The sequence below is a fragment of the Humulus lupulus genome, chromosome 7 (assembly GCF_963169125.1).
Source record: "Humulus lupulus chromosome 7, drHumLupu1.1, whole genome shotgun sequence".
Lineage (NCBI taxonomy): Eukaryota > Viridiplantae > Streptophyta > Magnoliopsida > Rosales > Cannabaceae > Humulus > Humulus lupulus.
In genome coordinates this window covers 24,097,330-24,241,508 of record NC_084799.1, presented here as the reverse complement: position 1 = coordinate 24,241,508, position 144,179 = coordinate 24,097,330, and the positions used below count along the sequence as shown (strand labels likewise).

Here is a 144,179-nt window from a genome sequence, read left to right as displayed (position 1 = left end):
TTGAATGATCACTTTATTTTCTTTAACACGCTCTCTCACATCTAAGTACTTGATGTCGATGTGCTTGCTTCGAATACCACTCTTGTTGTTCTTAGGCATGAATACAGCAGCTGAATTGTCGCAGAACATTCTCAATGGCCTAGATATAGAATCTACAACTCTAATGCCTGAAATGAAACTCTTTAGCCATACACCATGCGATGTAGCCTTAAAACACGAAACGAACTCGGCTTCCATGGTAGAAGTAGCAGTCAAGGTCTGTTTCTTACTCCTCCATGATATAGCTCCACTGGCAAACATAAACACGTAACCAGAGGTTGATTTACAATCAGTACAACCAGCAAAGTCTGAATCTGAGTAGCCAACTACTTCTAGGTTGTCGGTTCGTCTAAACATGAGATTGTAATCCTTAGTACCCTGAAGATACCTCATAACTTTCTTTGCAGCTTTCCAGTGGTCTAATCCCGGGTTACTCTGAAATCTTCCTAGCATTCCGACAACAAAGGCAATGTCAGGTCCTGTGCACACCTGAGCATACATCAAGCTTCCAACAGCAGAAGCTTATGGGATGTTCTTCATTTCTTCCTTTTCAAAATCATTCTTTGGACACTGGCTCAAATTTAATTTATCACCCTTAACGATAGGAGCAACACTTGGTGAACAATCTTTCATCTGAAATTTATCTAAAACTTTGGTAATGTAGGTTTCTTGAGATAGACCTAAGATACCTTTGAATCTATCTCGGTGGATCTTAATGCCAATGACATAAGACGCATCACCCATATCCTTCATCTCAAAGTTCTTTGAGAGAAATTGCTTCACCTCATGTAGCATGCCCTTATCATTGGTTGCAAGAAGAATATCGTCCACATATAAAACAAGAACACAAATCTTACTCCCACTGACCTTCTGGTATATACATTGATCCATGACATTTTCTTCAAATGCAAAAGAAGAGATGACATCATGGAATTTTAAATACCATTGACGGGACGCTTGTTTTAAACCATAGATGGACTTCTTAAGCTTGAACACCAAATGCTCACCATCACTAGATGAGAATCCTTCTGGTTGTTTCATGTATACCTCCTCCTCTAGGTCACCATTTAGGAAGGCAGTTTTCACATCCATCTGCTGCAGCTCTAAATCGAAATGAGCAACTGATGCCAGGATAACTCTGAGGGAATCTTTCTTAGATACCGGAGAAAAGGTCTTCGTGTAGTCAATTCCTTCTTTTTGAGTGAATCCCTTAGCAACGAGTCTCGCTTTGTGTCTCTCAATATTGCCTAATGAGTCTTTCTTTGTTTTGAAGACCCATTTACACCCAATAACCCTCGCCCCATTAGGCAACTCAACAAGATCCTAGACTCCGTTGCTCTTCATAGAATTCATTTCTTCATTCATGGCATTGTACCACAGTTCTGATTCTTTGCTATTCATAGCTCATGAAAATGTTTCTGGATCATTTTCGGCTCCAATATTGTAGTCAGATTCTTGCAAATACACAATGTAGTCACTAGGTATCGCCGATTTTCTCATCCACGTGGATCTTCTTAAGGCTACACCAGCAGGCTCTTGAGGAGCGGGTGGTTCAGCTTGTTGTTCAACAATTATCAGTAACTCCTGAACAACTTGATCCATTTGAACTTCAACATTGACTTGTGGATCTTCAACAATTGGCTGTGGTGGTTCAACATCCATTTGGACTGCAAGGGTGTTATCAACCCCAATCAATCTTGCTCTTGAGGTAGAGGGTTCTGAAGGATCTTTCTCAGAACCTAAGTCCTTGGATTGATCACTCCCACTAATCAAGGCATTTTCAAGAAATTTTGCATTCCTTGATTCCACAATTCTAGTGCTATTAGATGGACAATAAAACTTGTAACCTTTAGACCTTTCAGTGTAACCAAAAAAGTATCCACTTATGGTCCTTGGGTCCAGTTTCTTTTCTTGTGGATTGTATACCCTAACTTCAGATGGGCATCCCCAAATGCGTACATGTTGCAAACTCGGTTTCCAACCTTTCCATAATTCAAAAGGAGTTTTGGAGACTACCTTGGTTGGAACTCGATTTAATATGTACACGGATGTCTTTAGAGCTTCAGTCCACAAGGATTTAGGAAGTTTAGGGTTGCTGCTAAGCATACTCCGCACCATGTCCATCAATGTTCGGTTTCTCCTTTCTGCAACACCATTTTGCTCGGGTGTACCGGGCATGGTATATTGGGCAACAATCCCATTTTCTTGAAGAAACTTTGCAAAAGGGCCAGGTTCTTGTCCATCTTCAGTGTATCTACCATAATATTCTCCACCTCTATCTGATCTCACTATCTTAATTTGTTTATTGCATTGTTTCTCTACTTCAGCTTTAAATATCTTAAGGACATCTAACGCTTCGCTTTTGTTATGAAGTAAGTAGATATACATGTAGCGTGAGTAATCATCTATGAAATAGATGAAGTATTTCTGACCATATGAGTCCATGTCTGGACTACATATATCAGTATGTATGATTTCTAATAGGTCGGAACTCCTATGGACACCACTTTTCTTAGACTTGGAGGTATGCTTTCCCTTAATGCAATCCACACAAGTATCAAAATCAGTAAAATCTAAGGTATTGAGTACCCCATCTTTTACTAACCTTCTAATTCTATCAATGGAGATATGTCCCAATCTCCGGTGCCATAATGTAGAGGAATTCTCATTCATAACACATCTTTTATTGCCAGCGTGAACGTGCACAGTATTATAAGCGGTATTGTTTTGTAAATTAAGGTAGTAAAGACCATCAGACAAAATACCATTTCCAACACATTCAGATTTATTATATAAATTAAAGATTTGTCTGAAAATGTAAAGGAAAAACCAAAAGGTACAAGTCTTGAAACGAAAATCAAGTTTCTAGAGAAACTTGGTACATAAAATGTCTTTTCTAACTTTAAAACAAAACCGCTACTTAAAACTAAATGGCACGTTCCAATAGCCTCCACATGTGAGCCCACCTTGTTTCTGGATAAGATGCTTTGCTCACTTCCCATTGGCTTCCTTAGGTTTTGTAAACCCTGCAAGGAATTTGAAATGTGAATTGTTGATCCAGAATCAATCCACCATGTGTTGATATTAACATTAGCCATATTAGATTCATAACATATGAATGAAATTGGATTACCTTTGTTGTCCATCCATTTCTTGAACTTGGTGCATTCCTTTTTCGCCTGTCCCTTCGTTTTGCAGAAAAAATACTTGATGGAATCCTTCTTTATTTCGCCTTGGGGAGGCACTTTATTTTTCCCCTTGTCCTTCTTAGATGGTTTGCGTTTCTTTCCTTGGGTGGCCATGTGAGCACTTTCACATTGTTCCTGCAGGAGCCTTGCTTCTTCTTGAGCACACATGGTTATCAGTTCATTGATACTCCATTTTTCCTTATGTGTGTTGTAGGAAATTTTGAAAGGCCCGTATTGAGGTGGAAGATGGTTAAGGATGTAGTGGACCAGGAAGGTTTCAGGAATGACTACATCGAGCTTCTTCAGTTGAGCAAAAATGTCCCTCATCTTTGAAATATGTTCTCTAACTCCTTTGACACCAGTGAGTTTTGTGGATGAGAACTGGTGGATGAGGTTGTTGTAAAGTGGTTTGTCCGAAGTGTCGAACTGTTCATCGATCAGTTTGATCAAGTCTTTGACTTTCTCAGGTTGCTCCACCGATCCACGCATTCCCAGAGGGATCTTGGACATGATGAACATGATGCTGAGGCGATTGGACCGCTCCCATTTTTCATATAGTGTGATCTGAGCAGCAGTGTTAGTCGCAGTGATTGCAGCAGGTTCGTCCTTCCTTATTGCGTAGTCCATGTTGGCGCAGCCTAAATGAAGAAGAATTCGTTCCTTCCAGATTTTGAAATTATCACCCCTAAGCTCAGGAATTTCGGTAAGGATTTCAGCGAAACTAGAGGATGATGAAGAAGCTGCATGAATAGGATTACAAACTTAGATTTAGAAGATTGAGGCTTAATGAAGTCATGTTTTACCAATGTATAACATGCTGAAGAATGAAATTTTATTAAACAAAAATTGCCTGTGGGCTAAATTTTTAATTTAATAAAATTAGATGGAAAGGATGATAGATTATTCAAACGAATTATTTGGGATAAAGTAAGGTTTGATACTTCTATCTTTATTAAACTTTATGATAAAACTATTAAATTAATTTTCATAACACCTGTGGGTAAATTAAGAAAATTAATTTAATATATTATCCTAATTAATTATATAAATATAATAAAATCCCTGTGGGGTAAAATTATTATATTTATATAATTAATCACAATTTATGTCCATTATGTGATCATTTCAAATTAATATATAATTTTATATAATTAAAGATGCTGTGGCTACTCCCTAATTATGTAAAATTATATGGTTCACTAGACATTATGTTTCAGGCTCTAAGGAAACCTAAGAACAATTTCGTTATAACATAATAGACAATCACAGAGAGTAGTGCTCCTAGTGTGGTCGTCCGAAGATCATTAAAAACCGTTCTAGATTGAGCATTTGTCTCAGTTTCATGCGTTCTTATGTCAACCACAAAATTGTTTATGAATTATTCATAATTTTATTCACCCTAAATGTTTTATGAATATTTTATGAATAAATTATGAAGATTAATATGCTAAATATTATTCAACCTATATTAATGTTTGAATATAATCTAAATATATCTAGCAAAATTATGGAATGTACAACGTATTTAAAATTATAAAGTCATACATATAAAATTAAAGATAATTATACTAAGAATAAATTTTGCATGAAGAATGACAGAATAATCATACAAATTAGTATAATTAAATATATGTACAAAAATAAATACAATAATTTCATATATATACTTAATGGCAGAAAAAATCATGCTAAATAAGACAATAACATCATTTACTGATTTGGTGAATTAATAAAATAATTGCACAAACTCAATTGTAAAAAGTAATTACATTCTTAAAATAGCACAATTATTTAATATTGCATGAATAAAAGAAATATACCATGCAATAAATACACCAAAATCAAGTAATGGCACATTTTAATTAATTTCTAAATATATAATTTACCAAAATTATATGTTTTAATTAAATTGGCAAAAGAATTAAAAAATAAAATTTATTGTCTAAATAAGCATTAAAATGAAGAAAATAACAAAATTCCAAAATAAATCAAAAAAATTAATTTTCGTAATTTTCTTCAATTTTTTTTAAATCTGCCATGTTGTCGTATGACCCGTCAAACGACGGGTCGTTTCCCCTGTCTTCTTCCTCCAGCCAAGTCGAAATCGACCCGGTTTCTGCGTGCGGGTCGTACGGACCCAGTTCAAAACCCGGTCGGAAAATTGCATTCAGATGACCAAAATACTAGTTTCAAAGCCCAGAATTCATGGAAAGGAATAGATAAAGAGATTCATGGCTTTATATTGATTAAACAACAGCTAAAATCAGGGTTTTAATTAAAAAAAAAAAAATTGGCCATAAACAGGTTCGAATGAAAACAACGTTTTTTACATCCAAATTCATATATATTCGCCCATAATGAATCTAAAACAATGTCTAAAGAGATTCATGACATTTTATTGCTTAAAAAATAAATAGAAACCGAACTTTAATATCAAAGAATATTTTTGGCCATTATCGGGTACATGAAGGTTTCAAAACTGATTTTGGATTCTCTAAACTTGATTTGGAAACATAGATCATTAGAAAAAATAATCTGAAGGATTTCTAATGGTACTTATGTGGAAAATTAGTTTTGAAACAAAAAATCAAAAAATATGAGACACTAAAACTCTCGATCAAAATTAAAAAAAATGTTATGAATATGGCCCTAAAACAATATATATATATATATATATATATATATGAAGATGAATATGAATATAAATGCATATATAAAGCAAATAAATATATATGTAGATAAAATTAGCAAGGCAGAGATGTAGATTAGGCTCTGATACCAAATGTTATATGAAATGAAATATAGGCATATCAACAATCCTATATACATGTAGGCAAAATTAATATATAGAATGAACATATACAAAAAGAGGATCGAATATTGTATACCTCTAGCCATTGCAGTTGATAACCTTGATCTAGCTTTAGATCTACAAAAGAAAAGAAACAGAAGTTAGAACGAGTACACGGGCTTTCAAGCTCTCACTTTTAGATGGAGTTACTGAAAGTCAGAATGAGCAGTGAGCTTGGGGACCGGTACTCTATATTTATAAAGTGAGACCTACCATCAGAGTCTCTGCCACAGATTGAAATATTTTCTCAATCAGTTGGGATATGAAAAATCGGGTAATAACAAAATCAGGTAACAAATAATGTTGACCATTAATTAGAATATTTTGTCAATAAATTAAATATTGAATTTAATATATTAAATCAATTAGTTGTAACAAATTGATTTTATATACCAAATCTAAATAAATATTCTAACATCACGTTGATACTTAACGGGCAGTTAACGGTGAGTACTAGCGGTTGCACCAAAATTGTAGATTTAGATCTTATTACTGCAAAAAAAAAAAAATTGGGTATTAAAGTATAATTTTTGAAAAAATTTAGGTATTATCGCCGCCAATATCCCAATTAATTATTGTCTTTTTAGGAATTACATTTTTTAATAACAAATTTCTCACTTTTAGTCCCACTCATTTAAAAAGTTTATATAATAATAATAAAGAATGATCAAAGAATAATAATAATAAAGTTTATATAAAGCTCTTACACACACCAAAAAAAATTCACAATTAAAATATATTAATATACATTTAGGATTTTTCTTTAGTATGAGCTAAAAAAAGGCACACAGATGTACTTCTCTTGTGTTTTCCAACTGTGAATAGTTTTCAACGTGATTTATTTATGACCGTATTTATTTTAGTTATTTAGAACATCTTGTAAATTTTCAGAAAATTCTAAATAATTTACAATGCTAAAAACAAGGGGTTCAAACAGGGTGTTGCATACGTGACTATTTTTTTTTTGCGTGTGGAAAACAATGTGTCTGAATATAGTTTTCGATACGATAAATTATTCAGAATTTTATGAAAATTTACAGAATGTTCTAATTAATTATAATATATATAATCATAAAAAAAAAAAATTGCACCAAAAATTGTTCACAGTAAGAGAACACAAAAAAAAAATGTAGCGGTGCACCTCTTTTTCTAAACCCTACCATAGAAACAACCTATATATTTATACAATGAAATTATTCTCTGCGTTGTTGCTTCATTCGCACTACCAATTTACTTTTATTTTGAAATTTTTTTTAGCAGCTTCACATAATCAATTATAAATCTATTTGAATAGAATATTTTATATATTTTTCTAATTTATAAAGATTTTTCTCTTACCTATTCTCAATTAATTTTTGGCTCGTCTCATATTACGCCCTTACACAAAAATGACGCATATTATTTTTGTGACCATATTTTTTAGGAGATTCTCCTTTTTTTTTTAAGTTATTTACATATTCGGCAAATTAACTAATCAATTTCATAGTAAAGTAATCATCATTGAATAATTTATTTTCTTAAACTTTATGACTTGTAATAATTTAAAGTAAAAATACTTTTAGAAGGGGTCCCAAATTCGAGTTCCTTGTCCAATATATGAAAAAAAAAACCAATAATAAGATAAAATGAAAGAAATCAATTAAATCAAGAATACATATAAATTACATTTGAAATCGCTTAAGATAGAAGTCCTCTTTGTGGAAATGAAATTTGGTGGTTGTATTTCGAGAAAACTCTACAGATAGGCTCTTTAGCTACCCAACTAAGTCCGGCGTACTTATTGACAAAGCTAGAAATTATATTCAATGATGGCTTGAACAAAAAATTTAATTCATAATTAATGGTTGTATTTGATAAAATTTTTGTTTTTGAATTTTTTAAACACAAAAATATAAATACTATTTTTATTTTTGTTTTTTTATTTTTAAAAAATAAAAATATATTTAGTAACTATTTTTGTTTTTTGTTTTTAAAAACAAAAAAATAATAAATGTGTTTGATAACTTTTATTTTTATTTTTTGTTTAACAATATAAAATGAGATGTTGAGTTGAAGAAGAAAAAAAAAGTCGAAAACTATTTAAAAAAAATTAAAAGTGAAAATTTTTTATTTTCAAAATGTATTGAATTTTAATTATATTTTTTTAAAATAATAAATACAAATATAGTTACCAAACACTATTTTATATTTAATTTTTAATATTTTAATTAATTAAATAAAAAACTATTTTTTTAAGTATTACCAAACAACTCCAATATATTTTAATACTAAATTTATCTTTTCAAATATTCATATATATGTTCATTTAAAGAAAGAAAAAACATTGTCATAAGAATAAACTAAAATTTGCATTTAGGAATATTCATGTTTTGAAATGTATATTAAACTTCTATTTTATTTTATAATTGATTTTTCAAAATAATCATAGAAAATAATATTTCCTTTACTATAATAGTATCAATTTTAAAATTCTTCTAACCAAACCCTGTTGAATGCTCTTGATTGAATTCCACATTTTATCAATGGAAATATCTTGAGGTAAGATTTATAAAGAACTTTTAGTATGTATGCTTGTTGAAATTCATCACAATTTTTTTTAGAATAATTTGAAATTAATATTCTCAATTATGGTCATTTTCAAAATATTGAAGATTTACGTTAAATCCACATAGGTTAACTTTATAATTCATCATTCTTATAACTAGAAATTGACTAATATTTTATATTTTTGCAATATCTTTTTACCATATTTTTCAATTTTTAATAATATGACAATATATATAAATTTAATTATCATTTTAAAACACAATAATTTATATATACATTTGCCTTAATGTAATTAATGGACTACTAATATGCTCTTAAGATGAGTATGAGTTTGACAATTTAGAAAGTGAGGTCTCCTTATACTAAAAATAAGGCAAATAAATATAGACTCAATAATTAAATATTATATACATATTTATGGATCTGCCTTTTTTTTAATAATTCAGTGTAGGCTTGAGCCTACACATAGTCAAGAGTGGCTCCATCTCTCGTGCACCACAATAAAGAATAATGATATGTGCACCCAAAATTTGCACTAAAATATTACACACAGCGATGTAGCAGTTTAGCATAGTTAGTCACATTTATTAAAACTCTGATCCATTGTTTTAAAAACCAATGACACGTCAAATGATATAATGTTTTGGTGCATATTTTGGGTGGACATATCATTACTCCCGCAATAAAACACTAACAATTTTTTGGATATCAATGACTTGCAATTTGGCCCTTACTTTATATAAAATTCTTCAAATAAATCCCAACATTAAATTATAAGAAAATAAGAGGTTTTACATGTTGGATTTATAGTTATGAACTCTTTATCTGTGTTCTATTAATTAAATGAGTGTAAAAAATAAAATGGTGTGTGACAAAATGGTTTGTAACATAGGGAAGTTACAAATCTGGTTACTGATTTGTAACTTCAAAAATATCACCATAATTAATATGTAAAAGAAGTTACATATTCTTGATTTAATTTTCATGTGCTATAATGTTTTATAGTTGTTAGGGATGTTATTTTGACAGTCAATAAGTGATTGGACTTTACAAAATTGCATGAGAGAAGATTTGAGACATTTTGGCAGCTTGTAACTAAAGTTGTTACTTGGGGTTACAAATCACTAACCCGATAGTCTCGATTTTGAAGCATTTTTTTTATACCTTGAATGTTGTAACACCCCAAACATCTTTTTGATAGGGGTGATGCTCCAAAATTAGTCATTTTATTTTGAGAATTGATTTATTAATTTGGTCATCTCATCAAAATATATACATTCAAGTTATGTGATTTGAAATTTCACATTCTAAATCAATTTAGCTTTATTCATATAATATGGGTAATCAATACATGCTTGATGTCTAAGGTAATTTTGTGAGATATTCGGTTCAAGAAATAATCAATTTAAAACATAAAGAGAGTTATAGAAACAAAGAGGTTTCTAGAATCAATCTTCAAGAAATTGTGTTTATCTTAAGTATTAAATGTTAAAATGGTGGTGGTGTTGACTTGGGTCAAACTCTCTATTTTGACAAATTAAAGGAGTAAATATTTTATTCAAACTATAGCTAGGGCAAAGTTTGAATAACATAATGAGAGTGATGACTCATTAAGTATGCATACTTGAGAAAATGAAATGAATCGAAATGGAATCAAAATTTTGATAAGTTCACTTAAAACTTGACAAATATAACTAAACATTCAGTACATCTCGAGGGATGGGACTAAAACTTCCTAAAGAGTTTCATGATTGATGATAACATATCTTAATACTAGTTACTCAAACTAGTGTTAGGTTCAATAGGTAATAACAAGTAAAGTAAGTGAATGTGTATAGTACTTAAAATTGTCCAATCTGAGATGTAAGTACTAAGTGTTACTAATTGGAGGGTTAAAACCGAAAGAAATTTTTAATGAAACTTAGTCTTGAGATGACAAGTATCTTAAGGGTAACAAGATACTATAAAAGTTCCACCTATATGGACTTAAGGGTGGTGTCGCCTCTCATGAAAATCGAAAGTTCATTCTCAAGAAAAGTACATGAATGGATTTATGCACATGGACTTTAACGGTGCAAAAGCGAGCCATGAAATTCTCAATTGAAATCACCGGTTTGTTATCAAGGAATAGTAGTTCAATTCATCGGCAATCAAAATTACAACAAACTTTTTGATCATTACACTAAAGTAAAATTCAAGTCAAAAGATGTTGATGCTGTTTTTCGTCAACTTGAGAACATAAGAGCATGGATTAAAGAATAGAGATATAATAAAATAAATAACACCACATTTAATAGTGGTTCGGCCCCAAAAAGATGACCTACGTCCACTTAGTCACTTTTATTAATATTTAAGCTTGAAGAACCATAGTTTCCGGCGAACTTGCGTTGCCGGTTGTGCTATAGTCCTCCTTCGCTTTACATTACATAAGGATTGTGTATACAAGAATAGTCCTTAGGCATAATCAATTGCCTCCCCCATTTCTATCTCATCTCCTCTTATTTATAGTGAGGAGTTTAGGGTTATAATTAGATCATGGGCTTAAGCTATTGGGCTTGGTATGTACTCCTTTACTAACTCTGTTAGCGTGGATGTTGTGTGTTGAACGAACATGATCCTCTTGTTAGCGTGTAATGGTTTGCCTTGTGCGAACAGAGGTGGAATAACGTGCCTTGAGCGAACAGAGGTTGAGGAATGCGGCTACGCGACCAAATCCCTTCTGTTAGCGCTTGGTAGTCTGTTTTGTACTCTGCGAGAACAGGAAGTACTTTGTGCTTCGTGAGAACAGGAACTACTTTGTACTTTGTGAGAACATGAATCATTTTGCACTGTGTGAGAACATGAACCATTTTACACGGCATGAGAACAGGAACCACTTTACACTGTGTGAGAAAAGGAACCATTTTTCACTATGTGAGAACAGGAATGCAAAATGTTCCATTCACAATCCCTTCATAATTGTTATTTTTTAAATGTCATAAATGTCCAAAAAAATGGGTATAACATTTGGCCCCCAAGTCAGTTTCCATGCTTTGCACAATTCTTACTTAGTTACGCGAACAATTTCCCCATTCATTTTTGGTTATACACTTACATGACATTTAAATAAAATACCCTTTTCACGATCACTTCTCCAATCATTCTAAAGGCACTTTATTTGACAGCAACTTGTTATATCCTTCTGTCCTGAACAATATATACGCAAACAAAAACACCACAAGCCTTTTGAAATATCGTGTTGTTTCTGCAATTGACTTATTATTACTGACTTTTGTTCGCCCCAATTATATAAAGTGGCATGACTTTTCTTTTGTACCATTTACTCCTCCCACTTCTGTTCGTTCCCAATATGAAATATACATGTGTATTTGAGCAAATTGGTATAGAGAATCTGTAATCCCAGTATAATTCTAGTAGTGGTTGAAATTATTTGTTTAGTACCAATAGATGAGTAGAGGCGAACATGACATTCTTGCTCTTTGTACAATGTTCTGTTCGTTTCTTGCAGTGATGTGAACATCGTTTTCTCAGGGCTTGTCTTGTTCATTTCCATGTGTAGGAATAAAGATGATTAACCATCTCCCATTTATTTGAATGAGTTGATGCCATTAGAATAGAGACTTCAAATTCTTACTCGTTTTGTAGGCACACAATCGAACATTCAGTTTGTGTTCATTCCCATCATAAGCAAGCCCCTTTTTGTAACGCCCTGGTTACTCCAGAACAGTTACGGTGAACTGAAAATTTGACTCGCTACCCAAGTCCTTTGGTTAAAAACGTGCTTCTAAGGGTTATTAACAGGCTAAGGTGAAAAACCAATAAAAAGGAAATGATATATTTTATTAAGTACATAAAACTGTTCATGGGCCCATAAAATCTTTTACAAGCTATTTACAACTCAAAATGGTCATTACTATTTCAAATTTACAAACCCGCCGACCTAAGCGGAAAAAATAGGGTAAACTCCCTAGTTCCTCTGAGAACTCCTTGGCCGTGGTGGTCAAGCGGGCGCATATGTACACATCATCACCTAAGCTCTCCACTAAAGGCTGGGTGAGCTTTTCTTTCCCTTTATCCGCACCACATAGCACCCATGAGCCAAGGCCCAGCAAAAAAACGCAATATAACATGATATAATATCAACAATGATCATAATAACCATTCAGGACTTTCAGTCCAAATAAAGGAGTGACAATTGGAAAAGTCACTAAAGTGGGTTCAATTCCCAATTGCCATGTGGCGATAGGATCACCGGGGCTTTAAAGATAAGTGATCATTTCACTAGCTTAAACAGGTTAGGTGCATGATGACTAGTCATCAACATAACCTACCTCATGACCATAGAGTCATAACCATGGAACACAGTTCCCTAGCCATGTGACAAACAGTCACCTAGGCCTTTGGCCCTGGCTCTGAGTAACTAGTCCTAGACTAGACAAGCGCTTATAAGATTCATCGACCTTAGGGTCGGTCCAGTGTTAATGCCTTAGAGTCATTCAACGCTGATATCGATTAGATCTAATCTTCATTCGGCTCTGCGTTCAAAACGCTTATGCCGGTTCTGGCTCTTAGGTCAGTTTCCCTGACTAGTCAGTGCCATATACAAGTAAACAATACTCGCTAGCATTTAATATGCAATCCATGTCCACATTTATCAACCAACATACCTCAACAACAATCATGCATGTAATATACACAGGGTGCAATTTTCTTACCTCAGGTTCAAGCGAGAAATAATATAGGAACAACCCTTGAGAACGATCAACATTTAGATTCCTCAGCAGTTACCTAATCATAACCAATTAGAGACCATCAATAAAGTAAATCAATGAATGGTTCACAATCTAAATCACACTCCCGGGATCAATCCCTCACTCTTAGGACTCCCAAACTACTAAAAAGGGGTAAAGGAACAAACCCTTGAGCCTTAAAAACCATCCCGAGCCCTAAAAATAACATTCCCTGAAACTGACCTAGCACCCAGGCGCTGCCAACCAGCGCTATGCAACTGCCCTAGAAATAGAGAGGACCATTCTCTTCCCTGCATAGCGCTGGGGCAATAGGACTGGCGCTGGGGCGCCAACTTCAGACTAGCAACTCCTCTAATTTTCCCTCCTTGCGATTCCCCTTGAAACCAACCTTCCAAACCAATCCTAAACCTTACCAAAACATCCAATTCAACCCCTAAACCTCATCTAGATCACACCCTCATTGTGAATGAGTGCATGCACACACTTAGCAAGCAATTACTACTAAATTACTCAAACAGGCATCACACATCTTTTCCTTGTGTCGAATTTGCTAGTGTCTTATAAACAGAATGTTTGAATCAACCCATAAACGAACAGAATTGTGGAACTAACCCATAAATGAACAGGTTTCTTGAAATAACCCATAAACGAATAGGATGCTTGAAATAGCCTTTAAACAAACAGCTTTCTTGAACTAACCCATTAAAAAAATAGATTGCTTGAACTCCTTTTATGAGCGAGTTTCCTTGTTCTCCCTAAGTATAGATTCTTTTGCAAGCTAGCTTATTCATGTGTTTTAGTACCTTTTCGGTTCTGTTCGCCCTAGCTATACACTTATGGGCGAACAAGCCTCATATTGTGTATGTGCGAACAGAATCTTACTCTTTCCGCTCATTTTCAGGTATTGGGTTTTGCTTGGTCTTTGAGGAGTCTGGTTTCTTTTACAATCCGGTTAGGCCTCTTTCTTCGAAATGTATAGGGATCTTCTCGTCCCTATTTGCTTCTGATCTAGGACCAAGTCCATGCCTCCCAAGAAATCAAGAGCATTAAGGAAGAGGAAAAAAGTCGACTATACCGAAAAAGAGCTAGAAGAAATCTTTAGCTCGGATGGTTTTGTGACACCGAGATCTGCCTTTTCTACAAGTGACTTGTTCCATTTAATAGATAAATGTGGACTCATTGGCGACCTCAGGCTTAAATTCCCTACTAATGACGAGCAAGCAGGCTCCCCGCTCGACGGGTATACCGCTTGGAGTCCCATGCATTTCCAAGCAGGGGCCTTCCTTCCACTTCATTCGTACTTTGTGGAAATATGCGATTATTTTGGGATAGCCCCATTCCAACTGACACCGAATAGCTACATACTATTGGTACTGCTGCGTATTCTATATAAAGTGTTAGATTGGCCACCCCCTAATGCTTTGGAGGTTCACTTCCTATTCAATCTCAAGTCCAACCGTGTATCGGGTTATGAAGTATTTTATCACTTGTGTAGCTACTCTGGTGAGGAAGTCCTTAGGAGTGGCATTTCCAAACCTGGTCGCTACTTTAGTCAATATTTTTTTACCAATGCCCTTCAGTCCGAGCATAGGTCATTCTGTGATATTGGTAAGTATCTGATTGTTTCCCTTTCAATAGTTTATGTTCGCGTCCTTCACGTTAAGCTTATTCTGCTCACCTAACTTGTTGTTTTAGGTCGTTATAGGCGACCGCCTCCAACCTCTGAGATGCGAGAGCGCCTTTCTTAGTTACATCGGTTGGATGGAAAGTATAGGAATGCATCATTCCTTATCAATGATGACAATTTACGATTAGTCGGTCTACTCAAACCACACCAGTCATTAGATCATCTATCGCCACCTCCGGAGTTTGACTACGTTCCCTTTTCGGAGGTTCAAGAGTCTACACGCGAGAGGTGATTAGAAGAGGTTTTTGTTGTTCGCGAAGAGCTTAAGTCAATTCACTTTGAAGTTTCATCTACTTGCTCTTTCCCAAGTAGTCTTTGTTCTAGGTTGCCCAACTGTTCAAAGTTTGACTTATCGTAAGTGCCTCCCCCTTCTGAAACTTTTAGCGACGTGGAAGGTATGGGTCTATCCCATAGAAATGAGGAACTACCCCTCCCTCATTGGTTAAATGATTACTTTCCAAAGGAAACTTGTACCGATAGTCTTTCTAGTATACTATTTTTTTAGCCGCATTGTAACATATACATTTTTTGTATCTTATCTGACCATTTTTCTTTTGGCTGGAGACATCAATGCTCGAGCTTTGTTCGGTGGCCCTGAGGTTGTAGGTGCAAGAGCTATCAAGAGGAGGAAACAGTTAGCAAACAAGAATAAGGGGACCCTTGCAAAGTCTACTTCTGTTCATTCAGGTCAAAGTCGACCTCCAACTAGGGTTACACCGCTGGCCCCTGCTTCGACTGCTAGTGTGGTTCCCACGACCCGGTCCTTATTACCTATATTACCTTCTCGTGTTCAAATGGTGGTACCTAGATTTGAAGAGGTCATCCAGAGTGACCAGATATGGGCAGAATGGTCCTTCTCTGGAGTTTGCATCCCCAATGAGATTGTTCACCATTCTATTGCCAACACTGTTCAGGTATGGTTCTTCTCTTATTATCGTACTTGCTATCTTTCCGCTTACTTTTTGTATTGCTCTATTTTTATCCTTCGCAAACAATGATCACCTTGACCAACCTATCTGAATCTATCGAGCAGTTGAAGAAGGATAAAGAAGATACATGTCGTGCCCTAATGTCTGAGATAGACACTGTTTGTGGTGAGAGGAACAGTTGTAAGACAGAGCTTCAGCAACTCAAAAGTTCTTCTTGTGCCGAGATCAATCAATTAAAGGCCGAGATTGACTGTCTTCAGAAGTCTCATGCTGTTGAGGTTGAGCAACTTAAAGTTGATGCGGAAGCTGATCGTCTTCAAACCCATGAAGAAGAAGGAGAGATCTTAAATAACATGTTTTTCAGGTTTGGAAACACAACTGCAGTATTGATTTAACATTTCTGAATGGCGGAGAGAATTCCCTACTAGAGGCTTGCGAAAAGAGACTTGCTGATGATGAAAGCTCCTATGTTCGTACCTCCTTAGCACAACCGGGGAATGGTGATGTTTCAAGGTTTGAAAATCTCATTACCCGCGCTTCTACCGATCCCTTAGCTGCCTTGGGAGACTAGACCCTTGAGCCAGAGTCTTGGTAGCTTGATTTCTAGCGCGCCTTATGTTGGAGTATTATGTACTTGTATACTCTTGATTCTGTGTTTTCTTTTGTAGTTTGTACTTGCATGCAAACCATTTTGCCTTTTGTTTTTAGCGTGAACAGATTAGTTGCCTTAAGTGCATGATACGAACAGACTAGTTTGCCTTTTGTGAATGGTACAAACAGACTAGTTTGACTTTTGTGAATGGTACGAACAGCTTGTGCATTTTTATATCTGCTTTCCCTCTTTTCATGGCTTGTGTTTGTCTCACCTTTAGGCGCAAGCGAATAGACACAATTTTGCCTTTGTGGGTAGAACGAACATGACATGAGCATGTAGAACGAACAGGACATGAGCATGCACATTTTTGCCTTTTTGGGTAGAACGAACATAACACTTTTTTTTGGCAAAAAGTTTCTTATCTTGCATGTTCTTACACCCCATATGCCCCCAAGTGATTGAGGAGTCTCGGTCCTTGATCACTTGATAACAAAACTCACTTTTTGTCACCATAGGCTAATAGAATCATTATGTTTGTTTCACGTATATAAACATAGTCGAACACACTATGATATGCGAACAAGTCACTGAAGGTTATTCCTCAAACTGGTAGGCGGCCAGAATTGGAGGTTGTCCTTTAATGTATGATTTTCTTTGCTCGAAAACCTTCTCACACTTAATGTTACACTCAACTTTTACTTTAATATTTTTGCTTTACATTTATGGGTCAAAATATTCGAGCATCTGATATTAAAGGTTTGCTTTTATGTTTGTTTATTCGCACAAATACATTTGTTGGATTTAAGATCGAGTTTCAATGCATTTATGCACAGTTTACTCGATGTATCCATATCCGACCTCGTTATTTGTCAAGGTCGGACCTTACTTTTACCATGCACTCGAAAGTACTTATATGGCATGTAAGATAGGTAGTTTAGTTATATCTTGCTTTTCTAGTCACTTTTCCTCTTCCTCAAGTAGCTTCCCAAGGTTGTGAGGTCAAAACCATATTTTTACAAAATATTCCAGCCTCGATCTCGACTTAGATTGAAGTAGGTTTGTTTATATTCCAACTTTCTGTCGATTAGTTTTAGCTGGTTTGTTCCAAACTTATTTAGCTCGTGTCTGGTTTGTAATCCACACACTTATAACGAGTTCAAGGTTATCTTCTTTTCTGAACATGCTTCCGAGTTCGTGCATCATTCGGTTTGAACCTGGTTAAGCCAGATTTAAATGTTTACTTAATAGCTACCTATTATTACTCAGGCTTTATTCCTAGTTAGGACCAGGATTATATAACTTTGATTTTTCTTGTTAGTTTATTAAATTTTATTTGGTATGATCCGAGCTAAAGTTCCAGCTCGGTTTTTATTTCCAAATTTCACTTTTATACTAACTTGATTTTTTCAAAACTTGATTGCGTTATTTAAACTTTCAAGTACGTCTACTTATTTCGTTTATTGTCACAATCACTGTGCATACTTATTTAGACATATAAGTACGATGAGCTTATAACTGCTGGAAACTCATACTCCTTTATTCATAGAAGCGTGATAGATTAGAATATTGCTCAAAATTTTGTTGCACAAAAGATTTGTGATAGGTCATCTCTATACTTTAACCTTTTTTTCAAAAGCTCAAGACAACTTTCTTATTTTAAAAGATGTATAGATTTTTTCCGAGCTCATGGTGTGGTTATATCCAATACCTATATGCCCCCCCAAGTACCAAGTTACAAGTCTTGGATTACTTTCTCCTCGGGTTCGGGCTGGTTTTGTAGTGCAAAATTTGAAGTTATCCACTTTCAAGTTTGTCTTCTTTTCTGATAACAATCATAATTCAAAGTTTTCCTCTTTCATGATTAATCCAAATTCGAGGTTATCTTCTTTCCTGATCGCGATCACTTTATAAAGCAATCTTTAATAGTGATTCCCTGAGAAGAATCTTTGTTCATACCCTTAGCAGGTTTGGTTACACCGGGTAGGCGACCAGGATACTGCTTAAGGCCTATCTTCAGTGTTCGGCTCGTGAATTGATCTCTGAGGAACATCTCCATTTATTCTCTTAACATCTCCCAGCCGGCACCTCTCTCCAGCTCATGGTTTACCAAGCTATATAGAGATAATGCTAACAGAGTTTTTAAAGCATGCTTTGCCATTTTTTATCCTCGTTCGTATCGTGGAAGTAATCTCGGGCGAACAAGTTACTTATTTCCCTTACTCCATTAGCTTGTTAGCACCAAAGGTAAACGAACAGGGTTGGAGTATCAGTTGATTCCTTGCTAAGGCACACGAGCGAACAAAATCTATTTGTGGCTGTCGAACAGAATTTCTCCATACCATTAGCGAGCAGGATTATCCTCCATTCCTGTTCGTTCTCTATGTATATCATAAATGGAATATGTACATAGTTAGGCGAACAAGTTCATCTTTGGGTTGGTGTGGTCATGACTTCCGAGGTGAGCCCTAAAATTCTTTCTCCTTGCTCCAAACTACTTGTGTGCAAACAGTTAGTGTTCTGCTCGTGTAGTCTCATTAATCTAGTTATTTCTTTCTTAGTGATAGTAACTTTTCCTCATCCTTGAGTATGCTCTCAAGGTTACGAGGTTGAAACTATTTTGCAAAAAATTCCAACTGTATCGATTTATGAATATCGTTGGTTGATCTAGAATTCCAACTTTATCCTTATATCAATTTATTTTATTTGGTTAATCTAGATTCGTTACATAGTCAAGCTCGTGCTAACAGACTCGCCCTATTTGTTCCACGTGTTAGCATCATGTACAAGTTATTCGAATATAAATTATTCAAGTCCGCTCAGAAGTTATCTTGATAATGTGTATCGCTAAGCTCGAAAACTCATCAACAAATATCATATGCTTTTCCTCAGAATGTCTTCGATATATCCTGTTCGCCCCATGTGTGGATGCATGGGCGAACAGGTTCCATTTAAGGATCAAACGAACAGGCAAAGATTTGATATATCTCCAACTCTTTTTTGACCTCGAAATGGTTGGAGCATAATATTTGCGTGCGTAAATCTTTGGTCTAACCATCCAAAGGTAACCTCAAAATGGTTCGAGCATAATCTTTCTAGATGTGCTCCCTTATTCCTGTTCGCCCCATGTAAGAATGCAAGGGCGAACATGTTTCATTAAAGGGTTATGTCAAGCTATCCCTTGTGTGTACGAGTAGGGTTTTGTAGTGACCTTGAAATGGTCTCGAGCCTTATACTTCGAGCTTAGTTCCCTTATGTTCGCACAGCATGAGCTTTTAATGAACGGATAGGACCTTGAAATCCAAGTCATCTCGAATAAACCAAAAAATTTCTAGTTTGATCACTGTCTTGAAAACAAGTATGGTTGAGAACGAAAATTTACATAGTAGTTTCAGCTCAGGTGATTGCTGTCTCGAAGATGAACTTTGTCCCCAACTTGGTTGTAAACTGTGGTTTAGTTTGGTAATGGACTTGGTTTATGGCTTGAATGAATTTTATGGAGTGATGACCAACTCGGGTGTGAATACCGGATACCGTTCACATAGCTTGCATTAGCTCGGACTACTTATATGAGTTGGCACGAGGGGTACACATAAGTCAGCTTCGGAGATAAATTCTATCTATAGCTCGAATGTCTCTTACCTCAGAATTTTCACTAAAGATTTTGAAGCTCTATTCACTCCTAACAGTTTTAAAGGCTTATAAGCGAGCTGATAGACCCTCTTTTCCATGAAAGCGAAAATTTGACCTCGGGCATTATGAAGCTTACAAGTTAATGTCCTTGATAGCTCGTGATTGTCATCTTGAAATTGCCTGTGATATAGGGTGAGCAGAATTCTTGTACAAAGGCATGAGAACATGATTCTCTTAGGCGCGAGAAAAAGATTCTCTCAAGCGTGAGAATAGAGCTCCCTTAGGTACGAGAACAGGATTCTCTTAAGTGTGAGAACAGAGCTCCCTTAGGTGTGAGAACAGGATTCTCTTAAGCGTGAGAACATAACTCCCTTAGGTTCGAGAATAAGATTCTCTTAAGCGTGAGAACAGAGCTCCCTTAGGTTCGAGAATAGGATTCTCTTAAGCGTGAGAACAGAGCTCCCTTGGGTGCGAGAACAAGATTCTCTTAAGTGTGTGGAAGAATTTTAAACATATCTTTACATTCCTGTTCGCCTAGTATAGGCTACAATGGGCGAACAGGTTCTTTTTCCACGTGGAAACATAGAAACAAACAGGTTCTTTACATGCTTCTGGCGTGTTATTCCAATCCTTGTGTGGTTGCTCTCACCCCTAATAAAAACATAAAAGCAAGTAAAATTCTGCACACTAGCCTTGTGAGTTTTTCGAGCCCTCTTAACTTCCTGTTCTCATGTGTTGTATACAAGTGAACGAACATGAGATTTTTTCTAGGTTTTCAAGCATCGCTGTGGTATCCATCGATTCCAATAAATGCATAAATGAAAATATGGTTACAAGCAATGGTTTTATCACTTTTCATAACTTGAACAAGTTGCCGCCATAAGTGGATCTATCCTTGAGTCACCATGATTTCTCCATCTTGTAACTCGTAATCACTGGATTTTTAATTTCAACATTGTGCCCCTAATTTGGACGCAATTAAGTGAAATTATTTATCACATAGATCCGTGATTTGTCTCGATGAATATGGTGTTTTCTAACCAATTGCCATTGCTCCGCAGATGGCCTAGATAAAAATGAACAGGTGACTGATCTGGCCCCTGACGACGTGTGGAGTCTTTTGGGGATGATTTCATCAAAGTCTTTATTCATAGACTTTGTTGGATTGAGCCTCTTTATCTTGAATCTGCTCTCTGAATGAAAGCACCAAAATATTGACGCTATTTTTTGTCAACTTGAGAACATAAGAGCATGGATTCAAGAATAGAGATATAATCAAATAAATAACACCACATTTTATAGTGGTTCGGCCCCAAAAAGATGACCTACGTCCACTTAGTCACTTTTATTAATATTTAAGCTTGAAGAACCATAGTTTCCGGCGAACTTGCATCGCCGGTTGTTCTGTAGTCCTCCTTCGCTTTACATTACATAAGGACTGTGTATACAAGAATGGTCCTTCGACATAATCAATTGCCTTCCCCATTTCTATCCCATCTCCTCTTATTTATAGTGAGGAGTTTAGGGTTACAATTAGATCATGGGCTTAAGCTATTAAGCTTGGCCTGCAAATAATACATTACAATAGAAATACAGTTATATTTTGATAAATGACAAGTCTGTACTCCTTTGCTAACTTTGTTAGCGTGGATGTTGTGTGTTGAACGAACAAGATCCTCCTATTAGCGTGGAATGGTTTGCCTTGTGCGAACAGATGTGAAATAACTTGCCTTGAGCAAACAGAGGTTGAGGAATGCGGCTATGCGACCAAATCCCTTCTGTTAGCGCTTGGTAGTCTGTTTTGTACTCTGCAAGAACAGGAAGTACTTTGTACTCGATGAGAACATGAAGTAATTTGTGCTTCGTGAGAATAGGAACTACTTTGTACTTTGTGAGAACAGGAATCGTTTTGCACTGTGTGAGAACAGGAACCATTTTACACTGCATGAGAACAGGAACCACTTTACACTGTGTGAGAACAGGAACCATTTTGCACTGTGTGAGAACAGGAATGCAAAATGTTCCATTCATAATCCCTTCATAATTGCTATTTTTAAATGTCATAAATGTCCAAAAAATGGGTATAACAAAAGACATTTTATTTTATGGACTAATGCATTAGTTTCTATAAAAAGTGGTGATAACTCTACAAAATAGAGATATTTTACCACTTTTTATGTGCTAATTGCTGTTTAATTCCTGAGTTTTTAATTGATTTATTAAGTTTTAAAGTAATTTTGAATTTATTAGGTTTATTTTAATTTTATAGATTTTTTTTTTATGTTTTTATAGTTATTTTGTTGTAAAATTTTATAGTTTAATTATTTAAATTTAATATTGTTAAGTTAGAAGTAAAAATATACAAATTTGAACTTAAATGTTAAATATAAATTAAGTTATAATTAATATTTTCAAAAGAATTAATTTGATTTATTTTATACTTAAAAATATTTGATTATGACTTAATTTATGTTTATTTTGTAGGAAATTGTTATATTGTTGGTGCTTGAAAAGCCAAGAAAAAAATAAAGAAAAGATTTTGGCAAAACTGAAAAGGAAGAGCTGAAAATGTCATTTTTGAAGCCATGCCCCAGCCCGCCTGGCCCACTAGGCCCACCTGTGCTCCTCCCAGCTGCTCTCCAACTTGGGCCTGCCAGCAGCTTGCTTCTCCCGTGGCCCAATTGAATCACCTCAACAACCAGCTGCCTCCAGGCCACTCGGCTCAGTATCAGCCTCCCGAAGCATCCACACCCAGCAGTCCACGGTTCCCCTTCAATCATCTCATGCCAGCCATCTCCTTCACCCACCCAAGCTTCAGCCATGGTCCCCTAGCCCAGTTGGGCCAACCATCTCTGCCGCCAGCCACCAGGCCCAACACCTGGCCCCCTGTCTGATGCACCCAGTCGAATCCTCACATGCTTCAGCCGCCTACCACAGCCCACAAACCATTTTCTTTTTATTTCTTCTTGAGCCCATCAAAGGCACCGTTTGTCCCTTTGTCCCCAATGTCCAAAAATACCACATTTTTATCCAAAATTTTCTACACATTTTACCCTATAACATCATCATTATACCCTATAATTTACTCCTATTTGCCACATTATTATTAATTTAAATTGATTATTTTAATACATTTTTTTGGCTTTAAATAAGGGAGTTTGGGGCTAATTTTGGGGGAGGTTACCACACCACAAGTTCTACACATTCAAAACCTCTCAATTCTCTTCATATTTTTCTTCTTTTTGGTCATTTTTCCTATGAGTTTTTAGAGGAAAAATTTGGGGGTTCATCCTCCAAATTTTCCTATTTATGTTTGTAATTTTTAGTTTGTATTTTCTATTCTAGTTATGAGTTTCTAATTTTTTTAAGATTATTAAAGTGATGATGAAACAATATGTAACTAGATAGTATTTATTTTGTATGTTGATTTCCCATTTTGTGCAATAAAGTTTATGGATTTTTCTTCTTCATATATGTCTTTCATCTTGAATATCTTGTATTTTAGATTGTTAGAACATATTTACACTTTGTTCTTCATTAGTACAAAAACATAATATTCTTTGTATAAGATGTGTCATTAAATTGTACACATCCATGCTTAGAACAAAAATATTATGTTTTGCCTTATAAATAATGTTCATTGATTTATTTGTTATTTCATTAGATTGATTTACACTAAAAGCTTTGGAATTATAATTTTAAAAAGTGAAGATAGATCCTATATTTTTATAAAATTTGTGCTTAAATGGAATATCTAATTTGAATTAGTGATTGTTTGATTAATTTCTACTATTATTAAAACTTGGGAATCAATGTACTTTTAAATATTATTGAACTTATATTTTGTGCATTCTATAATCTTAATAATCTTTCTTTTACTATCTTGATTTCTACTTTTAATTTAGTTTTATATATATTGTCTTTAATATCTTTATTATTATCTTTTATTTTATTTTATTGTCGCAAAAATCTCATCAATCTTTGGAGCTAGGTTAGAATTTATTAATTTTGGTTTAAAATAGTTTTCTTTTCAATTTTAGACAACTCCTTTGGGTTCGACATCCTTGCTTACACGATCACTATTCTATATGAACGATTCTTACGCTTGCGATTTATAAATATTTAAAACATACCCGTTTTGGGTCTAACAAGTGGGACTATTTAATTAAGTAGGGTAATATTATATTATCTTTATAATGTAATGTTTGATTAATTAAATAAATGTTACAAATTATTTGTTACCAAAAAGATATCATTTAATCAAGTGGGAGAATGTTATATTATTTTATATAAATAATATAATGTTGATTGTACGCCCTAATTCTCCACAGGCTATTAGCGAGCTGGGGTATGACATAATTACATCAGCCATGTGGATGCCACGTGCCCGAAGCTGCTGTCGCCAGCTCCCACCTCTTTAGCTCGAGGTAACCAAAGGCTTGCTAAGGTTACTAAGGAGTCGGGTCAGAAGTATGGACACCGCAGGCTAAGAAGACATCCAGTTCGAGGCACGAGCTGGAGTTGACAGCTGTGACCCTTTATAAAGTCAACCACGCAATGTAAATGTGCATATATCAGACATCACATGTCTGATATATCCCTGAATTCTCGGACACGCAGCATAAACGTGCGTGTTCAGGCACCCACGACTAGGTTGGGCCGTGCGGCCCATTATCCCCTTTACTAATTGATTAGACCACACTTCATTTGTCAAGTTTTAGGAATTAATCATGAATGTCACAGATGTGACATGATGGGTAAGAAGGTCACGGGATGACCCCCCCTTGCCAACCCCCCAGGTGCCCTCTCCTATAAATATGGAGACCCTGGGAGTTGCAAGGGGTTGGATTCGATTGTGTAAAGAAATACCTTGTAAAGAATACCAGAAAACTAACAATAATATTGGCTAGTGGAGTAGAATGATTTTAACCTTTGAACCACCTAACAAAGTATTCGTATCATCATTTTATTTTAAGATCATTCATCTGTTACGGTTCGTTACTTAGCACCAATCCCATTCTCTTATTCTATTAATTACCTGTTGGTGAAGAACTGCGTCAACAGTTTGGTGCTTTCATTGAGAGCTTGTTAGATTGGTGCTATCGCAAATACCCAACCATGGTGGTCGCTAGCTCAAGACAAGGTAACAAGGCAGAACAAGGTGATGGGCAGGAGGCCCATCATGCCGCCATCTCCGATGATCAGAACCCTGAGGTTCAACAGCGGCCGGGCAAGCAGCCAATAGGCCAAGATGACACTGGAAGTTCGGCTCCTCGACCACCTAATCCGAACCCGGATTTCTACACGGTGGTGGAGATGGAGAATGCACAGCTGAGGAGTCAACTGGCGAAAGCTAACCAGCAGATTCGGGAGGTGTTGGCCCGACTACCCCCTCTTACAACCGACGCTTACATCGGAAAGAGGCAAGGCGAGACTCATAAGTCCAGCCGGGGTAATCAGTCCAGACCTAGCCGGCCGGCCAGACCCCCGACATCAAACTCTACTCCCTCATCGGACCACCGAGAGACCACTTTCGAAGAGCTACCTAGGGTCGAGCAACAGTACAGCCGATCGGTCTGGACTTCAACTCCTAGCTCACTTCCACCCTCGAGTGCGCTCATGAGGGCTCGAGGGAATTTGCGAAGAAGATCCGGGGAGGGCTCACAACGACAGCCTGTCCCGAACAGCTATCTTGCACCCCGCTCAGATCGCCGAATGCAGGACCCGAAGGTTGGCAGAGCCGAGCGGCCCCGACCTAACCTAATCCGCCCGGACGGGACCAGGATTACATCCCCGGTCAGGCATCCTCCTTCACCAATAAGATACCCGTCTCCTCCTCAGCCAGTCCGAGATATTCCAGCTCATGGGAGCAGTAGGAGAAATCCACCTTCCGCAGGGCCTTCCCATCGTAGCAGGGTGCCCAAAGAAGTCCCAGACCCTTACCCCCAGAGGCGGGCTCCAAGCTTCTCAAACGCTAGCTATTGGACCGGAGGTCGCCGAAGTGACCTTTCTGGCGGAGACCTGCGCCGACGCTTGAGGTCGGCGCAAAGTCCTCAAGCCACCCCAAGGGACGACCTCCGAGGTCGTCTAAACTCTCAAAGAGGAAACCTGGTGGGAAACGGCAGCCATGCTCGCCCAAGGGAAGACCTGTCCGAGGTACGCGACAGCGGGAATGTCCCATATAACCTATCTCAAGATAGGAGGGACAATAACCCGCCAAACGTGTACAATGGATCCGGAGCTGTTGAACAGCCCCAGAACAACCAAGGAAATCAGGACAAAACCCTTGAGCGCCTAGCTCAGATGGAGGAGCTGATGAGGAAGCTCCTATCAGAAAAAGAAAAGGACGAATATGATTCTAGGGACGAACTCGAGCTCTTCGCCCCCAGCATAGCAACAACGACATATCCACCCGGTTTTTGTATGCCGCACTTTTCCAAATTCAACGGAGACGGAGATCCGTCAGATCACCTGGGTATGTTCAATACCCTGATGATGGCCCACAACATTGGCCCCGAGCTAAGGTGTTTAATATTTCTCTCCACCTTGACTGGGCCGGACAAGCAGTGGTTCAAACAAAGTAAGAAACAGTCAATTAGCTCGTGGAAAAATTTCTCTACGGACTTCAAGAGAGCATTCCGAGCTTCCCAGGCTGCCCGCGTCAAGGCCGACACCCTGGCCAACGTAAGGCAACAACCCGACGAGCCTCCGAAGGCTTACTTGAGCAGATTTGTGAACGTCGTTGCTCGGGCCAGAGACGCAGATGACAGCTCTAAGCTCATGGCTTTGAGGACTGGAATCCTCGTTGGAGGGGGACTCTGGAATGAGATACACAGGAAGGGAGTCAGCTCCGTAAACGAATTCCTAAATAGGGCCTAGGGGTGGATCAACCTGGAGGAGGCACAAGCCTCAGCTGCAGGAACCAGCCAGGTCCCTAAGCAGCTCACTCGAGTGGGAACGAAGGTCGTGACAGCGACCTAGACCGTTACACAGAATAACCAGTTTGGTGGAGGCAAGAGAAAGGGGAGCAGCGAGGGCAACCAACACGACCCAAAGAAGAATAAGTCCGTAGAAAAATTTAAGCCGGTCATCGCGACTTATACGGAGCTCACCCACTCTAGGGAGAACATCTTCCTAGCAAACTCTACTCACCTCCTTGGAAGAAGCCGGAGCCGTTAAAGCACCAGAAGGAAAAGCGCGACCCTTCCAAGTTTTTTCGGTTCCACAACGACGTTGGCCACAATAACGATGACTGTAGACACCTGAAGGATGAGATCGATACCCTCATTCGAGCCAGACCCTTGGCTTAGTATGCGCGGAACAGGGTTCCCGCAAGCCGTCCAGCCCCGGAAGTCCCGGTCAGTCAGCTCGGGTCTTGGATAGATCAGGACGTCCCTCCTCCAGTGATAGGAGGAGAGATCTCCACAATCTTGGGCGGTCCTCACTTGGTTGGCACAAGCAGAGGTTCCCAAAAGAGGTACGTCAACGAACTTAAGGCTCATAATGGAGTGGAGTTCGTCCCCGAGCAGCATCTGCCAAAACAACAACGATTGGAAAGACAACCAATCATTTTTACTGAAGAAGATGCCAGCCATGTCCAGTTCCCTCATAACGACCCTCTGGTCGTAGCAGTGCAGCTCGCTAATCATAGGGTTATGAGAGTGCTGGTCAATAATGTGAGCTCGGTAAACCTTCTATTCTGATCCACGTTGGAGAAGATGGGTTTATCTGTCACCGAGCTAAAGGAAACCTCCATGATGCAATATGGATTCTCTGGAGAAGGATCAGCGGTAATAGGAACAATCGAGCTAGTGATCACCTTGGGAGAGGGACCTCGGACAGTCTCAAAACTCCTCGATTTCGTGGTCATCGACTGTCCTGCCGCGTACAATGCCATTTTAGGTCGACCTACACTTATAGCTTTTGAAGCCGTTACCTCCATCCGCCATCTTGCGCTGAAATTCCCCTCTTCCACCGGGATATGCACGGTCCGTGGCGATCAACTCACTGCTAGGGAATGCTACAGCATTTCCATGAAGGGAAAATTAAGACCTGGGCAGTTAACGATGAGCGTCCAGGATGGAAATGAGGAATCTTAGGAACCTTTGCCTAATCCTGAGATTGAAAAACCTCAAAGCACCGAAGAGGAAAGTATCGTCTTAAGTGATGATATAGACCCAAGAGTAGGTGAGGATAAGTCCGAGCTCCAAGCTATTGAAGAGCTCGAGGAGGTAAAAATCGATCCACAGAATCCCTCACGAATGGTTAAGCTTGGGAAAAACCTCTGTGGCAAGAGGAAGGCGGAGCTGATCAAGTTCCTGCAGGAGAACCTGGATGTGTTCGCATGGTTACATGAGGACATGGTGGGAATCAATCCAAGCATCATCATGCGCACCCTCCATTTAGATAAGAGCGTGCCTGCGAAGTCCCAGAAACAGAGGTGCCTGGGAATGACTCGAGTTGAAGCCCTAGAAGAAGAAATAGCCCGGCTAAAAAAGTGCGGCTTTATCCGCGAAGCTAGGTTCCCGGTCTGGGTCGCCAATCCTGTGTTGGTCCCGAAGCCCAATGGGAAATGGCGGACCTGCATCGACTTCTCCGATCTTAACAAAGCTTGCCCTAAAGACTATTTTCCTTTGCCAAGGATTGACTAGTTGGTAGACACGGCGGGGCACGAGCTCATGTCCTTTATGGATGCGTACTCGGACTATAATCAGATCGCCATGAACCCAGCGAATCAGGAGCACACTAGCTTCATGACCCCAACTAACGTCTATTGTTACAAGGTCATGCCATTCGGGCTGAAGAACGCCGGTGCTACATACCAGAGATTGGTGCTACATGCTGGTCAAGTCGAAAACTATCGATAACCATGTTTCCGACCTGGAGGAATGCTTCAAGACACTAAGAGAATACAACATGAGGCTTAACCCGCAGAAGTGCACTTTCGGGGTCGCGTTTGGAAAATTCCTGGGTTTCATTGTCAACACTAGAGGAATCGAGGAAAACCCCAATAAGATCAGGTCGTTGCTCGAGCTGCCCTCACCCCAGTCGTGAAAGGACGTTCAAGGCCTAACAGGAAGGGTGGCAGCCCTAAATCGGTTTATTTCTAAATCCACCGACAAGTGCCTACCATTCTACAACTTGCTCTGGGGGAATAAGAAGTTTGAATGGACAGAGGAGTGTGAACGTGCCTTCCTCGACCTAAAAGCGCATCTGGCCAAGCCGCCCGTATTTTCCAAACCAACGGTAGGAGAGCCTCTTTTCCTTTACCTAGCTGTCACAGAAGATGCAACTAGTGCCGTATTGGTTCGAGAAGAAGACCGGGTTCAAAAACCAATCTATTACATCAGAAAGAGACTTCTCGGGGCTGAGTCCCGATACCCGTTGATGGAGAAGATGGCATTCTGTCTTATCACGGCCTCCCGAAAGCTCAGGCTGTATTTCTAGTCCCACTCAATACATGTCATAACCGATCAACCTTTAAGGCAGGTTTTGCAAAAACCTGAAGCATCGGGACGTTTGTTGAAGTGGGCTATTGAGCTCAGCCAGTTCGGGATTTTGTATACTTTGCGAACTGCAATAAAAAGCCAGGCCTTGGCTGATTTTGTGGCGGAATGCATAGGATTCCGAGAAGATCCTGTGGAAGATTCTCCCCGAGCCACCTCGGCCCAGGCATCATGGAAGGTCTTTGTAGATGGCTCATCTAACGAGAACGACTCCGGGGCTGGAATCATTTTGATATCCCCAGAAGAACATAGATGCCACTCGGCGTTGAGATTCAGATTCAAGGCTTCCAACAATGAGGCTGAGTACGAAGCTTTACTGGCCGGGCTAAGGGTGGCCCGTGAGTTGAAGGCCAGCTCCGTTCAGTGTTTCAGCGATTCTCAGCTAGTGGTAAACCAAGTGCTAGGTGAATACCAAGCACGAGGAGCCAAGATGGCTGCTTACCTGGCCAAGGTAAAAGTCGAGCTGTCTTCATTTGAACGGGGCTCCATCGAGCAGATACCTCGGGAGCAGAACGCCAACGCAGACACCCTCACCAAGCTCGCTACCTCCGGGGAGATGAAGACTTTGGGGTTAGTACCGGTAGAGTTCTTGGAGAAACCAAGCATAGAAGAAGTCGGGGCGGAGGTCGAGATGATCGACGCCAGACCGACCTGGATGACCCCCATCCTCGAATATCTCACCGAAGGAAAGTTACCTGAAGAGCGTAATGGCGCAAGGCGGATACTTTACCAGGCTCCAAGGTATACGATGGTAGATGGTCTATTGTACCGACGTGGGCATTCTCTACCCCTCCTACGATGTGTTCTGCCAGGCGAAGCAAAGACCATTTTACAAGAAGTGCATGAGGGTTTTTGCGGAGATCACACTGGAGGGAAAAGCTTGGCCCTGAAGGTCTTAAGGCAAGGATACTATTGGCCCACTCTGTCGAAGGACTCGATCTCGTACGTCAAGAGATGTGACAAGTGCCAGCGATTTGCCACAGTTGCCCGAGCTCCACCAGTCGAGCTGAAGATGATCTCGTCCCCGTGGCAATTCGCGGTCTGGGGAATCGACTTGGTTGGTGCCCTCCCTACTGGAAAGGGAGGGGTCTGTTACGCGGTGGTAGCTATCGACTACTTCACCAAGTGGGATGAGGTAGAACCCTTGGCAACAATCACTTCCAAGAGGGTCCTCGACTTCGTGGTCAAAAGCATTATCTGTCGGTTCGGGCTGCCAAAAAAGATCGTATCAGACAATGGGACGCAGTTCGACAGCGACCTCTTCACCGAATTCTATGAAAGGTATGGCATTGTGAAAAAGATTCTCCTCTGTGGCCTATCCCCAGGTGAATGGACAGGTCGAGGTCGTCAATAAGACACTAAAGGCGAGCCTTAAGAAGAGACTGGATGAAGCCAAGGGAGTCTGGCCCGAACAGCTCCCCCAGGTACTGTGGGCGTACCGGACCTCGCATCGAACTCCAACAGGTCATACTCCTTTCTCCCTAGCTTTTGGGAGTGAGGCAGTCCTTCTTGTCGAGATAAAGGTATCTTCGCATAGAGTCTAGGCGTATGACCAGGACCGCAATCACGAACTGCTTTGCGCGTCCCTCGACCTGATTGATGAAAGACGAGAAGATTCGTAGCTCCAGCTCACGCATTATCAACAAAAAATCACTCGTTATTTCAACTCAAAGGTCAAAAAGCGTGCCTTTAGCATTGGCGATCTGGTCCTCAGGAGAGTCTTTTTAGCCAGTGCAGATCCCAAAGATGGAGCATTGGGACCGAACTGGGAAGGGTCGTACCAAGTAATCGAGGTCATAAAGGAAGGAACCTACAACTTAGCTCGGCTTAATGGAGAAGAAGTCCCACGAACTTGGAATGCCATCCATTTGAAGAAATATTATCAATAATACCCTTGTAAGGCTTACTCAGAAAGGCCATTTTTTGTTTATTATGCAATGAGAATTAAATCTTTTTTCATTATTGTGTATATTTGCGAATGTAATCTCAAGTAACCACGAAAGACCCTTTCCTAATTACTTGGGGGGCATATGGTGCATGGATACAACCAGGTCGCCCTAAAGACTTAGAAGTTGGTTCAAATCGATTGATCAATGTTTTTCTTAAAAAGCACGAGATATTGATAAAGGAGTAACGCGAACTAAGTCGTATCCTGGATATAACCAGGTCGCCCTAAAGACTTAGAAGTTGATTCAAATCGATTGATCGATGTTTTTCTTAAAAAGCACGAGATATTGATAAAGGATTAACGCGAACTAAGTCGTATCCTGGATATAACCAGGTCGTCCTAAAACTTAGAAGTTAATTCAAATTGATTGATCGATGTTTTTCTTAAAAAGCACAAGATATTAATCAAGAATTAACGCGGACTAAGTTTTCAAATTAACGTCCTGGATATAATCAGGTCCTAAAACTTAGAAGTTAATTCAAATTGATTGATCGGTGTTTTTCTTAAAAAGCACAAGATATTAATCAAGAATTAACGCGGACTAAGTTTTCAAATTAACGTCTGGATATAACCAGGTCCTAAAACTTAGAAGTTAATTCAAATTGATTGATCGTTGTTTTTCTTAAAAAGCACAAGATATTAATAAAAAATTAACACGAACTAAGTTTTTAATTTAATGTCCAGGATACAACCAAGACTTATCTTAGAAGTTGGTTCAAAATTGATTAGCATGTTTTTCCTAGAAAAGCATAAAATGTCAATCACAGCACCAACAAAAAACTAAGACTATTACCAAAATGCATAAAGGCAAAATGAGGTAAATCAATTAAAAGAAAAAGATTGATAAAGCCAATTGTTTCGAGGTTAGAAAAACCTCATACAAAGTTACAAAAAAAAATGTTCGAATGGTAAAAAGAAAAGAAGTCCTAGGCCCCGCCAGGCTCCTCCGATGAGGTCACCACCTCACCCTCCTGCTTGGCGGCTGCGGAAGTCTCCCCGGTCTTGGAGGGCGCCTCTTGCTGAAGGCGAGCTTTAAACTTCTCCAGGAAGCTGTCCCATGCGTCTGCCCCCAGAAAGGAGAAGTCACCATTTGGGTTGAAGACCTAGCAGTGATACAGCATAGCCTCCATGTAGGAGTTGGAGACTGCCCTCTCCGTCGCTAGGGCGGCCTTGGCCTTCTCGGCCTCGGCTTTCGCGGCATCCAGTGTGGCCCGAGCGGCCCTGGCCTCCTCGAGCTCAGTCCTTGCAGCGGCTAGGGCGGCCTTGGTAGCCTCGGCCTCCTACAGCTTAGGTCGGGATGCGTCCAACTCAGCCTGCACAGTCGCCAGGGCATCCTTGGCGTCCTGTTCCTACTTTTGGGAAGTCTTAAGGCGGCTAAAGCAGTCTGGTGCTCGCCCCCTCATGTCCTCGAGCCGAGCCCTAGAGCGGGATATGCTCCGGTGGAGAGCCAAGGCACCCTGCAGGACCAAAAGATAATAAGGGAACTGCCTTAGGAAAAAAAAACAAACATGTGATGCATGCGAGCAAGGAATACCAATGGCAAGGCCAACTTACCGTGAGGGCCATCCCCAGCAAAGACTCCATCACGTTCTCCGGGCTCCTTGTCTCGATCGCCCGCAAATCCCTTTCGGCGGCATTGTAGTAATGGTCCACGATCTAGCTCGCCGTCTCGTAGACCGTCCCCCGAAAGACGCCGGGGCTATTCTCCAGAGCCCAGGGGTTCACCGGGACGCGCACCTTGGGGGTTGTGGTTGACAAGGTCCTGGGGGGCACCTCCGTTTCCCGAACAGGGACGGGAGCTCGCGGGGGAGGCAGGGGCATCTTCATTGCAGGAAGGGGTGGAGGCACTTTCTCCTGAGCTGCTGGAGCCTGGTTTTTCCCCTTCGCAGGGGACTTGGAGGTACTCCCGATGGCCTTCTTTGCCAGCCGGAGCTTTTTCACCATGGGCCCGGAGGCCCCAGAGGAAGGGGTTCCCCCCCAGGGAACATAGCTCGCAGATCGTTGCTCTCGGGCTGAGACATCTCCTCTAGCAAAACAAAGATAACATTTATATACAAGTAAAAATATTTGTGCGAGACACAAAAGTAAAAAGGAAAACAGATCTTAAGTATATATTGAAAGGGATCCTACCCTACGAGCTAGAGGAGGAATCTATGGTCACGATCACCGGCCCTGGAGCTGCAGCAGGGGAATCTAGGATCATGACTTCGCGAGCTGGAAGAGGCTCTGGGTCCGAATCTGGCTCGGGACTAGACTTTTCTACGTACTGCCTAAGACCCGGAGATACTATACCCTCCCGAAGGGAGGGCCACGACCGAAGGTTGGTCCCGTACTCCTAAAAAAAGACAGACCTAAATGCTAGGTATTATCTACGACTACAGTACCCATAGGGCGGCTCATGTCATGTCCTAGCACGAGCTGGTCAACGCATTGGAGCAAGGTTACGTCACGGTCTAGGTTACTACGATGGCGATGAACGGGCTGGTTAGGATTGAACCTAGCTAACCGAAGGTCTGCAGTGGCCCTATCTAAGTCCCTAAACATATAAGGATTACCTTGTCCGGAGGGACCGGCTGCTACTCCGGACCGAGCCCTCTCCACGTCCGTTTCTTAGGCGACCTCCAGCGCTCGCTTTCGCCTCACGAGGGGCACCTCGTCCTCTTCTTCTCCCACGGCCTCCTCCTAGGGGATGGGGGCCATCTCGCGAGCTAGAGGGAGGCCCTGCGGTCTCCTCAAGGCCAGATTCTGGCCTGGGGAGATTAGCTTGCACGCTAGCATCGTCTCGTCGGACAGAGCTGTCGATAGTCCTTTTCGCTGGGGGGCAGCCCCGCCAATGTCTCGTATTAACCCCCGAGGGTCACAGACTTGGCCATCCTCGCGAAAATGGCTGCATGAGTGTTTCTAAGTCAGGAACTAATAAACGAAGCTAATCAATGATCAACTTACGAGCTAAGAGTAAAGGGTACTTACGAGGGCGGTTGAAATAGTGATATTCGCAATTGCGAAACCCCTTGGACATGAAGAACTGGTCTTTAAAGTCGTTGGGGTGGTTGGGCAGCTCGATGACCGCAACCGTGTTTGGAAAACGGGCCAGATAGTAGAACTCTTCGCCTCGCCCCCTCTGCTCCGGGCTGGCCTTAAGGCAGAAAAAGTAGAGGATGTCCGCCGGCGTGGGGACCTCCCATTCCTGCTTCAGGAATAAGTACCTCAACCTCGCTAACAAACGATATGAGTTAGGGAGCCAGCTTCACGTAATTAAGAAAATCCGCGAAGTACTGGTCTAGCGGAAGGAAGGCCCCAGCCTTGTAGTGCTCGTCGCTCCAGGCCGCGTATTCCTCATCGAGCGGCGCGCAGCTCCGCTCGCCTTTTAGGGGAGGTCGGGCATTTAGGGCGCCCCTCCCAATCTCAATATTGTGGGAAAGGAATATCTTATTCACTTTCCCCTGGTTGGTGATCTTCGAGATGATCCTCTCGGCCTCGAAGAAGACGTCGGTCCCCACCTCGAGCTACTGCTCCATGGCTGGACCGAAAACGGGGATTGGAGAGTCTGTGACCACCTCCTTTCCTTTGGCTTGCTGAGAAGACGAGCTGCAATAGTCTTCTTAGGGGCGTTCTTCTTTGGTCCCATCTGGTCGCCTAACGAACAAAAGAAGAAAGTTTAGAAAAGGCGACCTAAGCATAGGAAAGAATCTGACGCGAAGTGTTTCCTTTACACGGGCTGAGGTAATCTCAGCCCGTGGAGAGTGAGACCACGCGGTTCTATGAACACGCGCCTGTGCTCCCAACGGATCCCCGATTACTCAGAATCCGTGTGTCAGGAGGGTCAGAATAAAAAAGTTTGCCTTGGAAGGAAAGTTTCAGTAGGCAAACAGTGCAAAACCTCCTGCGAAGCGTGCCCCCTAAGCTACCCGGTTTTTGCACCCTAAAAGCTGGTTATTTCAAACAGGCATACAAAATTTCTACCCAGAAAATTTCCCCAGAAAGTGTACCCTTTGAGTCGTACTCCTAAATGTTTTTTTTTTCTACGGTCAATGCCCTGGAATAAAAACCTACGCCTATCATACCCACAAAAACCAGCAGGATACTGCATGCGGTTATAGAAACAATTTACCTAAGCAACAGTGAAAAGGAAATTTAAAGCATGCATTAGCGGAGAACTTACAGAATGTTTTACTGTGAGGAGGCTGAAAGGGTCGTCTGGGTTGGAATCCTGTAGAAATTGCTGGTGCCAAAGCCTCAAAGGAGCTCTCGCGCCTGAGCTTCTGGAACGCTGGGAACAGTAACCGGAAGAAAGGGAGGGTTTTTTGAGACTGAAAAGAAAGGAGAAAATAAGAAAATTTCCAAATGAACGGGTGGCCCATGCGTAAGGTGGCCACCCCTTTTATATACATAAGAGGCCAAGTGAGGAGGGCCGTTGGATTGCCTTGATGTAGGATACGAGGATCTCTACTCGAAAGGCGAAATGACGGCCGAGTATAGGCTAGGCCATTTAATGTGGTTCTCAGAAGACGTACCATCACCAACCACAATGTTCCACGTACTCGACGCCTGCGTAATGAGCGAAATGTGAAGAGTCCACAAGGAAGCCTAAAATCTCCCACTATGGCCTTGGGTGACGTCATGTGCCACGAGCAGGGGCTTGGGGGGCAAATGTACGCCCTAATTCTCCACGGGCTATTAGTGAGCTGGGGTATGACATAATTACATCAGCCACGTGGATGCCACGTGCCCGTAGCTACTGTCGCCAGCTCCCACCTCTTTAGCTCGAGGTAACCAAAGGCTTGCTAAGGTTACTACGGAGTCAGGTCAGAAGTATGGACACCGCAGGCTAAGAAGACATCCAGCTCGAGGTACGAGCTGGAGTTGACAGCTATGACCCTTTATAAAGTCAACCACACAATGTAAACGTGCATATATCAGACATCACATGTCTGATATATCCCTGAATTCTCGGACACGCAGCATAAACGTGCGTGTTCAGGCACCCACGACTAGGTTGGGCCGTGCGGCCCATTATCCCCCTTACCTATTGATTAGACCACACTTCATTTGTCAGGTTTTAGGAATTAATCATGAATGTCACAGATGTGACATGATGGGTAAGAAGGTCACGGTATGACCTCCCTTGCCAACCCACAGGTGCCCTCTCCTATAAATATGGAGATCCTGGGAGTTGCAAAGGGTTGGATTCGATTGTGTAAAGAAATACCTTGTAAAGAATACCAGAAAACTAGCAATAATATAGGCTGGTGGAGTAGAATGATTTTAACCCTTGAACTACCTAAAAAAGTATTCGTATCATCATTTTATTTTAAGATCATTCATCTGTTACGGTTTGTTACTTAGCACCAATCTCATTCTCTTATTCTATTAATTACATGTTGGCGAAGAACTGCGTCAACATTGATCAAATGAGTGTGCCAAATAAAATCATTTTTTTCAATTTGTAATATGCAAATGGAAGTTATAAATCTAGTTACTGATTTGTAACTTCTAAAATATTACCATAATCAATATGTAAAAGAAGTTACATATTCTTGATTTAATTTTCACGTGTTATAATGTTTTATAGCTTCTAGAGATGTTATTTTGACAGCCAATAAGTGTTTGGATGTTACAAAATTACATGGGAGAGGATTTAAGACGTTTTGGCAGCTTGTAACCAAGCTGTTACTTGGTGTTACAATTCAGTAACCTGAAGTTTCGGTTTTAATGCATCTTTTTGATGCCTTGAACATTGTAACACCCCAAGTAACTCCAAATCTCCCATTTAATTCCACAAACACCCAATTTATCATTGGTAATACCCAATGATGTTGGTGGAATTTGAAAATCAATTGGTGACTTCTCAAACTTTATAAATAGACACTATTTTGCTCACTTAAAACACACTTATGATGACATGCTCATCTTTAGAACACTATGCTAAGTATGCGAGAATGCTTGATAAATCCTTAGAAACATTTTAGAGAGTATTCCCAAAATGTTCTTATGAAGGAGGAAATAATTTTTAGAACAAATGTTTTGAACCTTGTTTGATTCTTGAAATCTTTATCTTCTACCTCCTATCCTTGTAATAATTTACATAAATTATATAATTTATTCTCATCTTTTTCCTTCACTTATGTAATATTATTAGTTTATATATATTTTGTGTTAATTATAATTATAGTAATCTCTATTGTTATATTTCTCTAATATTATCTAGGAATTATAGTAACTCTATTATAATTATAGTTACTAAAATGATTTGTTTATTTTTATATATTAATCCATGTGTCGTTTTCTTGGATTCTTTTAAGATAATAATAATAATAATAATAATAATAATAATAATAATAATAATAATAATAATATATTCTCAATTCAATTTCTGGCTCGATGGTCTCATATTACCCCATACACACAAAATGATTTGTTTCTTATTACCTCTCCTCATTTTACATATTCTGTAAAATAATTAATCAATAAAAAATTTATGGCAAAGGAATCTTTGCATGCATAAATTCTTTCTTTTTTTACTCTATAACAAGTAATATAAAACATATATGAAAGAAAGTAATAAATCGAAGAATATCTTAAAAATAAAGGCCAGAAAGTTATGGGACCTAAAATTTATTAAACGTAACATGGATTCGCCTAAGTTAGAAGTTCTCTTTGTGGAAATCAAATTTTGTAGTGCTTGCACTTCGAGAAAAGTCTAGAGAGAGTTTTTTTAAGTTCGGAGCTAATGTACCCGTACCGCAATAAAACACTCCTGCAATGCAACAATTTAAAATGCGAAAATTAACCATATATATAAATACTAACAAATTAAATAATGATATGAATATATATTATAATAATAATAGGAATATTATCATGAATAAGGAATTTTAGCATAAATATCTCTTTAATGGTAAGTTGTAGCCAGTTTGACAATTTAGTTTTTAATTTTTTTAATTAAATTCTTGAGTTCTAATAACAATGAACTGTTTTTAGTCAATTTTTTTTAATAAAATCCCAAGACTAAATTGCTACTATTTTTGAAACACAAAACCTTAATAATTGTCAAAAATATTTATCAGAAATTGAATTGTCAACATCAAAAAATTCAGTGGGTATTGATATGAATATATTGTAATTACCAAAGTTATTATTTTTCTCATTAATTATGACTATATGTTAGTTAATATAGTTTAATAGTTTAGTTAAGCGGTGAAAATTAAACAAAATTGCTTTAAATTTGAAATATTTATTTTAATGATATGATTTTATGATTTAGAAAATAATTATAATGTGGATAGTTATAATTATTTAAGTTAGTATTTATAAAGATTTTAGCATATGATTTAAATTAGTGTATAGTTTAAGCTTTTAATTAAATTATAATATAATTTTAATGCACATATTTTGGTGGTCTAAAGATTTTACATGTGGCATTAAATTAAGTCTCAATTATTTAAAATATTAGGTATGGCCGAAATTTCCTATAGTTTTATTAGGTAGATTTTTTGTGAATTTATTTATTAAGTATAAGAGTTATTTTTAAGAATAAAATTGAAAATTAATTAGTCATAGGTGGGGGTGTGCAGAATATATCAAATCAAATTACAATCGACCGCCAAAAATTGGATATCCAATTATTATTGGATCAGATCAGATGTAATTTTTAAAAATTCAAATTGGATAGGTCGGTTGTTGGATGGGGGGTTCAACATCCAATAAAAATTGACCAAATCGATCCAATAATCATCCAATTACATATATGCTTCTAATTTAAATGAATTTGTATTGTATGCTTCTAAATTATTAGAACTAAATAGTGTTTTCATATGGATGAGTAATTTATGTGTTTTATAATTGAAATATACATGAAAACTATATTTAAAAAGACTCTAAATGATTGGATGGATCTGATCCGATCCAATAAATAACCAGGGGATGCATCCAATGGATGGAACCGATCCAATCCAATTATCCATTGGATCAGATAAGATCGGTTGTAAAAATCAAACATCCAATAGATAATTGGATTGGATCGAATGTGCTTAAATCCATTGGATGTGATCCAATGAACATCCCTAGTCATAGGTGTGTGGAGCATAATTAGGCTAGGATTTAGACTAAATTTTGAATTTTACATAGGTGTCACACTAAGCTTAAGTCAAGTTACCAAATTGAAAATTTGTTGAACCATTTTGAAGATGTTTGCATGGTTATGGGCGTGTAGGCTATAAAGGTGGGTAAGTTGGGACTTTGACTCATTTTTGAATCAAATGGAAGTTATGTGGCATGTTGTGAGAGGTTGTAGCACTTGGAATAGGTAAAAACTAGTGCTGGCTGAAATCTTAGAGTGGGAGGGAGATTTAAAATTTGAAAACTAGTTGAATGAAGGTGGAGAGAATCAAAGAAATGAGTTGAGTTGTGAGCCTATAAATAGAGCCTTTCACCATCATTTTTTCACACAATCAAAGCTTTCAAGCCTCTTCATTTTCGAAAGTCACTCTCCCAAAAAGCTCTAATATTTTGCTCCATAAACACACCCCATAGCCGAAATCACTATAGCCTTTATAGTGCTCAGGATTTCTTTATTCTTCTATTTTCTTAATTAGCCTCAAACACTTGAGCCAATATCAACCATATGCAGCCGAAAGACTAAGCCCTTGTCAAACATTTTATAGCCAAAATAAGTCCAAGTATTGAAGTTCTTGGTGTTTTGTTGGAGATAGGCATTATAGAAGGCTCAGGATTTCAGATGTTTTGGTTCTAGGTTAAATGTATGACTTTTATAAGGTTTAGATATTTTGGAAGTTTAGTTTTATTATAGGTCTCTAATCTTAAAATATTTTATGTTATATGTAAGGTTTTTGGCAATTTTCTATAGCAAAGCAATCTCGCTTTTTCCTCTCATTTTTTCATACTCAAGGTAAGGAAAGTTAGGTAGATTAGTTATAACCTAGTTTTGTCATGTGTATGACCCTAATATTTCAGGTACATTAAGAAGATAAGTGTGGCTAGACCTATGGTGTTTAGAAATGTATGACAGACCTAAGTTGATGTCCGGTAGGCTCGATTGCCAAAATTGTATGACAAACTTAATTATGTTTGATGCTTAATTGCCACCCCTGTATAAACACTTATCTTTTTCTTATATATGTCTTGTTATTATGACCTATGATTATAATCTATTATGACATATGATTATGACTTATCATTATGATCTATGTTATGACATATAATATATTATGATATTGTTTGATTAGGAAATTAGCGTTGTTATGAACACTTGTATGAAATTATGGTATGTTTGTTATAACTATATGAATGTATGTTTGCTTGTATGTATTTTCCTTACTAGGCTTACAAACTCACTCCTTATGATGTTTGTGTGCAGATAATTGAGGTTAGAATGGTCGGCGACGAGTGAGACCTAAGAGCTTAGTAATGTATTCGTGGGGACCATATAGCTGATGATTGATCAATAGGCGTATGATTTTATTTTCCGAAGTGTTTATTTAAAGTTTTTTCTTTTATTTATAATGTTGCTCATTTTATTATGTTAAAGACTACTATTTTATTTTTTGTAAAGACATGAGATCCCTTTGCTTAATCTGATTTTTCTTAAATAAAATAATAATATTTATGTTATGATCCAACATTGTATTGTCGATAATTTTATGAGAAATTAGGACGTTACATATTTATTAACAAACAATTATTATTTGTGCGACATATATATGTATATAGAATTTTTTTAGGTGTGGGTATCACTTTTGCACCTATTGTATGAGCATTTTTTATTTTCGGTACTTGGAGAAATTATAATTTTTTTTGCATGATGGCATACATTATGATTATAACATGCATCTTGCAAATTTTTTAGAAATTTTGAATAATTTACGGTGCCGAAATCAGAATTCAAACACATGCTTTATTTATTTTTTATACTTATGGAAAACATACTGTTTGATCTATTATTTCGACAATGTAAATTTATCTGAATTTTTTAAAAATTGGTGGGATGCATACTAAACCTATCATGTACGCAGTTATACAAAAAACATATTGAGTTATAATTTCTCCAAGTGCCGAAAATAAAAAACGGCCCTACGATAGGAACAAAAGTAATGATGTGTATATGACATGTCATTAGTTCCCTATCAATTAGTATATGACACGTAATTTTAGTTGGAACTTATGAAATATGTATTGGAAATTCCTAGCTTTACGTACGTGTATATTGCTTATATATTGCAAACAAATCCTATTAATAATAAAAATTCATTTAAAAGACTATATATATGCCATGATAAGTTTTGTTTAAACTTATATTTATATATATATATATCTTCTATATAAAAAGTGTCTGGATAATATAAATTTTTTGTTTTAATTTTTTTTTGTTATAAATATTTAATACAAAACTAGATATTTTATAATTATATTAGTATAAATTTAAATATTATAAAATATCATTATTATAATAATATATAATACATATTCTTATTTTTTATTGAAAGTTTTATTATTTATTGTTATCCTAAAAAATTGGAGATCGATGACGTGGCAATAGAGGTGACAAGTGGCAATGCATGGTCCGTAAAAAACACATTAATAATCAATAAACATATTGGCTCATCAGAGTTGTGATAAAGTGATCTGTCTTAGGGGTAGCCCAGTAGGCCATTGAAGAATTTTGATTGGCTTAAGAAATGTCATGACCGACCAGGCATGACCTTGTCCGACCAGTCATGTGTTTGTCCGACCAGTAACGTGTTTGTCTGCCCAGGCATGACCTCGCCTGCCCAGGAACGACTTGCCTGACCAGGCATGAACTTGGCCGATCGGTCATGCCCATGTCCGACCAGATAAGTGCATGTCTGCCCAGTAAAGGTGTGGCCGACCAGACTGAAGGTGATATGGATCAATTAGATAGAGGAGGACTACGTCAAGATTCCCAGAAACGGCTTCAACAAGAATTGGTCTTGGCATATGCGGGAATCTCTCATTTATCCCACAAATTTAGTATACTGTTACATTTTGAATATTGTTGTAATTTAAATATAATGAGAATAATAAATATCCCGATTATGGGGGATATCATCTGTACAATCCTAAGCCTATAAATACAAGGCTTATGACATCATAAATGGGACTTTGGGAATTTTGAACTTTTTATCTGAATTTTCTAGAGAGAGAAAGTACATGTATTTGAGAGAACTTCTGTATTATTTGAATCTATACTGAAGAAACTCAGTTGACTCAGGTTCATCTGATCTTGAGTGTAGACATATAATCACAACTCTAAGTGGATTAGGCTATTACCAACATATTGGGATTGAACCACTATAAAAATTACGTGTGTTATTTACTTTCTTTTCAAAATCGTCTATGTCGTTTATTTCTCTTGAAGGTTTTTGTCGTTTTTGACGTTCACATGTCGTTGGCCAAAAACGCGGTCAACATTTATATTTATGAAGAAAAACATATTTTTTTATTAGTTAATTTAACTTAACTAAATATATATATATATATATTCATATTAATAACAACAAATATTATAAATAAATTATATATATGTGTCATGTGTATATGCAAACAGTATGACTGTGTATAAGAAATTAGACTAACATTTATCTTTTATCAAGAATAAACAAAATTTTTCTCTAATTATAAATGTGTGATTTGAATAATATATATCATTAATGTTTCATACATTAATAAATAATGTAGTTTATGATCTAAAATGTTATCATATATATATATATATTTTGAAAAAATCATAAAAAGTGTTTAGGTTTAATCTTTATTTTAATATGTTTATGTAATTTATATATATAATACTGTTTATTTATTTAAAATTTATATGAAAATTAAAAAAACTTAATAAATATATTTAATATTTAAAAAAAAAAAAAACTAAGCAAATGAACATTGCATATTGCTTGCACTTATATATATATATATATATATCTATTCTATATAAAATGGTGTAGATAACAGAAATTATTGGTTTTCACGGTTTGTTTTGTTAACTTTAACGGAATATTCTAAATATTTAACGAAATATACCTTTAAAACTAATTAAAAATAAATATTTATTAATTATATTAATATAACTTCAAATATTATAAAATATCATTATTATAATAATATTGAATATAAGACTACATATATAATAATTACATTAATATAAATTTAAATGTTATAAAATATCATTATTATAATAACATATAATATAAAACTAGATATTTAATAATTATATTAATATAAATTTAAATGTTATAAAATATTATTATGATAATAATATATAATTCTATTTTTTATTAATTATATTAATATAAATTTAAATATTATAAAATATTATTATAATAATATTTAATACAAGACTAAATATTTATTACATATATTAATATAAATTTAAATATTATAAAATATCATAATTGTTGACCCTCGCTTTAGCCAACTGACACGGAGTCAAAATATGAATGATATAGACGAATATGTATAGATAATAACGTAATGACAAAAGTAAAGAAAACACAGTAATTTATAGTGGTTCGGCCCCAGAATCTGGTAATGACCTACGTCCACTTAGAATGATATTGATATGGGAACAAAAGTGTGATCAGAGAACTTGGGTTCAATGAGTTTCAACACTCCTCATAAACAATACAAGTTTTCACAGATAATTTCTATATCTCTATGATTTCCGGGCTCCAAAAGTCCCTTCCCATGAGCCATCTCCTGCTTTTTATAGGCTCATGGAGGGTTGCCCAATATTGTTACAGATATTATCCCCTGAATCATGGGATATTAAGAAGATTGCATGAAATAAATTCGGGATACATAAGATCTTTCCATAAATGTTGCTTTGCCAGCGGAACCACCGACCAGTCTGGTCGTGGTAAAAACAGGTCTGTCCTGCTTCTGGTGTGTCTCCTGGTCGATACTCTAGCAGACGCTCCAGGTGTCAGCCACGTGTCAAGAGATTATTTGCCACGTCACAAATGCTAATTTATTGGATAACATTTGCCCCCCAAAGTTTATTTACCACGAACAGTAAATAAACTTTGAACGAACGACCCTTCGGTAACCCCTCCTGACGTGTCAGAGCCCTTCGTGCGTTCTTGAAAAAAGCAAACCACTCCTGTCTAATCAAGGCTTTTCAGTTTCCCAGAAACAACTACGACGGCCATTACGCTTCCCCATACTTCGAAAATGGAAAACTAATGATCACGCCTTTTGAACACCAAAGACAAACTTATATAAGGTTACTTGAGGCACTTCTTTCCTTTTTACGCATGTCATCTCTTTGTCGAAAAACCCTAAAAACCAGAGCTTTACTCTCTCCGGCGAACCTTCCTTTGTGCTGTAGGATCAGACGGTGGGCTCATTGACTCCCGAAACTTTCACTTCCATCTTCACGACCACTTTCCTTGGTAAGTTACTCTGAAACTCCATGCTTCTAACCTTTTGTGGTGCATGCTCTTAAATGGTGTACTGTTTGAATCTCTTGGTTTCTGGTTTTTTTTTTTTTTTTTTTTTTTTTGAACGCCTGTAGATAAGATGTCTTTGTAGGCAACGTAGGCTTATGAGTAGGTTTAAAACCCAGGATTAGTGCTTTTTAGGACGTAGGATCGAAGTAGCATTTCGATTTTTTTAAACCAGTTGGAAATAATTTCTTCCCGTTGCGAGGGGAGTCGAAAAAGCTTTTCAGGAAAACTTTTCACTTTCACCCTGTTGGTCCGTTTTTTAAACTGTTTGCGCAGAGAGACTTAGTTAGAATGCTGTTATATAAAGGCTTAGCTTTTATACTTCGACCAGCGTTACTTTAAGAATCTCCTAGATTCCTCTGACCTTGCCTCCCCATTCTTCTGTTTGCAGATTTTAATGCCAGATTTGTGGGGAGGTGAGAGACCCATCGACGACGACCTCCTTGCCCAACTGCTCGAGGGAGAAGAACAACTAGCCGATCGCATCCACCAGATACCCTTCTCACGAGCCTCTTCCAGACCGCACCCTTTTCCTTCAATGGCCCGTTCAAAATCCTCTGGCAAGAAAAGGCCCGAATCTGAAAGTAACCCTTCTCCTTCTGCCCAGCCTGATTCGTAGGCGGGGGCTCCCTCGACCAATGGTCGAGAGAATCTTACTCCTGACCCCAATATCCAAACTAGGGCTCGTCCTCGTCATCGCAATCCGCCTGATGTCGAGTGGTACACTCCTCCAGCCAGTTCGATGACCCTTCGGATGGTCGCGAACTGCTTCAGAAAATACACCCTAACGGGGGTAACCATTACACGTCCTACTGCGGAGCAGAGGGCTAACCGTCCAGGAGGGGCAAACAGCGCCTGGTCCCGGTATCACATTGAAGCGGGGGCTTATCTCCCTCTTCATCCTTTCTTTGTGGGGGTGGCCAATTATTTCGGCGTCGCTCCCTTTCAAATAACCCCTAACGGATATAGGATGTTGGCTGCGCTCTATGTCCTGTACAAACTTAACAAATGGCCAGAACCTTCACCTCATGAGGTTAACTACCTCTTTGACCTTAAGTCCAATCCTCAACACAACGGGACGGGCTTTTTTCACTTCTGTCATCAGGAAACTGGCCGGACGTTTTTGAGTGGCACCACCCACATATCAAACGTGGGACATTACAACAAGGAGTACTTCTTTACCCCGGATATATCCAGCAACAACTTGGCTTTCGCGAGAGGAGGTAAAATTTTGTCTTTGCCTTGGTCGATACTTTATCATAGAGTATTTCCTTTCGTCATTTCTCAAACTCGACTTGCTTTTCAGGCCCCTGGTTGCGCCCGACCCCAACACCAGACATGGTGTCGAGGTCTGACACTCTGGCCAAGATGTCTGCCGCTACCAAATGTGTCAAGACCTTGACACAAGAAAAGAATTTGAGGTCGTCTGGCCTTCTGGCTCCTCGCCATGACAATAGAGGGTCCGAAACGGACGAACCCACTGCCGGGGGGGTTCCCGAGCAGCAACTTCCTGTGCCCTCTCCAAGGAGGAGGCCAACAGGAGTTACGATCAGGGAACCCACGGGCAGCCCTTCTGCAAAAAGGCCTTCTGCTCCCCAAGGCAAGGGGAAAGAAAAGGCCAAAGAACCAGTTGTTGACTTGGAAGAGTCTGCTGATGACAATGGTAACGTTATTTCGCTTTTAAATGGTCTGCCAATCCCCTGTCACATGTTTGACGGGGATGGCAACTTTACATATGCTCCAAATCTAGGGCCAAACTTCTTCATGCCAGAAAATGAGTATATGATTAATAGAGTCAATAGTATAGCGACCAGTAGTTGTAGCTCGGGTATTCACTTTATTATCTTCTTTCTGTTGTATTACTTATTTTCACCTTTTTCTTCCCTTACTAACCTCTTGTGTTTATTTTCATGCAGATATGTCGACTCCCAATATCTTTGACATGTACCAGGCCGAAGAGGAAGAGGAAGTCCCTCAACTTCAACGGAGGTCAAAGAAACGAACTGGTGAAACCAGTCGAGGCCCTTCAGCCAAGAAGAGTCGACCAGAAGACCTTCCTCAGGGCACTCCAACCGGGCAAAGTCCTGCGCCAACTGGGCGAACTCCTACCCCTCCTCCAGCTCCTTCTGAACAGCAAAACACCCCTGCTCGGTCCAATCCTCCACCTGCGCCTGCTAGGGAGCATCTTTCTCGCGAAGAGGCTCATGAGGCCAGGCTCGTGAGCCATACCATTCGATCCGCTAAGGATCGAATTGAACGGATTGGCAGAGGTGAGTGTGTTGGGGCCGCCATGATCCAAGCTGTAGAGCTACCAGTCGATCAGATCCTGAACAGGACTCTGAACGAGATCTCCAGCGTAAGTATTTCTTTGTTTCCCGAGTCTTTGTTTTTTCAGTTCTCGTGATAAGTCTTGACTTCTTTTTCTTTCGTTTACAGGCCTTACTTTCTGCCATTACTGCTCGTACCCGAGCCCAGGCCTACTTTGGGCAGATTGAGGCTAAAGTTCTCGAGAAACATCAGGTGAAGGCGGCTGAGGAGCTTTCGGCTGCTGAAACCAAACATGCTAAGGAGTTGGGGACGGTGGTCCGAGAGCGGGATGCAGCGGTGACCAAACTGTCCGCGGCTGAAGCTGCTAAAGATGTAGCGATTAAGCTGAGGGAAGAGTACCGGTCGTACAATAAAACTCATCTCCGCGAGATCAAGCATCTGGAGGGGGTAGTCAAGTCTAAGGACGAGACTATTGCCACTCTCGAGGGCAAGGTGCAGCAGTCGGAGCTTGACAACTCCAAGAATCTGGAAAAGTACAAGAGGGCGACACTCCGATGTTTCTATAACTTTTGGAAACACAATCAGGGTGCTGACTTTAGCTACCTTTCAGAGGAGGTCAGAGTTGCGGAGTTGGCTCGGTGCGCTGCTCAACTGGCTGAAGAGGGGCGAGAGCTGCGACTCCTGCAACCCCAAGCGTCGTTAGTTTGGACGAAGAAACCATCGAGGAAGAGACTGACCAGGTTGTTGCCCAGGATCCTCCTGCCCCCCATGCCTCTTAATTTATTTAGCTGTTCTTCTTTCTTTTTAAACACACGACCCACGGGTCGCAATGTAAAGACAATAATTTCTTTTTAAACTTTGCTGCACGGGCAGTAAATCTTTTTGTTTGAACAATTACATCCAAGCAGCAATGCTTGCGGTGTAAAAGCTTAACTCTTGGTGTTATAATATTTTTACTTATTATAACGTTTGTCCGTATGACCGAACTTAGCATAGTACTTTGGCATCATATATTTTGAAAAAATACTCTAAGTACTTGAAGCATGCTTTCACTCATTTTGTTCATGTGTTTACATACCTTGAGAGTATGCTTTGCTATCGATGTGCCTTATATGCCCCCCAAGTGATCGAGGAGCTCTTAGGTCCTTGGTCACTTGCCTTGACCATGGCCTGTCCGAACATTCCTGTTCGCGCGGAAAAATGATACTTGTAATACAGCAAAACAACACACATAATGAACAAATACTTGTAAATGTAAATTCACAAAGGTTGGCAAGAACGACTGGCTGAGCACAGTCCCTTATAATTTCGTATTAAAAATGGACTAATCATGTCTTTACGAATGATTCTGAAACAGAATCTTACATATACGAGCAGTTAGCCATACACCGTGGCTAACCCTCTTTGCAAAACTTGTAAAAATTAATGGGAAAATTTGAACAAGCCAGTCCTTTAAGAAGGGTTGTTTATTGATAATACTTGCGCAGGTGTTCTCCATTCCAGTAACGTGGAACGAGATCTCCGTTTAAGCGTGCAAGTTTGTAGGTGCCTGGGTGAAGGACTTCTTCAATCTGGTAAGGTCCTTCCCAGTTAGGTCCGAGCACGCCAGCAGTGGGGTCGCGGGTATTCAAGAAGACTCGTCGTAACACCAAGTCTCCGACATTGAATCTTCTTTCTTTAACTTTGGAGTTAAAGTACCGGGCGACTTTTTGTTGATAAGCAGCAACTCGGAGTTGAGACTTTTCTCGTATCTCATCAATTGAGTCTAAGGACTCCAGTGTTAGCTGGCTGTTTTTCTCTTGATCATACGTTAAACGCCGATGTGAGGGGGGATCTACCTCGACGGGTATCATGGCCTCATACCCATAAGCTAAGGAAAATGGGGTACGCCCTGTGGCTGTTCGATGAGATGTTCTATACGACCAGAGGACTTCCGGTAGTTGTTCTGGCCATGCTCCTTTCGCATCTTCAAGTCTTTTCTTCAGGGTGTCCTTGAGGGTTTTGTTTACAGCTTCGACTTGCCCATTCGCTTGGGGGTGTGCGACTGAAGAAAAGCTCTTGATTACCCCATGCCTTTCGCAGAAATCGGTGAACAGGTTGCTGTCAAATTGGGTTCCGTTGTCTGAAACTATCTTTCTGGGCAAACCATACCGGCACACAATGTTCTTGATGACAAAGTCGAGAACTTTCTTGGTCGTTATGGTTGCGAGTGGTTCATCTTCGACCCATTTTGTAAAGTAATCGACTGCCACAACTGCGTACTTTACTCCTCCTTTTCCTGTCGGTAGTGATCCAATTAAATATATTCCCCATATTGCGAAAGGCCACGGGCTTTGCATCTGCTTTAGCTCGTTTGGAGCTGCTCGTGGGATTTTGGAGAACCTCTGACATTTATCACACCTTCGTACGTACTCCATTGAATCCTCATTCATCGTTGGCCAAAAATAGCCCTGTCGAAGAATTTTTTTCGCCAAACTCTGCCCCCCAGCGTGATCTCCGCAGAAGCCTTCATGCACCTCTTTCATGAGTTCCTTAGCTTTTTCTGATGTAATGCACCTGAGCAGTGGCATTGAATATCCTCTTCGGTACATAACACCGTCGAGCAGTATGTACCTAGCAGCTCGTCTTTGCAGAGTTCTGGCTTTGTTTCTATCTACTGGCAATGTCCCATTTGTCAGATACTCCAGGTAAGGTGCCATCCATGTATCTTCTACTCGAATTTCCATGCTGGCTTCGGCCGCATCAATGCTTGGTTCACTTAATCTCTCTACTGGGACTATGTTCAAGGTGTCAGCATCTTTGGCACTTGCAAGTTTGGCCAAGGCGTCTGCATTCGAATTTTGGTCTCGCAGAATTTGCTGGAGGGTGTATTTTGTAAACTGTGCTAGCAAATCTTTTGTTTTATTAAGGTAGGCCATCATTTTTAACCCTCGCGCTTGATATTCTCCCAAGACTTGATTCACGACCAGCTGAGAGTCGCTGAAAATATCGAGCGCTTTTATGTTCATCTCCCTGGCCATTTTCAGTCCAGCGAGGAGTGCTTCGTATTCCGCCTCATTGTTTGACGCTGCGAAATCAAACCTGATTGCGCAGTGAAATTGATGCCCATCGGGCGTTATCAATATCACTCCCGCTCCAGCGTGAGATTCATTAGATGATCCATCTGTGAATAGTTTCCACGAAGGAGTCTTGTCTTGAGGCATGGGCGCCTCAGGTTTTTCGCACAACTCGTTGCTGGGGAGTTCGGTGAACTCCGCAATAAAATCGGCTAAGGCTTGCCCTTTTATTGCTGCTCGCGGTGAATAAGTCACGTCGAACTGTCCCAATTCGACCGCCCATTTTAACAGTCGTCCAGCCGCCTCAGGTTTTTGGAGGACCTGCCGAAGGGGCTGGTCGGTCAAAACCGTGATAGGATGGGCTTGGAAGTACGGTCGCAACTTTCGGGAGGCTAGAATTTGGCAATATGCTAATCTTTCGATTGGTGGGTATTTTAATTCTGCACCGATCAGCCTTTTGCTGACGTAGTAAACAGCTTTCTGCACGCCTTCTTCATCCCGTATCAGTACCGCACTAGCAGCAACTTCGGTAATCGACAGATAAATATACAAAGTCTCTCCTTCCATTGGTTTTGATAGGATAGGAGGTTGCGACATATGAGCCTTTATTGTCTGGAATGCTTGCTCACAGTCTTCCGTCCATTCAAACTTTTTATTTCCCCTAAGTAGATTGAAGAATGGAACGCACTTGTCAGTTGATTTTGAGATGAATCTACTAAGGGCAGCTATCCTTCCGGTCAGGCTTTGGATATCCTTGATCTTTTCTGGCGACTTCATATCGATCAGGGCTTTTATCTTGTCGGGGTTGGCCTCGATTCCTCTTGAATTCACTATAAATCCCAAAAACTTTCCTGACCCGACTCCAAAGGAACATTTGAGGGGATTCAACTTCATATGGTACTTGTTTAACACATCAAAGCACCTTTGCAAATCCTTCACATGTCCTTCAGCCTTCTTGAGTTCAACTCTCAATTATACTTCCATGCTTACTCCGATCAGCTCCTTGAACATGTGGTTGACCAATCGTTGGTAAGTTGCACCTGCGTTTTTCAGTCCAAAGGGCATTACTTTGTAACAATATAAGCCCGTATCGATCCGAAAGATGGTATGATCCTCATCAGGGGGATGCATGCTGATCTGATTGTAGCCTGAATACGCATCCATGAACGAAAGGGTCTCATGCCCAGCAGTTGCATCGACTAGCTGGTCGATCCTCGGGAGTGGGAAGCAGTCTTTTGGGCAGGCCTTATTGAGGTCTGTAAAATCCACACAGGTCCGCCATTTGCCGTTAGGCTTGGGGACCAACACCGGATTGGAGACCCATGATGGATAAAACGCCACCCTGATGAACCCATTTTCTTTAAGTCTTTCGACTTCTTCTTTCAAGGCTCTTGATCTGTCTTTATCGAGCAGCCTTCTTTTTTGTTGCACCGGTGGAAAGACTTTGTTTATGTTCAGGACATGGCTGATCACCGCAGGATCTATTCCGACCATGTCTTTATGTGACCAGGCGAAAACTCCCTGGTTCTCTTGCAAGAATTCCACCAGCGCCTGTTTCGCGGTAGGTTCTAAATTCTTCCCAATCCTTACGATTCGGGTCGGGTCTTTTTCATCGAGATGGACCTCCTCCAGGTCCTCGACGGGTCCAACATTTTCTTCAAAATCCCCAAAGCGAGGATCCAAATCTATATCCTCACTTTGGGCAACACCCTATTTGGTGATTTTTCCACCTGATTGGGTTTGTCTGTCTTCCGTCATCTGTAATCGTTCTGGAGTAGTGCTCCTCGATGCTCCACTTTTTTCCTTTGTGATCGAGGCGTTATAGCACTCCCTGGCCTCCCTTTGGTTTCCCAAAACGCATCCTACCCCTGCATCCGTTGGGAATTTCATGGCTAGATGCCACATGGAGATGATGGCCCTTAGTTCAACCAGTATGGGTCTTCCAATAACGGCGTTATACGCTGAAGGACAATCGACCACTACAAAAGTGGCGAGTAATGTCCTTGAGGCAGGCGCTGTACCCGTTGTTACTGGGAGTTTGATCATTCCGGCTGGTGCGAGTCCTTCTCCAGAGAAGCCGTATATGGTTTGATTGCAGGGCTCCAAGTCCTTCACGGACAGCTTCATGCGTTCCAGCGTTGATTTATACAGGATATTCACTGAACTCCCTGTATCGACTAGTACTCTTTTTACCATCATATTGGCCATTTGGATATCCACGACCAGCGGATCGGAATGTGGGAACCGGACGTGTTGGGCATCGCCCTCAGAGAAGGTTATCCCGCATTCCTCTGAGCGGGCCTTTTTCGGCACTCGGTCCTCCACAGTCATCATCTCGATGTCCTGGTCGTGGCGCAGAGTTCGAGCATATCGTTCTCTAGCCTTTCCGCTATTTCCAGCGAGGTGTGGGCCTCCACAGATGGTTAAAAGTGTTCCGGCTACGGGGGCAGGCTGTAATGGTGGCGAGCGTTGGCGTGTGGACGTCTGCTCGTTGCCACCTGGAGCTTCTCGTTGGGAAGTTCCCGAGGCCCGTACGTACCTTCTCAAGTGTCCTTGTCTAATGAGGAACTCGATTTCATCTTTTAGCTGGTTGCATTCATTAGTGTCATGTCCATAGCCGTTATGGTAACGACAGAATTTGGTAGTGTCTCTTTTTGAAATGTCTTTTCGAATGGGCCCAGGCTTCTTGTAGGGCACACTAGAGCTTGTGGCCTGGTAAACCTCTCCTCGAGACTCAACGAGGGCAGTGTAGTTAGTGAACCTAGGTTCATAACGATTACCCTTGGCTCGTTTATTGTCGGAGGTGGAAGGCTCATTGTGTTGCCGTTTCCCACCATTCTTGCCATTACCGTTGCCGTTGCCGTTGCCATTTGGTTTGGTGCCATTGGCGGCTTTGGCGGGTTCGGCAGCCTTCTTGCCCTTGTTCGAGGATTTTCCATCATCGGCAATGGCTTCTTCGAGTTTGATATACCGATCAACTCGGTCTAAGAATTCCTGGGTGGTTCTAACCCCATCCTTACGAAGACTTTTCCATAGGGGCGAACGGCGCCTCACTCCCGCGGTTATAGCCATCATTTTTCCTTCGTCCCCGACTGTCTTTGCTCCGGCTGCCGCTCGCATAAAGCGCTGGATGCAATCTTTTAGTGATTCTCCATCTTGCTGGCGGATCTCAACCAGTTGGTTTGCTTCGGTCGGGTGGACACGACCTGCGTAGAACTGTCCGTAGAACTCCCTTACGAACATTTCCCAGGAAACTATGCTTGCAGGTGGGAACTTAAAGAACCATTCCTGCGCGGCTTCAGAAAGTGTTGCAGGAAAGATCCTACACCGAGCGTCTTCGGACACCTTCTGAATGTCCATCTGGATTTCAAACTTATTCACATGCGAGACGGGATCTCCGTATCCATCAAAGTTCGGGAGCGTGGGCATCTTGAACTTGCTGGGAGTCTCTGCGTTGGCTATTCTTTGGATAAATGGAGTGCCTTTTCTTCTATCGTGGTCAATATAAGAGGTCCTTCCTCCGACCAACTGTTGCACAGCCTGATTTAGTGCGTCTATCTGGGCTTGCAACACAGTAGGAATAGCTACGGTCTCTGCTGCTGGGGGGATGTTCTCACCATGCTTCTCTCGACGATCATTGAGTATGTCTCTTAGATCTTCCTCTCTTCTCCGTTGCTCGCTACCTCCGAGCCGGTTGAAGACATTATTTTGCCTGGGTTGCCCCCCAGCATCTTGTCTATTTGGTTGATCATCTTGAGGTATTTGGCTCCTGCTCTTACCTTTATTTCCGTTCCTCCCATCAGCATTGTTCTTGCCTGAGTCAGCCTCGTTGTAGCCATGGCCATTTTTGAACTTTGACTGGCTATGGTAAGACTGGTTGTTCCCTCTATTCCCGTCTCTGGCAGAAACACCCCGAGCGTTAGAGGGTGGCCTGCGCTGGTCGCGATGTCCCCGTGCATTATCATGCTGTTGGGATCCACGGACCGCAGAGCCTAACTCCGAGTCTCTCCTGTTACCAGGAGGGTAGTGACCCCTGTTCGCTTGGTGTGGCCCATCATTCTCGCGGCGTCTACGACTACGAGGCTGTTGCTTGGCCCTATTCTGCCTTTGCTGCGGGGGATTACCTCGAGCAGCGTGGGATGGTGGATCTGCCTCGGGGTCCAGTGGGACGTCGTCATGGGGCATCTGGGGCTGTTCAGGCCTTTGCGGACTTGAAGGATGGACCGGTGGGCTAGGATTGGGACCTCCCTGGGGTGGCCCAGTTTCAGGTTGATTAGGCTGCGAGGCAGGCGCGGCCTGATTTCTGGCCAACAGCAAGGCCGCTTCAAGGGCTGCCATGGCCTCAGTCTGGCGGCGATCCACCTCCGCTTGTCTCTCGCTTAACTCCGCCCTCTGACGATCAAGTTCCTGCTGCTGCCTTGCCATAGCTTCTGCGGCAGTCTCTTGATTGGCTCTCAGACTAGCCAGCTCTTCCTGCAACGTGCCCAAGGTGCTCCTCAAAGTCGCATCGTCCATTTCCTCCTCTTCAAAATCTAGTTTCGGCTCATCTTCCGCCATGCTTGCAGGGGGAGGAGGAGGTGGCAGATTCGACGGTGCAGCGGCGGCGGTCTGAGCAGCTTTCTTCCCTGCTTTCGCCATTAGTTTTATCAACAATGATGAGTCGTCCTCTCAATGAAAGCACCAGAATGTTGACCCTCGCTTTAGCCAACTGACACGGAGTCAAAATATGAATGATATAGACGAATATGTATAGATAATAACGTAATGACAAAAGTAAAGAAAACACAGTAATTTATAGTGGTTCGGCCCCAGAATCTGGTAATGACCTACGTCCACTTAGAATGATATTGATATGGGAACAAAAGTGTGATCAGAGAACTTGGGTTCAATGAGTTTCAACACTCCTCATAAACAATACAAGTTTTCACAGATAATTTCTATATCTCTATGATTTCCGGGCTCCAAAAGTCCCTTCCCATGAGCCATCTCCTGCTTTTTATAGGCTCATGGAGGGTTGCCCAATATTGTTACAGATATTATCCCCTGAATCATGGGATATTCAGAAGATTGCATGAAATAAATTCGGGATACATAAGATCTTTCCATAAATGTTGCTTTGCCAGCGGAACCACCGACCAATCTGGTCGTGGTAAAAACAGGTCTGTCCTGCTTCTGGTGTGTCTCCTGGTCGATACTCTAGCAGACGCTCCAGGTGTCAGCCACGTGTCAAGAGATTATTTGCCACGTCACAAATGCTAATTTATTGGATAACAATAATAATAATATATAATACATAATCTTGATTTTATTAAAAAAATTATAATTTCTCTTCTATATAAATAGTGTGTAGAAATAACAAAAATGATTGGTTTTAACAGTTTTTTTTTTTTCTGTTATCTTTAATGAAGTATTTTTATATTTAACAAAATATATTATTATATTTAACAGTAGATTGTAAACATGACTTAAACTTAAATAACAATAAATAAATAAAATAAAATATGATATTTTTTTAGATATTTTACAATGATAATTATTTAAAAATAATAAAATGATACATTTTATAACTTAATAAAATTTAATTAAATTTAGAGAAAAGCAGAATTAAACATACATAAGTTTATTTATATAATTAAACACCCATACATTTAATAGTGTGTTTTTATTTATTTATTAAAATTTAATTAAACATAATTATATAAAACCATACGTTTTATAACAAATTTAATTAAACCATATATTTTAATAAATTTAAAATCCATGTATAATATTAATATTATATTAAACATATAATATATAATCTCTTATTCTCACAACAAAATTCAAAACTAGAACAAATATAAACTTAAACAAAAATAATTAAATAAATTAAAATAGGATTGTTGACGCCGTTTTTCGTCAACAGATAAAAGAAGAGCACAAAAACAATGAATGACAATGGCCAAACGAAACAAACAAATCAAACACACGGTTTTTTACGTGGTTCAGCAGTTAAATCTGCCTAGTCCACGAGTCTCTGTTATTAATCTTAAGATTATCTCTGAAAAATTCTTTAGTATGAATTCTCCAGAGTTTTCTCTCAAGGATCAGAATTTTCGGTCCTTTACAATAGTGCATGGCCTCTCTATTTATAGAGAAGGCTGCAGAATACTATCCCACATATTTTGGGTAGTTACTCTTTTGTGAATAAAATAAATGGCTTTAAATGCCTATAATCAGATATAAAAGGAAACGTCCCTGAAGACCAGGAAACGCATAACTGACCAAATAATATCCCACAATTCTTGGGGATTTACATTAATAAATGAGGATTACATCTCATATTTATAACACTTGTAAATATTCAAGGTGATTATCGCGTATCTCTAAGGCTTTAGCATCTTAGGTCTCATGTCATTGTTCGAGCTAATGGCATCTCTCGAGATCACGTGTCTTTCGAGATCGTACGTACATCTAGCTCGAGACCCTCGATCCGAAGTCGTCCCCGAAGATGAGTGTGTTCTCGGAGCTACCTTTCGAGATCGAGATCGTTTCGAGCTCATATATTCGAGGTCATATATCGTACTTTGCAGGCTCGATATACAATCCTGGAGCATACTTCAATCCTTACGAGACCATTTGTTGCGAATCCAACTTTCGAGGTCATATTTACCATGGCTCGAAATCTGGGTATAACAAGGATATTTTTAAGACATTTTATGATAATTCAAATAATTAAATCATATTTATTTAAAAATAATAAAGTCATGCATATCATTTTTTTAATCTTATAAATTTGTGTGACAGTTTATTTTTTTTTATCAAGTGACTGTAGTTTTTTTCATTCATTAATTTCACCAAAAAAGTATTGTGAGATACATTAGAAACTAAAAGTAGTTGATGCATGTATACTACTCTACACTATGACTTTTTCTATTCTTATGTTATTTCTATTATTAATTTATTTTTAAGTATTAATTTAATTTATATATGTGTCACATTGCCATGTAAATATATATCTATGTCAATGTTGTGTTTAGATGTCATATATATTGAGATTATTGATATAAATATTTATATATACTATAGATATACTATAGAACTACAATTCATTCTATTATATATATATATATTTTAAAAGTGAACCAATTTTTTTTTAAATTATAGACAATGTTTTGCTCTAATTTTTTTAATACATTTATGTCATTTATTATATTAAACATATTTGATTTATTTTTATGATATTGTTTATTTATTTAATATTTAAATGATAATTAAAAAATATAATAAAAATAATGTTTACAACTTTAGAACTAAGTAAACGTGTATTGCAAGTTGATTCTACCTAATATATATATATATTTATATATATATGGGGACACTCTTAATTGTTACTACCCATGAATAGTTACTTCAATATTAATCATTGAATTAAGATTACTGATCCATATTTATAATTGCTAATTAATATTTTAAAAATAAATTTTGACTTTTTCAAACTTTTAAAAGGGCTACCTGATGATATGTCGATCACATATTTATTAATTAAAGAATAAAAAAATCTTATTTAATATTCATTCTCTATTCCTTCATTCTTGATTCATTCATTTTATCTATTTCATGAGAAAAATTCATTCATTTTGGTTTTAACGGTTTTTTATTTTTTTTTCCGTTAAATTTAACAGAATATTCTATATATATAACTGAATATTCTTATATTTAATCGTAGAATGTAAACATGATTTAAACTTAAATAAATAATTAAAAAAATTAAATATGATATTTTTGAGATATTTTACAATGATAATTATTTAAAAAGAATAAAACCATAAGTTTTATAACTTAGATAAAATTTAATTAAACTTAAACTTAAACTTCACGTCATTAGAATAATATCATATTAAAATATATAATATAATATAATATAATCTACTAGCAACAAACTTCTTTTTTAAAAAAAAAAAAAAACTAGCAACAAACTTAAAATTAAAATCCATGTATAATATTAATATTATATTAAACATATTATATGTTATCACTTGTTGTCACTGCCAAATTCAAAAACTAGAACAAACATAAACTTATACAAAAGTAAATAAATTAATTCATTAAAATATGATATTTTAAAGATATTATATGATAATATAAATAATTAAATTATATTTATTTAAAAATCATACATATCATTTTTTTATCTTATAAATTTGTGTGATAGTTTATTTTTTATGAAGTGATTAAAGCTATTTTTCTTCATTAGAAACTAAAAATAGTTGATGCAACTCTACACTATGACTCTTTCTATTATTATTTTATTCTATTATTAATTAATTTTTAAATATTATTGTAATTTATATATATATATATATCATGTAGCCATGTAAATATATAATATAGGGAGCGACTACAACGCATCCCATTTTTTTGCAACACTGGTGCATCTTTTTTCTATTTCGGCACCGGAATAGTTATAATCCCAAATTTTTTTATATGATGGTGTACATTATAGATATCTAGAACATCCTATAAATTTTCAAGAAATTCTAAATAAATTATGGTACCGAAACAGGGTCTAAACTGTCTGTTGCACGCATGCCTGTTTTCTTATGTACGCGTGTAAAATTTGACAGTTTGACATCTGTTTTCGGCTTCGTAAACTATTCAGAATTTCTTCAAAATTTGCAGGATATTCTAAATACCTACAATGTACACTGTCATATAAAAAAAATTTGGGATTATATCTATCCAGGTGCCGAAATAGAAAAAGGATGCACCGGTGTCAAAAAAAGGGGATGCGTTGTAGTCGCTCCCTATATTATATATTTACATGGCTACATGATATATATAGACTATTTAGGATTTTTACCCCCCAAACTATTACATGTACATTATCGTGCCCCTCGATTTTTTTAGGCCGTTAAAAAATCCCCCCGATCTATTCACAGTCATGTAAATTAGGACTTCCGTCCAATTCCGTTCATTGTAACAGGAGGATGATGTGGCCTTTTTTTACATGATTTGGATATTATAGCCCGCTGACATGGGATGACACGTGGTCTAAAGTGTGAGTTGGACTCCAAATCCAACTTTTTGTCCACATCATGATTTGGATATTTGTCCACATCATGATATTTTAAAAAAGTAATTAAAATATTTTAAAAAAAAATCAAAAGAGGCCCGAAACCCTACTCTCCCATCTTTCCTTTTCCCTTGCTCCTTTTTCCCTAGCCGCTGTGTACACCCATTATGAGCACCTCGCCCCCACCATCATCTCCAACCACTTAATCACCACAATGCCAGTCGCAGCAACCATCTCCACCTCCATGACTATCTTGTCGAACCCAGCCCACAAATCCAAGGTCCCCAACGTCGGCGTTCACCTACACGAAGCCTCCCATCTACCAGCACCCAACACCACCCTGGTGCGATTTTGCACTTCCTTCGAGTAGTACAAATGAACACCTCCAACCACCACCACGACCACCTCACATCCCTGAGCCGAGAGCCCAGGTGCAACCCCTGCATTTTTGTGTTTCTCGCCAACCCCCTGCTTACCAACACCACCGCGGCCCGTCACCCAAAGTCGATCCCATCATCGACATCGCCTCAAATTTGTCATTCAAGACACACACCCAATCATTCTGCAATTTTGACTCATATACCTACTTCAAGAATTTGAGTAAATTCCACAAACTACTTTCTCCTCTGCTTTTATTGTTGTATTATCGACTGTGAGAGTTGAAGAAGAAGAGAAAAAAGAAAAGAAAAAAAGGGAAAAGAAGTGTCGTGAAGAAGGTTGAATAAGAAGAGAAAAATGGGGAGACTGTAGAGAAGAGAACAGTGTCAACGAAAAAAAAAAGTTGGATTTGGAGTCCAACTCACACTTTAGACCACGTGTCATCCCATGTCAGCAGGCTATAATATCCAAATCATGTAAAAAAAGGCCACATCATCCTCCTGTTACAAAAAATGAATGGAATTGGACGGAAGTCCTAATTTACATGACTGTGAATAGATCGGGGAGATTTTTTAACGGCCTAAAAAAATCGGGGGGCACGATAATGCACATGTAATAGTTCAGGGGGTAAAAATCCTAAATAGCCACATATATATATTTAAATTACAATAATATTTAAAAATTAATTAATAATAGAATAAAATAAGAATAGAAAGAGTCATAGTGTAGAGTTGCATCAACTATTTTTAGCTTCTAATGAAGAAAAATAGCCTTAATCACTTCATAAAAAATAAACTATCGCACAAATTTATAAGATAAAGAAAATGATATGTATGACTTTATTATTTTTAAATAAATATAATTTAACTATTTATATTATCATATAATATCTTTAAAATATCATATTTTAATGAATTAATTTATTTATTTTTGTATAAATTTATGTTTGTTTTAGTTTTTGAATTTGGCAGTGACAACAAGAGATAACATATAATATGTTTAATGTAATATTAATATTATACATAGATTTTAAATTTAAGTTTGTTGCTGGTTTTTTTTTTTAAGAAAAAGAAGTTTGTGAATGTTTTGTTTAGATATCAGATATTTAGAGATTATTAATATATATTTATATATATTATAGAACTGTAATTCATTATATTATATATTTAAAAAAAAAAGAATGAATTTTTATTAAAATTATAGATAATATTTTGCCCTAATTTTTTTAATACATTTATGTCATACGTTATATTAAACATATTTTATTTATTTGTATGAAATTGTTTATTTATTTAAAATTTAAATGATAATTAAAAAATATAATAAAAATAATATTTACAACTAAGCAAACAAAGTTGCCTATATACATAGATATTGGGAAATTCTTTTATAGGGGCTTCACTTTAAACCCTATCGGTGTGGCTCTCAGTGTTCTCGACCCATCAACAGTTTTCAGTGCGATTTTTTTTATGACCGTGTATATTGTAGCTATATAGAGCATCCTGCAAATTTTTAGAAAATTCCGAATAGTTTACAGTACCGAAAACTAAGTTCAAACATGTTGTTGCACGCGTGACTAATTTTTTTGATGCTCGTGGAAAACAACATGTTTGAACCTAGTTTTCGGTACTGAAAACTATTCAGAATAATCTAAAAATTTACAAGAATTTCTAAATAGCTACAATATAGATGGTCATAAAAAAAATCGCGCCGAAAACTGTTAGAGGAGTTGAGAAAGTGAAGCCCCTTAGAAGAATTGTCGTCAATATATATATATATATTAGCTATTTTAGTAGTGAAATACGTACCAACTTTTTTATCGACGTTCTTAACTGCTACGTGCTTGAAAACTTTACGCCAATTTGGTTTACCGAAATGGGTTTTGATTCTTGTGTTTGCCACAACATCAATTCCATTAATGTCATGATAAAGATACTGAAGCATAGTGATGAAAGCAGAGCGAGCATCTCCTACTTCATAAACACAGCTCAAATGGTTGTGGAGCTCAATAGCACCACCAATTTCGTTCTCAGCCACCTCATCCATCACACCCTTGAGCCACTCGAACGAGCTTTCTTCCCGATTGACCAAGTATAAATAGGCTTTCTTCGTGGCGAAAGGCTCTATGCTGTTGCTCCTAACTACTCCCCTCTCTTCCTCATCTTCTCTCTCTTTGTATAGCTTTAAGTTGTTAAGCACATCTTTTACAATGCTGATCATTGGAGTGGCGCCAATTCCAAGGCCTATGAGAAGGACAACTTCGTAATTTTTATAGTCCTGTGCTGGCGCACCATACGCGCCATCGATTAGAATCCTTGGCATCCTGCTATATATTTTCCAAGAAGAACGAATGTACTGATCATTCGAGTAAATTTACTCATATAATAAATCAAGGTTAAAAATGTTCGAAAAATATAGCTTATAATATAACTATATATGTATAGTTAGAATTCAAACATTATCTTACTTCTAAAAAATATTTTTTCTTTTTCTTTTTTCAATGTTCTTTCTTTCAATAACTACTCAATTTTTTTTTTTAAATCACCTTTTTATCTTGAGGGACATTTAGACAGAGAAACAGAAAACCAATTTGAACCAGAGAGGATCACAAAGAATGCGAGCTTAGAAAATAAGTAGTGAAAAGTGAGTGAATGCTAATAATAGATGGATATGTGAACCTGCGTGTCATATTGTCTGGATCAATATTGTCAGCTCTTAGGAGACCACTTTCACCACTAGATGGTGGCCGACATACCTACAATAATCTCATGCCACGATTATTCGATTAACAATATATTTATGTGTGTATATGTATAAAAATATGCATATACTGCTAAAAAAATTGACATAGAAAAAGAGACTCATATACCTTTGACAAAATATTTTTGAGCGGTATTGTCCAGTCACCCTTCTTTGTGCTAATATGGACGCTCAAGTAATCGTCTTCAGGAGCAGAAGTAAGTGAAAAAGGATGCCTGATATATAAATATATATATAAGAAATGATCAACACTCAATCATATCAATTACACAATTATTATTAATCATAACAAATTCACGATAATTAGAACAACACCAATAAAGTATATGTAGTTGTCAAGTTTTGTTACAATTACCATTCTAATGGGGATATAGCAGAACAATTCAAGTATATGTATTGCCCACTACTGTATTTAAATCCTTGCGGTTTAGACATGTGTAGTGTTAGAACTTCTCCATTATACACTACAATCTGAAAATAATAAAACCAACCAAGTATCATTTTTTTAATATATACATCTCAAAAAAGAAAGAAACAGATCTAGCATTACATTAGGGAATAAAGTTATACCTTTCTGATTTTCACTGCTTTGTAACCATACCTAAATACACGAATCAAGCGTTCACAGGTATATAAAAGGATTGGAACAGCCAGATACATCCATGTCTACGTGCAACAACAATTAATTTCAGAAAATTGAATTCAGATTTTAGAAATTACAAAATAAATAAATCACTCCATTAGTAACTTACAGTCTTTTTGTACCACTTCTTGGAGAGGTAGAGATAGTAACCGTGAACGACAAAGAGGACGTAAACAATAACAAACAAGTGGTGTGAGTACCAAAAGGTGTTGAACCCACCAAGCCTCTCGAGGGCCTTAGGTAGTTTTTCGGAATTTTTTCGGAACAAAGGTTGAGCTAAGGTGAAAGTTATAGTCATCAGTACCACCATAACCACACCGGTCCACCCCTCTGTGCCCTTCAAGAACCACCAATAGTTGTTGGGTCGTTGTTTCCCAAAGAATTGCGCCATTGGCTGGTATTCCTCATCAGTTGCATGCAGCAGCCTTGGAAAATCACACGTTAGATGTGCCCCTGCATGTACTCCAACTCCAATTGCAATCCCAGCTGCGATCATCTATAAGAACAAATAACCAAAAGGGCAATCATGTAGACTGAAATCAATAACGTACAATATCCCAAGAAACTATTAAGTTTGCTCTATCAAATAATTATACATTCACTTATGTCATGAGAAAATAAAAATTAGCGGATATTGGTGTTAAAACTACGTACCCAAGCTTTTGTAACTAAACAAATAAGTATTCAATCTTTTTTTTTACCGCGAAACTACCTAAACCTATTAAAAATGTGCTTAGTTACTACTCACTCCCTAATGACGCTATGTTTCCCTTTAGAAAAACAAAAAGCTTAACTATTGATATATATATATATATTTTAAAAAAAGACATCAAATATTGTAAAAGATTTTATATTTACACCTCAACTTATTTAAATTGAATATTTATAACTTTCAAAATTGTATTCATTTTTATAACAATGCAAATATATATATATATATATAAATTTCATTTTTAAACTTTTACATTATATAAAATTTTTCAATATTTTTTTTATATAAAAATAAGTCCAATTTTAAAAGATTATAAATATTCAATTTAATAGAAAAAAAATGAATTTTCATTTAATTAGAATTAAAGTGATATATATTAGTAATTTTATTTAAAGTTAAAAATATGTACTAAAATATACCATTTGGGGTTCCAGCTATAAACTAGACAACCCACCGTGTTAATAACATATTAATTTCTCACACGGATCTGCACGACTTACAATCCACACTGCGTGACTTATGATCATAAATGATAGATTGTCAGATCAATTAACTCGAAGGTTAATCTAGCTTATAACAGTAGTTGCATTTAGATGAGATCCATAATGCATAATATATTTACTTCATAAATCTCTGAAGAAGGATTTTAGAAGAGCATTTTTTATAATAAGCACTATGATATTTTATTGCTTCGTAATTTCTTGCTTTTTACAATGATAGAGGATAACCTTATATAGCCAGAACCCAAGTATAAAGCATTAAACATTAAAACCTATCCAACTAAAGTTGGGACCCCAAACATTTAATGTTATCTATAAGGGATAAGATTCCCTGAACAAAGTTGTTGACCCTCGAATTGGTCAACGACACGGAATTAGATAAACGATTTAAAGTGAGATGAAAATGAGAAGAACTCCAGATGAAAAGATAAACGACACAAACAAGTTATAGTGGTTCAGCCCCAATTAAATGGTAATAACCTACGTCCACTTAGCGTTCTTATTGATGTAGTATTCCAAGAACAGTGATCAATGAACTTGGGTTCACGAGTTTCACTAAATCTCAGATAATTACAATTGTGATGGATAACAACCCTCTTATTCTCTTAGAATCTCTTAGCTCAAGTGTTCTCAAACTAAAAGTGCGAAAAAAAGTCCCCCCTCTTAAGCCCTCTCATTCTTATTTATAGGCTCAAGGAGGTCTACATGGGGGCCTTAATTACCCTTAATACACGCGTATATAAATAAGAATGAAAATAGCAATTAATATGTAATTACAAGATTGCGCATCTGAAGGACATAAATAAGTATATGTGACCAGGTTGGTCACCCACAATTATGATACTCGATAAGCCCATGCTCTCCTGGTCGATGGCCGATCAGGATATGCTCACTTAAAACTGCCACGTGTTTCTCACGTGTAGATCAATCCTGCCACGTCATCAGGTAGTCTGTTTTTGGGTAAACATTTGCCCCCCAAGTTTATTTTACTGTGGCCAGCATAAAGTAAACTTAAACGATCAACCCTACGCGTGACCTGTCAGACCTATCAGAGTCGCCAGTGCCTTTTCGGAAAAGGTAACTAATCATGTCATTGCAATTTCCCAAAATGCGATTTGACGGCTATCACACCTTTCCATGCCTCGAAAAATCATCCCCCATCTTTACCTTATTAATCGTGCTTCGACCAATATAAATAACCCCTCAGTTTCACTTTTTACTTTTTACTCTCCATTTTTTTCCTCAAGAATACTGAAGAACAAAGCACGAATTGAAGAATAAAGCCCGAAGAACCCAGAAAACTCAGATGACTTCGGCGATCCTTAGAGACTCTGTCCAACCACTCAAATCAACGCTCGTATCTCCACTTCAAATTTTTATTCAAGTAAGTTTCTTCAACTTATTTTTCTCTGAGATGCTGTGCGGTAACCAACTCTTGAGTTTTCTGGTGTGTTTTGGATTCTGAGTTCTCAAATGTTCTTGAAGAAATGATTTGGGGTAATCTGGCGTGTAGGTGTTAGCATGACAGGAAAAGGAAAAAACACTAAATGAGGCTTAAGAATTGGTTTGGGAGTTGGGATTAATGATTTAGGGCGCGAAATCGAAGTAAAAATTTGATTTTTAGGCACTCGGAAAAAATTGAGTTTTTCCTGTCCTCTCTCAGAGTCGAAAAGTTCACTTCTGCTTTTTAATCCGTTTTCCAAGCTGTCCACATACTATTTAGTGTTTATGTTAGAATGCTGCTGGTCGTATAAAAACTTAACTTTTATACAAGAGCAACATTATCCCAACGCTTCCACTTTTTTAGTCAATTGGCTGTAGATTCTCATCTCCCCTTCTCTGTTCGCAGATTTTCATGCACGACCCGTGGGGATGTGGAGGCCAATTGACGACGACTTGCTCGCACTATTGCTCGAAGATCAAGAACAGCCGTCACTGCAATTCTCAGAAATTCCTTTTTCTCAACACAACCCCGCAAACAGACCACCAACCAACCCAACAAATATGGGTAGCGTGAAGTCCATCACTCAAAGAAAAAAGAATACAACCAAGACTTCTACTAATCAGCCTGTTCCTCGGGCTGAAACTCCTTCAACCATCCCTCAACCTGCAAACACTTCCCCGCCAGACATCCAAACCAAATCCTAACCTCGCGACGTTCTCCATCCCGAAATCGAATGGTACGTGGCGCCTCCTAGTATTATTACAGCTAGGATGGTAGGGAATTATCTCAAGAAGTACGACCTTCTTGGGATAACCCTCATCAAGCCCTCGATCGACCAACAGGAAAACCTGCCTGGGGGCGCCTTCAGCACCTAGTCGAGGTATCACATCGAGGCAGGGGCAACCTTGCCTCTACATCCATTTTTCCAGGGGTGGCCAATTATTTCGAGGTTTCTCCTTTTCAAATCACACCAAATGGATATAGAGTACTTTATGCTCTCTATATCCTTTACAATCACAAGAAATGGAGCGTTCCTTCGCCACATGAGTTCAATTACTTGTTTAATCTCAAATCTAACCCCAACCACAACAAAACTAGGTTCTTCCATTTCTACCACCAGGAATCTGCTTGCACCTTCTTGAGTGATACTACCCACAAGTCCAATGTGGGGAAGTACTTCCAGGAGTACTTTTTAACACCAGACCTGGTTGCCCATAACCTGGCCTTCACAGAAGGATGTAAATTATTTACTTACTGGTCGTTTGGTTTCTTTTAGCTTTCCTATATGTATTTTAGAACTTCGATGTCGTTCAGGTCCATGGAATCGACAAGTCCCCACTCCAGACATGGAGATACGGGTAGCAGCCCTAGCCAGGATGATAGACATCGAAAAAAGTGTCAAAGAGCTGGTCAAGGAGAATAACCTAAGGCTGGTCGGCCTTCTCACACCTCACCAAGATGTGAGGGAATCGATCGCGGGAATTGCTACCAGGGGAGAAGTTCTTGAGTAGCACCAAGATGTGTCACAACCCCCGAGGATGAGGGCTATAGGAGTGACCATCAGGGAACCTTCCAGCGCCCCACGAGCACCTGCTGTTCCTGATCAACAGGGAAAAGGCAAGCAAAAGCTTCCTAAACACCCAGAGCCTATTCTTGAGTCCTTGGATGAGAACGGTACTGGCTTCTCACTCTTAGACAGTCTGGCTATTCCCTGTCATTTATTTGACGGGGACGAAAACTTTCAATACACGACTAGTTTAGATTCAGACTTCTTAATGGAAAATAGTGAGTGTAACAGTAGTACAATAGATAATGTAACGACCAGTAGTTGTAGCTCGGGTATTTTACTTATAATTTCTTTTCTCTCCATTTCCTTGTCTTTTTTGCATGATAACTTGCCCTGATTGATCGTATGCTTCTTTTCTGCAGACATGCCTGCCGAGAAGGCGTTTGATTTATACACCAATCCCATAGCCATAACTCTTGCGAGCAGGAAAAAATTGAACCAGCGCCAGCCCGGCGAATGTTGTAGTTGTTGGGGTTTTATGCCCTAATTAAAACTCAAATTCTTTGTAATCTCATTTTATTATCAATAAAAGAATAGAAATCATTTTTTGACTTGGTCAATCACTTTGCTCACATGTTTTATTTTCATGATTATTTGTTTAATATAAACTTCTATTAAATCCCGAGCATATAGCTAATCTTATTTATAGTGATGTAATCACAGTGGAATATAAATATGATTATATGTTCAAAATAAGTTAGTCCTAAGATTAGTCAGTGCACCACATTTACACTGACATGCCAATCTACGATATGATCTACTTACACATTACAGTGTTATGTTCTTTCCAGAACATTAGCAAAGTAGATAAGATCGGATGTATTTGTTACATCGGACTGGACCGATATTGACAGTTGATAAGATAAGTAAACATACCGTTATTATCTATTCTAGTCATATCATATAGTTGACTATAGGTCAATTCAATCTCAATTCTGAGTGGTTAGTATTCTAACTGATTGTATTATTTGAGTTCTTTGACTTGTTCGTTACCAGCTTACCCTACGGACTAGCCTATACTTACATTTTGGGAACTCGGTAGTATAATTGAGTGGGAGTGTTAATCATAGATATGAACATCTATAGCTTCTGATGAAGAAGTGAAACGATGGTTTCCTTTTAGTTTGGTTCAAGGTGTTAAATGATAGAGATCTCATTTCAGTAATTAAATTAGTTTACCAAAATATCATTTACAAGGAACTAAGTGTTTTAAGGATAAAATACAATGAGGGGTAAAACGGTATTTTAGTCATATCTCATTGTAGACCGTCTATAGAGGATTGAGTGACAATTATGGTTGTAACAATGGATAATTAATAGCGTATCTATATTTGTTATAGAGCGTTCTATGAATTCAAGAGTGCAATTCCAAGTCTATAGTGGAGTCACGAGGAATTAATAAGTTAGTAAATTTATTTGTTAGATTTATGATAACTTATTGGAGCTTGATTTCACAGGCCCATGGTCCCCATTGTACATTGGATAAAATCATCTAGATAGTCTCAATTAATTGAATTAATTATCAATTAGAATTATCAAAGTTGACCATGTCAATTTTGGATAGTTTCACTGAGTTGTGTAATTTTGAGAAGAAAAGATAAATTATGGTAGATTTATTAATTAAGATAAATTGGTATCTAAATTAATAAATAAATTTAAATCAAGGTTCAAATTATAAATAATTAATTTGATAAAGGATTTAAATAATTAAATCAATATAAAATAATATAGGCCTTGATTTTTAGTCTAATGGGCTTATAATCAAATGGGAAATTTCACGGGCCTATAGCCCATGATATTTTCGACCTAGGGCTTCAAAATGGCTATTATTTTATTGATATTTTAATTAAATAAAATTGCCTAATTGAGTCTATAAAAGGAGTGCTTAGAGAGAAGTCAAAAAGAAGTTTGATAAGTCACAAGTCAGATTTTCTGATAGTTTTAGATTCTCTCTAAACACAAGTCTTTTTCTAAGCCTCTTTGTTATTTTATCTTCTTCTCTCTATATCTATCTCATGTGTTGAGAATTTCCCACACTAGTCTAGGTGGTTCTAAGGATACATTGGAAGATTGTGAAGAAAATAGAAAATCGGTTCAGTTTCTTGATAATACTCTGCGACATAAAGGATACAAGAGTTACAGAAACTGAAGGAATGACTCTTAATTCCGCTGCGTATACTGTAAGTATTCTATTCTTTGTTTCTCTTTGAATTTAATTTTAGAAACATGTTTTAGGCTATCTTGTATTAATTTGTTTAATATTAGATATACATGAAAATAAATAAAGATCATGTATAAGCTTTTTCCAACAGTAGTGACCCTTCCGCGAAAAAGGGCTCGGACAGAGGACCCTCATGCACCAACTCCTTCAAAAGAGACGACTCCTCCCCCAGGTCCTATCAACCAAAATCCTCCAGCTCCCGCCGACCAGAATCCTATAGCTCCTGCCGACCCAAGTCTTGCTGCTCAGCCAGATAAGACTCTGGTAGAGGCTATACTGAACTCTGCCTGCACCTCAGCCAGCGACAACCTGAAGAAATTGTCCAGACACCGACATAGTTTGGAATCCTTCAGCAGCGCTCCCACCATGCCAGTCGACCAGCTTTTCAGTCGCGCACTGAACGAACTACTTACTGTAAGCTGCTGCTTTCACTATGGTTTGGTTGCTTATCTCTTTGATTAATACTAATAGCTTTTTATTATTTTCTCTGATCGCAGGGAATTCTGACCATGAGTACCGGTTAGTGCCGCACGGAGGAGATGGTCGCCAAGCATGCTTAAGAAGTCAAAGCGGTCGAGGAAAGGCTCGATGAGAAACACAAGGTGGTTGAGGCCAAGCATGTTGAGGAGTTACGAACAGCTGAGGATAAGATCGCCAAGCTCGAGAAGGAACTGAAGAAAAAGGAGGAGTCCGTTGTCAAAATCACTGCCTCCAAGGAGAGGTATAAGGAGGCCTCGTTGATAAACTACCTAGAAGCCAAAAAACTTTAAACGGAGTTGGAGATCAGCCGCAAAGAGACTGCCGACCTCGAGGAGACCAACGCCTGCAACCTGGAGAAGTATGAGGGAGCGGTGTTCTAGTGTTTTTATATGTTTTGGAAAAGCAACCCCAAGGCAGACTTTACCTATCTACCAGAACATATAAGACAAGCTGAGTTGGCGAAGTGTGCTGCTCGCCTGGAAGAGGAGGAGAAGGCTCAGGGATCCCCTAATATATCTTTAGCAACAGGCATTGAGGGCATCAATGAAGATGCTGGAGCCACAGTCGACCAACAGCCACAAGAGCCTCAGCAGGATCCTTCAACTGCTTCATAATTTTATATGTTTTTTATTTTTATTTGTAACTTGGGACACACAACCTCGGTTCGTGATGCTAAGACAATATATTTTTTGCTGCATGGGCATCTTTTCCTTTTAATTAACGATTACATCTGAGCAGAAACTGCTCGCGGTGTAAAGGATTTTACTCTTGATATTATAATATTTGCATTTTATTGTAACATATGTTCGCATGACCGAACTTAGCATAGTACTTTGTTTTTATTTGACAAAATTTAAACAAAATTTTGAAAAATACTCTAAGTACCGTAGCATGCTTTCCCTTATTTTGCTCATGGGTTTACATATACTTGTTGATATGCTTTGCTTACTTAGTACCTTATATGCCCCCAAGTGATTGAGGAGCCTAAGGTCCTCAGTCACTTGCCTTGACCAAGACCTGTTCGAACATTACTGCTCGTAAAAATACTTATAAAAAGTGATAATATAGCAAAGCAACACATGTAATAAGCAAATACTTGTAATAAATACAATAATTGGCAAGAATAACTGGTTGTGCACAGTTCCTTTTATTTCTCGTAATAAATGGACATTCGTGTCTGTACGGGTGATACAAAATTTGATCTTACACTTATAAGCGATCAGTCATGTGACTGACTAACCCTTGTTCATAAACTTGTAAAAAGTGAAATTAATCAAGCAAATTCTTTAAAAATAACTGTTTATTGATAATATTTGCGCAAGTGTTCTCCATTCCAATAGCGAGGAATGAGATCTCCATTCAAGCGAACAAGTTTATAGGTGCCTGGTTGAAGGACTTCTTCGATTTGATACAGACCTTCCTAGTTAGGTCCAAGCACTCCGGCGACTTAATCATGGGTATTAAGGAACACTCTTCTAAATATTAAATCTCCCACATTAAATTTTCTTCCCTGTACTTTAGAGTTGAAATACCAAGTGACCTTTTGCTGGTAAGCTGCTACTCGGAGTTGAGCTTGCTCGCGCCTTTCATCAACCAAATCCAGAGATTCCATTAATAAATGGCTATTAACGTTTTGATCGTATGCCAACCTTCGATGCGATGGCGGATCTAATTCAACATGCAACATAGCTTCATACCCATAGGCCAAAGAAAATGGAGTATGGCCATTTGCTATTTGATGGGATGTTCTGTACGACCAAAGGACTTCAGGTAATTATTCTGGTCATGCCCCCTTTGATTCTTCGAGGTTTTTCTTTAGTGTATCCTTCAGTGTCTTATTGACAGCTTCAACCTGTCTGTTTGCCTGTGGATGAGCTACTGAAGAAAAACTCTTTATAATCTTGTGCTTCTCACAAAAATCTGTGAACAGATCGCTGTCAAACTGCGTGCCATTATCTGGGACAATCTTCCTTGGCAACCCATAGCGACACACGATGTTCTTGACCACAAAATCCAGAACCTTCTTGGTCGTTATTGTTGCAAGTGGTTTAGCTTTAGTCCACTTAGTGAAGTAGTCAACAACAACCACAACATACTTGACGTTGCCTTTTCCCGTGGGAAAAGACCCGATCAGGACTATCCCCCACACTGCGAATGGCCACGAGCTTTGCATCTGTTTTAGCTCATTGGGGGCTGCTCGCAGTATCTTGGAGAATCTTTGGCACTTGTCGCACTTTCGAACAAAACCCACAGAGTCTTCATTCATCGTTGGTCAGAAGTATCCTTGCCTTAGGATTTTTTTCGATAAACTCTGCCCCCCCAACATGATCCTTGCAAAAACCTTCATGGATCTCTAGAATTAATTCTTTGGCATTTTCCATTGTGACACACCTTAAGAGTGGCATTGAGTATCCCCTTCTGTACAAAACTCTGTCGACTAGGATGAACAGAGTTGATTGCCTCTGGAGGGCTCTTGCTTTGTTTCTGTCTGACGGCAATACTCCATGCTCTAAGTATTCAATGAAAGGTGCCATCCATGTGTATGTTGCTTGGATTACCAGGGAGGTTTCTTCTGTTTTGGTGCTTGGTGTGGATAAACGTTCAACAAGCACAATATTCAGGGTGTCAGCATCTTTTGCGCTTGCTAACTTGGCCAAAGCATTAGCGTTTAAGTTCTGGTCGCGAGGTACCTGCTGGAGAGTATAATTTTTGAATTGTGCCAATAAGTCCTTTGCCTTGTTTAAATAAGAAACCATCTTCAGACCTTGGGCTTGATACTCCCCAGTAATTTGATTAACCACTAACTAGTAGTCACTATAGATTTCAAGAGACTTTATGCTCATGGCCTTGGCTAATCTTAATCCTGCGAGTAAAGCTTCGTACTCGGCTTCGTTATTAGATGCTGTGAAGTCGAATCTGATTGCATAGTGGAATCGATGTCCTTCAGGCGTGATTAAAATCACACCTGCTCCAGTGTTGTGCTCGTTAGAAGAGCCATCTATGAACAACTTCCAAGAGGGAGTTTGGCTTTGAGGTTCAGGCTCTTCTATCGGTTCGATGTCTTGGAGCCCGGTGAGCTCTGCGACAAAGTCTGCTAGAGCTTGTCCCTTCACTGTTGCTCGCGGCAAGTAAGAGATATCGAACTGTCCAAGTTCAACTGCCCATTTCAATAATTGACCAGCGGCTTCTGGTTTCTGCAGGACTTGTCGTAATGCTTGGTTGGTGAGTACTGCGATGGGGTGAGCTTGGAAGTATGGTCATAGCTTTCTGGAGGGTAAGATCAAGAAGTAGGCTAATTTCTCAATGGGCGGATATCACAGTTCTGCTCCTATTAGCCTTTTGCTTATGTAATACACAACTTTTTGCACATGTTCCTCCTCTCTTACCAGGACAGCACTAGCAGCATATTCTGTGACTGCCAAATAGGTGAACAAAGTTTCCTTTTTCAACCAGCTTAGATAAAATCGGTGGCTGCGACATATGATATTTTAGAGCCTGGAAGGCTTGCTCGCACTCTTCTGTCCACTCAAATTTTTTATTACCCTTAAGTAGATTAAAAAAATGGAACGCACTTGTCCGTTGATTTGGAGATAAATCTACTTAAAGCTGCAATCCTTCCGGTTAAACTTTGAACTTCTTTTATTTTCGTTGGCGACATCATCTCGACTAGGGACTTGATTTTCTTGGGATTAGCCTCGATGCCTCGTGAGTTTACTATAAATCCCAAGAATTTCCTTGATCCAACTCCGAAGAAACACTTAAGGGGATTCAGCTTCATCTGATATTTATTTAAGACGTTGAAGCACTCTTGCGGGCCCTCAATGTGTTCTTCTGCCTTCTTTGACTTAACCAGCATGTCATCAACATATAATTCCATGTTTACACCGATCAGTATTTAAACATGTGATTTACTAGTCGCTGGTAAGTTGCACCAGCGTTTTTCAAACAGAAAGGCATTACTTTGTAACAGTAAAGCCCTGTATCGGTCTAAAAGCTAGTGTGATACTCATCAGGTGGGTGCATACTGATTTGATTATACCCAGAGTATGCATCCATGAATGGTATGATCTCATGCTTTGAAGTGGCATCGACCAGCTGGTCGATCCTTGGGAGTGGGAAACAATCCTTTGGGCAGGTATTATTAAGGTCTGTGAAATCCAGGCATGTTCTCCACTTGCCATTTGGCTTGGGAACCAATACGGGATTAGAGACCCATGATGGATAAAATGCTACCCTAATGAATCCATTCTCCTTCAACTTCTCGACTTCTTCTTTTAAAGTTTTTGATCTACCTTTGTCGAGCAACCTTCTTTCTATTGCACGGGTGGAAAAATTTCGTCTATGTTCAAGACATGGATGATAACTGCTGGGTCAATCCCAACCATATCTTTGTGCGACCAAGAAAAGACCTCCTAGTTCTTCTTCAAAAATTCCACCAGTTGTTGTTTTGTTGTTGTCTCTAAGTTTTTACCGACTTTCACAACCCTGGTCGGATCTGACTCATCGAGTTGGACCCCCTCGAGGTCCTCAACTGGTCCCAAATCTTCCTCAAAATTCCCAAAGCGAGGATCTAAATCCCTATCCTCACTTTGGGCAACACCCTATTTGGCGACGTGCTCACCTGATTGGGCTTGTATTTCATTGGCCAATTGCAACCCTTTTTCAGCTCCTTCCCTCGATCCACCCCTTTTCGCCTTAGTAATCGAGGAATTATAGCATTCCCTTGCTTCTCGTTGGTTTCCCAACACGCATCCTATCCCTGCGTCAGTTGGAAACTTCATGGCGAGGTGTCAGACCGAGGTTACGACTCGCAAGTCGACTAGAATAGGCCTTCCAATCACGCCATTATATGCAGAAGGACAATCAACTACTATAACGTAGTGAGTAATGTCCTGTTCGCAGGTGCAATTCCTGCTGTGACTGGAAGCCTGATCGACCTCGTTGGCACAAGCCCTTCACCAGAAAAACCATAAATGGTTTGGTTGCATGGATCCAAATCCTTCACTGACAACTTCATCCTTTCAAGCAAAGACTTGTACAGAATATTTACTGAGCTCCCTGTGTCCATTAACACCCTCTTAACCATCATATTGGCGATGTGGACGTCCAAGACCAGAGGGTCCGAATGAGGGAACCAGACATGCTGAGCGTCAAGCTCAGCGAAAGTTATCAGTTCTTCCTCTGTTCGAGCTTTCTTGGGAGTTTGCTCCTCCACATTCAGCATTTCAATGTCCTGGTCGTGGCGTAAGGTTCAGACGTATCACTCCCTTGCCTTCCCATGATCTCATGCTAGGTGTGGGCCACCACAGATGGTTAGCAATGTACCTGACACAGAAGATGGTTGTAAAGGGGGCGAGCGTTGGCGTACAGGTGCCTGGTCATTGCCTCCTTGAGCCTCTCACTGAGAACCTCCAGTGGCTCATACATACCTCCTCAAGTGTCCTTGTCTGATAAGGAACTCAATTTCATCTTTCAACTGGTTGCACTCATTGGTGTCATGACCATAGTCATTGTGAAAACGACAAAACTTGGTTGTATCTCTCTTGGAGATATCTTTCCTTATCGGTGATGGACGCTTGCAAGGGACATTGGTGCTGGTCGTCTGGTACACTTCTGCTCTGCTGTCGACAAGGGCCTTATAATTGGTGAACCTTGGCTCGTACCTATTACTTTTTGGGCACTTATTCTCAGACGTTGTCTGCTCGTTGTTTGCCCTTTTTCCACCATTTTTCCCATTGTTTTTGTCGTTGACGTTGGGTTTCTTTGACCCATTGGCAGCTTTAGTGGGATCTTCCTTTGGTCCCTTATCTCCTGTAGGCGACTTCCCTTCGTTAGCAATTGCCTCTTTGTGCTTGATGTACTGGTCTGCTCGATCTAGGAATTCTTGGGTACTCTTCACCCCATTCTTCCTTAAACTGCTCCAGAGGGGTGAGTGGCGCCGCACTCCAGCAGTAAGTGCCATCATTTTCCCCTCATCGCCAACCGTTTTAGCTCCAGCTGCCGCTCGCATAAAACGCTGGACGTATTCCTTTAAAGACTCTCCTTCCTTCTGGCGAATCTCGACCAGTTGGTTGGCTTCAGTCGAATGTACTTGACCGACGTAGAATTGCCCGTAAAACTCCTTTAGGAACATCTCCCACGACACTATGCTAGCAGGAGGGAATTTGAAAAACCATTCCTGAGCAGTATCGAATAAGGTGGCCGGAAAGATTCTGTAGCGAGCGTCATCCAACACCTTTTAGATGTCCATTTGTATCTCGAACTTATTCACATGAGATACTGGGTCCCCATATCCATCGAAGTTGGGAAATACTAGCATCTTAAGTTTGTTTGGGGTTTATGCCATTGCTATTCGGTTCCTCAGTAGTTTGGTGTCTAAGGCTTCAGGGAGGCTACCCGGCCCTATTCTTCCTTTGACACTGGGGATTATCTCGACCAGAACTAGAAGGTGGTTGTTGCTCAGGATCTTGAAATGGAATATCCTATTGAGCAACAGGAGGTTGCTCCGGCCTTAGAGGGCTTGCCAGTTGAGTTGGATGACTTGAGTTTGGGCCTTGTTGTGGTGGTACACTTGGTGGCTGATCCGGTTGAGAAGTTGGCGCAGGTTGTCCCCGGGCCAACTGAATGGCTGCTTCTAGGGCGGGAGTGACGTCTCTCTGTCGGCGGTCCATGTCAGCCTGTCACTCATTTAACTCTTGACATTGACGTTCAATTTCCCTCTGTTACAACGCCATCGTCTCAGCCACATTCTCCTGAATCGCTCTTAGATTGGCTAACTCCTCTTGCAACACAATTAGTGTTGTTCTCAAGGTCTCAGAATCCATTTCCTCCTCTTCGAAATCCAACTGTGGTTCATCTTCAGCCACATTCTGTGGAGGAGGTTGGGTGGATGCAGCACCAGAAGTTTTTCCAGTCTTTCTGGATGTTTTCGCCATTTGATCTTATTGGAAATCTTGAGTTCGGCACTTAATGAAAGCACCAAAATGTTGACCCTCGAATTGGTCAACGACACGGAGTCAGATAAAAGATTTAAAGTGAGATGAAAGTGAGAAGAACTCCAGATGAAAAGATAAACGACACAAACAAGTTATAGTGGTTCGGCCCCAATTAAATGGTAATAACCTACGTCCACTTAGCATTCTTATTGATGTAGTATTCCAAGAACAATGATCAATGAACTTGGGTTCACGATTTTCACTAATTCTCAGATAAATACAATTGTGATGGATAACAACACTCTTTTTCTCTTAGAATCTCTTAGCTCAAGTGTTCTCAAACTAAAAGTGCGAAAAAAGTCCCCCTCTTATGCCCTTTGATTCTTATTTATAGGCTCAAGGAGGTCTACATGGGCCAATGGGCCTTAATTAACCTTAATACACGCGTATATAAATAAGAATGAAAATTGAAATTAATATGTAATTACAAGATTGCGCATCTGAAGGACATAAATAAGTATATGAGACCAGGCTGGTCACCCACAATTATGATACTCAATAAGCCCATGCTCTCCTAGTCGATGGCCGATCAGGATATGCTCACTTAAAACTGCCACGTATTTCCCACGTGTAGATCAATCCTGCCACGTCATCAGGTAGTCCGTTTTTTGGTAAACAAAAGCATAAAAGAAAAAAAAATAAAGACACTTAACCTTATCTATAAGTATGTGATAAGATTCCCTGAACAAAACATAAATGAAATAAAGTAAAGGCCATATATTTTCTTTTACACACTAGATGACAGAGTAAAGTACTTATTTAAATATTGTTTCATGGTTGCCACAGTAGTTACAGTTATATGATGGATCCTTGTGGAGGGGATCCCATCTTGTCGGCTCTTCGTCTTGATCACTACCAGCTAGAGGGCATGCCTTATAGTTTGTGTATGTGGTATCCCATTCATTTCCTGTATAATAAAATAGATAAGTATCTTGCGAATGTGGAGTATTAGCATGTGGGTCTTGAGAATCTTCAAAGTAATTACTCTTTCCGAAAATTACCCCTTCAATGTCGGTCATCTTCAAAGTTTCTTTGATTTGGATGGCAAGAATTGTCTCATTCTCCGCAATGTGGAAGGCTTCAAGGGCCTTTGTTATTTTGCAAGTGTAGTCAGAAGGGAATGTCACACAAGGGGCATCTTCTTCTGGCTTGGGCCACAACTCAAGAGGTATAGTCTAATTTTTCTCAAACAAACTCTTTTGGTTGTCCAAGTATTCTTGACCCACAAGACCACATAATGGTTCTTCTTTTGACCTGTAGACTTCAAATGTCAGATTACTAACTATATTATGTTCTTCATCAAGTTTGGAATTAAGGCTAACAAAGAGAACATTATACCAGTTCATTAAGTTGGCAAAATTTGGGCCTGGTGGGTAGATAAAAGTAGGTCTATCCTTCTGGACCCTTTTCCATTCAGTTGATAGGATTTTTTTCCATTCTTTCAATGGAGAAAACCAGGACAAAATGTCCGTTTGTACTTTGTATGCCGGTTTGAACCTTTCTTGATCCAAGAATGATTTGATCAACGTGTGCCATGCCCTGGTTTGTACCTCAACAACTATTGTGAAAATACTGGCCAGATACTATAAGAGTTGGGCTACTAGTTTTGGTGTAAAAATAACATCTCTAAGAGGTAGGATTTGAGCAAAGGGATACTTCGGATGGATTTCAAAGTCATTTTATATGGAAGGTCCGAGTTTGGAAATCAGAAAATTTTGAAGATATATTGCTCTTTGAATTTCTCTTTCGCAAAGAAATGATGTTTTTTGCATCCAAGGGAAAGGATTGATTGCTTCTGGGAGAATAGGAGGAAGCCATCATGAGTATGAGTGGGATGGTATGTGATGATTTGTGGGAGATGATAGGGATGATTTTTGGTGAGCACCCTGAGGCTAAATTTATAGCAAGAGGTGATCTGGATAAGAAGTCAGCCACAATATTATCTTTGCCCTGGATGTGTTTAATGTCAAAGGAGTAGCAGTTAAACCAGACTACCAGTCTCAAAAGTTTGGCATTTATCATCTTGCTTTTCTTTAGACTGATCATTCTTTTTTACGCGGCAAAGTCTGTTTCAACCAAGAAATTATGGCCAATCAGATGGAATTCAAATTTTGTAATTTCCATCTTAATTGCCATTCACTCTTTTAGGGTAGAGTGATAATGGAACTACTACAAAAACACCTTTTTAGGACACTTTTTTAGGGCACTCACCTAGATACAAGTCCTAAAACTGCTCCTGAACTTTTTAGGACTCGCGTTGCGAGTCCTAAAAACTGATATGTGTCCTAAAAGTTTGAATTTTTTTTTTTAACAAAAGTTCCTGGACTTTTTAGGACACTCATTGAGAGTCCTTAAAAACACATTTTAGGACTCGCAATGAGTGTCCTAAAAACATATGTGGGTCCTAAAAAACCTCAATAGAAAATTTAAGTGTAATATTAGTGGTGACTTTTAAGGGCTCACTTTGGGTGTCCTTAAAATCTTTTAAGTAAAAAATGACAAATAAATGAATAAATTAAAGCTTTATTTTAATAACTAAATTAAAAAACAGATTTCTTTTATTTTTATTTTTTAAAAAAAGAAAGAAAATTTTATTTTATATATTTGGGGTTATACCTAAATATTGTATTTAAAAAAAAATCTGACCTAAAACTAAAGTCTAAAACACACACTAACCCTAAAGTGTTTCAGCCTCCCTCTTGCTCTCTCGGATTCTCCTCCCTCCCGACCCTCTTCTCCCCTGCCTTTCCAAGCTGTTGTTCTCCCCATCCCGACCCTACTTCTCCTTGTCTCCCTCAGCCTTTCCAAGACCAAGCACATGGCCGCACATGGACGTCGTCGATGAGATCCACGGCTCGCTCAAGCAGATGTGCCACATCAACGCCGGTGGCTCACAACGGGTGGGGGGCTCGCTGCAATGGTGACTCACGGAGGTGGGACTCGCATCTCAGTGGCTCGCAGGCGAGTGTAGCTCATGACAGTGGTGGCTCATAGAGGCGGTGGCTCGCAGGCGGGTCTTCATTTTCAGGTGGTGGCTCGCAGGTTGTGTTTGTTTAGATTTTCAGGTCTCTTGGGTCTTTTATTTCTAATCTGTATTTGTTTGGATCTTTATTACTTTGACATGGAAAAGTTTTGTTTGAGAATTAGTTAACTAAGCATATGTTATTCAGGTTGATTGTATATAATCATATAATATTATTGATGTACATTAATCTTTGCATATGCTTGTAGTTATCTCAACAATGTTTGCTTTGATTTTTTTTTTTGTGTATCTTTAATATATTCATTCAACTAATCATAGTAATATTTCTAATATTTTCTATAATATATTTATTTTAAATATATAAGTATATATTTATTATTCATTCGGCAATAGTGGGATTTTAAAAAAAAAAATTGGGCATTTTACCCAAATATTGATTTATAAAATAAAATTATAATTAATTAAAAGGTACTCAGCAAAATTTTTAGGACATACATTGCGAGTCCTAAAAAACCTTTTGTAGTAGTGAAAACTTTTTAGGACTCGCATTGCGAGTCCCTAAAAATATTATTTTAGGACTCGCGAACCTCAGTTTTTAAGGCTCTCAAATAAAGGACTTGCGCCCCGTGAGTCCTAAAATCTTTTTTAGGACTCATACTTTTTTGTAGTAGTGTGGATTTGAGAGTATTTGAAGTGGCCACTCTTGTATCCACATATTCTCCTTTTATTTTTGTTAGGGTCATTTTAGGTTTGTTTTAGGGATCGTTTTAGGTTGTGTTTTTAGTTATTTAGGATTGTTTAGTGCAGATTTACGCTTGTTTTCTTTTTGTTTAAGGTTTTAATGGTCAAGTGCATACTATGGCATGAGATGAGAAGAAACATGTTAAAAATGATTAATAAGATGGATTTAGTGTTGATTGTGGAGTTTCAAGGCATCATGTGTGGAAGATACTACATTAAAGAGGCTCAACACACGTCGTTTATGTTCTATAACGCAAGTCTGAGACTTTATGCCACATTTTGACAAGGATTTAATCAATTTCTGGAAACATGTCTAGAACAAGAAGTTGTAGATATTTCTCTTAGCTTTCCACAGCTTTTTGAATCATTCAATTCGAAGTTATATTGAAGGAGTTATGATCAAAGTATGATGATCTGACGCTGCAAGCTGTTCAAAACGAGTCAGTTTTATTCTGTGCAAAGTAGCACCCCAGCGCTACAAACCAGCGCCCCAGCACTGCCGAGAAACAGAGAGCATATTTTAATGCGGGTTATAGCACCTAGGCGCTACGTTTTAGCGCCCCAGTGCCATCAATTTTCCATAAACGTGTTTTGAGACTTATTTACAGCGCCTCAGCGCTATCCCGTGGCGCCCCAGCGCTAGGGTCCGTACGGAAACACAATTTAGGGGAATTTTCAGGGTAATCTTGTCTTTTCATGCAAAAAGTGAATTAGGGTCTATAAAAACTTCTTTATTGACGTTTTTAAGTGGGGAGATCAGATTAAGCAAGGAGGCTAGGGAAGAAACAACAAGAAAACTCAGAGTTCTTTTTCTTTTTCTTTATCTTTTGATTCTATGTTTAAGTTTGATTTAGTCATGTTTATGAACTAAATTTATGTTTAGGTTTTCTAATTGACTCTCTTGAAACTCTATTATGATTTAATGCATCTATCTATTTCTTCTTTATCTGAAATCTATTCAATTTGTGTTTATTGTGTATGTAATTGACTGCGCATCTTTTACATATGATTTACGAATTTGAATCAAAATCTGAAAAGTGAGATTTGAATATGCTAAAATTGAATAGACATAGATTTCAATTTAGAACGAAAGTATCAAATTGGTTTATGTGATTGAGGGTTGTATTCATTGCTTCCTATTGTTTGAATTGACCATAGAAATATAGGGAATTCACACTAGGTCGAGTTTTCTATTTCTTAACTCGAATAGTTAACACTTTTGCATACCTATCATTTCAATGAGAAGAGTTTTAGTAGTAATTGCATTAAAGATTAATAGAGTGGATAGTAGAGAAAATTAGGATTCCTAATTGTTTTACAGTGAATTTAATCCAAGGTTTTGATATTATTTGTTATTTTATTTAATTTTTAATTATTGATTCTGAATATTATAGTTTCCTTTGCTGTGTCTATAAGAATCAAGAATTCTAATTGATCAAATAGAAAGAGAAATTAATTGATTGGTAATTGAGAATTCAGTCCTTGAGGACGATACTTGGTTTTTACCATATTATTACAAATTGCGACTGTGTGCACTTGCATAGCTTAAAATTTCGCAACACTTTTTCTGGTCCTGTTTGAGTTGGACAACTCCCCAATACCGATCACTAATGTCTGTTTGCAAGATTATTTTTCCATCAAAATTAATTTGTAAGGTTGGTAGTGTCTACATCATTTCTTTTAATTTTTTGACCGCTACAGTCTACTCTTGTGACAATGGTGGAGTTTTCTTTTTAAGCATGTCATTGACTGGTCTTGTCATTTCTGAAAGCCGATGGACATAGTCATGTAAATAAATAACAATTCCTAAGAACTATTGGATTTGGACAGTTGTGAAGTCTTCTTTGGAAGAATTGAGTAATTCTTGGGCTATGTGTGGTTGGGCCTCATATTGGCCTATGAATACCTTCATTCCCAAGAACTCAGTTTGTGTTTTTCCAATGAGCATATATATATTTTTTGGATAATATGACTCCATGGGTTTCTGTGAGAGAGATGAATTGTGAGAGAGCAATATATCATCAATGTAGATCAGGGCCTTTTCTAAAATTGAGTCGTAAATTCTGGTCATGGCCTTTTGGAACATTGATGAGGATGTTTTGAGACCAAAAGGAAGGACAGTACACTGGAAGTGGTGATTGGGAATGCAGAAGGTTGTTTTGGCCTATCTTTTTGTTTGATACCCAATTTCCAAAACCCCACCTTTAGATCGAATTTTGAACATATTTAAGCCTTTGACAGGCTTGCAAATAATGAATTCCTTGATCCTTTTCTGATCTCTTATTGACGTAGAAAGTATGGCATGCCCATGATGATGTGGTTGGTTCAATCAGACCTTGTTTTTGTAACTCTTTACATTCTTCAAATGCCATTTTTTTGATGCTCTGGGTTCATGCCTGGGTGACTTGCCTTGGTAGGGTTAATGTCTTCATTGAGCTTGAAGGGTAGACCAATGAAGAGTTGTTGGTTTTTCCATAGAGGATGGTCACATTTTTGGAGGAACTCGGCATGACTTGTGGCATAAGAATTTTTTATGAGCCTTTGCTTGATTTGGGAGAATGGATTAGTGGGCATCATGAAATAGTTTGATATGGATTCCCATGGTGCAAAATGTTGTTTATATTCGAGGCCACCAGGAAGGATTTATAAACTCTTTTTCTTGGTGTATACATCAAAACCAATGGTTAGATTTTTCCCTGGTAATTTTGAGCCAATTACTCTATGAATGATAGAGCATCCTGGGAAGACCTATAATTTGATTGGCTTGCTGATGAGTTATGTACAGAAAATGCTCCCATTTGCAGCATGGAAGAATTATTTTTTCCTTTCTCCAATATTCTAGAGGGAGAACATCAGGGTTCATTGTAACGCCCCAAACCTCAGGGACCGTTACGGTGTGCCTTGTAAACAGTGCTAAACTCGCTAACCGAGTCATTTGGCCAAAATCGTGAACTAAGTATGATTAGCGGTTTAGGGATTAAAACTTTGGTTAAGATGTAACGTTTCACTAGAACGTTTAGCATATACATTGGGATCCCAAAAATAAAGTTTCAGAGTTTATTACAGAAAATATTTACAACAGGCCGTTCTAAGCGGCAAAACAAGGTTCAACCCTAGTTCCACTTTAAACCTCGGCCGTGGCGGACGAGCAGCTGCATATGTACACGTCATCACCTAAGCTCTCCAACTCAAGGATGGTCCAGCTTCCTCTTGCCTTTACCTGCACCACGTAGCACCCGTGAGCCGAAGCCCAGCAAGAAAACACAATATAACATGATATAATATCAACTATAACCATAGTAACCATTTGGAACCAATGATCCATCCAGATAGGTGACAGTAGCCAAAAGTCACAATAATGAGCATCGCTCCCTCTAGCCACGTGACGATAGGGTCACCATGGCTCAACTGATAAGTGTTCCTTTCATAAGATTGGTTAGGATAGGTGCATGGTGACTAGTCACCAACATAACCTTCCTCACGACTCTAGAGTCGAAACTATGGACAACGTCCCTTAGCCATGTGACAAACAGTCACCGGGGTTCTATACCTTGGCTATAGTCATCTGGTTGTAAACCAGGCAAGCGCTTATAGTTCTCATTGACCTTCCGGTCGGTCTAGCATTAATACCCCATATGAGTCATTCAATGCCAACCTTGATTAGATCAAATCTTTAATCGGCCCGGTGCTCACAACGCACTGCCATTTCTGACCCTTGGGTCGGTAAAACACGACCAGTGCTCAGCCCGTGGTGAACTTAACTAATAAGTCACAGCTTCACAGACGGACCTGACACCATTGTCGATTCTGACTAATAAGTCAGCGCCATACACAGGCAAGCCATGCCACCAAACATATATCACATGTCCAATGTCCATAAACAAAGTGTTTAGCATGCTTACTAATAGATACCAGTACAATTAGGACCATGCACAACCACAGAGGCTCAAGCTCTGAACAATGTCATACCCAGTATATAAAGCATGTCCTAATCACATGTTTCTCATGCATCACACGCATCATACTTAACAATCCAACATGCATCAATAGCAGCCATGCATGTCACATTTAACAGTCAACCAACATGCATCAAGAATAGCCATGCATGTCATACTCAATAATCAACCATCATGCATCAATGATAGCCATGCATGTCACATATACACAGGGTGCAGTTTTCTTACCTCCGGTTCGAGTGAGAGTTAGAACAAGAACGACCCTTGAGAACGATCGATCCTTAATCCTTTAGCGGTCACCTAGTCATAACCAAAACAATCTCCAATTAATGAAAATTACCAAAGATAGGGTCTTAACCTAAACCCCACTCTCGGGACCTCAAAACACGCCCACACAGTGAGTAGATTCGATCCCGGGCCTTAAAGATTGAAACCCCAAGTCAAAAACCCTTAAAAACACCCAAAGCAGGGTTCTGAAGGAACAGGGTAGCGCTACAGCGCTGCCCTTCTAGCGCCCCAGCGCTCAAGGCAGAACCACAAACCGCCCAGCCACCCTGTAGGTAGCGCTGTAGCGCCCTACACTGGGCGCTGTAGCGCTACCTTCAGCCAGCCAATTCCCAGATTTTTCCTTCTTCGATTCTACCATTTCTAACCCAATCCAAAAGCTTCCAAACATCAAATTAACTCCCAAATGAACCCAAATACCATCTCCACATGTCCTAATAAGGACCACAACCCCAAGAACCCTAGCCAAAACTCCAACCAATTCCCAAGTTTCCAACCCAAAAACCAGCTGAAACTTAACTTATAAAACAGAGTAAAACCAAGAGTTCTAGTGGCTAGAAACTCACCTTAATCTTGGCAACACACCCTCTTCAATGGTGGAGCACAACCCTAGCTTGGCTAAGCTTGGTTCCTTGGTTCGATTCCTCAAACTGAGCTCGAAAATCCAAAGAGAAAAGAGGAAGAAAATCTATCGGGAGTGAAGGAGGAGAGGCTCTATTTTTGTTACTCTTCTACAGCCTCAATGGTTGATATATATCTCTTAAGGTAAAAAGACCTAAATACCCTTAGGTCTAAAATAAAACCTTAATAGCCACCAAGGGCAAAACCGTCCTTTCGCACCTATTTCATTAATCACATTTAACACCCTCCAATTCCCGCTATTCTCAATAACCTCAAACACCAATAATCCATATCTCATTACCCTTTTAATTCCCAGTAATGCTCTAATCATTAAATTCACCCCGAGACTCACCCCGAGCCCCGAACTTATACCTGTTATGACTAGACCAAACTCTCGCATCTCACGATCGTCTCATGTCGACTAGCTCGAACCAATCCACCTTATAATGTGGCTATATTAATTAATCACAATCATGCACCCAAATTATGCAATTACGCCCATAGCGGCCAAATTACCAGAATACCCTCACAATAATAAATTCTCCCATATGCATGCATCCACCATCATATAATAATATAATTCACGTAAACATGCATATAATCATTAAATACTATAATAAATCAATTATGGCCCTCCCGGCCTCCTAATCAAGGTCCTAAACCTTATTAGGAAATTTGGGGCATTACATTCATCATGGTGTATGATGCTCCAGTATCGAAGAAGGTCGCTACCTTGACTGACCGAGCATATTTTATAGAGAGGAATTGCATGGAAATGACTGGTGATGGTTGTATCGTATAGATAGCTGGCATGTGGTAGAACTCATTCGTTTCTAAACTATCTAGTTGTTCGAATGCACAGAGAGACTCTTGATTCATCTCGTCGTCAGTAGAGAAGATATGCAAATTTTTTGTTGAATGTGGGAGGCCATCTTGGCAATTTTCCCTTTTGGACATTATTTTGCATAATGTCCTTTTCTTCTGCAGATATAACATTTGTCAGACTTCTTCTTGAAGTAGCGCTTTCTCATTAGGAACTTGAGCGAGTTTCGTCCCTTTTCCTTCGAGAATTTAAAGGTTTTTCTCTTGTTGTAATTTAAAGTCAGTTTTTGTAGTAGTGTTTTATAGAACGGTAGGATGTTCTGTTGAGGAATTGGAGGTGGAGACTGTTGAGAGTTTGGTGGAATAAACTCTGTGTTCCATCTAGTTGGTTCTGGGGAAGGGTCAGACTAGTTTTTGGGAGCAGAATATTTGACAATATAGTCAAACTTTCCAGAAGGTTGGCCCAAAAACCCTATTCCATTTTCTTCTTTTTCTAATCACTGCTTGAGACGTTTTCTTGAGCTAGGACATTGCTTTGGGAGGTCTTCTTCTATTTTTAGGCAGCTTCTGCAGTCGCAAACATCCTAATACTTATGTCCGTCCGAAGATTAAAAAGCATAAATAGGGTTGCCTTGAGAATCAAATGATTGGATCCACATCAATTGGTGTGATAGAAGTCATTGTGTACTGGGTGGTGAAGTAACTGTGGGTCTTTGTTTGAGTTCTGTCAAAGACGATTTCGACAGAGCCATTTTCTTTCTTGTGATAAGATGGTTCAATCAGAGTTTGGACAACTTTTTGAGGTTGGTGGAGCATCTCATAGTTTGTTATCCACGAACTGTGCAAAATCTTCATAAGATCATCTATAGAGATTTTCCTTGGAATATGTGTGCATGTTGGAATTTGGGTAGAGTCTACCGAGACCAACAATGCTTCTTCAACTGTTGGCATTGAAAGATCCAGAGTGTGATCTTGGATTCTGTATGTCATCTAGTAGTGAAGAGTATCTCCTATAGAATTGATATCTCTTGGTCAATTCCAACCAATTGGACTTCAACTTTGAAAGAATCAGTCAATCAATTGTCTCTGAGAGGCATATTAAAGTTAGGGAACAATGTGGTTATTACTGTTCCTACATTTAATGTAGTCTCTATGGTTACAATGCTTGCATGTTGATATTTCCTCATTCGGGTATCTAGCAAACTCATTCGGCAACCGATCGAAAGGCCTTTTCTGCCGTGAAGGGTAATAACTAAAATTAGCTAGGGTGTTTTTATAATATATGAAGTGTAAATATAATTATCATTTATAATATTCCATCTCTATATTTATAAAAATAAAGTATATATATAAAAAAAATCAATATTATTGATGAAACTACCTAAGATTTTGTAAGTGTGGCAGATAAATACTCAAAGTTTTTGTAAGTGTGGCAAATAAGTAGTCCAATTTTTCTTTTTTTGGATAGTAAATTTAACGTGGTTAAAGAATTGGTAGTACTATGGAGGACTACTTTAGTGAGCTTAGGTAATTTTGCTGTTAAAATAAAAATTGAGTATCTAGTTAGTTTCGCCGCTAATATATCTAAAATCTATAATATCTTTATCAAAATATAGTCGTATATATGTCGATGATATTACCTAGTGAAAGTTAATATTGTCATCGAAGGGAACCACTACTCCCAACTTTGTGGTGCTTCTGATCAAAGTAATGGTATGTCTAGAGACGGATAAGAGAATTAGAGCCATGTTGAACTTGAGGGTCTCGGCAGCACCTTTAGCCGTGGTAACACAATAACCCATGACTTCAAACACGGCCCGATTCTTGTACTGAATGAACTTCCAAATGAAAAGGCCTGCACAGACAGCGAGCCACATACCCATGACCCAAATACGTCTCCAGTTTTCCTCTACAAAATATGTGAACCGTCTGTAAAGCCGCTTTATTGGGTTGGACTCTTTAGTAGGGACCAACATCTTGCTCAGATTCTGGCTAAGAAGTCGGCTCTGTGTAGTCGCTAAGTCTCTGGTATTAACTGAGCCTTGTTCAAATAGCAATTTCAATTGTTGCAACTGCAGTCCAAAAAAAAAATCCATTACTCTCTTTTTTTTTTCATTAATTACTTTATTGAGCTTTTCTTAGATCTAGGCGGAGCCTTAAAACCTCGGCCCCTTCTTTCAATGAAAAGAAAAATTGCAACAACTATTTAACAATCAAGTGAGTTGGAAATAAGAATTTAAAAAAAAAAATCACTAATAAGACATTACCATGAGAGCACTCTCATAAGTTTTTCTACTTTATCTTTCAAAATATATCACTAAAATCCATCTTTCTAATAATAGGGGTGCCACTTTTGTCCCTATCGATAGAGACGTCTTTATTTTTGCCACAAGAAGAAAGTACAACCCAAATTCTTTTATATGGTAGTGTATATTGTATTTATAGCAGACATCTCACCAATTTTTGAAAAATTATGAATAATTTGCGATGTTAAAAAACAGAATTCAAAATAGACGATTGCATGCGAATAAAAAAAATAAGCACGAGTGCAACTAACTGTTCGAACAATTTTTTCGACGCCGTAAATTATTTAGAATTTATTAAAAACTGGTAGGATGCCTACTATAACTACAATGTACATTATTATATAAAAATTTTGAGTTATAATTTTTTTCAAGTGCCAAAAATTGATATGCTCTTATTGGTAGGGGCAAAAGTAGTGCCCTATACAATTACCCTGTCTATATATATATATAAAAAAAACAAGGTAAGGAAGAATATGCAGACCTCAATATACCCAAGGTTGTTTGGGTCCAGCGATTCCATAAGGGAAATTTGATTAATCATACTTACATTAGCTTAATAATTAAAATTTGAACCAAAGTTAACCACCATATGATATCAATGCTCATCTTTCATTTAATACCAAAAATACCCCTCTCATAACACCTTTCCTCTCTATTCTCCCTCTTCCTCTCTACCTCTCTTCACCATACCTCTCTTCACCATACATTCTCTCTCACTCTCTCTTCACCATACGTTTTACACACAAGATTTTTATACTAAAATCTTGCAAGAAAGATACACATTCGGACATTGTGGATTGTTTGAGGAGAAACACCAAGCTTTGTGTTATTTTTGCTCATAGTGAAGATATTAAATGGGTAAGTGATTTTCTTTGATTCTTGTTGTTGTTGGTTGCTTTTATGATTCATAATGCTGTTTATATGTTGGATCTATAGTTTGTTGGTATTTTTTGCTGTTTTTTTGGGTGAAAATCGTGTTATGTGAAAATCTGCGTTTTCTTGGGTTCCCTGAGTTTTTTTCTAAATGCCCGATAGTGTCCGATAGAGACCCGATACAGGCACGATAGTTGTTGAGTTTCAAGGTTAGGGATGAAGGTCCGATGGCAACCCGATGGTTGCCCGATAGTTTGGTTACCCGATGGTTATAAGGGTACGATGGCTACCCGATGGTTGCCCCGATTATTATTTTAAATCTACACATCCTTTTAAGTACGATAATGGATCGATAGTAGTCCGATATATGCCCGATAGTTATTATTAAGTTACTGCTGACCTAATAGTACGATGGTACTCGATGTTACTCGATACTTGCCCGATATTAGTGTTTTAAGTGATCAAAAAACATAAATAAAACTTTGCCCGATACCGCCCGATATGGCCCGATACTGGTACGATTCCCAAACATTTGAACTAAATTTCGACATTTTGTTGCCATTTACTGATTTTTTTTCTTTGTACATGATAGGGTCAACTTTGTTCGCGTACTTAATGTATAATGGTGTTTGGGAGCGTGAAGGTAGAGATTGGGTTTTTAATGGAGCCGAAAATTTAACGTTCGAGTTGGAGAAGGACATAACTTACTCACAACTTGTTGAACTTCTGTACTCAGAGCTGGAGGTTGACAAAGTGCAGTATGACCTGAAATTAGAAGTGAATTATAAGTACATGAAAGGGTTAATGTATCGGCCTGAACTTATAAGGAATGACAAGGGTGTAAGCTTATATTTGTCAATGCTTTTGAAGAAGCCAGATGAATTTGTTCCCCTTTTTGTGACTTTGGTGGAGAAGAATATCATTGTTGATCGTAATCCTCCACCAAGTACTGTTAAGGATACTCGTAGTGAGGTTGGGACTTATGTTCCAGAAACAAATCCGGAGGTGCTGGTAGCCACTGCTATACCTGAATCAAACCCTTTCATACCAACAGTTGACCATGTAGCACAGATGCCATTTCATGATGATTTTCCTGATTGTCCTGACCCTGAAAATGATTTTGAGGGCAATGACGACCAAGAAACAGAGGTCCGTTCTCAAGCTTTGAGCCTGAGTCCACTGTCGTACCAAATACCGAGGCAAACAACATGTAGAAGTAGACCCCGTAGAGAAGATCGCCAAACACCTGGTACTAGTAGTAGTCGTCCAGACGGAACAAATGATGCTAGAGAATTTAGTGATCCACTCTCTTCTTCGACATATTATAGTAAATTCAAAGCTCAGATGTTTACAAGAGAAGACATTGAGGATAATAGTCACTATATATCTATGGGTGGCACATCGGGCGGGGAGATTCATTTAGGAAAGTTTTTCAGAGACAAGGAACATTTAAAAAAGGTTGCTGGCTTGTTTGCAATGAAGAAGGGATTCGACTTTATAGTTAAGAAGTCTGGTACTGATGTTTGGTATATTACATGCAAGGATCCTGATTGTGGGTGGAGGTTAAGAGGGAAGAAGAAGCAACTTTCTAACATGTTCGAGGTGACAGCATTTGAAAATGTACACACATGTTCCCTCGATGTTCGAAAAAAAGATAACCGTCAAGCATCACCTTTGGTAGTTGCCGAACTGATCAAGGATAAATTCTCAGTTAACGGTTCAGATTATTTAGCCTCCAAAATAAGAGAAGATATGAAGAATTCTTTCGGGATCGAAATGAGTTATGAGAAGGCTTGGAGATGCAGAGAGAAAGCACTCCACATAGTTAGGGGTACGCCTGAAGCTTCATATTCGAAGTTACCTGGGTACTTGCACATGCTGCGGTTGAACAATCCCGATTCCATTACTGATTTCAAGGTAGACGAGGGTCGCTTCAAGTATTGCTTTTTTTCTCTGGGTGCTTGTAGGCGGGGATTCAAGTTTTGTCGACCTGTTATATGTATTGATGGGTCCTTCTTGAAAACTAGGTATGGTGGCCAAATGTTGTGTGCCGTGGCATTGGATTCAGACAGCCACATATTTCCGATTGCTTTCGCAATGGTTGACAGTGAGAACCACGACTCTTGGACCTATTTCATGAGGAAGTTGAAACAAGCGATTGGTGATGTTGAGAACTTAGCATTCGTATCGGATAGGCATCAAAGCATTGTTCATGCTTTGGAACTTGTCTTCCCTGATGCACCCCATGGCGCATGCTACCACCACATTATTATGAACGTGGCTAGCAAGTTCAAGACTGATTGCTTCACGGATCATATTTACAGTTGTGCATACTCGTATAAGAAGACAGATTTTGAAAGAGAATTTGAAAAGATAAAAGCAATGGATGTTCGAGTTGCACTATATCTTGAGGGCATTGGATTTGAAAGATGGGTTCGTGCGTACTTTCCAGGGGACCGTTACAATGTAATGACAAGTAATTGGGCTGAAAGTTTCAACAGCAAAACTAAGGACGCAAGAGCCTTCCCGATCACTGCTTTTGTTGAATTCATCAGGTTTACTATTCAAACATGGTTTGCTACTCGAAAGGAAAACGCTGAAAAGTGTAGCACGACTCTATCACTAGTTATGGAGGGGGACTTGTCATGTCAATTTGAGAAATCTCGGTTCTTAAGCGTCGACAGAGCTGGACCTTATACATTTAATGTCCACCCCGGAGGAACAGTTCAGAGCGGTGGTATAGTTGATTTGGAGGCACGACAATGCAGTTGCGGCCTATTCCAAATCATGAAGATTCCTTGTCCACATGCATGTGCTGCTGCTCAAGAACGAAATATTAGCATGTACGCATTGTGCTCTCAATATTACACAAGAGAGAGTTGGAAGAGCACATATGAGGGGACAATTATGCCAGTTGGTGATGAGGATGATTGGGAATTGCCTGAAGACATTAAGAACATCCAAGTTGGAGTACCGATTGAGAAGAAACCTGTAGGCCGACCGAAGAAGCAAAAGGTCGGACGAATTAGGAAAAATCGATATCCTTCTAATGGAGACAAGGTTGTGATACAACGATGTTGTAGCAAGTGTGGTGGTAAAGGGCACAACAAAGCGTCTTGCAAGTACCGAGGTTAACTTGTTTTGTTTGTATTCTAGTTGACCTATTATGTTTTATTTCTGCTTGAACTAGTAATATTTTTTATGTGCTGGATTTTGCAGGTTTTTTTCTGTTTTTTTCTCCATTATGAAACTCTTAAATATGTAATAATCCAGTGTTGGTTCGATAGTGCACGATGCCGGTACGACAATGCACGATATTGTTTGTTGTAGGATTATTTAAATGTATCTTACAATATGGTACGACGTTGCTCGATGTAGTACGATAGTTAATGTACGACATTAGGGTACGATAACGTACGATATTGGTCCGATAATGGTACGATGGTATGGTTTCAGGACTGTTCGTGAAATTTGTGAGGCAAGTGAGGGTACGATAGAGTACGATAGTGATCGATGATAGTACGATGCAGAGATTAAGCACATTAAAATGTAGTAATTACAAAAAGAGCAATCAAAAAAATTATACAATTCAAAAAAATTAAGACCGTTCAACATAAGTTTTGGTAGAATAAGTCTACACACCACCTTTGCCTAAAAAGTTTCATATTATTGTCAGTTACATTATCAAATGGTAGTTGTAGAAGCTTATGTTCAATATGCTCAATTACGTAACATCCGCAATCGCCACTGCATTAGAAAATAAACAATAATTTAATAAAGTTTTGTAATTAAGAAATAATAATTAATATGTGATATTTAATAAAGTTCACCTGGATTTTGTTTGCGGTACGAATTCACGTGGAATGAATTTCCAATCGAAGGGTCTGACCTGACTCTCTGATGCTGTCAACTGAGGCGCGAGTATAACGTCATGGTTCTCAAATAAACCGGACTGTCGCAAGACCGACGGGAAAATGGTACACCAGTCAACCATCAAGCTGATCAAATCGTTTTCGGAAATTGATCCAATACTGGAGTCAAAGATGTTGAGCATCCACCCATTCAGGTCTGCCTCTACAGCTACCCAATGCATTTGGTCTTTCAAGAAGAGGGCAAAATAAATGAACTCCTTGTTCTGCCAACTCGGTAAGAACTGGACTGCATCACCCCTAACCAGGTCCAATATACTGTCATCCCAACTAAATCTAGAGTAGTCAGAACCTGGAAAAGCGTCCCACCGACCCTTCAATGATTCGGGAAAAATTGTAGGCATAACAACACATTTCTGAGGGTACACGTTAGGATAAAATTCTAGACGCCTCCTCATGAGATGGAATGCTGCATCTAAATGCTACATTAAAGGAAAATTAAGTCAGTAACCACAATATCGTACCAAAATAAACAAACAAAAAAACTATCAGACATGAATATAGTAACTATCGTACCCCAATCGTACCATTATCGTACCCCAATCGTACATGAATATATTAACAATAAAACCTTCTATCGTACCAATATCGTGTTAATGTCGTACCATCGTCGTACCTTTATGGAAAAAACTAGTATTATACACCATCGTACCCACTAGCGTCCCACTGTCGTACCATCATCGTACATTATCGTACTACCATCGTACCTAAATTGTCCCACTACAAATTCTAAAATTATGATGGTAATAGTAACTACTTAACAAATTATATCGTACCACTATCGTGCTAATGTCGTACCACCATCGTACCATTGACATAAACAGTTTATAATTTGACACTTATAATTATCGTACTACTTTCGTACCATATCGTACCCATATCGTACCACTATATATAGAAACATTTAAATAAATTTTCAACATTATTTAATTATGAAGTTATAGAAAACTTACAGAGTCAGAAAGCCATGTCCTCGGAGTATGCAGTTTCAGGAACCAAGCAGCATCGTGTGTCCCTGAGAAGCATTCCCTCGGATATTTATTCCCAATCGTGCCAAGCAACCACTTGTGAAAGGTCATAAGTAATTTACCATCAACAACCCTCAATGGATCCACATTCACTGCTGTCTTCGATTTCTTATTCCTTTTCCTCATTGCAGTGTACTCATCGAACCACCTAGGCCTCTTTCTTTCTCTCCTCTTCTCCGGTGCTGGTGGAGCTATGTTTAAGAATTGTACTTCAGAATCTTCAGTATCTCCGATTACAGTAATTTGCATATCCTCTGGTGTGCGAAAAATGTGATCATCTACATCATCAGGTCTGTAATCGTTAGGGAGAATGTCTTCATCTACAGGAGACTGAGGGCCTTCTTCAGTGGACTGAGGGTGTGGATCTGGAACTGGCCTACTAAGATCTTCCATCATTGTCATAAGCTTCTGCAATTGACCCAAGATCTCGGACTGACCTTTAATAAGGGCACTTTGTTGCCCTTCAACCTTTTCCAACCTGGCCAAAATCATAGAGTAGCCTGGTTGCTCAGCTTGGGAGGAGGTTCTGGCATGAGGTGTTGATGGGGGAACCTCAGGTGCCTCAGGTTGAGCTGGTGGAACCTCCTTAAAAATATTTGCTGCTTCTGCTTGCTCAGCTAACTTTTCAGCAAGCTTTTCAGCCTGGCTCTGTAAGGCTTCCTGTGTAGGCTGTCCATCGGGACCCACCTCTAGTTCCTCTAACCCCATGTCCACATACAATGGGGCTTCATTGTCTGTAAGGGTCCTCACATACTGTTCTTCAGCAGGTCGGGCACACAGGTAGGGGTATACTGTCAACTGCCACAAAAAAAAATGCATATTTAGATTGGAAAGTAAAACAATATATCATGTCAATTGGTAAACTATCGTACCCCAATCGTACCCATATCGTACCCATATCATGCAATTATCGTACCCATATCGTACCCATAACATAACAATATCGTACCCGTAAGTGAGAATTGCTTGCTAACTATCGTACCATCATCGTACAACATCGTACCAATATCGTACCACTACTACTACATTAACAAAGAATACATATCGTACCCCCATCGGACCATCATCGTACCAAATCGTACCACTTAGTCAGTTTTCAAACAGTTGACAAAAAACCACAAAATAACCCCATAATCGTACTCAAATCGTACTCTATCGTATTCCTATCGTGCAGTACCCATAAAATTGCATATCTAGAAAAAAATATAGAACATTCAAAAGTAAAGTAAAAGCTCACCTTTTTGGCAAACAACTTAATAAGTTGCTCTTTGTGTATCTCTACTTTCTCCTTGCTCTGCCAGTTGATCATTCTTGGTATGCCTTGGCCCAATCTCACAGCATGATCCTGACCCAACTCAATGATGGACTCAAAAGCCCAATACTGCAATGCTGCAGCATACCCATAAATAGAGTACTTGGCCTCCTTTTGAGTCTTTCCTTTCTCAATCTTCTTCTGTAAATGCTTCTTCATTTCAACAAAGTCTTTTTGACAAGTTTGTAACAACTTCTGGTATGATATCTTCCCCCACGGGTACTGGAAAAAGAAGTCAACGTCGTCTACCATCTTCAGCATGTCAGTCCAAACCATCAACTTCTCCTCACGACCTTTCAAAACACCCTCAACTAATAAGCACAAACCCATCTTGTACACATCATCAACTATTTGAAAACTCTCAAAAGTTCTGCGCAGTTGCCCTATGCTCACTTGGGAATGACCATTGAAGTACTCAAGAATTAACCGATCCGAAGTGGTCTTCGCTTTAATCTCAGCTTCAGACGGTCCGGCCTCAAAATTTAAACCAGTAACTAAAGCGAACTCCAATTGGCTAAATCTACATCTTTTTTTCCCAATATAAAACTGGACTTCGTCAGTCTTCTCCCCTCTGAATTTGTGCAACAACAATTGATGGACTAAGGCACCAGAAAAATTTAATGGTTCCGCCATGAAGAACTGTTTGAAAGGGGATTCCTTCACCCTATCCAATAAACCACACTGTATAAATTTTGCTTTAATCTTTGGAAAGTACCAACTGCCGCGCCAAGTGATACGTCCCGTAAAATGTTCCTCTACTGGAACTATCAGTTGTGGAGGTCTTAAGTTCTGCATAAAACAAATAAATACCCAATTAAATAGAATAACATAAAAAAACATCAAATTTTATATTCTGCAATATACTATCGAGCAACTATCGGAATCTATCGCACCATATCGGACACCAATGGAAAACTGGAACTATAACATTATCGTGCACAATCGTACCTCACATCGTACACCATCGTATTATAACATACACAACAATTTGTTCCCACTATCGGGCACACATCGTACCCAACATCGTACCCTATCGTACCTCCATCTTCAACCTCAAGTTATCAGAAAACACAACCTATCGTACCACCATCGAACCACTATCGTACCCCTATCGTACACTCATCTTCAACCTGAAGTTATGAGAAACACAAATACTATCGTACCCATATCGACCCACTATCGTACCTTATCGTACCTCTAAAAAAACCCAGAAATTTTTTTCAAAATTTTACGGTTTATCAGATGTCACACAGTCAGATTTAACACAGTCAAATTCAACAATACATACTATAACATTTTTTAATGGAGAAGAGATTAAAAAAAACACATACCCTAGACATTTTTGCGCAATGGGGTGTTGGTTTTTCTTCTCCGGTGAGGGGTTGGAGCTTGGTTTTTCTTCGTCTCCGGTGGGGGTTGGGGCTTGGTTTTTCTTCGTCTCCAGTGGGGGTTGGGGCTTGGTTTTTCTACGTCTCCGGTGGGGGTTTTTCCGACCGTCGGGTGAGGGAGAGAGCAGCGTCGGGTGATGGTGGGTGAGGGAGAGAGAAGCGTCGGGTGTGAGTACTTATGTTGCTCGATGGTTTTGTGGGAGTGAAGAGTTGGGATTTGGGAGGGAACGGGAAATGGGCAGGGGAAAAGCCGAAAGGTACGGTTTTTATCAAGTTTTTTTATCACTATCGTGTACCATCGGGTAAAATCGTGTACCATCGTACTATTGGGCAAGCATCGGGCACTTATCGGGTACCATCGTACTAATAGGTCTGCATTAACTTAATAACAACTATCGGGCATGCATCGGACTCGTATCGATCCATTATCGTACTTAAAGGGTTTGTAGAATGAAAATAAATATCGGGCAACCATCGGGTAGCCATCGAACCTTAATGACCATCGGGTAACCAAAACATATCGGGCAAGCATCGGGTGGCCATCGGACCTCATCACTAACCTTGAAACCCAACAACTATCGTCCCTGCATCGGGCCTATATCGGACACTATCGGGCATTTAGAAAAAAATTCAAGGAACCCAAAAAAACGCAGATTTTCACAGACCACGATTTTCACCCAAAAAACAGCAAAAAATACCAACAAACTACAGATCCAAAATCTAAACAGCAATCTAAATCAAAAAAACAACCAACAACAACAAGAATCAAAGAAAATTACTTACCCATGTGTATCTTTTTTGCAAGATTTTAGAGAGGAAAGGTATGAGATTTTGTTATGAGAGGGGTATTTTTGGTATTAAATGAAAGATAAGCATTTGTATCATAGAGTGGTTAACTTTGGTTCAAATTTTAATTATTAAGCTAATGTAAGCATGATTTATCAAATTTCCCTTCCATAATGAGTGCGGCATAATCTCCAGCACGTTCTCGCATCATAAACAACATGTTTGCACATTATTAATTATTTATTTTCTAAATTAAATTTACAACTTCGCAATTTTTTTTTTTAAATATTAGCTAAGAAGAAGAAGAATGGTGCTTTTATGGTCCACATATTTTTCCTTTTCTCCTTAACTCACCTACTTTCTAAATTTACATTCTTCAAAAAATTAAAAAGTTGCTTTCATATATAAACTTCTATTTTTTCTCTCCTCACACTTTTCTAAATAAATTCCTTATAATTTCATATAAAAAAATCCACAGTTCTAAAAAATTTATTTTAAGTATATGTTTTCCCATTAGTAAATAATATTTTTAAGAATAAAAAACTTAATCATTATTATTTTTTTTAACTCAAAATTAGAAAAAATAAACATAAATAAGTTAAAATAAAAAAATATTTTTATTAGCTCATAATATTTTATAAAATATTTAGGTCAATTTACCAAATAATATATATTTAAAAGTATTAATTAATAAAAATGGGTGATGAGAGAAAAAAGAGGGTGCCAATTTAATTTGCATATATACCCTTCTTAAATTTTTGACAAGTACAAAATTTCTCCCTAAAAAAATATTGAAAAATCTTCCTTATAATTAATTAGTTATAAAGGAGTGATGAGAAAAAAATAAAATGTGTGCAAATTAATAGAAGCACTGTCATAATAATAAATAGACACAGAGCATGTATGCTGTACAGCACTACTTCTCATGAATGAGACTCGGTTTTAAACTTCTATACATTTTTATTTCATGTGGCATTGGACAGGTCCTTCGTAGCATTCATTGCTTAAATAATTCCCGCATATTAAATATCTCCTAAATTATAATGAAATAACTCTTCTGGTTGTAAATCCTGATTTGTTCCTGATAATAAAACTAACCTCTTGCACTTCTTCTTGGTCGATTCGGGCGTCTGCTTGGTCCACCCTGCATTCATATAATTTTATAACTTGTTTTATTCTATAATATATTTTATGTGATATCTCTTCTATATAAATGTATAGATAACAGTTTATTTAATTCATTTTAATAAAATATTCTAAATATTTAACAAAATATACTTTTAAAATAAATTAAAAATACATTTTTATAAATTATATTAATATAAATTTAAATATTATAAAATATTATTATTATAATTAGATATTTATTAATTATATTAAAATAAATTCAAATGTTATAAATTATTAAAATAATATATAATACAAAACTAAATATTTAATAATTATATTAATATAAATGCAAATGTTATAAATATTATTATTATAATAATATATAACATATAATATATAATTCTAATTTTTATAAAATTTGGCTACAATAAATATTTAGTAATTATAATAATATAAATTGAAATATTATAAAGAATAAATAGCATTTTTGTCCCCTGAACTATGACCATTGTATGATCGTGCCCCCTGAATAATTCGCGACGTTAAAAATTCCCCCCGAACTATGCACGTTACTAAAATGTGAGACTTCTGTTAGATTTCGTCCTATGTGGCTAACAGATTGATGATGTAGCATATTGTCCGTTGATGTGGCAGTGTTATGTGTAGAATAATTATCAATTTTAACCCCCGAACTTTGATCATTACCAAATTATACCCCTTTTATAAAAATATATATATGTTTTTTCTTAAAAATAATAATTAATTCCTTAATAAATAAAAAATTTTAATTATCAACAAATAACTCTTTTTTACTTTTTCTTAAACAATATTAATTAAAAATATTTTAGAATGAACATTTAAAATAAATACTAAAACAATGAAAAAAAAATTAATTAAAGAGGTGGACAAAAGACTTAAATAAATAAATACAAATTTTAATTTAAGAGGAGGACAAAGGGGAAAAAACTTTGTTTTAGGATTTATTTTTAATTTTTATATTAACATATATATTGTAAAAGAAAAGAAAAAGTAAAAAAAATTATTTGCTATTAATTAGATTTTTATTTTTTGAGTATTTGAATTTTATTTAATTAATTTGAAACTTTTAGTATTGATTATTTTCTTAATCTTTTAAAATGATTTTTTTTTAATTTTTAAGGATTTAATTATCAATTTTAAAAAATAAAATAAATTAGTTTTAATAAAAAATGCATAATTTGGTAGTGGTCAAAGTTCGAGGGGCAAAATTTCTAATTATTCTACACATGGCACTGCCACATCAAGAGACAAAATGCTACATCATCAATCTGTTAGCCACCTAGGACGAAATCTAACAGAAGTCTCATATTTCAGTAACGTGCATAGTTCGGGAGGAATTTTTAACATCGCAAATCATTTGAGGGGCACGATCATACAGTGGTCATAGTTCGGGGGAAAAAATGTTATTTATTCTATTATAAATATCATTATTATAATTATATTAATATAAAATTAGATGTTATAAAATATTATTATTACAATAATATATAATATATAATAAATATATTATATATAAGTGTCTTGTGTATACAAATACACTGTATAACTAAATAAGAAATTAGAATAATATTTATCTTCTATCAAGAATAAACAAGTTTATTCTCCAATGCATTGATGTGTGATTTGAATAATATTATAAATATTTTGTATCTTAAATAGAGTAGTTTATGATTTAAAATGTTATCATATTATTATTTTTTTTTTTAAAAACCATAAACAATATTTTGGTTTAACCTTTCTTTTATTTTTTTTATATATAATATTTTTTATTTATTTAAAATTTATATAACAAACATAAAAACTTAATAAAAATAATTAGTAAATTTTATAAATAAAACAAAAAAAATATGCTTTGCAACTATTTTATATATATATATATTTATTTATATATATAATATGTGAAGAATTGGTCCATATTTTTAACAAGCATCAAAATCCTAGTCTGTATTTTTTTTAGGTGTTGACGCTATTGTGTTTTATGATAAGTATGGCTGATTAATTAGGTGACTTTTGAATGTTCTCGTAGATGTTGATTAATTTATGATCGGATATGAGCTTGCATTTTATGTTTTTTTTTAATAATACTAAATTGTATTATATATATATATGGTGTTTGATATTTGAATTCAGAAGTTTTAAGGGTTGGTATTAATTAAATGTGGATTTGATTTTTTTTAGTTATATATATTTACACAAGCAATATTTACTATAATATATTCACTAATATTCAATTAATGTGAGTTTGTACAAAGAAAAAATGGTGAAAATATTTATCAATAATAATAATAATAAATCTTACATATGTAAGTAAATTTGGAGCCTAGCATCGAAGCTTTGATCTGTCATTTTTCCCCAAAATTCTTTTAACTGTCCTTGGGTTATTGAAGGCAATGTTATAAAGCACTGTCGAGCTAATACAGCGAACAACTTCTTCGCGAACTCTTCATCCTCCATCCCTGTACAATATTTAAAATATATATATATATATATATATTAACTTTAATTTACCTTCTAATAATTAACCACACAAAGAATTATACGTGCGTACCTATGCATTGGCCAAAGTTCAAACTGGAAAGGCGTCCACTGACGGCGTATTGATTGAAACTTTCCACGATCTCAGCCCAGCCTTTTCTTCCGGCATTTAGATTGGTTATGAATTTTAGCGCACTAAGGGCGCCGGCGGACTTATTATGATTGATATTCTGCTCCTGCGACTTTTTGGATGATGTCATTTGCTTATGCTCCTGCGACACTTGGCCGAGCTCAGACAACTGCCGAGGCCCCGACGAAGACGACGACTGCGAGTTATGACTCTCCTTAGTCGGCAAGATAGAAATCTCCGGTTCGATTCTCATGACTTGGACCGAATCATCTCTAATATCCAGGGTCACAAGCACGTACTCATTTTCATCTTGGTTCTTAAACCTACAGCGGTTGACTAACGGATCACTCGGTTGACCGCTCGTGCTTCCCGTCGTCGAGTACGCATCGTCGTTATCACTTTGAATCTCTTGATCAATCGTCATGATTAATCAATATCCTTCTGTGAATGGAATAAATAGTACGTGTACTTCGTACTATATGGATTATAATTTGATTAAATGTGCTAAAGGACATGTAATTTTAATTCCATGCCATGCAAAACTAGAAGAAAGTCACAGCAAGTATATATACCAAAACCCATAATAGGCTTGGAAATTAATGAGTGGCTGGTGATTTTACTAATTAGACATAAAAGTCAATGAATCGAATTACAAGTAATATCTGATCGTGAAAACAGAGTTGGAAAATATATAAGATGTGTAATGTCCTTTATTGACATTTTTGATAATAAAGACAAAATTAATTAAAATGGTATTTTCGAAATTAGTAGTTTCCTCTTTTGTAATATTTTGTGGTGAATTTCGAAAATGGGTAGTTTCTTATTTTGGTGAAATATGTCTTTCTATATTCAGATTTTTATTAATAAAATAAATATATATATTTTCCTATAAAAGATTATCTTTTTCTTGAATTGGAAATTATTAGTATTTATTTTATTTATCTGATTTGGTTGCCCAGAAATCGTGTACAGCTTGCAATCATAAATGATATATTGTTTCCTTATTTATTTAAGGAAACTGGGTTGAAAAACTGTCCAGGTTCAATGAATCTGTTTGAACGGATTGCCAGTCTGTTTGAACAGATTCTGACTTTCTTGTTTTGGAAGATTTTCCATTTATTGGCTGTTTGATTTCTGATTTGTTTTCCACGACCTAAAGGGATTCTAAAATGTATATAATCATCCTTAGGATGTTGGTTTTTGATCATCTCTCTTGGGTATTACTTTCCAAATATTTTTTAAGTTTTAGAGAGAATTTTTATTATGTGAAGAACTTGAGTCCAGCAAGTTCTTAGTAGTTTATTACAGTGTACTTCTGTATTGTTTTCCTTTGTGTTAATAGTGCAGGTTGAACACACTTGGACATTGGTCATCAAGCTTCGGGAGAAGTTTTGTTCGTGAGTCACTTTTCGGGAGGAAAAGTGCAAGTGTTATGATTTGAAGGGAGTTCAAGATCTTAGCACTTCAGAAATTTGATTAGAAGTTTAGATTACAACAGTTGCGACAAATTCAAGAGGGAGTCTTTATTTGTATAAGTCAATTTGGTTTTGTAATCATTTAGATATTCTTCTAATAAATTTCATTCTCTGGGCGTGGCCTCGTGGACTAGTAGCAATCTGCAAAGATTGCTGATACCGCGTAAAAATTCGTGTGTTCTTTACTTTATGTTCGTTTTTATCTTCTGGTCACAAACTGTTTAAACATATCTGGTATCTGTTTAAACATTTTTGTAACAGTTTAACAATTAATTATTTAATTTAAATAATTAAGTTGGTAATCATAAAAAACGGATTTTTCATTTGGTATCAGAGCGGTTCACTAAACTCTTAGTGAGATCTTGTGGTTATTTTCCGTTTGATTTGTTTTGTGTGAAATGTCTTTCTTTGCAGAAGGTAGTTCGGTGTCTCGACCTCCATTGCTAAATGACTCAAACTATCCATACTGGAAAGTTAGGATGAGAGCTTTCATAAAAGCTCAAGATGAGAAAGCATGGAGAGCAATTTTGTCTGGATGGTCACCTCCTACTGAAAAAGGTGAAGATGGAAGCACAATTGTAAAATCTGAACTTGTTTGGGACACAGAAGAAGAAAAATTATCCAGCTATAATAATAAAGCTCTTCACGCCATATTTAATGGTGTTGGAGAAAGTTTTATAAAACTTGTTTCCACATGTGTCTCAGCTAAAGATGCTTGGACAATTCTTTAAACTCAGTTTGAAGGAACTGTAGATGTTAAAAGGTCTAGATTTATCATGTTACAAACCAGGTTTGATGACCTTAGAATGTCTGATTCTGAAACACTATCTGAATTTTATGAGAGATTATCTGATATTTCTAATGAGTATTTTGCACTTGGTGAAAAACTTGATGATTCTGTTCTTGTTAGAAAAATCGTTCGAGTTCTTCCTAACAGGTTCAATGTTAAGCTCACTGCTATGGAAGAGGCAAAAAATTTCAGTACTATGAAGGTAGAAGAACTGATGGGGTCACTTCGTACCTTTGAGTTAAATCAAAAGATTCGTCAAAAAGACAAGCCAAGCTCTTCCAAAGAAAATAAGAAAACCATAGCTTTCAAGAGCACTGAAAAGGAAGTCTCAGATGATGAAGATGGTGATAATGAAATGGCAATGCTTGCAAAGAATTTTCGAAAATATATGAATAAAATAGGAAACAAAAAATTCAATGGCAAGATGTCAAAAGGTAACCCTTCTTCTCTTAAACCTTTTCAAACTAATAAAAAGGGTATTCAGTGCAGGGAATGTGAGGGATTTGGTCACATCTAGTCTGAATGTGCAAATACTTTGAAAAAGAACAAAAAAGGTATGATTGCTACTTGGAGTGATAATGACTCTGAAAGTAGTGAAGATGAGGAAGGTAATGTCGCTCTCACTTCTATTTTACCTGGTTCTAAATCTGAAAATAAAAAAATTGTTTGCTTGAATAATGTTTCAAAAGATGAAGAAAATTCTGATAGTGATGAATCTGAATTGAATGATGAGTCTTTGAGTGAATCTTACAAAAAAATGTATGGTTCATGGGTGAAAGTGTGTTATGAAAATCGGTCATTGGTAAGCAAAAATAAAGATTTATCCCTTGAAATTAAACAACTTACTGATTTGAATGAAAATTTGGAAAAAGAAATAATTTCAAAAAATGTTGAAATTAATAAGTTGTCTAAAGATTTGGATACTCTTGAGAAAAATGTTAGAATGCTTAACCCCGGTTCAACTATTTTTGAGAATATACAGAATTCAGGTCAAAGAAGTCATGTGGGACTGGGTGCTTCAAGTTCTCAAAAATCAAAGAAAACTGTCTTTATCTCGGCTGGGATGTTATCGTCTGATGTTCCTGTTGCATCCTCAGTGAAATCTGTTGTATCCGGTACTCGGTTTGTTCCAACAGAAAGGACACAGTCAGCAGGTAAATCCAATGGTAAATTCGAAAAATTCATTCCAATCTGCCATTTTTGTGGTAGGAATGGTCATTTTCGTCCTAAATGTTTTATTCTTATGAATTTTGCTAAAAATGAATATTTTGAAAAATTCAATTATTTTGATGATTTCAAAAGAGTAAAAAAGGAAAATGTTCAATCAAAGAAAATATGGATAAAAAAGAATAACTGTTTTGCTGGTTTTACTAGTGAATATGATAGATCTGCTTCTTCATATTTTTGGTATTTTGACAGTGGTTGTTCAAGACATATGACAGGTGACAAGTCTATTCTTACAGACATAAAACCTATGCATTGTGGGTCTGTTACTTTTGGCAATGGAATTGAAGGTAATGTTCTTGGTATGGGTACTCTTAACTTTGAAGGGTTGCCTAGAATCAAAAGAGTGTTACTTGTGGAAGGTCTTAAAGCTAATCTTCTAAGCATAAGTCAAATTTGTGATCAAGGTTATACTGTTAACTTTGATAAAGAGAATTGTTTTGTGTTAAACAAGAATGGTGAGAATGTTCTTGAAGGTTATAGATCTAATGACAATTGCTACACTCTTCTGCCATCTATTATGTGTCAATCTGTTGTGAGTAATAACACTGATATGTGGCATGCTAAACTTGGTCACATAAATTTCAAAACCTTGAAAAAATTGTCACATGCAGGGAGTGTTCGTGGTTTACCTAAGCTAGGTAAAGAATCTGATGGTAAGTGTAAGAGTTGTCAACTTGGTAAGCAATTGAAAATTACACATAAAAGTGTTTCTGACATAAACACTTCGAAAGTTTTAGAATTGCTTCACATGGATCTTATGGGTCCAATTCAAATTGAGAGTTTAAATGGCAAAAGGTATATTTTTGTTTGTGTGGATGATTTTTCTAGATATACTTGGGTGGATTTCTTGAAAGAAAAATCTGACACTTTTGATGCCTTTAAAACTCTTTGCTTGAAATTAAAAGTTGAAAAAGATTGCAACATTGGAAAAATTGTTCGTATAAGAAGTGATCATGGTAAAGAATTTGAGAATTCTGTCTATGATGATTTTTGTAAGTATGCAGGTATCTCTCATGAGTTTTCAGCTCCCAAAACTCCTCAACAAAATGGAGTTGTAGAGAGGAAAAACCGCACTCTTCAAGAAATGGCTAGAGTGATGCTAAACAGCAAAAAATTGACTAAACGGTTATGGGCAGAAGCAATTAACACTGCTTGCTATATCATAAATCGTGTTTTTCTTCGTCCAGGTACTTCTAAAACATCTTATGAAATTTGGAAAGGTAAGAAACCAAGTGTGGCTTTCTTTCATGTTTTTTGGATGTGTTTGTTACATTTTGAGAGACAGAGAAAATCTTGGTAAATTTGATGCTAAAAGTGATGAAGGTGTTTTTATTGGATACTCCACTAACAGTAGGGCCTATCGTGTGTATAACATGAGAACCCAAACTGTAATGGAGTCAGCTAACGTTGTTATTGATGATTCCAGGGATTTTTCTGAGTTTTCTACTGAGGAAGAAATTGAAAGGTTTATTGATGAACCTACTGAAAAACACGAAGAAGCTTGTGTCAGTGATACTACTGTTGAAACGTCTGGTCCATCTGTTCCAACAAATCTCGAATCCGATGAAACAGATTCTGGACAGACAGAAAAGAAATTTCCAGATATTATTTTGGATGAAGTCCAAAAGGAGCCATCAACCAGAGTTAAGTTAAATCATCCAGCAGATTTAATACTTGGAAATCCAAAAGACAGTATGGTAACACGAAGAAGGTTTAGTAATGTTGTTCAATTTGTTTGTTTCTTATCTTTAATTGAGCCTAAAAATGTGAAAGAAGCTTTAACTGATGAAAATTGGATTAAAGCTATGCAGGAGGAATTGGAACAATTTTTTAGAAACAAAGTGTGGATCCTTGTGCCAAGACCGTTGCATACCAATATTATTGGCACAAAATGGATTTTCAAAAATAAATCTGATGAATTTGGTACAATCGTGCGAAATAAAGCAAGATTAGTGGCACAAGGGTACACACAAGTGGAAGGAATAGACTTTGATGAAACATTTGCACATGTTGCAAGACTTGAGTCAATTAGATTATTATTGTCTATTGCTTGTTTGATTGGTTTCAGGTTGTTCCAAATGGATGTCAAATCCGCATTTCTCAATGGGATCTTGAATGAAGAGGTATATGTTGAACAACCCAAAGGATTTGAAGATCCTCATGCACCTGATCATGTTTACCAATTGGAGAAAGTTCTTTATGGTTTGAAGCAAGCCCCTCGGGCTTGGTATGAGAGACTTACTCAATTTCTTGTTTCTCATGGATACAAAAGGGGTGGAGTAGATAAAACTTTATTTATCAAAAATATTAAATCTAACATAATTATTGCTCAGATTTATGTTGATGATATTGTGTTTGGTTCTACTTCTGACAATGAGGTGCAGGTATTTGTGAAACAAATGAAAGAGGAATTTGAAATGAGCATGGTGGGAGAATTGACTTATTTCTTAGGTTTACAAGTCAAGTAGTTAGATGAAGGCACATTTGTTTCTCAAAGCAAATATTGTAACGACCCAAAATCGCTAATAAGGCTTAAGGGCCTTGATTAGTGTGCCAGGAGGGCATGTTGGGATTTATGTGTGATTTTATGAGTTAAATGCATGGTTATGATTTAAAGCATGTTATATGACTAATTCAACATTCGAGATGCATGACTACGTGGTTAGTATGCATGTTAAGTGAAATAAATATGCATGTGGACCCCGTTTGCATGATAGGGGTAAATTGGTCATTTTAGCCCGCTGAGGGCATATATGTGATAATTGTATTCTGTGGATTGTACCACGTGAGTGTGGTGTTATTGTTGTGATGCACGTGCCGAGATGGTCCTAGAGAGCAAGTTAACTTAAAAGTCACAACGGGATTTCTATACCCAACTCGGGAGGAGCCTAGGGGTAATTCGGGGATTTTGTAACTTAGTTCTTGAGAGATTTTGGTGACTGGTAATTTGGTAACTTGTGTAACTGATTAGTAACCATAGAGAGTAACAGGTTTTGATGGTAAAATGGTAGAATTGTAATGGATAGGAAATGACAAGTAAGCCCTTGAGGTTTAGTTAGGAAAGGATAGGCAAGGAGGGGTTTAGACAAATTGCAGCTGGGTTATATGGGGTGAACGGTTTGGCACTTATCCATTTTGGGGTTTTGTTTAAAAATTAAGAAAAGGAAAGCTTGAAGGAGACCTAGGGCAAGAAGAAGAAGAAGGAGAAGAAGAGGAGTGAAGGAGCTGAAATTTGAGACTTAGGAGATGAATCAAGGATGCATAGGGTTGGATTCTTCATTCAAGGTAAGGATTCTAAGTAGATTTAAGGCTTGTTTCTGTTATGGTTTGAGGAATTTAAGCATGGTTTAAGTTTGGTTTTGGGTTTTATATTTTCTGAAGTTGAAAATCAAAGATGTGGATTTTGGGGATTTGATTGTGTGTTTGGGTTTCTTTGATTGTGTTTCTGAGTTGTTAAATGGTCTATGTGGGGTTTTGAATTGATTTTGGGGCTTAGGTGTGAGTTGGGGATGTTTTGGGAGTGTTTTGGATGATGAAAGGCAGAGGAAAAACCCAGTTTTTCTGGGTTCGCGAAGGAGCGCCGCGGCGCAAGGCTGTTTTCAGTCAGGGGAGCTTTCTGACTTCGCTGGGCGCCGCAGCCCTTGCGGGTAGCGCCGTGGCGCTACGCCTTTTTCAGGATGGGAAATTTTGCATTTTTGGGCATTTGTTCCAGGGGCTCGGGGGATGTTTCCGATGAATTGTTTTAGGAATTTGGGAGTCCCGAGAGTGTGGAGTTGGTCCCGGGAAGTGGTTATGATTTGATTAGTATTAAAGGATGTTTCATGTGTGTTGTGACTAGGATATTGGGGAGGCTCGTGCTTGAGGACCGTGCTCGCGGCTTTAGTGCATCAGGAGGCTCGGAATACAAGTAAGAAAACTATAACACCCGTAGGATAGGGCATGGGCCCATAGTGTGATTGCGGGGCATGGCCCTATATTGCATGTTGCATGATGAGATGATTTCCGGGCATGGCCCTATATTGCATGACATGTTAGGATGCAGACTTAAATGAATTATTATTCGTTTGAATGTTGTTGTGTTATATTATATGTGTGATTATAATAAAATGAACAGCAAGGGCCGAGAGCGGCGTAGGCCGGGTGCGGCAGCGGGGCCGGAAGTAACACTTAGCACATGGGATGCTATAGTCAGGGCAGGGCCCGGTGGATACATGTGTTATCCTTACGGTGAGAACCGATACCCCAGGCTTCGGTAAGGCTTCTGGGGCGGCATGGCCGTGTTTGCTTAGTCTAATGGTTGACTTGTTTATCTGTGGACTATCTAATATGATTAACTGTATATTTGCATATGTTATGTTCTGCATGAGTTTTCTTGCTGGGCTTCGGCTCACGGGTGCTCCGTGTTGCAGGTAAGGGCAAGGACTGAGTCAACCAACCATGAGTACGGAGAGCGTGAAGCGACGCGTACATGTTTGGCCTGCCCGACTGCTTTGGTTGGGGGTTTGTTTGAAAATGGCTGTAATAATCTATGATTTTTAGAACTGATCAACTGTAAACTTATTTCAAGATGTAAATAGTTTTCAAACCTTATTTTGGGATCCCAATTGTTTAATACTAGAAGTTTTTATTAAGTCAACGCACTTTCAAAGACTACAGCCTTAACTTTTTATTAGACACACTTTTGTTTCAAAACCTCGGTTAGCGAGTTCATTGCACTGTTTTGTCTTAAAACTCACTTAGTAACGGCTCTAAGGAAGTAGGTCATTACAAATATGCTAAGAACCTGGTCAAAAAGTTTGGACTTGAAAGTTCAAAGATTTCCAAAACACCAATGGGAACAACTGTAAAGCTATCCAAAGATGAAAATGGTGTCAAAGTGGATCCTACACTGTATAGGAGCATGATTGGTAGTCTTCTTTATCTCACTGCTAGTCGACCTGATTTGAGTTATAGTGTTGGTGTGTGTGCCAGGTACCAAGGAAATCCCATGGAGTCTCATGTTGCAGCTGTCAAAAGAATCATTCGATATGTTCATGGGACTGCTGATTATGGTATTTGGTATTCAAAAGAAACTAACCCTAATCTAGTGTGTTTTAGTGATGCTGATTGGGCAGGTAACACTGATGACAGAAAAAGCACTAGTGGAGGATGTTTCTTCTTGGGAAATAATCTTGTTTCTTGGCACAACAAGAAACAGAATTCTATTTCTCTCTCAACAGCTGAGGCTGAATACATTGCAGCAGGAAGTTGTTGTGCACAACTTTTGTGGATGAAGCAAATGATGATGGATTATGGGTTTGATCTTGACATTTTAACTATTTTTTGTGATAATACAAGTGCAATCAATATTTCAAAAAATCCTGTGCAACATTCTCGTACTAAACATATTGATATTCATCATCATTTCATAAGAGAATTAGTTGAAAATAAAGTTCTTGTCTTGGAATATATTGAAACACATAAACAAATTGCAGATATTTTCACTAAAGCTCTTGATTCGGTTCGCTTTGATTTCCTCCGAAAATCTTTGGGGGTTTGTTCTCTTTAAATTCTCTCGTTATGTTGTCCGCTTGATCTAATGTGTGTTATTTTTGGTTAAGCAAATTGTCAATCAATTTGAAAATTTTGTTGTGTGTCAAGCTGGATAATCTATCTTGTGTTTATGAATCTTTGGTTGTATATTCTTGAGAGAAAATTAATCAATTCCTCCTAGGCATATTCGAGTAAATTAATCATGTTTAATGTTTGAGCTTCCTTTTGTGTAGCATTGTTTCAAGCTCCTGTGCAAGAATAGAGCTACTTGCATCAGTGTGTGAAAGTCGTCTTTTGAGTAAGTTGGATCTTTGTAATTCAAAGTTATGAAGAGGATACGCTACCATAGAAAAGGGCTACCACTGGTGTAGTGTGACAGCGTCTTCGTGGGTTACAATTATTTTAATTTCGAAAAAGACTTATTTGTCATTGGGCAATGTTCCCTTGCATACACTATCACACACTTATGCTTGAAACAATGTAATAAAAATTGTACACAGTTTTAAAAAAAAAAAATGTGTGTAAGACTCATACTTGTTGATTGATTTACTTAAGAATATGTGCCTGTGACTGAATTGTGCTTTATTTCTCTCGAATATTCTTTCTAATTTTTCACTTTCACAAGTGTTCTTATCTTTGGTTTACACTAACACTTATTTTCATTTGCTTGATTTTATTCTTATCAAGATGACTCTTTTTTATCAAAGCAGATTTTTTTTTGGGTTGAGTTTTTATTTTTGTACATTTATATAAAATAAAAAAATAATAATAATAAAAAAAATGATAATCAAGGAAATTCATGTGAACCGAATCATTGTGGTGATTATGAGAAATTATGCATTTAATTGTGTGATTTAATATATTCTTTGTCTCCAAGGAATCTATTTTTGTCTTCTTTCTCATTTTGGAATATCATGATGTGTATCTTTATTGTCTAGTACTTTGTTTAGGATTTTGTTTTAAAAAAAAAAAAAAAAGTCAATAAGGAGATCGTGTGGGGTATTTATTTCTGGTTGCCTTTTTTTGTTTGGGTGTTTATATATATTACATCTTTATAAATAGATTTTTTTAATAAAAAAAAAAGGGGAAAGTTGTATGTGAATCGTGTGTCTTCAAGATTGTTTCCTTTTCTTGGTTAATTAAAACAATTTTTTTAATAAAAAAGGGAAACCTCTTTTTGCCGTGGGTATTCATTTTGGGTAAGTAAGTTATTTAAAAAGGCATGTCTTTACCCTATTTTCTCTCACCCACGACTTCACTCAGTTATTTCTTCTCCTTCTCATTTTTTTTTTCTCTCATTCTCTTGTAAGTGCTTTCTGTTTTTCAGAGAAAAAATGGTGAGAACTCGTGGTGCCTCCTCCAAGAAGATCCCTGTTTCTCAATCCCGAAAGGTGCCATCTCCTTCGCCTCCTCCGTCTGTATCAACGGTACCTCTTTCTGTTCCAACAACTCCCACATCTGTTGGAAAGTCCTGCAAATCCAAGGCTCGCAAGAAGGTGTTTTCGCTCTCTCATGAACATCCTATGGTGTTTCCAGATATCTCTGCTGACATTGTTGCACCACCATCTGAAGTGGTGGTGCCCTCTCAAGCCAAGGACCATTCTCCTCTTACGTTTGATTCGTCTTTGGAGGCTAGGGCAAAATCGAAATCTGTTTCCTCCTCTTCCAAAGCTGCTGCTGCTGGGTTGCTCAAATTGCCCTTGAAGCCGAGTCAGTCCAAGAAAAATTATGTGACTCCCAAAAGGAAATTGGGGTTGGACGCGTCTCTTTCTCCTTTGTCTGCTGCCAAGAAAAAATTGAAGGCTCATCCCCCTTCATTGTCCTCCTCCAAATCTGATCCTGAGGAAGATAAGTCCGAATCTGAAGCAAGTCATGATACCACATTGTCTGATGAAACGGTTCCTGACATTGTCGAATCAGAGGCTGAGTCTGATGAGCCAGAAAAAGAAGACACTATCCCCTCTGAACAGGAAGCCGAATCTGACTCAGACCACATTGCATCTCCTTTGCCATCCAAAGCTAAAGGGAAGAAACCTATTTCTGGTTCTACTCCTTCACCAAAACATTCAGGTGTAAATTTCAAACCTTATTCTTCCATTTTTTGCTATAATGATAATGCACGTGATATGGTTCTATATGCTCAAAGGAAATTTATCATTGAAAGAAATTATGTCTTGGGTGATCATCGTCCTTTTGGTGTGCTAACAATGCTTCAAGATCGACAATGGACAGGTTCTTTGGTTAAATTTTCTGGTTTTGTGGATAGAATAGTCAAGGAATTCTATGCCAATCTTACTAATGAAATTATTGAACCTTCATCTCCTCTGTATAACAAAGTGTTTGTTAGGGGCCATTGGTTCTCTTTTTCTCCTCAAGACATTGCTCTTGCTTTGCATCTTCCCCTTGATGTCGAAGAGGATGTTGATGGTGCCTCTCTTGACAAGGACATGGTTATCACTGAATTGGTTGGTCAAAAAATGGTATGGCCATCCAATACAGTCATCTCGGTCTCCAATCTCACCTACACTTATGCTGTTCTCCATAAGTTTGCCACAACAAATTGGAAGCCCACTTCTCACACCGCCACTATCTCTTTTGATATGGCCTCATTTCTGTACAAGGTGGGGACCGGTCTTGGTATAAATTTGGCTTCGGTTATTCATGATCAAATCATTGGGTTTCACAAAGGTAACAGGAAAAACTTGAATCTTCCTTTTCCTCAAGTTATTTATAAAGTGTTGAGTATGCAGAAAAAAGATCTCCAACGTGATCAAGAAGACTTGGTGGCCCCAACTACTGCTGCTTCCTACAAAGCCTCTGCCCCTCCTACTGAAGCCACTGCTGCTCCGTCCTCCAAGAAAGTCAAGCTCCAATCCCTAAAGATTTCTTCGGCTGGCATTCCTCATGCCTCCTCCTCTGCTGCCACAGATTCAGGACTTGTTGCAACCGAAATAGCTGATGTTCGAGCCTTTGTTGATTCTTTGACTGCTCGAGTGATGTCAATTGAAGGACTGCAACGTTCTGTGTTGGAGGCTGTTCAATCTCTGTCTAAAGATCCAGTTGTTTAGTTTTATTTTAGTTTTTGTCATTTAAACATTGATACTTTTTTTTTGTTCTTTTGTTTTATGGTTCTTTGGCTTCTTTGAAAGACACAAAGGGGGAGAGTAGATTTCCAAAAACCTGATTTGTTGTTTTGTTTAACTCTGGACCTTCTTATTTTGAGGGGGAGTTAAGTCTAGTTTATTTACATGTTTGTTATAAGTTCATGCATGTTTGCAGGGGGAGTTCTTTCTCTTTACTTATCACTAACATTTGTGTTGCAGGTTTTTTGAATTAATTTTGTCTATCAAATTGCCAAATGGGGAGATTGTAAAATCCTTTATTGGCATTTTTGATAATAAAGACAAAATTAATTAAAAGGGTATTTTCGAAATTAGTAGTTTCCTCTTTTGTAATATTTTGTGGTGAATTTCGAAAATGGGTAGTTTCTTGTTTTGGTGAAATATGTCTTTCTATATTCAGATTTTTATTAATAAAATAAATATATATTTTCCTATAAAAGATTATCTTTTTCTTGAATTGGAAATTATTAGTATTTATTTTATTTATCTGATTTGGTTGCCCAAAAATCGTGTACAGCTTGCAATCATAAAGGATATATTGTTTCCTTATTTATTTAAGGAAACTGGGTTGAAAAACTGTCCAGGTTCAATGAATCTGTTTGAACGGATTGTCAGTCTGTTTGAACAGATTCTGACTTTCCTGTTTTGGAAGATTTTCCATTTATTGGCTGTTTGATTTCTGATTTGTTTTCCACGACCTAAAGGGATTCTAAAATGTATATAATCATCCTTAGGACGTTGGTTTTTGATCATCACTCTTGGGTATTACTTTCCAAATATTTTTTAAGTTTTAGAGAGAATTTTTATTATGTGAAGAACTTGAGTCCAGCAAGTTCTTAGTGGTTTATTACAGTGTACTTCTGTATTGTTTTCCTTTGTGTTAATTGTGCATGTTGAACACACTTGGACATTGGTCATCAAGCTTCGGGAGAAGTCTTGTTCGTGAGTCACTTTTCGGGAGGAAAAGTGCAAGTGTTATGATTTGAAGGGAGTTCAAGATCTTAGCACTTCAGAAATTTGATTAGAAGTTTAGATTACAACAGTTGCGACAAATTCAAGAGGGAGTCTTTATTTGTATAAGTCAATTTGGTTTTGTAATCATTTAGATATTCTTCTAATAAATTTCATTCTCTGGGCGTGGCCTCGTGGACTAGTAGCAATCTGCAAAGATTGCTGATACCACGTAAAAATTCGTGTGTTCTTTACTTTATGTTCGTTTTTATCTTCTGGTCACAAACTGTTTAAACATATCTGGTATCTGTTTAAACATTTCTGTAACAGTTTAACAATTAATTATTTAATTTAAATAATTAAGTTGGTAATCATAAAAAACGGATTTTTCATGTAACATGATGAATTTGGCAAAGAAATAATATATTTATATCTCGTTTACATATATATATATATATATATATGATCTAAGGTCTGAGTATATAGTTGACTTTTTCGGACTTGTTGGGAAGTTACTAAAGATATAGAATTTATTTTGCATGACATATAGTGTGATGACGTGATGTGATATCGTGTAGTGCGAAGAACATGCATATAAATATTTGAAATGAAACCCCCCACAAACATTGGAGAAATATTATAATCTGATTTAGATACCCAAACTTAATTAGTTGAAGAAATATATATAATATTAATTAGTGGACTGATAACAACGTGATCATAAACATGAGAGCGCTCAGACCATCGGAATCAACAGGTCATGTAGTGCGTAAAATATGCATATTAATATCAAAAGAAATTAGTGTCTTAACTAACCTTAACCACTAATTATTGAAACAAAGAACGTGATTAAAAAAAAGTATAAATATAATAATGTTAAGGTTCTTTCAGCGGCGTGCTGAAGCTATGGCGAAGGGAACCAGAGGTCGGGGTAAGTTTCAGGCTGCTGTCAATACAAAGAAGAAGAAGGGTCCTACATCTTCGGACAAGGCAACCAAGACCAGATCGATGGAAGATTTACTAGGTGTGGAAGCCCTGGAGGTTTCAGAAGAGGAAAAAGAGGAGGCGGAGATTCGATTCGTTGAAGAAGAATGTGAGGTCCTTTCTCCGAAGTCGTCACTGCAACATCTTCAACGAGAACAGGAGTCTAGGTCCGTCTTTGTGAGTTACCTGGAGGCAACAAAATACTGCGAAGCTGAGATTCAATAAGGGCAACGCATCTCTCCTCCGATTTTACTCTCAGGTAAGGTTATTCAAAACTTGAGTCAGAAATTTGGGGATAATGCTAGAGAGAGTTTTACAGAGAAGTCAGGTGTGAAAATAGATATGGAGGAAATTTTATTTTGGAATTCGGCACTGGTTTGTTATGTCCTTGGTGCTAACCCGCCCCTGAGTATTTTTTAGGGTTATGCTAGGCAAGTTTTGAAGGACAAAGGGGTTGATAAGGTTGGTTTGCTTACTTGTGGTGTTTATACTGTGAGATTTCAAGATATGATCATGAGGGATGAAATTATTAAAGGAGGATATTTGTGTTTTTATCGTAAGCCAGTTGTTATGAAACCATGAGATGCTTACTTTGACTTTAAGAAAGAGGATGTCAATTCTATTTCCACTTGGATTCAAATTCATGGTTTGGATTTGAAGTATTGGGGGGAAAAGGCACTCTTCAAGATTGTGGGTCAGATTGGGATTCCTCTGATGTTAGATCAGATAGCGAAGGATAAAGATAGGCTTAATTTTGCTCGTGTAATGGTGGAGGTTCAATTGTGTCAAGAGTATCCTGAGAATCGTTTACTAATGCGATTCATCATGAGATTGAATTGCTAGTTAAATATGAATGGCTGCTTGTTTCGTGTGGTTACTTTCATGGAATGGGACATATTTCAACAGTGTGTAGGAAGAATGATGAATCTAAGAAAGTTTGGGTGGAAAAAAAGAAGGATAAAGGGACAGTGGAACCTGATGAGAAATAGGCTAAAGATGGTTTTCAAGAAGTTAAACATGGGAGGAAAAGGGTGTCATCAGTGGTACAATCAATTGAGATCTCTAATAACTTTCAACTTTTGGGTGAGTATGGAGAGAGTTCACAGATTGGTGTTGATGAGGTTGCTATTACTCAGGGAGCGGGAGTTCCTCCTTTGGGTAATGGATAGAATTCTTTGTTGGAATGTCAGGGGGATCAACAAATGCCAAAAGCAAGAAGAGGTCAAGAAATTGATCTATACTATAAAGGTGGGTTTGGTTGGCCTCCTTGAGCCAAAAATACAGGCTCAAACTTTGGGTGCTGTTTATATCAATATATTTTCTGGTTGGTGTTTTTCTTCGAATAACGCGTGGCATAAAGGAGGAAGAATAATTGTGAGTTGGAACCCCCAATTGTTTGTAATAAATATTCTGAATTGTTCCAGTCAGTATATGCATATGGAGGTTGAATCTTTGGCGGGTAAGGAGCACTTTTTTGTGACTTTTATATATGCTCTGAATGATGAAATTGGTAGGAAAGTTCTCTGGGAGGATTTGAAAACGTTTTCCAATGGAATTTTTGAGTCTTGGTTGATGCTTGGAGATTTTAATGATATTTTAAGTGTGGAGGAAAGAGTTGGGGGTCATAGAAGTCATCAGTGTTCCAGCGCGTTTAAGGAGTGTGTGGATTGGTGTAAAATGGAGGATGTCAAATATACAGGGAGCTTTTTCACTTGGAATAACAATCAGGCGTTGGGGGATAGAGTTTATTCCAAGATTGACAGAGTGTTAGCGAACCAAAATGGCTCCAATAGTTTCAAACTGCCGAAGTGGTCTTCATGCCTGAGGTCTATTTGATCATTGCCCTGCTTTATTGTCGGTGTATCCAGAACTCAAGACAGGAAAGAAATCGTTCAAATATTTCTGCATGTGGTAGAAGGCACCTGGATTTTCTGAGAGGTTACGGAAGTGTTGGCAAGATCCTTTTTTTGGTACTGCAATGTATAACTTAGTTCAGAAGTTGAGAAGGTGCAAGGAGATGTTAAGAAAGCTAAATAAAGATCATTTTGGAGATATTCAAGTGGCAGATATTACAAGTTATCAAGAACTTCTGGAGTGTCAAGTTGATCTTCAAAAGAAACCTCTAGATTTGTCAATGATTGCAAAAGAAAGTGCAGCCAGAAGTAAGTATAATTTAGTTCATAGTGCTTATTTATCCTTTCTTAAGCAAAAAGCGAAACTTCATTGGTTGAAAGATGGGGATGAAAATACTTACATGTTTCATAGCAGTATTAGAGCTAGGAGAGTGCATAACAGAATTTACTCTATTAAGGATATGGATGGTAACTGGGTTGATAATTCGGATCTGATCAGTGATGCTTTTTTGCGATTATACAATCCTGTTGGGTAGTAGAATGGAAAACAGGGAAAGAGTGAAGCATAGTATTGTCTCGCAAGGACCCGTGATCACTGATGCTCATAGTAGGATTCTGAACAAGGACTTTTCAAAGGAAGAGGTTAGGCGTGTTATGTTTGAGATTCCTGGTACCAAGGCTCCAGGTCCGGATGGCTTTAGTAGTTATTTCTTTCAAGACAATTGGGATTCTTTGGGGGAGGATGTTTGTGAGGATGTGATATCTTTTTTGTCAACAGGGAAAATTCTCAAAGAGATTAACAACATGGTTCTTACACTGATTCCGAAAGGGAAATGTCCAACTTCGGTTAGTGACTTCAGACCAATAGCATGTTGCAATGTTGTTTATAAGGTAGCTACAAAGCTGATTTGTCTTCGATTGAGGTCTGTTGTAATGCCCTGAAATCCCTAATGAGGTTTCATGGCTGGATTAGTAGGCCGGGAGGGCCATAATTGCTTTATTATGCCATTAAATGATTATATGCATGTTTATGTGAATTATATTATAATATGATGTTAAATGCATGCATGTGGGTCCACATTTGACTATAAAGGCATTTTGGTAATTTGGCCCGTTGAGGGCATTTTGTATATTTTGGTGCATGTTGTGATTTATGGATGAGATCTCATTACTATGTAGATATATTCGAGTTATTCGGCATGAGACGGTCTTCGATTGCAAGTTAGTGGTTTTGTCATAACGGGGTCAATTATTGGGATATTGGATAATGAGAATGTTTATTTGAAGATATATTGCGAGTTATTGAGATCAGGAGAAAATTCTAGGAGTTTTGACTATTTTGTCCTCGGAGGTGCTTTTGGGATCCCGAGCATTAGGTTTATTTGAGGTTACGTAAGCCTGAAGTAGTCTGTCAGAAAGAACCTTACGTTAAAACGCATTTCTCTCTCTCCCGTTATCCTTTGTGGCTATTTGTTGCAATTTCGAAGAAAACTTGAGTTCTAGGAGTTGAAATCAAGTGATGATTGAGGCATAGTGATTCTAGGAAAGATTAGAAGCTTCTTGACCAAAGGATTTAGTGAGAAACAACCCAATCAAAGGTAATTCAAGCTTTAAGTTTTAAGTTTTAGAGTTTCTAAGCTTCGATTTGGATTTTGTGTGTCAATGAGTTTTTGATTTGTTTGAGCCTCGGGATTTGATGATTTTGGATCATCGGGAAGTTTGGGAACTTTGATTTTTGGATTTGGAGATGCTTAGGTAGGTTTTTGGAAGGATTAAAATGTGAGAAATCAGAGTTATGGCAGGTTTCCAGGTGGGGGCCGCGACCCTATTCTTGGGCGCCGCGGCCCAAGCTTGGTGCTGAGGACGGTGGGGATTGTGTGTGCTGGGGGCTGCGACACTGGGTAAGGTGCACCGCAGCGCTTGCCCCTGGTGCTCCTGGCTTGGCTGGGGGCCGCGGCTCAGGGTTTTGGGGTCGCGACTCTTGAGGGTTTTTGAGGCCAAATGAGTGTTTTCATCATGGGAACTCAATCTTAGGCCTCAGGATCGTTCCTATTACCCAGTTTAGTGGGATTCGATGTCCCGGAGGCTAGGTTTTGGTTCGGGAACCTGTGTTATTCATTTTATTGATGGAATCCCATATTTGGTTATGACTAGGTGACCGCTAAGGAATTAAAAGACAAATCGTTCTCAAGGGTCGTTCTTTTACTCATTCTCCCTCGAACCAGAGGTAAGAAAACTGCACCCTGTGTATATGACATGCGTGATTGTTTTGGAGGCATGTTGAATGTTAAATGTGGACGTTGATTTCTTATTAAATGCTTAGCAAATCTTGCTTACTTGTGAATGGCACCGACTTACTAGTCAGAATCGAAAATGGTGTCAGATCCGTCTGTGAAGCTGTGACTTACTAGTCAAGTTTACAACGGTTTGAACATTGGTCGTGTGTTACTGACCTAAGAGTCAGAAACAGCATAAGCGTCACGAATGCAAAGCTGATAAAAGATTAGATCTAATCGATATCAGCGTTGAATGACTCATAAGGAGCATTAATGCTGGACCGACCCTAAGTTCGATGAAAATTATAAGCGCTTGACTAGTCTATAACTAGTTACTCAGAGCCAGGGCCAAAGGCCTAGGTGACTGGTTTGTCACATGGCTAAGGGAGCGGTACCCACAGTAGTGACTTTGTGGTCACTTGGTAAGTTTATGATGGTGACTACTTCACCAGATACCTATCTCGTGTAAGCTAGTGAAAGGATCACTTATTTATAAAGCCCAGGTGACCCTATCGTCACATGGCTAATGGGAACGGAACCCACCTTAGTGACTTTTACAACTGTCACTCCTTTATTATGGACTAAAAGTTCTGGATGGTTATTATGATCATCGTTTGATATCATATTCATGCAATATTGAGTTTTCTTGCTGGGCTTTGGCTCATAGGTGCTATGTGGTGCATGTAAAGGGAAAGAAAAGCTCACCCAACCTTGAGTGGAGAGCTTAGGTTGTGATGTGTACATATGAGGCCGCTTGACCACCACGGTCAAGGAGTTCTCAGGGGAACTAGGGGGTTTACCCTATTTTTTCCGCTTAGATCGGCAAGTTGGAAATTTTATAATGTAGTGACCATTTTGCATTGTAAATAACTTGTAAACGTTTTTATGGGCCCATGAACAGTTTTATGTTTTAAATAAAATATATCCTTTCCTTTTGATTGATTTTCCACCTTAACCTATTAATAACACCTAGAAGCACGTTTTTTAACCAAAGAACTCGGTTAGCAAGTTAAATTCACGGTTCAAAGTACACCGTAACTGTCTTGGGAGTAACCAGGGCGTTACATTTGTGTTAACTGATATTATAGCTCAAAATTAGAGTGGTTTTGTCCAAGGCAGATACATTGCTTATAATATCATGGTGTGCTAGGACTTGGTTCGACACTATGAAAGGAAGAATTCAAGGAAAAATTGCTTGATAAAACTGGATTTGAGGAAGGCATATGGCACGGTTGAATGGAGTTTTTTAGAAGAAGTTCTGAATGCCTTTCGTTTTCCTACGAACTTCATTAAGTTGATCATGATTTGTGTAACCACTCCTCGATTTAGGCTCATGTTTAATGGGACTATGCATGGGTATTTTGAAGCTAAAAGAGGCCTAAGACAAGGGGATCCAATGTCTCCCCTTCTCTGTGTTCTCAGTATGGAGTATTTATCAAGGGTGATGATGAAAGTGGGGCAAAAACCTGATTTCAAGTTTCATGAAAGGTGTTCGTCATTGAAGCTTAATCACTTATGCTTTGGGGATGATGTACTTCTGTTTTGTCATGGGGATTTCATCTTTATTTACCGCATGTTACAGGGCCTCAAGTTGTTTTCCCAAACCTCAGGCCTGCTGCCTAGTGATGGTAAATCAGCTATATATTGTTGCGGTATGGATGGCAGTGAAGTGCAGAGAGTAGTAGACATGTCGGGTTTCACTATTAGTAGGACGCCTTTCTGGTACTTGGGTATTCCTATTTGTGCAAAGAGGTTGTCATCGGCTGAGTGTGAAGAGATAATAGAAAAGATGTTGCAAAGAATTCGAGTTTGGAGTACAAGGCACTTATCCTATGCAGGAAGATCGATACTAATCAATGCGGTGCTCCTTTCTATTCACTCTTATTGGGCCCAAATCATGGTGTTGCCAAAAGGAATTCTCAAGAAGGTGAACATGATTTGCAGAAGCTTTCTCTGGAAAGGTGTTGTAGAATCTACAACTCCCGGTCAAGTTGCCTGGGATGAGATGTGTAAGCCAAAAAAAGAAGGGGGCCTTGGCTTTAGAAGGATTCAAGTTTGGAATGAAGCGGCGCTAGGGAAATATGTGTGGGCAGTGGCTACTAAACAAGATAACCTGTGGGTGAAATGTGTACACTCATTTTACTTAGACAATGAAGACTGGTGGGCTCATACGGCTTCGATCACTAGTAGTTGGTATTGGAGACAGGTGGTGAAGGTGAAAGAGAAAGTTAAAGGCATACAAAATGTTCAGAACTTGATGAGTAACTACAAGATAAATGTAGGGTACAAAGTTCTTTGTCCTTCACAACCAGCAGTGCCTTGGAGGAATGAAGTGTGGAGCAGACTCTCAATTCCAAAACAGAGGATTGTTCTTTGGTTAGCTGTGTTAGATAGGTTACAAACAAAACAAAGACTCTATAGATTACATATTACGTTTGATGAAGATTGTTTGATTTGTGGTTCATGTATAGAAACGAGAGACCACTTATTTTTTTAATGTCATCTTAGTTGGTCCTGTTGGAAAGAAGTGAAAGTCTGGCTGAATTGAAAGACTTCAGTCTATACCCTTGCAGCTGCGTTGAAATAGATCTCAAAAGCTAGAGTATCCAAGTTTAAAAAATAGGTGTATTCAGCTACTGTGGTTGCTGTAGTGTATCATGTTTGGAAGAGTAGGAATGAGGCTTTCTGGAATCAACAAGCTCCCACATTGTAGGCGATAGTTAAAAGAATACAGACATAGATTAAGTATAGAATTCGGCACATAATGCCTAGAAAAGTCAATATAGAGGACTCCACTTGGTTTGAATTACTGTAATAGTTGTTTATCAGACCTTGTTTTATACAAGTGCTGGATAGGTGTAAATTGTTGGTTTGATTAATACATGATTCTGATTTACCAAAAAAAAGTGTAATATGATAAATTATAATTTCCTCATAATACTCTAGAATTTGATGAATGTAAGTATATTCACTACAAAAAACAGGGTTTATACCGAGAACAAAAGTTGTGGGTAGAAGCCCGGATGTTCTTGGTACATCCTCATCGGTAGAGGTAAACTTCTACCAAAGATATGAAATATGTTATCGGTATAGCCTATACCGAAAAAAACCGTTCTCAGTATACCAGGGACAATATCGTCGGTGGAGCCTATCCAATTTTGTCAACTGGTGGGGCTAGTCATCGATATAGATTGAACCGAGATTTTTTATTGGAGCATTATTTATTTATTTATATATTTATTTATTGATTTAATTTGAATTAAAACTAAAACAATAGATTAAAATTAAAACACTTACATTAAACATTTAAATAAAAATATAAGGGTACGTTTGCTCAATCAAAATAAAGAGTTATCCTAAAGATGTAAATATAATAGTCTATAAAAATAAAACTCATACATAAGTCCTCCTACTGACTCGGTCCTCCAACATCGGGATCATCAGGTGGTGGTGGGACACATTGAGATCCCGAGGTGATACAATGAGTCTGGATGTGCTCCTCTAATTGTCGAAGATGCTCTCTCAACTCAACAATCTTTTCATCTCTAGTTTGTGGAGGATCAGTAGTAAATGGAGCTTGGTTCCTTATGTTAAGGATACGACCATATCCTTTCTAGTGGTCATGTCGTTTTCTGAAGACAGATTGTAACAAAGACAAGTCGTCATCTTCAAACACGCTCGAAATTGTTGTGGAACTCTCAGTACCAGTTGACTGTGTCTGCTGTGTGTCGCGATATGCATGCACTATAGGTAACATATCACACTATATGTATACAGTAATCCCAAACTGTCTGAACTGGACAATTCAGAGAGAGGCAAATTTAAGAGTCATTAATGACTCACCCTCTCCGAACAGGTCTAAGGCTTTTAGTGAAAATTTAAATTAAAAAAAATTATCACTATGTGATAATAACACACTATCCTATCTTTGGTAATAATTTCTTATTACCATAGAGACAAACAAATAGATATAATTTTCGTCTTATAATATCTTATGATATTTAAGCCTATATTTAATATGTTTAGTAATTATATATATCTTCATTTGTTTATACATAATTATTTTTTATTAATAATTACTCTTATCATGCGTGACTTAAATACTACATTTAGAAATTTTAACTATTATTTAGAGTAGCATAAAAAATATATTTTATTTGTTTAGACTTACTTTTTTTTTCTTCTAATTTAAATTATTTTATTATTCTAAATTAATGATATAATTATTAGTTATTTGTTTTATAATTATTTTTTAACATTAAAATGTTCACTAATATTTATAAATTTTATTTTCTTCATTATTAACAAAATTATTAAATTTACTGATTAACTCACTAATGAAATCAATTAAATATTAGTTTTATTGAATAATCATTTTATTAAAAAATTTAGTAGATATCCTAAATCTATAAAAAAAATCGTCAACATAACAGCTATATTTTCATCTATCCAAAAAATAAAAATCCTGCAAACAAAATGCAAAAAATACCCAGAACAAACAACAGAACATTGCAAACATAATTTTATAACTAAAAGTCAAATTATATACCAAAAATATACTATTAAGGCATATTAAATCTAATTACAAAAATATACTATTAAAGTATAAGACTAACTAAAAATAATTAACAAATAATTAACTTAAAGGTCATCTAAAATACAATTTATAGTATCTATAATCTACTAAATTTAATTGTGTACATAATATTTACCAAAACAACAAAGAATCAATTTTAATACCAAAAAATACTAATTAACCATTGTTGACGCCGTTTTTCGTCAACTTAAATTTGAAGAGCACTAAACAATAATTCAGAAAAGAAGAAAAGAAGAGTAACTCTTTTACTTGGTTCAGCAATTAAAATTTGCCTAGTCCACGAGTCAATATTATTGATCTTAATATTCTCTCAAAGCTTTCTCAGAGCAATTTGACAGAGTATTCTCAGTTTTAGTTTGTGCGTAAATACAAATGAAAATTACCAGACTATTTATAAGCCTAGTTAGGTGAATATCTTCCCCTGATTCATGAAAGTTACAACCAATTATTCAAATCTGAAATAAATGTAAATAAATACATTAAATAGATAATAGCCCATGATAGTTGGGATTTAATATCAGATAACAACAAATCCCTAAGGAATAGGGATCTCTTAACAACTGTTGTGTGCAAAACATGTTGCTGATCTCGAACGCAAGGTTAACGCGCTTTCGAGCTCGTTGTTCTTGTCAGCCTCCTCCCTAGCTAGTGGTTTCATCGAGCTCAATCTTCGAAGACCAATATCTTCGAGCTTACAACTAAGGCTCAAATAACACCCATATGCATCAGAGAAGAATCTTTCTTTCGAGGGTGAACCTTAAGCTCGAGCCTCTTAAACTTGTGCTCGATCGCCAACAAGAACAGGTCAGAAATCATGCATATTTATTGAAATGTTCAGCCAATGTTTGTTATTTTCTAGCTTACGTTGGGAGCCTACATTTCGAGACTCAGCTATTCATCCTCGAAATTTGGGTGTAACATTTTGCCCCCTCAAAAGTGTTGGTTCGAATCCTAAGAGAAAGAAACTTTTGAACTTAACTTTCGAAAATCGTGTCACCTACCACACTCGAGTGCGGACATGCGTCACTTGGGGATTGAATACCCAGAGTACTTGAGTACTCTCTTTTCTGTGCACGTCCCTTCCAATTATTTTTTGCCACCATATTTCAGGAATCAAACATGATCCCTTGGATCTTCTTTTAATGTAAACCAACGGTCCAGATCAGCTCAACCTTTGAAATGGTGACTGGGGTATATATATACCCCTTCTCCATCTTCTTCATTCCCAATTTTATTCTTCAGAGAGCACAAACCAGAGAGAAAAAGAAAGAAAGAACCAGAGCATTCTTTGCATGTTTGCCAAACCGAAGAAACAAAACAACTCCAGTACCTTCAACTCTGTTGGATCATTCCTGCTTCCCATCCTCCAGTCGACTATCTCCTCGTTTCCACAATCCAATTTGTCTAAGTGCTCTGATCTCTCCTGGTTGTGTATGTAAAAAAAATTATCTCTTATTTTTACGTTTCTTTCATTCGATAGGATGTTTCTCTGGTTTTTACCAGATTTCTAAGGCTCCTCTCTTGCACTAGGCAAGCCTTTTGATTTTAGGAGATTTGGTCTGACAAGAACCACGGTTTAGGCCCAAAAATATCTGATAGGAATAGGTAAAAATGGTGTTTTCAAGTAGTGGGGTGTTTTCGATCATAGGTTTCATGTAGCTTAAGAAATAGGATTATGGATTTTTAATGCACGAATCCCAAAAATTTGGGATTCTTTTAAACTAGTGATAACCGTCCCACTCTCGCGTGGGTGCACGCTTGATCCCCTGAACTTTACAATAGTTTGGGTCAGTCATTCAAATTAACCTCGCCCTTTCGAGCCCTCAAGCTCAATTCAAGGCAATCTCGTTATCTCGAGCCTACAAACTCGAGTTATTAAGATAAAATTTTCCATTCTTTAAAATTATGGGCCCTCACCTTTTTCTTTCTTGTTAGATGTTGCACTCTTCAGAGAATTGGTGGGGACCCAAGCTTGCAATCCCTTACCATCCCTCAACCCACGGACCTGAATCACCTTTCACATGAAATCAACGATTGATTCGCAAGCACAAGGAATGGTGCGGGCAAGAAGACATAAGAGCTCACTTCTAACGTAAAATCGATGAGGTCGTGGAAAGAAAATGGAAGAGACTCCGAGTCACAGCCTATTCCGACCCAGATCTCGAAATCTGGCCTATTCCATTAGACCCCAAACTCAAAGTCACCACAGCCTTTCCACCTGGTGAACTCTTATTCTCCTTAATGGAAAATACTTCAAAACAACCAACCACCTCATAGGCCCTCTCGATCCCTACCTCGAAGGAGGATTTTTTTGAGGCGGAGCACTATCGGAGCTCAGTCACTTCCACCAGCCACATCTCTGAGCTGCTGGCTTACCATGACCTTAAGTTATCTGGTACGCTGATGTGCCATCCTGCAACCTCCAAAGAAAGGAGTTGCTATGCCTCGAGAGATGGAATTCCCAATTGGAAGGTCAAGCTCGCCGCCTGGAGCCGTGAGAACATGAGGGCTGGGGCCCTGCTGCCCCTAAAGGATTACTTTAAGAGTTTTTTGGATTATGCTGGGATCACCCCTTCCAACTCCAGACCAACTCTTTCAGGGTTTTATCAACTCTGAAGTCATTATGCTTCGACATGAAGTGGGACAGGCCTTCGGCACAAGAGATTTTATATCTCTTTTGCCTCAAGAGCAACCTTTCTTGAGCTCACGGAGGAGATGAGTTCTACTACTTATCGAGCTACCCGAAGGAGAAGTGGTTGTTCGAGGGCATCCTAAACCATCCTCCAAATTTCAAGACAATCTTCTTCTGGACTGATGGGCTTGCTCTTTCCCAGTTCTATTCTTTCCAACGCATTCGTAAGTATGTCAACGTGCTCATCTTTTCTTTTTTATTTGATATGCTGAGCTCGTAATATTCATTCAACTCTTGTCTGCAGCCACCTATCACTGACCTGCTCGAACAAAGGCCATGAAAGAACATAGGGCAACAATTCTTCAACTCCCATATGGTCGAAGATCCCTCACCTATCTCCTCCATGAAGACAAGCTTCGAGCTTGTGGCCTCTTGGGTGAAGGTGAGTCCACGGACGATTTGGGGATTCGCAAATACTCAAGGTGGGAAGACGTGCCAATCCCTACTATGAAACTTCCCCTTAGGAGGAGGCCTTCGGGCTCGCAAGCCCGTGCCACCGCCTCGAGTCTACCTGAGCGACCAGTATCGGGCACTGAAGCCCACGACGAGGCCTCGACGAGCTCGGCGGATGGAGGTAAAGTAGTGTTGGATCATTCCATGTGGTCTCCTACCCTCCTTAGTTTTGAGTCTGAAGTAATGGTTCTTTTTTAGGACCCTAGGAATAATTTCCTAGCATGGTCGAGGGTAGACCTTAAAGTCCGTAGGTTCAATAGCTGGCTAGGAAAATACCAGACTATGTATAGTCTAAATGAGGTCAGGGATGGGGTAGTTATGCAATATGGGACCAACATCTATAGGGACCAATCGAGACTATCCCCCACCTATAGAGAGGGGATCCCCCTAGAGTTATCAGAAGACAGTGGGATTTCTTGGTCCCCGAGCTCAAGCTCGGCCGAAATTACCAGTTAGGTTTCTTTTATCTTGGAGTCTCGTTTCTTATGACAACCTTGTTTGATTACTTACATACTATATTTTCTATTTCTCAAGTGACATGGATTTGGACTTAGACAACCTTCTCAACAAGCATGTGGCCTCGAGGGCAAACAAACACCAACGGGTGTCCCAGAAGGGAGGTTGCCCCTCCAAACTCACCAAGAAAACTGAGGTGGTCCTCTCGGCCCAGATGTCGTTAGACCCAGGCCAGGTTGCTGAGCTCACAGCACCCTCCAAGGTTGTGCCTACCTCTGCAACTCAACTGAATTGATCCCAAGCTCCTATCCAAGACCGCTTCTTGTCGATCTCGATTTATGTGCCCACGTTTATAGTCGACAGTGATGCTGGAACCCCTGGAGTCAACCTCAATTCTGATGCTTTGACCCGTGTAGGTCAAAGTTTCAGCAACTTCGGGGCCCCTCAGTGGGAATTTATGACCTCTTACCGAGATGCCAGCACTCTTTTCGACAAGAGTGGCGAGCTATTTTCCTAGGGTAGTAATATTTTCCTAGTTCCCTGCTTCTGTGCTAACTTTGATTTGTGCCTTTGACCGTGACTTCTTTTTTTTTTCTTTTGCAGGCATTCATATCCTTTGTTCAACATAATTTTGTGCTGAATAACGAGGTCACAATGAGCAAAGCACTTTCCTAGGAGGCCCGAGATGCCTAACTGAGGCTCGAAGACGACCTTCAGAAGGCCTAGCTAAAAATTGAAGCGAGGGATGCGGAGATCAAGAGGATCCCCGAGCTTAAGTCCAAGCTGGAGGCGACCTTAAAGGAGGTCGAGGCCAGGGACTCCGAGATCAGGAAAATTCGGGAGCTCAACGTCAAGTTGGAAGAGGAGAAGAAAATGACATTTGAGGTTATCAAGGGCGAGAAGGCTCGTCTTCTTGAGAAGTTTAAGACCAAAAAAGATTGCGTTGTAGACATGGTGATGTATCAGATTTGGGCTAACAACCCTGACCTCGATACCAGCTTCCTTGCTGACTGGGTGACTGAATTTATTTCCAAATGGTAGGCTTGAATCAAGGAGGAAGAGGTCAGCTCGATAATGGAGAGGTGGCAGAGGCTTCCGGGACTATGGCTGAGGATACATCTAATCCTTGAAGTCCAAGTCATGGGCTGCGACCCATTTTTGTTTTTCATTGTAATCGCATTATTTTTTTTTTTAATGCCCCTGGGGCAAAGACAATTTACAGCTCGAGTTTGTGCTATTTTGATTATCTCAAGAATGTTATACTTTACTGGTAGTTTTTATGCCTTTAACTTTTTAGCTTGAAAACCTTTTTGCACATTATCTACCTTTAGCTTTTTGCCTTAATATTATACATCAAATTTCTGGATCGAAATATTTCGAGCATGTTATTAAGGACCTACTTTTATACTTGTTTATTTGTACAAATATACGTTGGGTTTACGTTCGAATATCGATACATTCATGCATAGTTTATTCGAAATACCTATGTTTGACTTCGTTATCGTCAAGGTCGAACCTTACTTTTACCATGTATTAAAAAAATACTCAAATGGTATGTAACCTCGTTAGTCTAGTTATATTTGTTTTTCCAGTTACTTTTCCTCATCCTCGAGTATGGCCTCGAGGTTGCGAGGTCGAAACTCATTTGCAAAAAAATTTAGCCCTAGTCTCAACTTCTATTTTTTGGTTGGTTTATCTAGAATTAAACCTTTTGACTGTGTCGATTAGGTTTTGCTGGTTTGTTCCAGACTTGTTTAATTCATGTTTGGTTAATGCTCCCTACACTTATTAGAGTTTATTTTTATTTATGTTATATTTTTTTGAGCCTATGGTATGATTGTATATCACTTATTCCCCCTTAATATCCTTTGATTGTGATCTTAGGTTATTGAATTTGGAGGGTTTGCAAAAAAAGTATTACAATAAAAAATACAACATTTGAATGAAATTCAGTACTTTATTGAAAAAAAGAAAAAATTAAATGCACGCTTGGTTAAAATGAATAAACATCATTCTTATATTATTGATAATAAGGTCGTAGATGTTCACCATTCCAAGCTCGTGGAACCAATCCTCCATTTAGCCTTGCTAGTTTGTAAACTCTAGGTCGAATGATGAACTCGATCTGGTAGGGTCCCTCCCAATTAGGCCCGAGCACCCCAGCAGATGGGTCTCATGTGGCCAAAAACACTCGCCTTAATACCAATTCTCCCAATCTGAATTCCTGTCTAGGACTCTTTTGTTAAAATATATCGTTGCCCTTTGCTGGTATGCAACATTTTTCAGTTGGGCTTCGTCTTGTTTTTCTTCGATAAGATCCAAACTTTCTTCAAACTGGGATTGGTTCGAGGTTTGATCATATGCATCGTGTCTTATAATTGGGATTTCAACCTCAATAGGCAACATGGCCTCGCATCCATAAGCCAAGGAGAAGGGGGTCTGCCCCGTCGAGGTTCTCGCTGTTGTTTTGTATGCCCACAGGACTTGAGGTAGTTGCTCCAGCCACCTCCCCTTAGCTTCTTCTAGTCTTTTCTTCATAGAACTCTTTAGAGTCTTATTTACTGCTTTGACCTGGCCATTTTCTTGTGGTTGGGCCACAGAGGAGAAGCTTTTAATTATCCCATTTTTTCACAGAAGTATGTGAACAAATCACTGTCAAATTGCTACACAATCTTCTTGGGCATCCCATATCTACAAATGATGTTTTTTACTACAAAATCTAGGACTTCATTCAAGGTGATAGTAGCTAAAGGTTCAACTTCGGTCCACAATGTATTTTACTCCACCTTTTCCGGTTGGCAAGGAGCTTATGAGGTCGATTCCCCATACTGCGAATGGCCATGGGGAGCTTGTTGGGGTTTTATGCCCTAATTAAAACTCAATTTCTTTGTAATCTCATTTATTATCAATAAAATAATAGAAATCATTTTTTGACTTGGTCAATCACTTTGCTTACATGTTTTATTTTCATGATTATTTGTTTGATATAAACTTCTATTAAATCCCGAGCATATAGCTAATCGTATTTATAGTGGCGTAATCATAGGGAAATATAAATATGATTATATATTAAAAATAAGTTAGTCCTAAGATTAGTTAGTGCACAGGAGTGCACAGGATTTGCACTGACTTTCTAATCTATGATATAATCTACTTACACATTGTAGTGTTATTTTCTTTCCAGAACATTAGCAAAGTAGGCAAGATCAGATGTATTTGTTACATTGAACTGGACCAATATTGACAGCAGATAGGATAAGTAAACATACCGTTATTATCTATTCTAGTTATATCATATAGTTGACCATAGGTCAATTCAATCTCAATTCTGAGTGGTTAGTATTCTAACTGATTGTATTATTTGAGTTCTTTGACTTGTTTATTACCAGCTTACCCTTGGGAACTCGGTAGTATAATTGAGTGGGAGTGTTAATCATATATATGAACATCTATACCTTCTGATGAAGAAGTAAAACGATGGTTTCCTTTTAGTTTGGTTCAAGGTGCTACATGATAGAGATCTCATTTCAGTAATTAATATTAGTTTACTGAAATATCATTTACAAGGAACTACATGTTTTAAGGATAAAAATACAATGAGGGGTAAAATAGTATTTTAGTCCCATCTCATTGTATACTGTCTATAGAGGATTGAGTGACAATTATGGTTGTAACAATGGATAATTAATAACGTATATCTATTTGTTATAGAGTGTTCTATGAATTCAATAGTGCAATTCCGAGTCTTTAGTGGAGTCACGAGGAATAAATAAGTTAGTAAATTTATGTGTTAGATTTATGAAAACTTATTGGAGCTTGATTTCATAGGCCCATGGTCCCCACTGTATCTTGGATAAAATCATCTAGATGATCTCAATTAATTGATTTAATTATCAAAGTTGACCAGGTCAATTTTGGATAGTTTCACAGAGTTAAGTAATTTAGAGAAGAAAAAAGAAATTAAGGCAGATTTATTAATTAAGATAAATTGGTATCTAAATTAATAAATAAATTTAAATCAAGGTTCAAATTATAAATATTTAATTTGATAAAGGATTTGAATAATTATTTAATTAAATTAAATCAATTATAAATAATACAAGCCTTGATTTTAAGTCCAACTGGCTTATAATCAAATGGAAAATTTCACGAGCCTAAAGCCCATGATAATTTCGACCTATGGCTGATTATTTTTTATTATTTTAATTATTTTTTAATTAAATAAGTGGCCTAATTGAGTCTATAAAAGGAATGCTATGTGAGAGCTGAAATCATAAGTTGAATCACAAGTTTCTAATATGTTTTAGATTCTCTCTACTGCATAAGTCATTTTCTAACTTTCATTACTCTATTTTCTTCTTCTCTATGTATCTATCTCATGTATTGAGAATTTCCCACCCTAGTCTAGGTGATTCTAAGGATACTTTGAAAGAATGTGAAGAAGATTGAAGAACGGTTCAGTTTCTTGGTAATACTCTGCGACAGAAAGGATACAAGGGTTAGAAAAACTGAAGGAAGTACTGATTCATTCTGCTGTGTATAATGTAAGTATTCTTATCATTATTTCTCTTTGAATTCAATTTTAGAAACATGTTCTAGGTTGTCTCATATTAACTTGTTTAATATTAGATCTACATGAAAATAAATAAAGATCATGTATAAGTTTTCCTAAGAATTGGCCTCAGAGACTTTGGTAATCTTTATTTTTATGCATGAACATGTTAAAAAATGAATTAGATGGTGTGTTGAGTAATTGGATGGATTTCATGATTTTATGAAGCATATTGAATTCTATGTGATTATTAGCATTTTTTAGGTTATTTTGTTGTGTTTTCTATGCTTTTAATTTTTATATATGTTTCATTTTGTATAAAACATGGTAAAAATTAATTAGAAAATGGTTTTGGTTTGAAAAATTGCACAAAAAATTTTTTTGGAAAAATTTGGCCTGCCTGCCCACACATGTGCGCGCACCAGCATGCGTCCCCCTTGCGCACGCACACTTGCACGCAACGCCTAGCCACCCGCGCGATGAATAGTACCCGTGTTCATCCAATTTTTTTTTAATTTTTTTAAAAATAAAATGTGAAAATAGATTATTTATAACAAAGCCAAAAATATTAGATTTATTTTATCATATAAAAATGTTTTTTAAAATAAGATATTTTTGTCGTTTAAGATTTAAATAATTAGATATTTTCAACAAATATTCAAATTCAAATTAAAAAATAGACTAAAAACTTAATTTTAAATCTTTTAATATATTAAAATATTAGAATTAAGATATCAGATATTTTAGATATTTTCTTTTAAATAGTTGTTATTTTTATTAAATATTTATTTGAAAATATAAATATTTGTTTATTCTATAGTTTTTAATATTTAAATTATTTGAAATTTGTTAGTTAGATATTTTTATGGATATTTGTGTTATCCCTAAAAAATACGAGGATGACGTGGAAAATGAGAATGTGACACATGACATCACAAATCAGGGAAAAAATGAAAAAGTATTGATAAAAGACCGACGAGAAAAAAAAAGATAGGTCCAGGACCTATGGGGAAGTCAACCAAGCCTAAACCCCCTAGGGGTGGTCGGCCAAAGCAGGCCCAAGAGCCCTAGGGGTGGTCGGCCTGACCCTTACCCCAGGGGTGGTCGGCCCCAGTATTCCCAAGGATCCCTAGGGGTGGTCGGCCCACCCTATTCTTCATAGGGTAGTCGGCTCAAACCCCTAAGTACACTTCACTAAGAAATACTCACTCTCGTTCAAACTGAGATCAACAGTCCTAGCACCCTGAAGGTCACAGGCCTAGCACCTAAGCTCGGGTCGTCGGGCCTAACACCTAAGTCTCACATACCAACAGAGACTTAACATCTTCCCAAAGGTTTCTATCGTGCATTATCCACCACGATCTAGAGAAACAATGAGAATACCCACGATCTCATAATCATGGGGAGGTGGACACGTATCTCCACTACCTGATAATCATGTACCAAACCACGATCCCAGTACTACTGGTCATTTAACAGCCCCTGGGTACTATAAATAAAGGACCCAGGGATTCCTTTTAGAAGGTCTCTTTTTTTGGAATTTTGGGAGAAAAATCTTTCTAGTGAACTCATCATTTCGTACTTGTAATTGTTGAGTAATTCAATACTAAAGACAAAGTGGATTAGGTTATTACTGTTCATCAAAATAGGGCTGAACCACTATAAAATTACTATGTGTTTATTTAAGATAATCGTACTCTGTTGTTTATTCTATTTATTTCGTTCAAAAGGTGTCGTATACTGTACATACGACCGTTGGCCAATTTCACAGGTCAACATTTTGGTGCTTTCATTGAGAGTACAAAATCAAGAAACACACTTTCATCATTTTTTACAATGCCTCCAAAATCCAGTCAGACCAAGAAGACTACTCCTAGGGATTCCACCATCCAGGATCCCATAGATCTCGTTAACGAACCTCGGGTGGAGGTTGGAGATCAACCTAATGTAGAAGATCCATAGGACTCTCACCAGAAGGAGATGGCGCAATTTCTGGCAAGGCAAGAGGCCTTTGTTGCATAAATTGCCCTTCAGAGGGAGACTATGGAACGACAACAACGAGAGATAGATGAGCAAGTCTAGATAATGATACAAAGGGAGTAGGAAGCTGACCAGAGACACCAAGAGACTGTTGTGGCCTTGGAGGCGGCTACTCAATTAGCTCTAGCTAGCACTGAAGCTGCTGCTCAGGCGGTGAGGGAGGCTCACGCCAAAGCAGCAGGAATGCAAGACAATAGTAACAGAGAGTCCCAGGGGAGGAGTATGACCCCAAGGACACTCTCAGAACCACTTTCCCAGAGACCGGATGAAGAGGCAAAGTCCAAGACTGCCTCCTCCATGACTAAGAAGAATAGCACTTCATCTCAGAGTAGGAGTATTGCCAACCCGAAGGCCCTCTCCCAGGGGGACCAACGAAACAACGCAAAAGATGAGGGTCAAACATCTGAGAGGTGTGATAGGAATGGAAATGGTAGCTCAAAATCTCAAAGTCATGTAGGAGGAGAGGCTCGGGGGCAGGGTCGCACCGACAGGGGCAAGGCAGACCTACCACTCCTACACCCTCAATCTCGCAAGGGAAAGGAACCGATGAATAATACCAATATTGTGTTCGATAGGCTAGGGAAAGATGCGCAACCTCGGGATTTGAGGGAGGTCTGATAAATTTGGAATAAAGAGTTATTTCATGTGCTTTTGAGCTTATTATTGTGAAAAAATCTTGGGTGATGTTAGTTTATTTTTAGCTTTTGTAGCTAACTTTGGTGTTTTTACGATGTTAGTTAAATCTAGTTATTTTTGTAGTTTTTAATAGCCAATGAGTTGAAGATAATAGTTTCATGAATAGATATTTGTACAAAGAATAAACTAACATGTGAAATTATCTAAATAGAATCTTTGATGGCTGAATTATCAGGTTTTGCTGCAGCAAAGCAGATTTTGTTGAAGCATTTTGATCAGGCAGCTTTTGGGCACCTAGAACACGTGGCAAGTCAATGGCTGAGCTGAAATAGTGGCTGAGGTGGCAAGTACAGAAAGCATGAGTAAAAAATTGGGAGAAAATGACAAAAGAAAAGAGGAACTCACATTTTTTTTACAAGGAGGGCAATATTGTACTTTTGGGGAAAGAGGAGAAAACCTAGAATACACTAAAAGAAGCATCAGCCGAAATATGGAGGGAGGCAGCCATTTTTGGAAAAGAAAACCAGCAAGAAGAAGGAAAAAACCCATAAATCAGCAAGGAAGAAGGAGGACGAAAAAGAGAGCACAAGCATCATTTTGAATTTGTTCTTTCTTCTATTCCTAAACTCCATTTTTATATTTTCTAAGTGATTTCTGAATCTTAATATTATGGGCTGTTTTGATTGTGGATTAATTTTAATTAACTCAGCCATGAACTAAGTTTTAGGTGGCTTGGATTATTGATGAACCCTATGCTATAGTCTAGTAATTTCTTGCACTTTATTTTAGTAAAATCTCTCTTGTTCATTCAAGTGTGTGTATATTAATTTCTTGTTGTTGTTTGGCCAGTAATGGCAAGATATTCAGTTATGTTTAATGCTGGAAAGATTAAATGTAATGGGAAGAACTTGGATGACACAAGTCATAATCTAGGTTAGATTATGTTAGTAAGTAACATAGGGATGTGTTATTTGCCTTGTGTAACTTTTGACAATTAAACTTTGAATTTGCATTCTTAAATCAGTTTTTGCATATTAATATGTTTAATTAGGTAAAAGAATTAATTTCATAAAATTTGGGAAAGTTTTATGAGTGTTTAATGAATTCTTGTTAACCTGGGAGTTTTGCTAGAATATTACTGCCGTAATATGTTCGCAATTTGTTCAGGATGATTAATATATGGGAAATCAATAATTCAAGTTCATTTTGCAATCTATATATTTCTTTCAATTTTCTTGTTTAGTTCAGTTTTAATTTCAGTATTTCCATCTCTTTTAATATTTTGTTTAGCCTAAAAACAACCCATTTGATTTTTAGTACTTTTAAGTTGTTTAGTAATTGTTTTGCTTATTTTTCTAATTTGCAATCCATGTGGATATGATCTACTTTTCATTATATTACTTGTGTGATTACGTGCACTTGCGTATTTTAAATCAAATATTAATTTATCACAACAAGTTTTTGGCGTCGTTGCCAGGGATTTGAATTAGAAATTTTTGTAATATCAATTACTTGCAGTTTATTTTTTTTATTTGTTGAGCTGACTTTGTTTGCCTTCTCTTGTGTTTTCTCAGGTGATTTGCTATATGAACGACCAAGAAGACATTTGTAACACCCTGGTTACCCCAGAACAGTTACGGTGAACTGAAAATTTGACCCGCTACCCGAGTCCTTTGGTTAAAAACGTGCATCTAAGTGTTATTAACAAGCTAAGGTGGAAAACAATATAAAAGGAAAGGATATACTTTATTGAATACATAAAACTGTTCATGGGCCCATAAAAACATTTACAAGTTATTTACAACTCAAAATGGTCATTACTGTTTCAAATTTACAAACCCGCCGACCTAAGCGTCAAAAATAGGGTAAACCCCCTAGTTCCTCTGAGAACTCCTTGGCCGTGGTGGTCAAGCAGCCGCGTATGTACACATCACCACCTAAGCTCTCCACTCAAGGCTGGGTGAGCTTTTCTTTCCCTTTACCGGCACCACATAGCACCCATGAGCCAAGGCCCAGCAAGAAAACACAATATTGCATATAAACATTATCAAATGATTATTATTATAACCACACAGAGCTTATAGCTCTTAAGTAGATGAGTGAATATCACTTAAGGTTCTGGTAAACCATAATGAGTGACTGACAAGCAAGTCACTAATTTAAACAGATGAGTGACTGCTGGGTGCACGGGGTGCAGTTTTCTTACCTCAAGTTCGAGCGAGAAATATTATAAGGACGACCCCTGAGAACGATCGATCTTTTAGTTCCTTAGCAGTTACCTAATCACAACCAATTATAACCTCCATTAATGAGAATCAACATGGATAGGGTCTTAACCTAAGCACCACTCTCGGGACCTCGAAACATGCCCACACGGTGAGTAGATTCGATCCCGGGCCTTAAGGATTGAAACCCTAAGTCAAAAACCCTTAAAAACACTCAAAACGGGACTTTGAAGAAACAGGGTAGCGCTACAGCGCTAACCCCTAGCGCCCCAACGCTATACTCAGAACCTCCCACACGCCCAAATGCCCCCTGAGTAGCACTGTAGCGCCCTAGGGTGGGCGCTATAGCGCTACCTCCAGACCAGGAACCCCCTGAAACGATCTTCTTCATCTCCTTCGATTCCAACCTGATGCCAAAGCTTCCAAATCCCATTTTTGATGCCAAATGAACCCAAAAACCATCTCAACATACCCCAAACATCCCAACCATAGGAACCCTAGCCAAAACTCCCAACAAAACCAAGATCTCAAACTAGAAATCACAACTGCAAAACAGAACTAAAACAGGGCAAACGAGGGAATTCTATGGTTAGAAACTTACCCAAAGCTCAGCTTATGATGCTCTTCAAGGGTGGAACACACTCCCAAACTCCCAAGGCTTGCTTCCCAAGCTTGAATCCTCAAGATTGATTCAAAAATCACAAAGAAAGGTGAAGAGAAGAAGGTACGAGAGAACTCAAAATCTTACTCTGTTTTTACTTCCTTCTTTCAGCTATCAATGAATATATCTATCCTAGGGGTGAAATGTCCATTTTACCCCTAGGTCAATTTAAAGTTTCTAAAGGCTCCCAAGGGCAAAATTGGTACTTTCCTCCTATCTCGTTAATCATAATTAATGCTCTCCAATTCCCGCTATTCTCAATAATCTCAAACACCAATAATTCACATCATGTTACCCTTTAATACCTGGTAACGCTCTAATCTTTAAAATCACCCCGAGACTAAACCCAAGCCCCGGTCTTAAACCTGTTGTGACTAACCCGCTAACCAATAATCCAAGATCGTCTCATGCTGAATAGCTCGAACAAACCCACATTATAATGTGGGTCTCAACATATATCACCGACATGCATACAATTATACCCTCAACGGGCCAAATTACCATCACACCCATGTAATTAAAATGTGGACCCACATGCATGCATTTAACATCATATTATAATATAATTTACATATGCATGCATAATATCATTTAATGGCATAATTAAACAAGTATAGCCCTCCCGCCATTAAACCACATTGGAGAATTCGGGGCATTACAGGAATGGTACAACCAGCTGCTATGGGACAAGTTGCTGATGTATCTTGTGTTTATTATGGAGATGGGCACACATTTGAGAGTTGTCCTTCGAATCCCGCTTCAGTTTGTTATGCGGGGAATCAAAATGCCAACTGTAATAACCCATATTAGAATTCTTATAATCCAGGGTGGAGGCAGCATCCAAACTTCTCATGGGGGGGGGGGGGGGTCAAGGAGCTAGTTCAAGCGGAGCACCAATGCAAAACAAGCCTACATATCAACTGGGATTTTCTCAACAACAACCAAGAGCTTAACCATCTCCTCCTCAAGTGTCTTAATCAAGCTCTTTGGAGAGTTTAATGAAAGAATATATGGCCAAGAATGATGTTGTGATTCAGATCCAAGCGGCATCCTGAGGAACCTAGAGATTCAATTGGGGCAGCTAGCTAATGAGCCATGGAATAGACCACACAGCACCTTGCTTAGTGATACCGAAAATCCAAGGAAATATGGTATGGAAAATTGCAAGGCAGTTACCTTGAGGAGTGGTGAAAATCTGGAATTGACTGAGGAGAATTGTAAGAGAAACAGCGAGCCCACTTCAATCCAAAGTAGTGTGGACAAGGGAGACAAAGCTGTGAATTCAAAAATTTCAAATGCTGATCTTGAAGCAATTGCTGCAGCAATTCCTCAGCAAAATGCTACAGAGAAGCCTATGAGCAAGCCAACTTTCAAAAGCAGCAACAAGATGGTCAATTCCGGAGATTTTTAGATGTTTTGAAACAACTTCACATCAATATACCATTGGTGGAAGCTTTGGAGAAAATGCCCAACTATGTGATGTTTTTGAAGGATATTTTAACTAAGAAGAGGAGGCTTGGAGAATTTGAAACGGTGGCTTTGACTAAAGGTTGTAGTGTTATATTGAGGAATAAAATTCCTCCTAAATTGAAAGACCCGGGCAGCTTCACAATTCCTTGTTCTATTGGTGGTAGAGATATTGGTAGAGCACTTTGTGACTTGGGGGCTAGTATCAATTTGATGCCCATGTCAATTTTCAAGAAGTTGGGAATTGGAGAAGCAAGACCAACCACAGTCCCTTTGCAATTAGCGGATCATTCTATGGCACACCCGGAAGGAAAATTTGAAGATTTTCTAGTGCAAGTTGATAAATTCATTTTTCTGGCTGATTTCATCATTCTTGATTATGAAGCAGATAGAGATGTTCCTATTATCTTGGGTGGGCCATTTTTAGCTACCGGGAGGGCCTTGATTGATTTACAAAAAGGGGAGCTTACTATGAGGGTGAATGACCAACAAGTGACTTTCAATGTGTTCAACGCTATGAAGTTCCCGGATGAGATTGAGGAATGCTTTAGGCTGAGTGTAATTGAGTCAATTGTCGCTGAAAAATTTCACAAGGAAGCTTTTAAAGATGGAATGGGGGTGAGGTCACTTGAAGAGCTTTAAGACTTAAGTGAAGAGGAAGAAAGCCAAGTTACATGGGTGGAGTCAAAGTAGCCCTTTGCTAAATTTAGGAGGCCTTTTGAGTCATTGAACTTGTCAGAAGGGAATTTTAAGCCTCCTCAGCCCTCTATTCAAGAGCCACCAAAATTAAAGTTGAAGCATTTTCCTAGTCACTTGAAGTATGCTTATTTGAGAGATAATGAGACTTTGCCTGTGATTATTTCAGCCATGTTAGGAGCTGAAAAAGAGAGTTTGTTGCTGGTTGTTTTGAAGAAATATACAAGGGCCATTGGTTAGACCATGGCGGATATCAAGGGTATAAGTCCCTCATTTTGTATGCATAAAATTATGTTGGAGGATTGCTGTAATAATTATGTTGAGTAGTAGCGAAGGGTTAATCCTATCATTAAGGAAGTGGTTAGAAAAGAGATAATTAAGTGGCTTAGTTATGGAATTGTTTACCAAATTTCAGATAGTTCTTTGGTCAACCCGATTCAGTGTGTTCCTAAGAAAGGTGGAGTCACGGTGGTGGCTAATGAAAATAATGAGTTAATTCCCACAAGACAAGTGACGGGATGGCGTGTTTGTATGGACTATCGAAAGTTGAATAAGGCTACTCGGAAAGACCACTTCTCGCTGCCATTCATTGATCAAATGTTTGATCGATTGGCTTGAAAATAGTTTTATTGTTTCCTTGACGAGTGTTCAGGCTATAATCATATTTCCATCGCACCAGAAGACCAAGAGAAGACTACCTTTACTTGTCCTTATGGCACCTTTGCCTTTAGAAGGATGTCGTTTGGGCTGTGCAATGCTCCCCCTACTTTCCAACATTGTATGATGGAAATATTTTCAGATATGGTGGAAAAGTCTCTTGAAGTATTCATGGACAATTTTTCAATATTTGGAGAGTCCTTTGACACTTGTTTGGCTAACTTGGAGTAAGTTTTAGCTAGATGTGAAGAAACAAACTTGGTACTCAATTGGGAAAAATGTCATTTCATGGTTCAAGAAGGCATTGTGTTGGGCCATAGAATTTCTAATAAGGGCATAGAAGTGGATAGAGCAAAGTTGGAAGTCATTGAAAAATTACCACCAACAGTTAAGGGGATTAGAAGTTTTTTGGGGCACGCGGGCTTCTATAGAAGGTTTATAAAAGATTTTTGAAAGATTTCTAAGCCCCTTTGTTCCTTACTTGAGAAAAATTGAGCATTTGAGTTCACCAAGGAGTGTCAAGAAGCATTTGTGACTTTGAAGAAAGCTCTTATCACCGCACCCATCATTGTTGCTCTAGATTGGTCTCTCCCCTTTGAATTGATGTGCGATGCTAGTGACTTTGTTGTGGGTGTCATACTTGGGCCGCGAAAAGAGAAGGTATTTCATTCCATTTAATATGCAAGCATGACATTAGCCAATGCTCAATTGAACTATACCACCACCGAGAAAGAACTTTTGGCGATGGTGTTTGCTTTTGACATGTTTAGAGATTATCTTGTGGGAACTAAAGTGATGGTTTACACTGATCATTCAACGATTAATTATCTAATTTCCAAGAAGGATGCTAAGCCAAGACTTATTCGATGGGTGTTGCTTCTTAGGGAATTTGACTTGGAAATTCGGGATAGAAAAGGAACAGAGAACCAAGTGGCTGACCATTTATCTAGACTTGAAGCTGTAAGTGAAAAGCAAAAAGAAGGGCCTATTAAACAGACATTCCCCAATGAATAATTATTGGTTGTGAACCCAGTCACTACACCATGGTATGCTGATTTTGTCAACTATTTGGTGAATGGCTTGCAGCCACCTAATATGAATAGGCAAAAGCTCAAGAAATTCTTTCATGATGTGAGATTTTATTATTGGGATGAGCCCTATTTGTACAAGCAATGTCCATATCGAATCATGAGGCGTTGTGTGCCCAAGGATGAAGTTTCTAGCATACTAGAGCATTGTCATTCAGCTCCTTATGGTGGATATTTTGGTGGGAAACTGACAGCCGCTAAGGTTTTTCAATCGAGGTACTATTGGCCTTCCATTTTCAAGGATGCTCATGAATTTCCTAAAATATGTGACCGCTACCAACGTGTTGGAAATATTTCAGCAAGGAGTGAAATGCCCTTGAATAGCATCCTTGAAGTGGAATTGTTCGATGTTTGGGGAATCGACTTCATGGGGCCATTTCCTCAGTCATTTGGAAATTTGTATATCTTGGTGGCGCTTGACTATGTTTCTAAGTGGGTTGAGGCAGTGGCAAGTCCTAATAATGATTCCAAGGTGGTCATGAAGTTCCTACCTAAGCATGTGTTCACCCGTTTTGGCACTCCAAGGGCGCTTACAAGTGATGAAGGCACCCACTTTGTGAACAAGATTTTGGCAGCTTTGTAAGCCAAATATAGTGTGAATCACAAGATTTCCATAGCCTACCACCCCCAAACAAATGGTCAAGCAGAAATATCCAATAGAGAGATCAAGAGAATCCTAGAGAAAGTGGTGAATCCTAGTAGAAAGGATTGGTCTCGGCGATTGGATGATGCTCTTTGGGCTTATAGAACGACTTTCAAAACCCCTTTGGGAATGTCACCGTATCGTTTGGTTTTGGGGAAAGCTTGCCATTTGCCTGTTGAGTTGGAGCATAAGGCATATTGGGCCACTAAGAAGTTGAATATGGATCTCCAAGCTGTTGGAGAAGCTCGTAAGTTACAATTAAATGAGATGGAAGAAATGAGGTTGTTCTCAATGAAAATGCTAAGTTGTACAAGGAGAAAACTAAGAGGTGGCATGACCAGAAAATTCAAGCTCGAGTCTTTGAGAAGGGGCAGAAAGTGTTACTCTCGCGCTTGAAGTTGTTTCCTGGCAAGTTGAAGTCCTGCTGGTTAGGCCCATTCACCGTGGTGAAAGTTTGTCCCTTTGGAGCAATTGAAGTTCGGGAAGATCAATCCGGAAGGGAATTTAAAGTGAATGGGCGGCATTTGAAACATTATTGGGGAGGTAAGGTCGACCGCAAGAAGACCTCCATCACTTTGGAGGATCCTTAAAGCCATTGTTGTTTTGGGTTTTCAAGTGATTCAGGCAATAAATTTAAGTCAACCCAAAAAGAAGAAAGTGCAAAATAAAAATGTATATAAAAAAAAGGAGAAAAAGAAAAGAAAAAATATATATAAATATATATGAGTGTTTTTAATTATTTTTATTTTTAGTTTTAATTTTTATAATTTTTATTCCATTTTATTGTGATGTTTTTGGAGTGGTTTTATGTATGTTTTAGTGTTTCAGGTGTTACGAAAGCAAGAAATTGGTGTTTTGGAAGTAATTTTTGGGTCTGATGGTTTTGCAAAAATTTTGCTTCAACAAACCGGGAGCAAAATTTCCAAAAAACTGAGAAGTTACGTCAATTTTTGGTTGCTGAAGCAAAACTTAAGCAAAATGGTGGAAGTCTGGGCATGAAAAAGTTCTGGGTCATGGGTTCATTCAGAGAAATATATATATACAATACTATATGTATATATATACAAAAAAAAAAAAAGAGAGAGAGCACAACT

The 144,179-nt window shown here is 38.0% G+C and overlaps 1 protein-coding gene and 1 pseudogene across 1 annotated transcript; one reads left to right on the top strand and one right to left on the bottom strand.

Annotated features, from left to right (window-relative positions):
* Positions 1-38,315: 38,315 nt before the first annotated feature.
* Positions 38,316-102,280, bottom strand: LOC133790966 (respiratory burst oxidase homolog protein B-like; annotated as a pseudogene).
* Positions 102,281-112,370: 10,090 nt separating this feature from the next.
* LOC133791500 (uncharacterized) lies at positions 112,371-114,104 on the top strand. Its single transcript, XM_062229424.1, has one exon. The coding sequence runs from the start codon at positions 112,371-112,373 to the stop codon at positions 114,102-114,104; it is 1,734 nt and encodes a 577-aa protein (XP_062085408.1).
* The last annotated feature ends 30,075 nt before the right edge of the window (positions 114,105-144,179 follow it).

Excerpts from the sequence above, each read along its gene's own strand:
- LOC133791500 (XM_062229424.1), top strand. The coding sequence starts at position 112,371 with ATGGTGAGAACTCGTGGTGCCTCCTCCAAGAAGATCCCTGTTTCTCAA.